Below are 133,606 nucleotides of genomic sequence, written 5' to 3'. Positions count from 1 at the left end.
TAGTACCTCAACTGGAGATTGGGTTCCAACCCCAGTGGAAAGTTGTTGGGGGCAGCAAACGAGAGAGGTGGGGAAAGGTGTTTCCACTAAGGCACCTCTCCTTATCCAGACGGCAGCGGAGGAATTCCCGAGATGGAATCAACGGTGGCGTCTACAGTTCCAGTAAGGTTGAACTACTTAGTGAACACCTTATAGGGCTTCTTCGACTTATTCGGAGCCCAGGCCTGTAAGGAGCGGTTTTATCCGGCTCCCCATCCTTGGAGTTATACTTAGGATCTGGCCCTCCAGGTTGGAGGTTGTGCGTCGGGGTGACTTCCTGGCCACGTAAAAGCTTTCAAAGTTGCGAAGCACCAACAAGCCTCGGATACGGACGGATTTATTGTTGACAACCAACGCAAACGAATAAAGGACAACGAACTTCGGATATGCACGTGGAATGTTAGGTCCCTTAACAGACCACGTGCGGCCGAAGAATTAGTGGAGGCCCTAGAACGATATAAAGCAGATATCACCGCCATCCAGGAAATACGATGGGATGGGCCGGGCAAAAAGAGGATGAAAAACTTTGATATTTACTATGGTGACTGCTACCACGAAAACCAACAGCGCTTATTTGGATGCGGATTCGTCATTGGAGCCAGACTTAGGCAAGAAGTCTTGAGCTATAGGTGCATCAATGAGCGCCTCATGACCATACGCATCAAGGCTAAATTCGGCAACATTAGCCTGATATGCGCGCACGCCCCCACAGAAGAGAAAGACGACAACACCAAAGATATGTTCTTCGAGCTCTTAGACAAAACATATGAGCAGTGCCCTAGCTACGATATTAAAATAGTCCTGGGCGATTTTAATGCCAAGCTAGGAAGGGAAGACATCTTTGGTGGAATAATCGGGAAAAACAGCCTGCACGACAACACTGCTGATAATGGATTCAGGCTCATAGATTTTGCTGCGGGGCGAAACGTCATGGTAGCCAGTACGCGTTTTCCACACCTCAACATCCACAAAGGAACTTGGACTTCTCCAGATCAATCTACCGTCAACCAGATTGACCATATTGCGATCGACGCCAGACATGCTTCCAGCATTATGGATGTACGAACTTTCCGAGGAGCTAACATCGACTCGGACCACTACCTCGTTGTAGCCAGGGTAGCACTTCGGATTTCCAGACCCAAGGCAAAACAGGGAGGTGCTGGGAGAAGATACAACGTCGAACGGCTACAATCGCCAGAGATCGCCAAATCCTTTTCCGACGGAGTGACAAGTAACCTCTCTCGAAGTTCTCTGCCGCCAACACAATGTATCGAAAACCAGTGGCAACATTGCCAAGATGCAATCAGAGAAGCCGCCTCTGATGTGCTGGGTTTCAAACAGCCACCAACAAGGAACCCCTGGTTTGATGAGGAATGTCGGCAGGCAAATGCAGCCAAACAACAGGCACGCAAAGCGGCGCTGCATAAAAGGACGAGAGCTGCTCGTGAGCTCTATGAGCAGAAGAGGCGAGAGGAACGCCGACTTCTCAGAAGGAAAAAGAGAGGGCATGAGAAGCGTGCGGTAGAAGATGTTGAGAGGTATAAAAGCAGGAATGAGGTTCGAAAGTTTTATGAACAGGTGAAACGAAATTCACAGGTACATAAACCTAGAACCGAAGGCTGCAAAGACGAAAGTGGAAACATCATAGTGGAACCGCAGTCAATGCTGAGGATATGGAAGGACCACTTCTGCAGACTGTATAACGGCGACGAAGAACTGAATCCCGCTGTCAGGCAGGATGACCCATTCGATATAGACGACGAAAGCCAACAATCCCGTCCTCCCGACTTAGACGAAGTAAAGATTGCCATATCTAAGTTGAAGTCTAATAAAGCCGCTGGAGCAGATGGCTTGAATGCCGAGCTCTTTAAAGCAGCTGGAGATAAGTTGGTTAGGAGCATGCACCAACTTATCTGTAAGATATGGTCGGAAGAAAACATGCCCGATGAATGGAACCTCAGTATTGTTTGCCCGATCCTGAAAAAAGGAGACCCTCTAAACTGCACCAACTATAGAGGAATAAGTCTACTTAACATCGCCTATAAAATCTTCTCTGCCATAATATTTGAACGTCTAAAGCCCATCGTCAACAACCTGATAGGTCCTTATCAGTGTGGTTTAAGACCAGAAAAGTCCACAGTTGATCAAATATTCACATTACGGCAGATCCTGGAAAAAACTCAAGAGCACCAAATCGACACCCACCATCTTTTCATCGATTTCAAGGCCGCATATGACAGCATCTACAGGGACGAGCTGTATAGAGCCATGTCTAGTTTTGGCATCCCTGCCAAACTCGTCCGTTTGTGCAGGATGACCATGGAAATTTCATTTGACATAATCGGAAGAACTCAGCGTGATGTCAATGGGGCTTTTGTGAGTATTGAGGCAGAGGCGGCAAAAATGGGTTTAACGGTTAATGAGGGCAAAACAAAGTATATGCTGTCGTCTAGAAAGGACATACAACACCGACGTTTTGGTCAAAACGTCACAATCGACAGACGTACCTTTGAGGTAGTCAAGGACTTCGTCTACCTAGGCTCCGCTGTAAACGCAGAAAACAACACCAGCGCTGAGATCAAACGCAGAATAACTCTTGCTAACCGCTGTTTCTTTGGACTAAGAAAGCAATTGAGTAGTAATGTCCTCTCTCGAGGGACCAAAGTGTTGCTATATAAGACCCTTATCATCCCCGTCCTGCTATACGGTGCAGAAGCATGGACCATGACAAAAGCGGATGAAAGCACCTTGGGTCGCTTCGAGAGAAAAGTTCTTCGTGTGATCTACGGTCCCGTATGCATCGAAGGGGAGTGGAGGAGAAGATGGAACGACGAACTGTACGGGCTGTACAGTGACGTAGACTTAGCAAGAAGAGTAAAAGTCCAACGACTAAGATGGCTGGGTCACGTAGAGCGCATGGAAACCAATGCTCCGGCCCGGAAAGTCTTCGAATCCGCACCCACAGGACAGCGCAGTAGAGGAAGACCGCGGATCAGGTGGCGCGCACAAGTGGAAGGTGACCTCACCCAACTTGGAGCGCGAAACTGGAGACATCTAGCTAGGGACCGAGCTAGATGGAGAAGTTTGTTGGGTGAGGCCCTAGTTCACACAGGACTGTAGCGCCACCTTAAGTAAGTAAGTAAGTAACTTATTTTTTAATTTTGCTTTTGTCGATAGTATTATAAAAAAAATGTGTAAGTCTCAAAGTTAAACACAACAAATTTCAATTTTATATATGTTATTGAGTACTATTTTTTGTCAGTTATAAATGTCCTTGTCAATTATTGATTAAACACCAAAAAATCCAAATCGTAAAATATATTTTAGTTTTTAAGAAAATTGGAAACAATTACAGGTAATCTTTTCTCTGAACATAAAAAGCCGTTTCCGTAAATCCGATTGTTCCAAATTAGTTCTAGGTGTTAATGACGTTGGTCATATACTTCGTGTCACATGAATAGGGGAAAGATCTAAATTTACCTATTAAGGGCCTTGGAATGAAATATGAAAGATCATCGTTGAGGAAAATATGGAGAAATCAGATAAAAGTGTACTCTGATTATTTGGGAGCTTAGTTTGAGAATTAATTTAATAGAATCAAGAAGTATGACGAAAATAGACCAAATTCGAGCTTACCGGGATCTCCGCAAAACCACCCTTTCTATAGCCAGCAAGATAAGAAGAAGTTTAAATGTTCCATACAACTACGTGAAGGATCCTGAGAGGTATAAAAAACCACAAAGAAAGAGTCAAGGAAGCCACCTCATTTCATTAAAGGCGGTCGATAGTCGATAGTGAAATTTGCTTCAAATTCAAGGCTTTCCATTAGAAAAATCAAACAAAAGCTTGGGTAAATGGTAGTAGGTCGAGTATAGAATACTGTACGCAAGAGCCAACGCCTTAACTTTGCTACAAATCGATTTAGGTGGAATCGAGCTTGGCATACCGTCGTCCGTTCCGATTAAAAAACAATTATTTGGACGGATCTGATGGATATACCTGCTTTTTCCATGATTTGAAAAGGGAAGACATCTATCTTGAAAAAAGCCACAGGAAAGAGGCGGTGTAATGCTATGGGGAGCAATCACCTATTACGGGACTATGGGGCTGAATTTTTAAAAGCTTTTAAATGAAGGCAATCACTTGCAAATCGATTTTGGAACAAAATTTTCCGCAGTTTTATGAATTATTTGATGGACAATGATGGACTTTCCAACAAGATAATGCACCAATTCATACCGCATGAACAACAAAAGACTGGATTCAGGGGCAAAATGGAAACCTTTTACAATGGCCTCCATATTCTTCTGAGGTGTGAGAATGGCTTTTAAGAAAAGTCTACGAAGGAGGACAACAATACCAAGAAACTGAAGAGATTATTGAAGCCATAAAACGGGTCTGGGCCCAAATTTCAGCCAATTATCTGAGAACTCTATCAATTCATACACCACATAGGCCACTTGAAGTAATTCGAAAATCAGGATTACTAAAAATTATTTTAATCCGTTCTAAAAAAACAATATTTACTTAAATTATAAGATTTTTGTTATTTTCATTACTTTAAAGAGTCTTACGGGTAAATTAAGAACTTGTCCTTATTTATGTGACACAAAAAAACAGGTACGTTTTATGACCTTTTTCGGAAAAACCACCATAAAACTTGTATTTGCTACTAATGGCAAAAACATCGTTAGTTTTTTTTCAGAGCCGATTTAACCCTGTTGTGCCAGTTTCTTCACCATAAGAATATACTTTACGATTGAAGCTAAAATAATTTTCTTTATTTTGAGCCGAATCCTGTCTCTATTCTACGGTAAAACTTGGCCGTATTAAACAAAATTCTCCTTCAGGATAAAAAATACCAATAAGCGCAAAAGGCGCGAAATTTTGCGATTTGCTGATTTTAAGACATCTCGCACTCGGTGTAGCGGCGGCGGCGCGGCGGGCGCGGCTAGGCGCGTTTTCACATCATAAACAAGACAAGTTCAACGCATGGTCTGATGTACATAGTTAATTTACTATAAAATATTATAATGGTTGTTACATCATTTCTTAGGTAAAATAAACACGATAAGTACTAAGATTCTGTAAGTTTGGATGTGCTCTTTTAGGCTAAAAATGTGGACTTGTATCTCTTTTGATGCTAGGTCCTCAATTAAGGTAGTTGCTGAAGTTGTTTCCTAACTAACATTTCCTATACAATTTTCGAATAAACACTTTTTGTGGTCTATTTTCAATACCAAGACAAAAAAAACTTATTTGTGGACACTAGGTTATTAACCCAAAACAGTTTGGCATCCTCATTCAAGCGTAGTCTTCAACAAAATTAGATACAGTTTCTTTCGTAGGAATTCGCATGCAATAGCTCCGTGTTTTTCTTTTACGCATATATTAGATCGGATGTCGAACAAAAAATTATTTCGGAATCATTTTTCCCATTTTTTCCCAATGTTAAGGGTAAATAATAGTTTCATTCAAAAATCAACTTTAGTAATAACCAAAGGTTAAAAACAAATAATTCTTTTATTTTTATGTTTTAAAAGTTTTCTTGTTTGTCTTCAATAAAAATTAATATCTCTTATCCCTTATCGTGAGACCACTGCATGCAAATGTACATTTTTGCTTTACTACAGCAACGAAAATTTTCTTAATCAAATACGAATGGGTAAATATTTCTAACAATAAAATCAACTTCAACTCTTTGTAATTTTAAGCCTTTATTTTTTGATTTAACTCATGTCAATATTTTTAACTATTCGAAAAAGTTAATACATATTTTAGGTTATCACAAGCTTTTCTGTTATTTACTGTTATATTTTTGTATAGTAACTATTTTAAAAGGGTATCGATTGCATGCTTCTAACCTTAAAGGTAACTTTATGCGACTTAGTTGTTTGTATTTTATCTTCAAGCATTATGGAAGAAGATACCAATCAATGTTCACTTCATCGTTAAACCAGATGAAGTACCTTTTATTTTTTGTGCGGAACTTTTCGCATCAATGAATAAACGTTACCTCTGAACTAAAAAGGTATAAGCAATGTGCCTAAGGTAAGGAATTCAAGTCAATGTTATAGTGGATGAATGACGAAAATGTAATACAAGAAGTTGAAGTTGAATGATTTTAATACAAGATGTGAATCAGAGTCACTGGCTGGATGACATAAATACTTCTTTATGAAGTATGAAGATATTGGATCAGGAAATAATTTGAAATAATTAATGGCTACCATTTTATTATAATCTATTTACCTATATGACCATGTTCGCAACTTAAAAAGTTACATACGCATACGCTTTTAACAATGTCGTCGAGGTAAGCTTATTTTACTCTTATGATTGATTAGAATCCCAATTTAACTTAATAAATGTTCGACTAAAATGTTTACCAATATTTTATCACACAGATATCAGTTCAAAAATCAATTATTAATATTTTACCAAAAAGAAATTCGATACCATTTAGCCAAAAATCGTTGTTGTTTTTGTTAGCGTTTAATCAGAGATTTTGCACAGAGTTCTTTTCGTCAAGCACCATGAGTATTGTTCACTTGCAATACCAGTCTCACGAACTTTTTTTTAGAAATTGGTTTTTGGGTATTGCTTAATAAGCTACACAGCATTCACTTTATAAATTGTAACGAAGCGTTACACTGCTCCTTTATCACTGAGAAAATGAGACAATAAACTTAGAGAGAGCCCGAAATAAATGATAAACAGGTTTTTTTTTCAATTCGATACGATATTTAATATAGTTAGGGTAAGTTTCAATCGTCTTCTACCTTTTATAAATGTGTGTTCATTTAAAGAAAAGGATCCCCGAAAACAGTTTGTATCTCCCGAAACGAAATACCTTCTTTCTTCAACCTGTTTATTCCGTCTACTACTTCTTCTAAGTGTATTTCGTGGTAACCTTTCTTTACAGCGCCACGGACATAGTTTGTCCTTTGAGGCATAGCACCGATTAACTTCTGGTTTGCTGCCAATGGTACGAGGGGAATTTCAGTTCAGCCCTGTTTTATTCTTTATCCACTTCTTCTAAGTTTACTACAAACAAGACTTAGACCGACCGTTTTGTCTGCAGTTTGTTGATAGCGACAGAGAAACGCAATTCCAACCGATTGTTCTGGAGTCAATATCTAAGAAAACCTCATTTAACCTTAGCGTCGTGGCTATTCTCAAAACCATATTTTTTATGCTTTTGTACAGTGATGAATTTTCAATATTTGGCAAGTTCAACGCTTAGTTAGGATAATTTATCTCTTCTACTTCTGATTTGATCCAATTTATGGTAACTTCTCTATAGTTTTTGACGAAATCAAAAAAAGAAAAAACAATTTGGTTTGACTTAACAGATGCTTAACAAGAGTTATATAATTTTTGATTCATTCGAACAAACATAATTTTGAACTGCAGCATGCGATTTTCGAAAGAAAGAAATAAGAAATACTAATAAAATCATAAATATATCCATTGAAAAATGTATCATGATAACCTTGATTTTACAATTCTTATTGAAAGTTTTTCAGCCGAGTCAAATTAAGTTAAATCATCATACACTTACGTGATTATCAAATTTGGCTATCAAATAAGAAAATTCAAAAATATTAGGTGCTTTTCAATAAAAACTGTTGTTTTTATTAGTTTCTTATACAATTTCTATTAAATCTTAAGGTTCCTACACACCAAAAAACATTTTAAGCAACACTGTTTTAAAAACGTTTCTAGTTCTAAAATTTCATTTTCACTCACAAAATTGGATATATGTATGTATGTATAAATGGAAAAATCATTTCAGAAATGTTTCTGATTTTTTTCTTTAGGTTTGAAGGCTTTGAGAGACGTTTCTAAAATGTCTTTTGTTTCCCGTTTCCCTATTCAATTTTGTGCGGGTTTTATAATCCTGAAATTTGTTTCTCCTTCAAATTTATATTTGGAAATGTCAGCGAAATTATCGCCTTTTTTAACTTCCCATAGGGAGTTATTGTAATCGGTCTGATTTGTCTAATTGAAAATTTTGACATTTCTCGACGTTTTTAAGGTCCTTAGAGTAGAAAGAAAAGATTTTTAGAGAGATGTCTGTGCGTGCGTGTGTACGTACGTTCGCAATGTTTTTTAGTCGTCCATAGCTCAAGAACCAGAACAAAAATCGACTTTTAATACATTTTGTTTTACAGATAATAATGCAGAAAGATGCAGAAAGGACTCTTAAACAAATTGTGTGTTTTTTACCATCGCAATTTTAAAAAAAGGTAAAAATGTTGGTTAACCCAAAATATCTCACGAACCAATAATGCTATAGACTTGAATTAAATTTTATATCATACATTGTTAAAAATCCAAATAACGGTTTTTTATAAATCAAAAATATTTGTCACCACGAATAATAAAACAAAAATGATTTTATCTCCAAAATAATTTTGTGCAAAGAAGAATAACGTTTTTGACATCTGGTAAAATTTTGAGAAAAATTAAGCCCAAAAAAATTTAATTGAAAGTTTTTTTTACATAAAATTAAAACCTTAAAAATTGATTTTTAAATCAAATATCTGAGATAATGGCTCTAAATTAATTTAATCTTATACAAAATATTGTTTTCAATATTCAGTAAAATTTTGAGAAAAATCGAATTAACAGTTTTCTAACAAAAAATAAGAACCTAAACAAAACATTTCTAAAAGTTGTTAAAAAATGAAGCTTAATTAAATTTTTACTCAAATATCCTTTTAAAAGGTTGAGATTAGGGCTTAAAACTAAACTTATTTTATAAGAAATATTGTTTTCAACATTCGGTAATATTTTGAGAAAAATTGGATTGACAGTTTTTTTTACAAAAAATAAAAACCTTAAAAAAAACAATACTAAAACTTGGTCAAAATTTACTTTCGAGTCAATTATCTTTTCAAAAATTTAAAAGAGACCCACACTGATAACTTCCTATTTCATCTATCTATTTGTCTTTTTTAAAAGTTTGTATGTTTTGGTGTTGGATTAAAAAAGTGATCAGTTGAATTATTCTTAAAAAATTTAAAATTTTAATATTTTCCAAAAAAAAGAAAAAGTTTAGTTTGAAAATCTAGTTTTGTTTAACGGATTTTTAGTCGGAAAAAATTGTTACCAATTTTAGTAGCATTTCTTAATTTTTTACAAATTGGATGAACGAAATTAATTTGAGATATATCAAGAACTGAACATCAATTTTTACCAAATTTGCATACTATTTTTTGTATATTTTATTTTTTTTTTTATAAAAAACGGACTTTTGGATTTTTATAAAAAAAAACTTCTGAATATCGAAGACAATATTTCCTGTGAAATAAAAAGAGTTTGAAGACAATATTTTTAATTTTTAAATCTTTTTGAGTCATAAGTAAATTTATACCAAGTTTTAGTAGATATTGTTTTTTGTTATCTTTTTATTTTTTGTAAAAAAAACTGTCACTTAGATTTTGCTCAAAATTTTGCTGAGCTTTGACAACAATATTTTTTAATAGATAAGAGTAGTTTAAAGCCAATATCTCAAAGTAGAAAATCAATTTTTACCAACTTTTATTAATTTTTTTGTTTAGATTTTTTTTGTCAAAAACACTGTCAATTCGATTTTTCTCAAAATTTTTCCGAGTGTTGAAAACAATATTTCTTATAAGTTATAATTAGTTGAAAGCCATAATCTCAAATTTTTGAAAAGATATTTGATTCGAAATTAATTTTTTATCAACTTTGAGCAATTTTTTTTTTTGGTATGTATTTGTCAATTTGATTTTTCTCAAAATTTTATCAGATGTTAAAAACTTTATTTTTCGTTGCACAAAATTGTTGTGGAGATAAAATCATTTTGTATTCGTATAATTTTCGAGGTGACAATTTTTCTTTCATTTTTTTTTTGATTTATAAAAAAAGCCATTGATTGGATTTTTTTGAAAAAATATATTTGTTTGGAATCACGTTACAATATATTATATAACATTTAATTCAAGTCTTTAGCGTTTTTGGTTCGTAAGATTTTTAGGATTAACCGAAATGTTCACCTTTTTTAACTGCTATGGTAAAAAAACTGCCCACGCAATTTTCTTGAAAGCCCTTTTTGCATCTTTCTGCCTTTTTATCTGTATAACAAAATTTATTTGAAGTCGTTATCTCTTCGTGTTCTTGAGCTATGGACAACGAAAAAAACGTCGCGAACGTACCTACACACGCACGCACAGACATCTTTCTAAAAATCTTCTATTTCGACCCTAGGGACCTTGAAACGTCGAGAAATGTCAAAGTTTTTAATTTGACAAATGGGACCAATTACAATAACTTCCCTATGGGATGTTAAAAATACTGACTTCAAACGTATTTTATCTCACAGAAAATAGTGTTCAGTATTGTTTTTATTAAAATTCAATAGTCCGTTATTTCATCTACAAAAAATAGTGGGTACATTTGGTAAAAATTGATGTTCAATTCTCGATAACTCGTGAATAATAGAAGAGATTTACTTCAGAATAATTTCATTCATCCAATTTGTATTTGTTTATATAAGAAATAAAAACTTATGAAAAATCCTACTTAAGTTGGTAAACATTTGTTCCGGACTAAAACTCTCGTTAACAAAAATAGATTTTGAAATAGAACTTTTCTTTATATGCAAAATATTGTTGGAAATTTGTATATATTATGAAAAATATTTTTAAGAATAGTTCCACTCACAACTTTTTTAACATAACACGAAAACCTACAAACTTATTATTAAGACAAATGGGATGGGAAGTTATCAGTGTAGATCGCATCCTATCCTCCTTTTTGATTTTATATTTAAAATGATCGTCAAGTGGACCCAAGTGGAAATTTATATGTATTCGAAACTAAAACAGGGAAAAGGTTTGTAAACTAATCTATTTCAAAATAAATCTTTTCATTCATTTCACTTTATCATAAGATTTGTTTGAAGATAAAGAGTTCCATTTTAGCGTGTAGAGTAAATTAAGGAATTTAAGAAACCAAACAAAAATATAACGTTTTATATTTGAAAATTCATAAATACATACAAACAAATGGGAAGAATAACTATAGATCCGAAATAAAATTCATTACAATTTGTGGCAAATCTTCCAAAACCACCATCAACACTATAAAAACTACCACAACAATCAAAGAATAACACAAACATTTTTTCATCGCAGGTCCTAGAATATGTTTTATAGCTTTAAGTGGATTTGTAAGCGGATTAAATGATGTTTCTGGACGACTTGTGTGAAGAAAATAAAAAAATTTAAATTGCATTTAAAACATTTTCTTTTATACCGCAATCCTTACTCTGGTGCTGGTAAAGCATTGGGTGGATTCCGACCAAGTCCCGCAGGATTTGCTGCAGCTTCACTTTCAGTTAGAATTTCTAACTCAAGTTCCAGCTTTCCCTGAGATATGTAGAATAAATAAATAAATGCAAAATGAATTAAATCCAAAGAAGAACAATTTCCCTTACAGCCATTCTAGGATTTCCTCCTCGTTCTGAAGGACCTTTACATGGAAACCAACCTTTGATCATTTTATCTCGAAATAAGTTCACTGACTTCGTTTTGTTTTTCATTTGGCTCTCGGTGCATTTATTTTTGCTATCGAATGGTTGGGGGAAATTTGATAAACATATTTCCATGGCACCCATGAAATCATCCGCGGAAAATGAATCATTTTCCCAAATTTGTAAATACACCATAGGTGGTTGCTTAATTTCGTATTGCTCTTGAATCAGACCACTCTTCCGTTTGATTATCATCTATATATTTTAATTTTTAAGTTAAAAGACATCAGAAACGTAATAAGTTACAAAATGTTTATATAGGGGTTTTATGTTTACATAGTATTAAGAAGTATTAGAAGCTAAAAGTTAAGTAAGTAATGACTTGTTGCCTATGGTAGCCTATATTGAAATAAGTTGTTTTTTTTCGTAATTGTATTGAGTCGCACAAAATACCCTTGTACCTGAAAAGCTGCGCCAAACTATATTAATGAATTGGATTTGAAAGGAACTTGATATCTAAAGAACTTAAGACAAGCTCGAAGAAAAAAATTACATGGTCCGGATTTTCATTTCTATTTTTTCCACAGGTTTTCAAGGCGCTTTTGATTTAATATGTTTAACTTTAAATTCTTTAACAGGTAGTTCACAATTAGAAATTTCTACTTTTGGTGGCAAAAGTTGTTTATTCAATTAAAAAACCATGAACCAAAAGAGAAAGTTTGCATAAAATTCTTCCAAAATGTTCACTACATTTATCAGATGAAAGTATTCTTTAAAGCGGTGCAACAATATTTGAAATAATTCTAGTTGTGTTACTTAAAAAAACAAGTTTATTGTTAATAGGGTTTCCGAAAAATTCTCTCGATATGGTTCAAGGCATTTATTGGATTTACAAAGATCCAGCACTGACAATAAGACTTACCATGTCTTCGATGGTGGAATATTTAATTGGAAATATCATTCGCCAATTAAAACTACCCTCACCAGTCAATGAGCGATAATGAACGTCTGTAGATTGTGATGCTTCTGAATCCTCACACCATCTATACGAAATTGACAAAGAAATAAGATTTAAATAAGATTTTATACCTAAATCAATGAAATATCAATTCAATATGAAATTTAATACGCAAAGCTGTAAGCAATTATTATTTTATTAATATCTTTGGAAAATAATTTAAGACTTAAGTAATATATAAATGATGAAAGACATTCAACTTTGTGTTTGCGTATTTTATTATTGATATTGATAATAATTGGTAAAATTATTAAAATAAAATAATTACTTACGCTTTGATGTAGATATCACTCATTTTGGTACCAAAAACATTTTTGTCATCAAATTTAACATCGGAACAATTGTAAATTATAATTCGAAGTTCGTAGATTTTTGCTGGCATGGGAGTTATATCGATAGGTGGTGGAAGATAATTTGATACTTCGTATATTTCAATCCATAATTGAAGTTTTCCCTGAAATACTTAAAACTTTGAATTTCAATTGAGTTGAAGTCATTAAATTTTGATAGAATATGGTCACACTTTTCATTTTTTTAAACAACTCTTATATAACTCGAGAACCAAGTAAAATTTTAGAATTTAACTTAAAATCATTTTTTTCCGAAATTAAATTTTCTATCAAAATATGTACATTTCCTTAATTTAATTAAATTTAACTTCAAAGTATTTACTCAAAACTCAAATAGGATGCATCGGAGTCACTTAATCTCTTACTTACTTGTTCAATCCCAGGTCTGTCATTGCGATATAAGGACCTTGTTTCCACATGTTCCGGAACAAGACGAAAACCAATAGATGGAAGCTCTTGGATGTTCTTTAAAACACTCAAACTTAAGCGTTCTTGAAGGTCTTCATCTTTAGATAGATGACAAGGAATCAACATTATTTTCTTAAACTATATGAATAAAGAAATCAAAATCAAACCAGTTGATATCTCAGTTGTATCTTCAAAAATAACTCCATCAAGTTCGATTGTATTCTTTGAAAACAACGGAATACCCAAATTATATTTCTTACAAATGTCTCTTAATAGCTCATATGGAGTCAAAGCATCTCTCCATATATTATATCCCGATCTGTATTATACATTTTTTTTCTTATTGATTTAAAGATAGAAACTGTATAGTTTGGATACCTATCAAACTCATTGGAAATGCCAACAGTAGCACGATGTTTACTCCTCAAGCGGTCTTCTAAATCAATAAATGTAGATCCAATTAAATCATCATGAAAACTTCCACGGTCAAAGATGGATACCTGCAGGATGTGCTCTCTGCAAATAAGAGTAATGAAAGCGCATTAGGATGTAATAATAAAGTTTTCGAGAGTTCTAGTATATTTAAGAAATACATAGTATAGGTAGATATAAGTAATGTACTTCAAGTGAAGTAGAAAAAATGCGCTTATTTTGCAATTTTCACTACCTGCATTCAAGCAACTTTTTTCAGTATTGTTATAAGCTATGAGGAAATATTTAATTTCTTCTAAAAATTTACTCAACACTAGCTGTTGGACTAGAAATTTCATTTGAAGACATCACACCTTACCTATAACTATATATTCATAGAAAAGTAATTAAAAGTGCATCCAAAACTTTTTTAACATTATTCCTAAAAGTGTATAACAACCCTGCATCTATGTATTTAATAGAAATTATAAACCTTTAATACGGGTAAAAATATTTATCTCAAGGAAAGTTTTTTAGAAATTCATTAAGAAAGAATATCAAATTTTGAAGTATTGCTAGAAAGTGAAAATAAATCATAAACTTTCTGCCATAATTAATAATATTTTCTTAAATAAATACAATTTTAAAACGAAAATAATATTTTTTGGTGAGGACATTTTAAAGGAGACCTTTTGTTTTAAGCCTTTTCTTAGGAATTCAGATGTTCTCTATCACCATTATGAAATAAGGAAACTAACTTTTAAAGGCAATAATGTTCTTAAGAGAAACTAATAAACAATCTTGAAATTCATTTTTAGGGATTAAACTTTTTTTACAATTAAACATAATTTTAAAATTTTGGGAAAGGAAAAAGGTTGAAATTCGTGTATTTTGCTTATCTCAAGCTTGGTTTTATTTTTGAGTCAAACAAAAACATTAAGAAACTTTGACGACAAAACGAGAAAATTCTGAAAAAAATGTATTAATCTTATAAAAAATTAAGTTTGACTTTACTTAATATAATTATTTCGACATCTTAAATTTTTTGATTCAATAAATTTGGAAATTCTAACACCAATTTTATGACTGTCAACATTGGAAACAAACTGTTTTAATAAATCAATACTTATTGTAAGTAAATTTAAATAAATTAGGTGGGGCTACAGATACTCTCTACCTTGTTAAGCAGGGACCAAACACTTTTCCCATGCCAAATAGCAACAAATAATTTGGGTTGCAGAGGAGTACCCCTGCCTTGAATACGGAAAGGTTTATGTCTTTTCTTACGTTTTTTTTTGTATTTTAATTACTTTACAAATTGGAAAGTACGTGATCCCTGGAAAAAAATGGATCTAGATTTAAACGTAGCTAAAAACATGATGTTGTCTTTGATTGAATATTTAAAAAATACACGAGATAATTTTTCACAAATTGAAATAGAATTGAAAGCCTTAAGCAAAGAAGTTAATCAGAAATTTTCTGATTTTAACAAAAAAAAAAAATTACAAAAATATTGAACGACGCGATGCAGAAAAAGAAAAGCTCTGTGGATCTGATAGGTTTAGAATTTTTTTGTTGTTGTAATAATAGATAAATTGCTCACAGAAATGCACAAGAGGGTTGAAGCTTACACTTACATCACTGATACCTTCGGATTTTTTCACAATATTTTAAGTATGAGTGAAAATGAAGTAAAATAAAAGCAAACAATTTAGTAGAAATTTATCATAAAGATTTACAAACTGAATTAACTTACGAACTAGTGTTTTCTTTTCAAGCTCAAAAAGTGAAAAGTGAACTTATTTCAACATTTAAAATACTTAACTGGATCGTTGAAAAACAAATGATTGACGTTTTTCCAAATGTTTATATGGCCCTTAGAATATTCGTAACAATACCTATAGCTAATTGTGAAGCAGAAAGATCTTTCTCAGTCCTTAATAAAATAAAAAATATGTACCGATCTTCGATGTTGGATGAAAGATTATCATCCTTAACTCGTTAAGCAACGAATAAAAATTAGTAAAATCGATTGAGTTTCATGATATAAATTGAATGAAATTGAGAAAAAAAAATTTGTTTAATAATTATTATTTATAATTTTATTTATACTATGTATATACTTCCTCACTTACTTTTAATTTTTAGAGTTTTGAATAATCAAAAAAAATAGTCTGACGGTCTGACGGTTTTAAGTTCATGGTTTTTGGATTAATTACAAATTGGGTTATGAGGGTTTAACGCTTTTGGGTTTACGATTTTTTATTGAATAATTAGCCCCGGGTATCAAAAATTCTTAATCTTATCGGGGTTTGGAGCACTTGGGGGATAGCTTCTTGGATTTTCGATGCGTCAACTCCTCGGTGCATCGTTTCTGAGAGCGTGGACTCCTAGTGCCCTGGGTTATTTTGTTGGCTCGCTTGGGGCTTAGGACACTTTGGGATATTGGGTTGGCTCGCTTGAGGCTTAGGGTGCTCTGGGTTTTTAGGTGTTGGCTCGCTTGGGTTTTATATCTTTTTAGGGGGCCGATCTTTTTTAGCTTGTGTACCAAGTCGGGTTACAAATATCAAACATTCTGTAAGCAAAACCCCAGCAGAATCCAGAAGATTATGAAATAAAGTCATAGGCCATTTGTTAGTTTTACGTTTACTGTTACCATCCGATTTAGAGTATCAACTCCACCTTTAGTTGCATTGTTATCTTGAATAACTTGTGGTTTTCTTTTGGCTTGGTCAATTTTATCTTCTTGGTGTGTAGTCGCCCATTTTTCTGTATTGCTTGCGTAACTACACAATTGCATACATCGTGAATAGCAAAATACATACTTATTTCTTTGTCAGTGATTGTAAAAACTTTTAGTAGTCGAGGCTTATTACTTTTTACAGTGCCGACCAAATTGTTTCTGTATGCATCAAGTCAATTGCTAATAGCACTGAAGTAAAACAATTATGCGTGGTAATATTATATCCCTTACCAAGGAACTTTTCCGCCAATTGCATCACAAGTTGATTACATATACCCTCAGACCGTTTATCGCCTGGTTGTTGCCCAACATATATTTTTCCTTGAAGAGGGAAATTTGTTTTAGCATCCACAATCAAAAAAATGTTAAAGCCATATTTTCCTGGTTTTTTAGGCATGTAAGTAGTACCCATGGCATGATGGCTATAGTGCGTTGTACTGTCATGCGAGAGGTCTTGGGTTCGATCCCTGCCTGTGCCACCTAAAGTTTTATTCACGGTTATTGCCTCTTGCGAGGAATTGACAAATTCTCCAATAGTAATTATTGTCATGAAAAAGTGGTTTCTCAAATTAGCCGTTCGGATTCGGCATATGAACTGTAGGTCCCCTCCATCACTGCAATTACTCGCACACAGGAATGGTTGAGAGTTGTAAGTCACTAGGCCCTGGTTCTCTGTTGCACCACCTAATTTTATTTATTATGCATGTACATTTTGAATTGGCACCTACACCTTGTTGAAACGTGTTGTTCATAGATTGTCAGTTCCTTTGTTGGTTCATGAAATCTCACCAGGTTATTTTGGAATAAGTCCCACACATACCTAAAACTTTATCATTTGTAAAATATATACATATGTACATAGGTAATAAGTTATTGTTTTTATACATAAAGGCAGCTAACTTAACTGTTTGGAGTTGAAGTGCGCGTTCTTCCACTATCGAAACATAAAAACCGGTTTATCTGTTCAAACATCTATAAGGACATGACCGCGTGGTAAAGTGCCATATTAATTTGGTGAAACAGGTCTCTTGCTTCTACACCGTATGCATTTTCAGCTCCAGCGTACAATGTACGCATACATTTCATACAACCGACGCATTACTTTAGGTTGTCCGGATATCAGATTTTCCTCGTAAGCACTTTTGGCTTTCTTATTTGTTTCTAGAACTATATTTTGGATTATGTTTGAAGTGATCAACATCTTAAAACATGGAAATGTCTGAAAACATAAGGCGTTCATTCAAAGCCTTTCATTACGAGCTCTAGCTGCTCTTTGTGTCTCTACTTCAGCAAGTATCGACCACCAAATATCAGAGAATTTTATGTTTCGAGCTGAGTATTGCATTCCTCGGTTAGGTGATGTGGGTTCATTTGCCATGAAAAAACTCTTGTTCTTGCTGCGATTATACTTCTGCCTTTTCCTTCATATTCAACCCAGCCTCTTGAACTCAAATATCCAATATAGCTTCGTTTGGATCATCATCAGAGTTATTTGGTCTAGCTATTTGATCTCCACCCTCTTCATCTTTTAAAAACCTATCGTAGTGTTCATCGAAAAATTCCTGCTCTGCTTCAGTCAAATCTCGACTCGAAGATGATGCAGAAAGATTACTATCCATATTATACAGAAAATTCATAAATACAAAAAGCCATAGTACCCACAGTACCTATTTACTTATTTTAGATTTTTTCCAATTTCACTGTAGTAAACAAAAAAACACTTTGTTCTCGTTATATAAACACAAACTATCACAGACTTACTCAATGATTATATTTAGTTTAGTCTGAGGCTAATAAACAATAAAAACAAAACACCAAACATTATGAAAATACCGTTGTCAAAACGGTTTAAAAGAACAATTCTCATACAAAAATACTGGGTGCCCGTGTATACGAAATCGGTATTTTTAAATTGCAACCCTTAAATGCATGAAAATAAAATTTCTTTAGGCGTGTTACAGTGGAACTTAAAATTTTTGTTTGTTAAATATGACTTGTATGAATAAGTTTTGATCTTCTTAAAATTACCTTGGTATATGAGCTTCCATTTGATAAGTCTTCCCAAATATCGGATTTGATTGATTTGGTATAAAATGCGCCCGATCCGACACCGTGTTAGATCCCAATTGCAATTTGACATAAGAATCTGACTGACTATGAGTATCATGTGATCTAAATTGTAAGCCCTGCACCAAATAAATTCTTACAATAACCTTAGTTTGTTCGTTTAACGTTGAAAGAGATCGAAACTTGGCAGACATTTTGCTTGGTATCGAATTAAGTGTAACAGAACTGGCATTATTATTGTTATAATTACAGTTACATGGTGATATTTTGAAATGCATTTTTAAAGTTGCATAAACTTCTTCTTTCGGAGGTTTGTTCTTTTTCATTTTAACCCCATGAACTAATTGAAAAGCTTCAGCCCAATCGGAGAGATAACTGAATTCAGATTGTTTCTCAAGTTCTGTGTCATAAATCACAAGTTTGTGTTTGCCGTTTGTAGAAACTATATTTTTTTGTTGCTGAAGAATGAGTCAGATGGATTAAAGACTTTCTAAAAAAAGAAGAACTGAAGAAATCTAAATTTGGCTTACCATGTACATTGAATTATAAAATTTTGTCCACCAATTGAATTCGGATTCTTCAATTCGAGATCGCGGAAGAACTTGATTGTTAGTTCCGAAATGTCTTTTTTCAAACATATGAACAAACCAGCTTTTACCACGGGTTATTAAACTTTTCTTTAAAATTGATTTTTTTGGTAATAAAGGTGAACTCTCCTCGTCGCCTTAACAAAAATTCAAAGCAAAAAATGTTCCTGTTATTTTAAATTTCAATAAATGTTTAAAACAATGTTTCGTCTATGCACCTTCACCCATCTGAACAATTGTTGATTCATCATTTTCATCTAAATCACAGTTTTCGACTTGGCTTCTTAGATATTTTCTGGGATTTGGTATTATAGCTGCACCAAGAGTAATTTCACGGCCACGATTAGGGGAGTCAATATGAGTAGCAATTATTGCTGGCCAGTACTCAATTTGACCTGGAAGATTCTACGAAAAATATTGGAAATAGTTATAAAATGTGCATCTACTTTGAAAAGAAAGAGATTAATAGGCTGTTTGAAAAAAGTATGAATCTAAAAATCTTTTCTAAATTAACGTTCTTAAAATAAGATAATCCAATCTGTATTTTTTTAATAAGAAATAAAAACTTGCTGGTAAAATTTTTGAAAATTGTTTTTCGACTTACATCCATACATAAATATCTTAGAAACAAAAACTTCAAAATATTTTTTAAGTTCATTTTTTAGAAAATTTAAATTGACAACTTTTATTAACAAAATACGAAACCGTATAGAAATAACAAAAAAGTGATAAGAAATGGGTTTCGATCCAAGTATTTTGGGAACAAAAGTATTAATTTTATATTTCTAAGTTTTAGCTTATCAACTTTCTTATGACTGATCAGGATTATCAGTTCTTGTTTCTAAATGAAAAACTTAATACACTTAAGTTTAGTCTTCAGAGAAATGTCTCTATAAGGGTATGTACGTTTAGATATATCTAGTACATGTTTTTTAGGGTACCAAAATCAAAACACCATAAATTGATAACTTAGCGAAAATGCACTTCACGGGATAGTAGCTGTTCAAAGTCGTTATTATTTACTTACTATAACTCCTGCAGCATAGTTCTCCAAAAAATTAATACTATTCTTGAGTCTTGTCCCAGAAATACCGCTTTTGAGTAGAAGTTCACCCATTAAAATATAAATCTTGTACCGTCCTAAGCTAGAGCAACATAGCTTTTGACAATTTCTCAGTCCAATAAATGTTACTTCAAAACTAAATATTTAAAATTCTAAGCATGAAACAATTTAAGCGAAATATTTTAAGTTTATTACAAATATTTCGACATTATTGGCTGTATTTCCTTAGGAAGTCCTTGACTTAATATCGTCTTTGTTTCATTAAAAGATTCATTTTCTCTTAATTGTAATAATTCTCCGGAAATCAAAACTTCTACCCTTGTAGCGCCCATAGCCGCTATAGGTACCCACTTCAACAAAGGCGGAGACTGATATTTGATGTCTTTGAGCTCTTTAAGAGCATTTTTTGTCTTGATAAGGTTTTTCAAACTTAGAATTGGACTTTTACTGTAAATGTTGCCTTCCGATCTTATGTTACTTTGATGTGATGAGTTATCGTCACCCGTGTCGGTGATTGACTGCATTGCACTGTCCTTTAAATGTATGTCCAATGAATCCTTTCGATTTGAATAGCTCCTAACTGATAATTCAACAAGTCCACAACCCAAATAGTCACTTTGCTTATTATTATCTATGTCATAAACTTGAAGAGCTAATAAGGGTGGATTTTGTTCATACCAATTTATGGGCCCAGGCATTTGTCGACCTGCAAACGTCACCGAAGAATTCCACACTGGAGACAGTGATTTATAGATTGTGGGAGTTTCGAGAAGCTCATCGCCGCTCAAAATTATTAACTTGGCATCACACAATCCTGTTTTGTCGGCGCCAGGACGAATTTTTGCTTGATGAACATAAACACGGCAAATATAACTCGATTGATTTCTAGGATGATAGTAGAACCGCTCTTTTTGTTCCCAGTCGTCAGAGATGGAAAAATCAAGTTGTTCAGCTTCAGTGGCAATTCGAATAAACCCATAGACGATGCCTCGTACGCAGCCACAGTCCCTGCAGGTATGTGCACACGTTGGGTCCTATAAAAATGTTTTCAAGTTCAGAATTTCTTTAAGAAATAATTTTCATCAAATCACCTTAAAAACAAAGTTCATCGGAACATCACACCCAGGACCTTTGCAGTCTATATTTTGGGAATGAGCAAAGTGTCTTGGTTCCAGCTTGCAGATACCAATATCCTTACTTGCACCCTTACCGCTTCCCAGGCACATAAGTAAATGCAGTTCGGGCCATTCGTCCTGAACTCTTGTTTGCATAATTGATTTGATTCTCTCTTTAAGTTGTTGAAGTTTTTCGAATACCTTATCACATGAACTAATTTCACCATCTCCATCAACGTGCATAGTTTTTAAATATTGACGAAGATCCTTCAAAGAAATTGACAATTTCTCCTATAAATTTTGAAAAATATATCCAATGTTTAAAAAAAAAACGGAATTTATTTTTGTCTTTACAAAAAACTCCTTTAGATATGCCAATCGATTCTCATCCCAAACAGTTTGTTGCTTAAAGCCATTGTACTGCAAACGAGAGCCCAATTTGATTTCATGGATTTTATTCGAGATCGAAAGAATGATAGCTTTGAGGCACTTCCTCTGCATCGATTCGTTTTGAGGATACTTTAGTTGAAGAAGTTTAAAGTTTTCCATCTCGGCATTCTAATGGAAACGAAGATGACCAAGGATGATGATGATTATTATATGATAATTTTAAAAGAGAAAAACCTTCACTTGCCATTTGTTCATGCAATGTTATTATTAAGTTGTCACTTTCAAATTTGAAACGGTTGTCCGGGAGGGAGCATTTTATGTGAACAGCCTTGAATGGAGGTATTTGAGTAAAGTGTTTCAAAGAACTTGCCTTACCATTGTAGTTCTTCAAATAACATTCAACTGTATCGGATGTGAATTCTGAAACAAGTTTATAAAACATATGAATATTTAAACTTCATAAAATTTAATTATTGAAGCACAACAATTTAACAAGTAATAAGGATTTATGAATGATTAAATGTGGAAGCACATACAAAAATACATACAATTTGTTTCCCTTTCGTTGAATAATATGTAAGGAAATGTAAAATATCACTACTCTACTCCCCTTCAGAAATGGGTTTGAATAATCGCATATGCATGCATAATTTAAACTTTGAAAATAAACATTTCAAAGATGGAGGGAATTGGAATTTTATACTCTGTGACAGATGATTTTAAATTTAAATCTTAGAAAAAATGGTAAAGAATACGTTTCGCAGCTAGAGCTTCATGGGCACAAAAAGAGTACAGAGTTTTTGAAATAAATAGCACAAATAATTCGCATGACTGAATCACATGTATACTTATTTTATTGTTAAAGTAGAAGTTGCTTGTTATTTTAAAGAATATTAGATTAAAATATTTAAGATTTTAATCCTCAAGAGCAATTGTTATAACAGCTCACAGCTGGTAACAGGTAAGTAAAAATTGTCTTAAAACAGTGGATAAGCTTCTTTAAAGGAAAAATTAATATATCTTGATGCGAAGGGTGGATCAGAAGCAACTTTAATTTAAAAATGCAGTTTAATAAACATAACTAAATTATTTTCTTGAGTAACGTTTTCTATTATATTTTGAACTAGAGACTTTAATCAAACATGACATTACAATGGTAGAGAATTCGAAAAAAAAGTAGGTCTCCGGATTCCGTCCGTCTGTCTGTCTATCCTGGCCTTTCAACCCAAAGAATTGTGTGGATTAACTTCAAATTTGGATATTAGGGTTTTGAGCCGATTCGTGTTAAGTTTTTTTTTTAATTTTTATGAAGACTAAACGCAACTAGCTGCATTCCTCCCCTTAAACAATTCAACAATAATACTCAAGCATCTAGGGATGCTTATCACAATACCCTTGAGGTCAACTTCGACCGTACTGTCAAATACAGAGATTCGTTCTTTAGCCGTACTACGCGCACGTGTAATGTCTTATCACACTCTATTTTTCCAAGTCATTGCAATGTTCAGGAATTCAAAACCAATGTGCAACGACATCTCCTTTCAAACCCTCTCTCCTCTCCCTAAGTGCTCCTTTCCCTAAGTGCTCACACTGTGTCTTTTAATAATAAGGGTATTATTCGCTTGAGTTTGCGCTTATTATTTACAAAAAAAGGGTACGGCCATAATGTCTGTATTTTGTTTTTAAGTTTTGTCAAGAACTAATCAATCGATTTCAATAATTTTTTTCTGCACAAGATCTTATGTTGCTTGAATAATATTTGATGTTCAAAAATGTTATTGTTTTATTTTTTATTTTCTAAAAAAATATGAAACTTTTTTTTCAAAATTAGATATCTCGAAAATACGTCATGATTTTTTAAATATAGTTGAAATGTGAAAGTTTTAAATAACTGCGTACTAGAAATATTTCTAAACTTAAATTAAAAAAATTATATTTTCAATTTTTTTTTAGATCAGCTGGTTTACCCGGTTTCACCCGGGAGGTATTCAACTATCAAGTCCTGCAACCTTCAGTGTCCCTGTGCCTTATTGATAGACATAGCAAAACAAAGCTTTATAGGAAATTATACTCGTTTAAATTCGAACGGGTATTCTTTAGTAATCATCGGTATCCTGGGGATGAAAACGACTTGGCCTTGGGCTGAGCCGGAAAGAATTTTGCATAGTTACTATCCGTAATCTAGTACTATTGCATAATTTCGGTGCATTTTAATTCCGCATAAGTATTATTGCAGCTCCAATTTTCAAGTCCAGTTTATTCGGAGGAAGTCCTGATGTATTCAAAGAATTCAGATTATCAATAGAAAGATAAGTTTATTGATGGGTCTGAAACATTGAAAGAATTGTATTATTTAAGCCAAAAGTGCTCGTTCGCGTAACCCATCATCTGTTTTCTCTGAAATTTGCTTGTAAACATTAGCTATTAATTCGCCTTGTCCACTGACGCTTGTTGCAAATGTTGGTTCTATTAGTGCTTCACCACCATTTTTTTTTTAATATGTCCATTTCCTATATCCAAAAGAGTTCTTGAAAATTGTTGTATTATTATATATTATTATACGCTCATATACTTGTGGTCAATATTAAAAGTTGAACAGAAGCCTACAGCATTTATTTCATCACTTTTGTACCTCACAACACCTCCCATCGACCGTTCATCAGCTCTAAAATCTCTAAGTGTACGATCCAGAGCTTCAGGGCCACCTTTATTTACCATAGTCGATTCGTCCCAAACAATAAACGTCATTTCTTTAAGCACATTACATAGTGAGCTTTGTTTCCGAGATACTACAAATGGACGCTCTTGACTTTGCAAATCTATAGGAAATTTGAAAGTTGCGTGAGCCGTTGCAATTTTTCCTTGCATTCTAAATTTAGCAAGCAAAAGATTGATCATGAACGTTTTTCCAGTCCCAACAGGTGCATTAAGAAAGAACATTTTACCACTGTTCTGCATCACATTGTCGATTATAGTTTTGTATGCAAGTCGCTGTTCGTCAGTTAGTTTTTGTTCATTTTCTTGAACGAAAATTGAAAGTTGGTTGGCATTATACTTTGTTTCTGAAAGATAATCCCTGTCCTGAAGAAATTGTCTGTCACGTTCTTCAATCAGTGTAGGAGATTTCATATCAAAGTCTAACATCTTTTTCCTGATATTTTTAGAAGTTGATCTTCAACCAATGTTAATGCATCATTCAAAATTTGAAGCGTGATTGCTAATGCCTGTGTTGTTGCAATATGTCAGATGCCATATTTTCTTTGTGTGTATTTCATAATTCATTCAAATTTGATATATGACAAAAGATTATCATGGTTACAAAAAGTTCGCGTAAATGTGTAGACTGGAAACTTTATTTATGCCTAAAACCTGTTCCGTGATATCCTCTTTCATTTAAAAAAAACTGCATGACAATTGGATAAGAAGTTTCGAAGCCAAACAGTAACAAAGGTTTCCTCTTTTGCTTGATTTCAGTTTAATATGTGTATATGTACATATGTTTATTTTTTTTTAAAGGAAGTTTTTTGAGGAATCAAAAAGCGTTTAAAATTTTGAAAACAAACTTTTTTGCGGGTAAATTTTAAAATCTTAAAATACAGGAAATATATTTAAACAGACTCTTTAGATACATAATCTAATTCTGACGAACAAGTCGTAATGATTTCAGGAGCTGTTTGGTTTATTTAGCCGATGTAAGACATCAATCACATATCGTCCAAATTCATGTCATTAATTTCAGACAAATAGTCAGTTGTTTGTCATTCTCTGTAAATGCATTGACGTCTGAACAATGTCGTGCGGGTTTTCTGAGATAATTTATTTTGTTAACGTAACCGACGACGCCCAACCTGCGCCGCTACCTCGCCAAGGTGAAAATGCTATTGGGGAACAAATTCAAAGTACTTTAAGGCCCTTACTGCAAAGCAATAACGAAATGGATGGTCATGTGACTCCAGTTGCTAAGTCTATTGGACCTTGTAAGCGAATAATCCGAGATGTTTGTGCAGAATTTTCTTCAGGCTAGAGCTTGTAATGAGGATCTGTTGAGCTCTCAAAATCAAATTATTATAACATTTCTACAATTATCTATTATTTATATCGTAGTTAAGAATCCTAATAATTTAATTTAATGTATGATTCTAATTCTCCCAACCATTTTTTCGATAGCATGTCTTCAGAACTTGATACCATCGAATTTGTTTAAGGCATTCGTGCACTCACAGAGTTCCTTATCTTTCTCAGACATATTGTTTTCGATTGATTGAACTTATAATTAGGAAACTCAGATTTTAAGGACCAAATTCGAATGTATCAAATTCCGTGCTATTAATAGAGGAAAACATGTACTTTGAAAATATATACATATGTATGTTATCTAGATTTGCATTCATAAAATTATTGAATAAATAATTTCATCATATATGTATGTACCTATAAATAAAACACATATCAATTTAAATTATTAATTTTACCTCCAAACTTAAGTAAAATCTTCATATTGCTCGAATTCGCATGAATAAACCCTCCTTGCCACAAACAAAATTCTACAACAAATATTTCATCAGCCCACCAAGATTTTGTAACTAGAGGCTGTGTGGGTCTTATCTGGATGGTTCTATTGATTGCTTCCTTTCCTGATGGGTTAATTTTTTCGGATTTGATTTCAATCAAAATTCTTCCAATATAAATATTATTGTCATAGAAATGAATAAATGTTGGACCAAGACTTGGAATATCTAAAAAAAATAAATGTCTCTTATATTCATATCAAAAGATAACGTGAAGAAATTATTATTATTTATAATTACCATTAAAACTAATTTCGTCAAAATATAGTTCTGATTCTGCAATAGATTTCCATTGCATATGTTCGCGGGCCATAATTTGAATCAGAAATGTTTGAGCTAGAGATGGAAAGGTCCAGTTGAAATGTATTTCCTGATTCCATTCCGGGTATTGACTTCCTTTCGATATGCTGGTCTTACCCTTAAAATATTTTAAGATACATTATATAGAGGTTAAAAGTCTTAAATTCCTAGTTACATTCATGCCAGCAAGAGTTACTTGAATAATGAATTCAGATTTCTTCAAAAAAACACCCTTGTACAAGGATATAAAGTACTTGATATTGCATGGAGATGTCTCAAGATTCTGTAGTAGATTTCTAAAATAGATTTCACTGTTAAAAATAATTATTCCAAAAGTGTATTTTAAGCATATGTACTTCTCAATATCATCACAATTATCGGAAGTGATTATTGATGTTATTGGTTGTTGATTCGAAGAAACAATTGCCAGATCAATTTGAAGATGACCTTTAGCTTCACTTTTACTGCCAATAGAGTTCTCAAGCTTTCCCCATTTTTTGACAAAACATTTTTGGGGTTGATTCCAAACTGTGTGTAGATCAATCAATAACTCACCTATATTAACTTGGCTCTTACAACTTTTCTTTCGAATTTCATAAAGAATTGTCAATCGAAGCAGTTCACTAAGGGTGCATGAAAGTTCGAAAACGAAATACTTGGAAAAAATGCTATTAAAATAATTGTAAAACGCTACAATGGAAAATTTACATACCTCATTATAATAGGGATTCTCAGAGTTCTGGTATACTTTTGTACATTTTGACTTCTTATCCAAACTTACTTTTACAAAAGTATCTGCATTGAAAACGGGCAAATTTTTGGCTTTGTGAATAGTTGTGCAAACTAAAAACTCTTGGGTTACATTAAGAAAACATTCAGATTGGGGAAGCATGTTTTTAAATTGTTTTTTTTTTTTAAAACAAAATTGATTGACAGTTAGCTGATATTAAGAAAAATTGAAATCAAAGTGTATGTCGGTTTATAAATCAACTGTAGATGTCGTAGAATACGCCAATCGTTCAAACTATGGCATTTTCTACAAAAGTGTTTCAAAGGACTTTCGGCATACATTTTTTTTTTAATAAATCTGCGTGCATTTCATGCGCTACCAGGAAATTGTAGTTTCTCACATACTCTTAGTCCGAAAAATTTAGTTGATTTTTGAAAAAAGTACTAGAAATAAACGTAAAAACCAAAGTGGTAATATTGAAAAAAATTAAGTTTCCACCTTTTTTTAAATTTTAAAATATTGTGATTGTGATTTTCAAAATTCTTGTTTTTAATATATTTTTTACTGTTTCAGTAAATACTTCTCTTAGAATCAACAAAAAAAAGCTGCTGTACGGAGACTTTTTGGACTATGTGTATGAATGTGGTCAGTTTTTATTTCCTTAAGACTTTTCTCTCGGTTAAGAGATTACTAAACAACATCAAATAGATAAGAATTGAGCCATGTTTCGTTATTTTTTCCTTTGAAAGTGTTTTCGACAAGAGGTTTCATTTTGAATAGTCCCTATAGCTGTCATATTTTAATATTGACAGATAAAACAACGCTAATACTAAAGATGGTAAAATACCTGATTCAACAACGAATTAAATTGTTAAACTTCAAATCAAAAATTTTGAGTTTATGGAGTTCCTAAGTTAGCAAAACTAAATGACTTTTTGGGCATTGTGTCAATAATGAAACTGAGGGAATTTTTAAAATAACGATATTTTTTATATTGTGAGAGGCCAAATTAAGAACCAATTCTAGCGAAAGCTTAAAACAAAAATCTGTCGGTTTGTTTTTGAAAGAATTCGAATTTTTGATTTTTGACCAAAAATTTTGTACGGGGACTACTGTTATTTTTAGTCTTAAACAAATAAAAAACACCAAACGCGAATCGGTTCAAAATCTTAATTTACAAATTTAAAGTCAATCGAGCCCATGATTTGGCCTGGAGGGGCTAGGACAGACACATAAACGGACGGAATCGAGGGACAGACTTTTTTAACTTCTGTACTATAGTAAAAATCTTGAGTTCGAAATTTCTTACAAATGCAAAACTTGTCATATAGTTTCTACAAGTTGCAAGTAAAAACTCTGTTAATATTAGAAGTTATTACATTTGTATAGACCTTTGTATTGAGTCTAAATGCTCTATTAAAGCTTCAAAATCGATCACATTGTTTTCAATAATAATTTGTAAAATTTTTGAAAGTTACCAACATAAAATTGATACCACTTGTTTCTATTGTTTTGTGAGGATTAGAAAAAAAGGGAACGGTTGGATAGGAGGTGTCGGTGTTCATTGATTTTGAATTCCTGAACACTGTAATGATAGGAAAAGATAGAGCGTGCTAAAAAAATGAATTTCTGTACTTCATAGTACTGCTGAAGTTGGGCTCAGGGATAAACCGATGGGCATTCCTGGAATTGGTTATCATTTGTATTATATATTTTTTTTCAATAAACACGAAATTGTTGAAATCCCAAGTTTTTTTGTACGAAAAACAAAAACAATTGTTTAGGTTTTTAAAATTTGTTTTACCGATGATAACAATTCTATCTTCAATTTTCTGCAGCCAATAAAGTTTATTTGAACATTTTTTTTAAAAACACCCTGTTATGTTAGTACTTTTTCTGTATTTTAAAAACAAATTGATCACCTCGATAACGAATAATTTTCAAATTGGAATGTGATCAATATTCAAAAATAAAATACTATTTCTTCAATAATAATTAGATATTGTATCGTAGAGGCTATTTATCCCAAGTAAGTAAATATAGATATTTCAAAATTAAGCACGTAATTTCCACCAAAAAAAATCAAAAAATAATCATACGAATATATGCACATGTATACATAATGTATACAAGCCGATTCATGAAATAAAAACAAATAGAATTTGTATATGAGAAAATACGGCTGTCAAAAAATTAAAATCGAATGTTGTCCAAAGTTTGTATATATACATATATATGTACATGTACATATGTCTACGAACATAGTACGTACTTACTTTTTTCATGATTTATGTATCAATATTGCCCGACATTTTCAATTTAAAGCATTGTATTATTTTTCTTTTGTATTAGTTTTTTATTATTTTAAAGTTATTGAAAAGAATCATTTTCTAATGTTTTATAAGAAAGAGAGAGGAGATACACTTTAAAAAAAGCTCCAAAATTAGTTAAAATATTTTTTTTTTATTTCAATTATCACTTAAATATTATTTACTCTGTTTCTATTTATTCCTTAGACAACTAACTAACGTCAATATTAATTGTTGATTGAAAAAAAGAAAGATAATGAATTGTCTATATTTAAACCTAATTTTATCTATATCCACCTTCATTTAAACAAACTAAACAATTAATCAGTTTAATATTTAATTAATTTCCATTAGTGAATTGCAATTTTCTATATACCTTTAAATGAAAAACAAATGAAGGTTTATTAACGGTTGCTTCCAAATATCGTTAATACTTCGATACAAAAAAAAGTTTTATAGCTAAAAGTTCAAAAACTTTTATATCTAATTCTTATTTCACAAGATAAGCTCACCCAAAAACATAAAATTATCATATAGAAAATTATATAAAAAGTATTTTTCTCCTATGCCTACAAAAATGCTCGCAATAAAACTATGAATGTCTACAGAAATGAAGAACTAATTAAATTTCCATAAAAAACTTAATTACATTCTTATCATACGATGATTTTCTTTTATTTTATTGCGTTCACAATTTACTATGACCTATGAGACACGCCTTCGACTTTATGAAGCCCCTCAACATCCAACCGACCGACCGACCAACTGACGACGACGAGCGACGGCAGCTTATAATATAACTGACCTCTGAACTGAAGTCTGGAGTAATCGAACTTTCCACTATGATGATGACAGGATTAATAGGACGTATGTTGGAGTATATAGTCTAATGTATGCCTTAGTTTAAGGGCAATTCTTTATTTACCTTTGACTTTTCTAATTTACAAAGGGTTCTATAATTCTATAGGTTAGGAACATGCCGATGACTAATTTGTGACCAATTTGCAAATACTGACGGTCTTATAATCTATATGGCTATGATGCAAGTCATTGTTTATTATTTGTCACACAGTTTAAAATTTATATCTAGATACATCAGTCGTTATAGGCTACGTGTGCCTGTGTATTTCCTGTAGCATTTCCTCAAGAGTCGAGACTCACCTTGGCCACTCAACTGCTAGGATGTATGAAGTTCTTGCGTAGATACTAATTAATTCCGTTTACCTAGAATAACAACAAACAAACTGTTGCTGTTATTATCGCTGAAAATTTTATGGATATCTTCTAGTTCTAGCATTTTCCGGTATGTGTAGGGCATTGCCAGACCAAAATTGTAAATATCACACTTGTAGATGAAAATATCTCCACACATTATTTTCCTTTTTCCAGTCAGCAATAATTACACAACCAGACATAATGTGGTAATATATATATACATTTGATTTTCATATCAGTCGTTACAGTTCAGACATCAGCTTTCCCTAAAGACGACTACGTCGCCTTCGGCCAGTGAGCGACCCACGGCGCGCCCGGCGTACTTCAACGGAAATAACTTTTTCATTTAAATCATTAGCCCAGACTATAGTTATCTGTGAAACTTGTTTAGTTGCTGAAGGACCATTCGGGCGAAAAGATCTATTTTCTTTGTTAATTTTTTCACTGAGTTAGCATTTCGGTCTTGTTGAACAAAAATTGAAATTCCCTTACTTTATTAATTATTCTAACCACGAGGAAAATTGTTTTAAGTAATAATATACCAAAAAAGAGGTTCGCCAGGAACCAACGACGACGTAGTAAACATTGTCCTTTGAGACATCATTACCTCATTTGTTTCAATTAACATATGTTTGCTTACTGGAAGTGAACTTGTTGCATGCGACATCGACAAACATGTCCTTTGAAATAAGTTTTGAGATTTAAATAAATGTTTGGTTTTTTATATACATATATGACTTGATCTTGCTTTTTTAAACAAGGAAGTCGTCAAAATCGTGTGGTTTTGTTTTATTAGCACAGTTTTATAAGATAAAACAAATTAATTAGATTTAATTAAATAAATTAATTTTATGAAGTGAGACAATTTTGTGTTTGAATAAGTAAAATTCTGGAGTGAAATAAAATATACACATTATATTTTAATTGAATATAGATTCCAACAGAATAATTAGAATTTATAAATATAAACCTTCTGCAGAATTTTAAGGTGAGTAAGATTTATAAATAACTTATTTTAATTTTATGGTTTTTAAATTAAACAATCTATAATGCAATTATGTTCCACACATATTTTGGAAATATGAGCGTACAAAAATATACATAAGTGAAAAATAAAGTCTTATACGTTTTGTTGTTTGAGTAAAAGTCTTAAGACTTTATTATTCATCTCTTTTAGAAAAAATACTTTTGGAAATAAAAACTGACATATATATGCATCCTTACCATATTGAATCTTTTCTAAATATCCATGACTTATCTAAACTATATCAATCCAATTTTATGGTTTTTATAAATAAATATGCATGCATTTTTTAGTAATTTTAAAAATATAGCCCAAAATTTACAAAATAGAACAAATATTTAAAAACATCATAATCTTGAGGGTTTTTGTTTTCGTTTCTCGTTCTTTGCTTCTCTTCGTTTGCATTTTCTTAAAAATATATATGAAGCTGAAGATCGCGGTATTTTTGTTTTTTTTTTTTTTGAATAGTTGTACCCTCGAAAATAATCAATGATATTGGAAAATTCAAACATCAAAATGTTGGGAATACATTTTTCCAGTGATGATGTATACGTTATTTTTATTTAAACTTGCGACACATAGGAACTGTATTGCAAGTTTTGCATCGGTAAAAAATGTCGAACTCGAACATGACATTACGATAGGAGAGAAGTCTAAAAAACTGGTTTCGTCCATTTGTCTGTCTGTCCTGGCCCCTACAGACCAAAGAATTGGATCTATTAACTTCAAATTTTAAAATTAAAGTTTTGAGCAGATTCTTGTTAGACACTTTTTCTTTTTTTTAAGATTAAAAATAAAAGTAGTCGCCTTATATGTACATTTTTTGGTGGAAATTCGAAAATTCTAATTTTCTCAAAAACAGGTCAATTGATTTTTTTTAATGTTCCAAAAATATTTTCATTATTATATTGGCTTTTTTTAATATAAACAACAAAATGTTTGTGTTACTCTATAAGGACACCCTTCATAGAACTGTTCTTTTGTTTATAAGTTTTCTCAAGAACTAATCAACCGATTTCAATAATTTTCTGCACAAGCTCTTATACTGTCTCGATAATATTTGATAAACAAGAATATCATTGTTTCTATTTTTGATTTTTAAAAAACTTAAAAAATTCGATATCTTAAAAATCGGTAATTCTTAATTTTTTTACGAAATTGAAATGCGAAACGTATATTAATAAGTTCTTAATAACTGTAGACCAAAAATAATTTAAAATTAAGTTTTTTTGAGAATTCAAATGGCGTTTAAATTTGTGAAAGCAACAATTTTTTGCAGGTACATTTTTAAGTCTTAAAATACATTAAATATTTTTAGGCAGACTCTTTGGATACATGACACGTTCGTGTGACCCAGTTGTGCATTTTATTTCAATTGTATTCCGTTATATTTTTTTCTTAGAAATACAAACCAAATTAACGGTCCTAAAAAATGTCAAAATGGAACTTATCATTATTTTTTTTTTTTGTTTGGCGGTTTTACTTAAAGAAACCTTAGAAATAGAACAAAAAGTTAAGACCTTTATTACTTTGGACTACTGAAAAGAACACACAAACAAGAAAAAATGTAAACATTTAATTTTCAAAACACGTAAAACGATATTTTTTTATTTTTTTTCAAATTAATGTTTTAAACCCATTTATTATAACAAAAATGATATATAACCGTAGATAGTAATATATTCTTGCTGTGCCAATCGCCTTGAGTATTTAAAAACTTTTTAGTTAATAATTCAAAGTTTTCAAATAATGTGAGATGTTTTTTGAATGTTTATGTAAGTTGTAATGCTATTCAAAAACATCTGCAAAAAGTGAAAGTGTGTACATTTATTACATAAAAATGAAAAAAAAGGGCGTATACGCCCAGTGTGGCATTGCTGTAGTGACGTTTCTGATAATGATAAAATCAAATCAGCTGTGAACCGTTCTCAGAATTTTATATAATACTGTGTTGTGTTGTTTTCCATGACTGCAACTGATTGTCCGAATAATCGCTAGGTAATTATTAGGATCCATCCCTGACAACATTACTCTCACACAGGAATAGCTAAGAGTTGTAAGCCACTAGGCTTTAGTTCTCAACGGACCTAATTTTGTATACCTGTGCTAAAAAGGCTCCTAAGTCAGATTAAGTTTTTTTCGCTGTTATTCTTTTTTATATATTCTCCCTACACACTTTTTTCTGTTTTCCTCCATTGATAAATCTTTGATTACAAGAAAGTTATGACCTTCTGTGAGATAGCTTAAGTTTAATTCGTTGGGTTTTGCGAAGAAACATTAATAAATGTATTTAATTTTAAACATAAACATTTTAATTTTACTATTTTTATAATTGCATACATAAAACCAAAACTACTGATAACTTTATCTTCACACTCTTGTTAATTTTTTAAAACAAAGATTCCGAGTCTAAAATCCACTTTCTGAAAAACTATATACTTATAGACTTATAATTTTTACCTTTTGAAAACAAATAATATAATAAATAAGATCAATCAATTTGAATAAACGTATTTACACATTAATACATTTTTAAAAATTTTCTGTTATGTTCGTTTTTTTTAACCTTTAAAAGCTTAATTTTGAAAAAAAAAAATTAAAGTGACCCCTCTTTTTTAATTAATTATATTTTAAAATTAATAGTATTGCTTTGGGGTTCTGAATTCAAGTAAATACTAAGTTTCACATACGAATTTATGTGATAACAAACCTTCACAAAAAATAGAGTACTAATTTAATAATTACTACCACGAATACTCAAGTCTATAATAACTCAATATGGAATATATTTATTCTAAATTTTTGTATTGTTGTACATTTTTCAATAGATAAGAGTTTTCTATTAAGCTCGATAAAAACTTCACCAAATCTAACTGGTTAATATTTATTTACAGAAAATCTGTTAACTAATAAATTTGTTCGTTGTTTTAAATCGTAGAGAATATCCCGAAACTTAGTATACCAAATAATAACACAATTCGTTCATTGATTTCAAATCCGCTTTTCACAGTAAAATAGAAAGCCCAATTTGTCATATCGTGCTATCCTTTAAATAGATAATTGCTAATTTAACAAGACATATCAAGATAATGACCACTTGAACACAATTTATAGGAAGTTCACCAAAGCATTTAAATGTACAAGGCAGTTCAAATCATGATTCTACACTATATGCTATTGCATCAGCATTGTGCGTAGAGACGTAATTAGGAGCGGACAATAGAAGTTAGAGTAGATCAATTTATTTTTAGTTACGGTAGCTTTTAGAAAACTAGAGCCTATTAGTAACTCACAACCGCGAATTCCCAAACAATTCGACATTCTATTTTTTTAGTCGGAGTTAAAACTGAAGTGAACACCTAAAAACGCAGCACCTAAAACTAACTAAAACCTTTTTAGACACTTAACACACAGAACTGACGCAAAATAGCAAACAAAAAAAATAAAAAAAAGAATAATTGATGAATTAAGTTCCTCTATTATATTTTCTACTAATACTAATTTTAATCTATGGAAAACTTATCAAAAATCTATATTGGATAATGATGTCCTAGGGGCGTTGTATAATAAGACCTATTCTATAATATGAATGATTGAATCCAATCAAACAAATGGGTTCGTTTCAGAGTCACGGTTAAAAATAAATTTATCGAAATAATTCAACTGCTTAGCGTGTAAACAATAAAAATTATCTATACGAAAACGTACTACGATATTTCATAAAATAATTATCAACTTATAGAAGAAAGTAATTTTGCGAATGTGGGTGTACTGTGATTGAATTGTATTATAAATTTTTCGAATGTGCACCACTGCATCACATCATAAACAAATGTCTGCTCCTTTGTGATAGATAACCGTTAAGTTTTGTCCTGCAATGTAAAATACATCGTGTTTTCCTATATTTGTATTCACAGTTGTTTAGACACACAATAATCAAAAAACCATGACTAAAAATAATAAAATTTGGTAAGTCGTTGAAATAAAAAAAATATTATTTTTATCTAAAGTTTAAAATTTACCATAATTTTTACGTTTGCATTCACCTTAAAGTAATTTATTTTTGAGAGAACTTACTTTCATTGAAGTACCAAATAAAATGGCTCATACTTACTTAAATAATACTTTTGCTTCGAAAATAAAACATAAACTTCACATCAAACTGATTTTGGCACAACAAGCGCAATTTGTATACAATCGAAAAACCCAACTTCGATTTATTACCTTCAGAGCTTAGTTTTGTTTAAATGCAGTGTTTAATGCTTATTTGTGCTCGAGGCCGACCCAGAGACATTCTTTCTTTAAAGTTAAAGGTCTTTTTTTTACCTAAATACAATCATTAACTTTCCATTGAAAGTTCTTGTAATCAGTTTGATGTGTTATATTTTAAAATGTTGACATCGCCCATATCTCAAGAACCAGTACAGATGCCGATCTCAAATAAATTTTGTTTTACAAATAATAAAGTAAAAAGACGCAGAAAGACTAAAAAAAGAAAAAAATGATTTTGGACCCAAATAATAAATATCTTGGAAAAAATGCTTTGACTTATTTCATCCTATAAAAATGATTTTTTTTTTAGTATTCCTGCAAGTTTTTTTTATAAAAGTAAAATCTACAAAAAAACTAAACAAAATTAGTAAAAATTGATGTTCGATATCAATTGAATAAATAAAGGTATTGAACTCAAAATGATTTCACTCTGTGCTAAATTTTATTGTTAACATAAGGGATTGGCCTTTAAAAAATCCATTCATAAGAAATAAATGCTTTTAAAAAATGCTACTAAAGTTGGTAAAAATTGGTTTTAGACTAAAATCTTGTTAACAAAAAAGGATTTTGAAATCAAACTTTTTATATTATGCAGAATATTCCGGCTAACTTTAGGTTAATTTTTTACAAAAAAATCTTTTACAAATCACGAAAACCTACAAAACTGAAAAAATTGTTTCGACTCAAGTATTATGAGAACAAAGAAAGGTATTGACTTCAAATATTGTTCTGAATATTTTGTTAAAGTCTTAGAAAAATCGACAGACGAACATTGATGGGAAGGTATCAGTTTGGATCGCATCCCAGCATCTTTTTTATGATTTGGTGAAAAAGATGTTCTAAATAAAAGTTTCCTTTTAAAAATACGATAAAATCAACAAAATTAATTCTTCTTACATTATTATGGCTTAATTGGTATGGTTCAGAAGTGGCGCATTTTTTTTTTCTATAATTTTCTAAAACCTTGTTAATGTTCTCGTGAGTATTGGTTTGTTGGTATAATTTCGGTCACAAAAACAAGTCCAAAAGGATAAAAATCGAAGCTCAGTACACAAAAGATAGATTGCAGATGTGGATATAAAATCGCTTTGTAAAAAAGGTATTTTTAACCTAAAGTCGTTGTCCAACTCAAGCTGTTCTATAGCCAAAATTGCGAAAGTATAACACTGACTTTTTTTTAAAGATTCCGAATGTTAAGCAGTTACTTGTTTCAATAACCATGTATCTTAAAAATCCGGAAAGATTTAGCACAGAGCAGACGTACTATTTATTATTTAAAAATTCAATAAGATAACTTTGATTTAATGTTCTGCAAGCTTTGTCCTAATTATACGAAGTTTTTTAATTCAAAGCTGCCTAGAGCTACAATGTTATTGCCTAAAAGTATACGTTATTCCAAAAGTTTAAACATTCTAATCCAAAAATTGATTATATTATATTATTGTCATGTCATTTCTCCATTAGTCCTTAAATAATTTCCTATGATATGAGTAGAAAAATAAAGTTATACTTTTCACCACAATTATTATTTGAAAAAGGACGTAAATATACATGCTTCTTCAAGTTATATCATTCAGGTTTTTTCAAGTTTGTATTTCATTTAAGAAATTATCATCATCCGTAACCCTTAATACCTATCTAAATAGTAGATATTAAAATATTTGCATTCAATTTAACCTCTCAGGGATAGCCGTTAATATCTAATACATATAATTGAAAAATTGAGCAACACTTGACTTACTTTATATTTTTTTGTTATTATTATACTCCTTGCCAATTTAACACCTACATATACATTACTTTACTATATACAACTACACGAGTGTATGTATGTATGTCTATAATCATTTCCAGATAAGTTATTTTATATGGTTTCATAAAAATGATAACGACCATGCTCGATAAATCAATCAAAACAAACACATTTTATCTATAGCAAGTGTATACATTTGTATGTGAAAAAGAATTCCTCCAATTTTGTCCAAAGAACCCGAAACTAAATTAAGGAACTGACGATGGGGTTCTCCTGCTGATTCTGTGGTGTAATTGTTTTTTTTTTTCTTTTATTTTATTAAATATAAGAATATTAATCTATCTACATGTTATAGAATGGTGATTGTTGATTATAATATGATTATTAGTGGCATTTTATTGAAGTGTGTATCTGACAACGATAAATAAGGTTATCAATACCTAATCCAATTCATTTCGTAATTCTATAAACATAGATATAAAGCTATCACATAGTTAGGAGCAATTTAACCGAAGGCGGAAAGTGCTTGCAGGCGAGAAATTAAGACAAAACTTAGGAATGAAATATTTCGAATTTGGAGTAGCTGACGTGAAATTATGAATAAATTAATTGGTGGTGAAAAATACTATTTTGTCATTCCCTGTTTTCTAAGATTTTATTTGTGTTGTTTCGATTTCTAAATATAACTGTTTATAACATCTTATTCAATTCTGACAAAATTCAAATATGAAGTGCAATAATTTTTGTATTACCTATATTTTTAAGCCTTTCTCTAGTTCAAAGTAAACTTAACACTCTTTTTAAAACTAGGGAATTTGATTAAAAAATCAATAATAGGCTTGGATGTGACCCACACTGATAACTTCCGGTTCTGCCGATTTGTCTTGCGTAAAAGTGTATAGGTTTTCGTGTTTTTTTTTTTTTTAAATTGTCAGTTGAATTATTTAAAAAGTTTAAAAATTACTAACAATATTTTGCATATAATGAAATATTTTGATTTCAAAATCTATTTTTTTAACGAGATTTTTAGTCGAAAACCAATTTTTACCAATTTTAGAAGCATTTTTATTCCTTATATAAACAAATACAATTTGAATGAATAAAATTAATTTGAAGTTAATGTCTTCTATTGTTCACTAGATATCGAAAACCGAACATACATTTTTAAAAAATGTTGGGTACTATTTTTTGTAGATTTTGTTTGTTTATGAAAAAAACCGACTGTTGTATTTTTATAAAAAAAATTACTGGCTGTCGAAAACAATATTTTCTGTGAGATAAAATTAGCTAGAATACGGTATTTTTAATTTTTGAAAAGATATTTGAGTCGAAAATCAATGTTTATGAACTTTTAGTAATTTTTTTTTTAAGTTCTTATTTTTTATAAAAAAAACTGTTAATTCAATTTTCCTCAAAATTGTACCAGATGTCAAAAAAGTTGTCTTCGTTGCACAAAATTGTTTTGCAGATACACTGATTTTTTGTTCGTAAAATATTCAAGGTGACAAATATTTTTTCTTTCAGTTTTGTTTTTACTTATAAAAAACCGTAAGTTGGATTTTTTCCAAAAATATACTAGTTTGGTATTACGTTACAATATATAATTTACAACTTAATTCAAGTCTCTAGCGCTATTAGTTCGTGAGATATTTTGGATTAACCAAAATGTTCACCTATGTTTAAATTGCTGTGGTAATAAAACCACCCACTCAATTTTCTTGAGAGCCCTTTTTGCATCTTTCTGAAGTCAATATCTCTTCTGGGTCTTGAGCTATGGACAACGAAAAAAAAACATCGCGAACGTACAGACGTACGAACGTACGTACACACGCACAGACATCTCACTAAAAATCTTTTATTTTGATTCTAGGGACCTTGAAATGTCGAGAAATGTCAAAATTTTCAATTCATCAAATCGGCTCCATTACAATAACTTCATATGGGAAGTTAATAAATAAGGTGGTGCAATAGCTCACCTGGTTCTCTGAGAGTCTGTGGCCTAGACTTACAATTGTCTATGATTCCTATGATCGAGTAATGTCAGGGATTTAGGGAACCTACAATTTATATGCCAAATCAGAACGGCTTATTTGAGAAATCACTTTTCATGAAAAGCATTACTCTTGGAGGATTTCTTTATTTCTTCCAAAATAACCATGACAAAATTTAACGTGGCACAGCTGAAATTGAACCCAAGACTTCAAGCATGACCATCCTACGCATTATGTGGTATTATTTTTGTTCAAATTTATTTTATTTGAAAATTTCAAAGGCTAATATTCCTACCTTTTTTCAAATTTAATCCTATGCACAAACCATAACGCCACGGATACAACTTTTGATATTAACCCATTTCCGGCGGCTACTAGTTCCAGGTGAGCTAGAAGCTTGAAATTTCATATGCTGTCTATTTATATCTGAACTTAGTGAAATCTGAAAAAAAAAAGTTTAAAACCTTCTAGTTTTCCGGAAAATTCGTGTTGCGTTTTCGCAACATTAGCCGAAAGGGGTAGCAGAATTAATAAAAAATTTCGAGTTTTTTGTTTTAAAATTTAGGTAAAAGCTTTATTTTGAATATTTTTTTTTTGGAAATATTATTAGTTGTTGTGTGCTTTAAACTTCATGTTGATACATATTATTATGAGGAATGGGTCCTTGTGTGGTATGTATCAAAACATTTCAGATGAATTGGGATCTTACACTTCTTGCAACAAAAAATTGTTTGACTGGAACAATTTCGACATCGAAGACGCTTTTCCATTTTTATTATAGTATGTTTTGTGTCATCAAATCGAACCATTTCGTTGGGATTTCCTTCCCTTTGAAGTGTTGGCGGAATATTTGATGATCGCAGTAAGGAGTCTACAACATATGTCCTAAATTCAAGTTGTGACATTGGTGTTTCCTTTGCAAACTTTTTGCAAATGCCATGAATTTTCCATGCATTTACCAATGCTGCATCCAATGCATTTGATAAAAGTGGCCAGTACCATTTCTTTTCTCGAATCCGTATCCGGTAATTGCTGATAGCATTATCAAACAAGTCCACTCCTCCAATCGTGGAATTATATTATGGCATTGGGCATGAGAATGTTGACGTGTTTCCTTTTTTTTCGATCAAACCGTTTTGCTTGAGTGATTGGTTGGTCCATCAAATGATTTGAAAGAACTGTTACAATGGAGTTATCGTTCCAACGAACAGCGGCAATTCCATTTTCCTTGTCGAATGCAAAATCCATAGTTCCTCTATTTTGTTTCTTCATTTGTTTGGGTTCTGTCAACTTTGCTTTACCAGTTCTATTTTCACGAACAGTGCCTATAGATTGGTATAAAAGAAATTAATTTTTTAGTAAAAATAAATGGTAAGTTAAAATTACCTGTTGCGAAGTAACCCAATACTGAAAGACGATAAATCAGTTTGTGCGACGTGAAAAAATTGTCAAAAGTAACTGTGTGTTGGTCTGGAACATCGATATTAGAAAGAAGTCTCAGAACAACATTTTCCCCTAAGCCAAATCCAGGGGAATTATCAGCACTTGCACCACCATACGGAATGAATTGATATAAATATCCATCGTGAGAACACAAGTCCCAATATTTGTATCCAAAACGAATTGGCTTCCCTCTTATAAACATTTTTGCAGAATGACGTCCATAGTAGGGTATCATTTGTTCGTCTATTGAAAGGTGATGGGAAAATACTCCGAACTGCATAAAATTCTTATTGACCATGTTGTTTAGAGTTGAGACTTTAGCAAACTTGTCGCTGGGATCAATTGTACTGTTATCACAGGCATGTAAGAACGATTTGATAAGTTTGAAGCGGTCTCGGCTCATGGCTTCGTTTATTATATTGCAGCGAAAGACTGGTTGATTGGACCAATATAAATCCAACTGTGGAACTGTATGCAATCCAGAAAAATACATTATTCCAATAAATGTACGGATTTCATTGAAATTTGTCTTGAATGTTAAATTATTTCTATCCGCATTAGCATACGTATTGGTGCTTTCAACAATGAAATTGATAATCTCATTATCAAGAAATAATTCGAAAATTTGAAGAGGATTGAAACTGCCTACAAGAAAAAAGGATTGGATTCAACTTAGGAAGTTCTGAGTGATTTTTATTTTAAACTTACCTATTTTGTTATAGATCGCTTGAATCTTTTCACTTGATACGTCTTTTGGAGTATTTGAAAAGCCAACTCGATGGCTCTTTGACCACTTTGGTAATTTATATTGAAAAGACGTCGATTCCTTTTTAGAAGTTGATGCAATATTTTGTGATGTTGATGCATTTTCTGAATCATTTGGCTCACATTGTAGATCGTCTAATATGCATTCCAGCTCTTATTCACCGGCTAGTTCATTTGGCAATATGTTCACGTCTTCCAATAATTGGACGTTATCATCAATTTCTTCATGGTCACTCAAAGCATCAATTTTTGGAGGCAAAATAATCACGTTTGTTTCAATAGCTTTATCTACTTTCTGGTTCAATTCATCATCTTCGTCTGAACTTGGATTCATTAACAAATCTTCTAGTTCTTTAGCCGACAAAAACCTCTGGCGATACATAATAGTTTTTTTTTAAACTTTAAAACACAGATATTTTTATAAAAACACTTGTTTGCACAACTGACGATTTTTACGTAATAAGTGAAATTTAGAACGAGTCACACGTACTTATATACCCGAAATATTTATTTTCAACATTATAGATTTTTTAATATGCAGCCCGTTTTTTATACCTGGTTATAATGTAAATACAAAAAGTGTGCTAAATCTAAGGAAATGGGAAAAGGGTTTTCCAATAAATATACCTGGAATTGTTGAATGATTTTTTTAGATAAAAATGCACACTATATCTTGAATTATCTCGCGCGGATGGGTTAAACGGTTTTTCTAAAGGGTTTTACCTATTTGGTGAATTAATTTTTTTATGGCACTAACATGTATGTGATTGCTTTACACACATCAATTTTTAATATTGTAAAAAAAATCATTTTGGTTATCTAATGATATCAAAAATGGACAAAAGAAAAATATTATTTCTTTGTGCTTTTGCTACTGCATTTGGCTAATGTTGCGTAAACGCAACGCAGAGGTTTAATCTCACCTGCGAGGCAGATTACCCATAAAAATTGGTTCAATTTAATTTTAGAATATAATTTCAACCTTTGTTTATATGTTTGTAAAGTTTTTTTTTTGAATTTTTTTTTTTTTTAAGTTTGAAAATATTACCTAAAAATTTTTAAAATTGCAAATTTTGAAGATATTAAAAACTCCAGAAATAATTTTTTTTTTAAATCCAAAAACAGGTCGATTAGATAATTTAATAAACGTCCAATATTAGTTTTAAAACGCTATAAAAAATGTACCAATTAAGTCCCTGGAGACCCAACGTGAGACGTTGCGTTTTCGCAACATTAGCTGGAAATGGGTTAAATAAATCGTTATACAATAATTTGTCTTAAATTAACTGTTAATAAACTGTTTCGAATAAGCGAAAAACATACAAATTATATGCTAAGAAGTACCAAATCAAATTTTGGCTTGCTATCATGTCTTCGGCAGACAAATTAAAATTTAGTTATCAGAAAAACATACATATATAAAACATATAACAACAACATCGAAATTGTCACTATAATTTATCGACTGACTTATACCAAATTATTTATCTAATCACTTCTTATTAAGTTAAAAATAATTTAATTTATTAATGTTTTAGTCTTAAGTAAATTTGTACAAATCCAACAAAAAAAAAGTCGATAAATTAAGTTGTCAACATCTTTTTTTGGTAAAAGTAACGGAGAATAATAGCAAGAAGTAATTTTAAACTGGTGTTTTATTATATCCCAGCTGTTTCAATAGGTATTATAGATAAAAAAAGAAATCCAATAAATGAATTAGGACTCTCTACATTTTTAGCTCAGACTTTGCTTTTGTTTCGTTTTTAATTTTCAAAAGCATCTTTTTCTTATTCAGTCAACCCGAGGAAATTAAAACAATAAAAATGCGTAAAATGCAAAATGGATTCTATGCAGCCGCAAGGGCAATTTCACCCGAAAATCTTCAAATTCCCACAAAAATGGACACAAGTGTTTTGAAACCAAAGAAAAACGCAAGTCGGGTAAATATACACAATACAATCTCAATCATTTGATTTACAAGTTTAATCTATAAGTACTTTGTATGTGACTTATCATTTCAGTATTATTTCATAACCTTTCCTTTTTATATAATAGTTCTGGATATTGTCCATGATAATCGAACGTCCCGATGGAAAAGGTGATATTGAAAACCAACACGGCAAACATTCAATTGGTGGTGGCGGTGGTGGGGAACTTGAATCGATTTTACCACAAGGACCACCAGTAGAAGAAGTATGTCTGCTTCGTGACAGTCCATTCAGGATATTAAGGGTAAGTGAATTTAAGTAACCTTTGTTCCCTGTGCTTCTTCTAATGTATATAGAGAAAGATTGAAAGCAGAACATGTCCAAGGATCAAGGTTAAGTTGTTTTAGTTATTTTCCAATGATTTTTAAGTTGATTGGCTATAATGGTTCGAATAAACGATGACACGATATATTCGAACTTTTACAACATCAAAAGGTAGTCGTTCTTTTTTTTTCTGATTTATTGTCCTCCACGAATTTTATTCATTGGGTCATTTTATGGAAAACTTTGTCATTTATTTCCATGTCATTAGAAACACGTGTTTTGTGACGTTTTTTTTTTAATACCAATTTAATCAAGTGCATTCTTTGATTTACTATGTCTTTAAGTGCAACTGCAGAGAAATGGTTTTAAAAAAACAAAAATCCATTTTCTTTTAAAGATCAAAGATTTTATGTTAGAGATGTTTAACTCATGGAAACATATAAATATCAACAATTAAAACAGAATTATTTAGGTATAGTTTTGAAACGAGCTGGTGTTTATCTAACCTCCTTAAATCAAAAAGATATCGAAGACAATAATAGAACACATACACATAGTCCAAAAAGTAGCTTTCTTTTTGTTGATTTTGAGATAAAATATTTACTATAACAATATACTCAAATCAAATATTTTGAAAATCACAACCACAATTTTTTTAATTTGGTAAAAAGGTGAAGGTGGAAACTAACCTTTTTTTCAATGTTAGTACTTTGGTTTCCACATTTACTTTCATTACTTTTTTTTCAATAAAAAAAACACTAAAATTAGGCTGCTGTATACGGAGACTTTTTGGACTATGCGTACATACAAGCTTTTAATTTTCAGTGGTATTCAAAATACACATAAAACGGATCACTTTAATTAAGCCTACACACATATCTTTTACTAAACCAAATAAGACACTGAAAATTGATTTATAGCTTAGAAGGTTACATTTTGAATATTCCGATATCTAAGCAGCTGTCACTTTTGAAACTGTATTTTTTGATATTTTATTAGTAAAAGCTAGGCCATTACTAAACACCTACACGCTTTTGAAAACGCGTTGAAATGGATGAAACTCCCTACCAAAATCGTGAAAACTTAATAGTTCGTAAAACTAAAAAACCCTTTGGCAATAGTCAAGTTGATGGAATAATTTGAAATTTTGGAACAAGTGACAAGTTTAGAAGATTATAAATATGTGCTACCCAAGAACAACATTCCAAAAACGACATTACACCGTATTTTGCATAAAGACTTGTGACTTGCACAAACTGCTCGATCACCAACAATGTCATATCTTCACTGATTTTTTTCTTTAGATTGTCTCTTTATTCTCTACGTGTCATTATTTAATGCGGTTATTGGGCTGGCGGGCGGTGCTTGGCCTGTAATGCAATCGTTAACTTTCGAAGCGTATGTCTAATCCATATAGGTTCCTGACCTGTCTTCCTATGAAGGACTTCATTTGAAATACGGTTTGGCCAGAAAATCTTTAGGATGTTCGAAGACATCTATTCACGAAGGTTTGCAGCTTTCTTGTTATAGCTGAAGTAACCTTGTAAGTGCTATAGCCTTAAAGAAGCACTGATTCAACATTTGTGCGAAACTGTCGTAGCTTTGTTCTTAAGTGTATAGAGTTATTCCTCTAAATTTTTGACAGCATACCGAACGCCACTTTTGCTTTGCCGATGCGGCAGATGACGTCTTGTTTGGTTCAGCCTTCGATGGAAAAGATACTTCCAAGGTATTGAAAGCTCTCCACTTTTTCCACCGGTTGCGAGAAAATATTTATTTGAGAGGACGGTCGGGTTCCGAAGCTGATCATTTTTGTTTTGCAGAATTTATTTTCAACCCACAACTTCTGCTTCTCTCTCCACACTTGTTGTCTTTTAATGGAGATCCATTATCCTATGAGAGAATAAGTAATCATCGTCCACGTAATCCAAGTGCTTTAAATAGGACATCAAAGTCCATTGGATCCCTACCGTACCTGACAGAGCTAAGCGCAGTATATCGCTTATCACCAACAAAAACAATATTGGCGACAGAATACAGCCCTGTCTGACTCCACTTTGGATTTCAAAATCATCTGGCAACCTACCATCATGCAGAACGTGGCACTTGGATCCATCATATGCTGCTTTAATAATAATAGCAATTAGTTTTTCTGGGATGTCGCTCCTGCGCAAAGCTAACTAGATATACTCCCTGTTAACGCTTTCAAAGACCTTCTCGAAGTCGATGAACAGGAGGTGTAGTGGTGATCGATATTCAACGTACTGTTCAATAATGATCCGCAGGGTGTTAATATGATCAATACAGGAGAATCCAGCGCGGAATCCTGCTTGTTCGGCATCGAGTGGTGTGATTGGAACTTACTTATTATAAAATGAGGGTGGAGCAACTGTTGCGGTAAATGGATTTCGCCTTTTTTAAATTAAATCTTAAAACTATCTTAAAGCTAGACAAAAATTCTTAGAATTAGCCTAATTAACCATAACTTACAACTAACTTACTGGTCCCATACGGAAACTCTAAGTTTAAAAATAATACTTAATTCTAATGCCTTTCGGCCCAAAGATCTTTTTTACTGTAATTCATTTTATTATTTTGTGTTTATTAGAAAATTGAAAAAAAAATAATTTCAATTTGTTTGTATTTTTACTTAAAAACTACATACTTCAAATAAGGTCCTTAAAATAAAACTTAAACCACCTATTCTACCTATAAAATATTTAAAACACGGGTATTTCGTTGGCAATAATATCTGCCGCCCAACTCCCAAGGCATCAATCTTCTCGGGTTTATCTACGTTGACAAGCGACTTCACATAACCCATACAAAATAGTCCAGTCGTGTTTAATCGAACAACTTTGGAAGCCATGCTACAGCCCATAACGCAAAATAATGCGCTCAACAAAAGTTTCCTTTAATAAATTTATTTTTTCGGTGCTTCACCGATTTATTATTTCAGCAATACATTTTTACGATTTACAAACATTGTTCAGTAGCAAATCCCTTCATTATGAAATCTCAAAAATCAAACTAAACATTAATCAAGTGACAGCTTTTAAAAACACACACTCAGAAGTAGGAATTGCCAGATTGAAAACTACAAGTCCTTTGTGTTAACAGCCTTTTCCTTCAGCGCATTTTTGGATGAATGGTGCCCACGAGAGGTGCTCTAGGTAATAAGATAATGCATCCTCAAAAGGTTACCTTTGGTGTGGATTTTGGATCGGTGCGTAATTGGTCAGTACTTTTTTGAAAACGACGTTAGTGAGGAGGTCACCGTGTCGGAACGAGCGCTACATAACGATGATAACTAGTTTCTTATTGAACCATATGGACCTAGACGATATATGGTTCCAGCACGATTGATATTTTCATCATCTACCCGACTCTATTGAAAAACCCTGTATAAGAAGATGAAAGATATGTACGTAAACCTTCATCTCAAAAATGTTTAAACTTTTTTAGCATACTAACATCAATTACATATATAAATGTTTGAGATTATGTACATATATAAGAAATATAACATTTCTTGGTCCTACATAATGTACCTTCATAATGTCATGCACATGTATAATAATAAATGTTCAGAATCCAAAGAAGTTCTCATTAAACTGAAAGTTAAATTTCTACCGCGAAAGTCTTTTATCATTATTTACAAATGCTCTATTTTAGTAAAAGTTCTTGAAGGAGATTTATGGCGAGAGAAAAGTAAAGAACTAAAACTATTTCCAAGTACGTGAATTCTGGGTAGATACATATATATTTACATATATAGAAGTATCTATGATACAAAAGCACCCTGTCAATAAAATTAATTTCTATACCATCCTATACTAACGTAATGCAGATGAAAACTCAAATTAATTTGTTTTAATGAAAAAACCACATGTTAAAAAAGCCAGCTATTTTTTTTATTTTGTTTACATACGTAAATTGGTTTGGAACAAAGAATAACATTTAAATAAAGATTTCTATTTTAATTTTTAAAGTGGATTTGTTTCTATTCAATTAAAAGAAAAAAAACGAATTTTAAACGTCAATATTTGAGTTTATTTGATGCTCAACTACTTTAAATCGAACTAAACTCTTAATTGGTGTGATATTTAAAACAAAACAATCCCAAAATGTGTTGGCTTAACTTTATAAAATTTACCCATTTTATAATAATAAACAAAGTTTGAAGTAGTTTCGATATAAATTACTTTGCTTTAAATACATACATACATTCAACCTTTTTGTTCATAAGAGAACTTAGCATTTATGTTTCTGATGCAATGTTGTTAAACAATATGCAACTGGTTCTGCATTCTTAAAGCCTTAATACAAGAAGTTCATTTAATGCATTTTTAATTATGCACATACCATACATATATATTTTAAAAGATTATATTATTTTTTTTTTGATTATAATGAAACGTAATCCAAATTATTGAATTTTTAAAAATTCAATTTACTTTCTTTTGTTTTCTAACTTGCTTGAAGGTTCTTGGCTCATTCATACAAAACGTACCTTAGCTAACTTTATTTACCTGTTATTTTGTTCTATTTTCTGAAACTTGATCATGAGCATCCTACAAGATACGAGAATATTCAGCTTCAGAGGTGATTTTATGTGTTGTGCTTCAAATATTGATTTTTATTTTATAGGATTTAAGACGGTTGAATTTTCAAGAAAAAACTGAAGTGCGATATGTTTAAGAAAATAAGAACTTTTACTAATGAAGTTTCTGCAGTCTACAAGCAAATTTTAAATGTCAAATGATTTATTTGGAACTGAAAAGAAAAATAGACGAGAACGAGAAAGTACTGTTTGTATTGATATACTTCTTATTGTTTTTAGAAGGATAAACTTATTGCCAAGTATAAACAAACTGTCAAAAACCGTATCCTTCTACCGACCATAAAAACGTTGCATTTTAAGGAAAATATAAAATAAAAACCACATTATTAGAAACATAAAATGAAATATAAACATTTTTTTTTGTCATAACATAGAAGAAAAGTTACATACCGTACACAATATATATACATACATACGAGTACAAGCATACTTAAGTTCATAAAATGAACTGAACATTTTTTGCATCAACAAAATAGAATCAAAATTCAAATATATGAATATATATAGTCATATAAAAAAGACGCATAAGCAGTTAGGTAAATAAAATAAATCAAACACATTTGACAGGTTTTCGCAAACTTTTTGGCAATAACTTCGGTACACATTATGACACGAGTATATAAAAATTAGATGAATTTTGGAGTTGAGTGTTGAGAGCAGTTTTTTGAATGATAAGAAATTTAATAATAAGGGATCAGGACGCTTATTATACATACATAGAGCTAGTCTCGTTTTAACCTTAGTTTGTGCTATAAGCTTCAACTTAATAATGAAGACAATAAGTGATTCATTTGTAATTTGACCACCGGCAAGATGACCTTAGAACTATAGGTGAAGGACCTAAGTACTTAAGGGCGACATCAAGCAGTACGTGATTTTGAATTCCTCTCTTAATGAGCTTAATTTCAATTTCATTTATCTTCATCCCAATATCAAACATCAGCTTAACACAAACAAAGTTTAAAACAGTGGTTAACTAATTTCACTTACATAAGTTCGCAAAAGGAATTCTAATCGAAAGCAGATTGCTAGAATTACATTTTGTGAAAAATTAAGTTTTATAAATGTTTAAAATGTAATTTGTTTCTTCATTATTCGGTTGTTGATCACGGGGTTAATAGACTTTGAAGGACATAAAGGGGCTTATGAAATTTACTACGAGTATTTAGTTATATATCTGTTTTTTGCACCTAACTTACTGCAAAGCCTTGAGGAGCATGTGTTGTTTGTTTGTCTGTCTAATTTAATTCTGTTAGCAGAACTAAAATTGTTTGAGCGTGGTCGAATATTCCACATATTAAAGGCTAGGATGTGAAACACACTGATGACTTATAATTGGTGCCTGTAAAAACTTCTACCTGATAATAAAACAAAACACAGTGTATTCTCGATTATTGCAAATAATTAAAACAAGAGTGGTTGCAAGAACCGAGTAAATATTTGTTCAGGCTCAATTTGAGATGCAAAGTGAAATATATGAGATTTTAATATACCAACATGAATAATAAGAAACAAAACTAAACAAAGTTATTTCATTATAAGATATAACAATAGATACATAAATACATAATATTTTTACATAGTTATTTTTTTTTTGGGAAAAATGGATTTTTTGGATGTTTAGATTTTTTTAAATCACCTTTTTTCAAGTTATTGAAGACTCAAATTTTGTTTAATGGGACTGAATTCTGTTCAGCCCATTGAATTACCTGTATTGCAGTTTCAGCCTTAATTTTAAGAGCAGGAATCTCAACCTCGGACCCACTTTCACTTGATATTTCACCTGTTTCTTCCTAGATTTCCTCATTGCTGAAAATGGTTTTGCGTACCCAATCATACGTTTCTTTATTCGAAATGGATTCGTTGACGGATATTTCATTGAAGATAGTTGATATGGATTCTACGACCGGGTGTTCATTGATAATTTTAGCTCGAACTCTGCTCAAAGGTAGCTCAATTCTTAGATTTTTAATTCAAGGTCTGATCCCTCACATACAACTATGAACGCCAATAGACTTTTTTTGTAGTGCAATTTTGTTAAATTTAGAACGTTCTGGCCTATTGGCTGAAGAATAGCAATTCAATTTGAAGGAAAACACATAGATTAGTTGCACTTATAGAGTCAATTTTTTGTTTTGAAGAGTAGTGATCACCGCGTCAATAAATATGAACATTCAGCTGTTGCAAAAATCGAGGAGTTGCTTGAACCGAGATTTGCGTTAATCGAAAACGTACCGTATCTTAAAATGATAATGAACTTCGAAAATGAATAAATTGAAGTTGAAGTTGTATTTGCAAATATTCCAGGCGTAAAGCAAAACTTTATAAAATTGAAATTTATAAGTCGTTACTTATGAAGTGCAAAAACAAAAAATTGTTTCATACGAGTATATGGAGTATTTATATATATTCGAGTCAAGAAATTGTTTTCACCAATTTTTTCGTAGCATAGTTTGAATTTTTAAACGGTAAAAACAGTTAATTTAATTTTGTATTTAATAAAAATACAAAATTAAGTTTTTTTTAAATTTTTTGTTCCTTACACCGTTCTATACTGTTATACAGAACTGATAGGAGTTACACAAAAATAAACTAATATTTCTCTCTAAATACTTAAAAAAAATACTTTAAACAATGCAGTTTTTGACCTTCCGTAATATGTAATAACAAAAACTACTTAAACAGTTTAATGTCTCAAATATCAAGAAAAAAACAGCTTAGACTTCAATTATTGCTTAAATTCTTTTCGACAGAAGGTTAATAAGCCATTCATGTAAATCTTTTAAACTAATTCTGTTAAATATATTATATGGAAGTAAAAATAAAGGAAAATAAATAAATAATAATAATAATAAAAATAATAAATTTTTGTTGAAATTATTGGAATGATAATTTAGCATATTGCAGCAAAGACATTTTTTAAAGGGCACTAATGCCAATGAGAAGTGTGGAACATATTTCAGCCTTAATATGTCTTTTTTCAATGTAAAAAAGTACCGCTATTTTTTCAAGTTTTCTTAAGAACTAATCAACCGCTTTCAATAATTTTTTTCTGTACAAGGTCTTATTCTATCTCAATAATATTTGAACACTAAAAATATCGTTGTTTTTTTTTATTTAAAAAAAAATATTAAACATTTTTTTACAAATTCGTTATCTTGTAAAAGGGTCTTTAATTTTTTTCAAAAATGAAATGTAAAACGTATGTTAATAAGTTCTGAATAATTGTTTACTAAAAATATTTTTTAAGCTAAAACTGTCAAATGTTATAGACGTAAACAAATGTATTTAAAAAAAACACTCTAACGATTTTCAAACACAAAATTTGGAAGTTAGTTTTTTTTTCTGAGAATTCAAATGGCAAGCTTTTGAAAACAAACTTTTTTTCGAGGAAAGTTTGTTCGAAAAAATCGAACGTTTTGAATTTTGTTTTGATGACTTCAAACGCAAGCCAAACAAACTAAAATCAAATAATATAACAAAATTTGAACAAAGGCTATTTTTTGGATTTAATTCATGATTTACATGAATAGTATAAAAAAAAGCTATGCTTTAGCATTATAATCAAAAAAGTACCTGTATTGAATAAAGACACCCCTGAAGAAGTAAGGAATACTAACAAAACTTTGGGAAAGAATGAAATAAGTTTTTTATTTGCATTCCAAAAACAAAAAGAGGCTGGGATGCGACAAACTCTGATAACTTCGCATCCCGTCTGTCGATTTGTCTTGCTTATTTGTCTATATGTACTCGTATCAATTTTTAACAAATTTGCGTACTATTTTTTGTAGATTTTATTTTTTATGAAAAAACGGACTTTTAAAAACGGGTTTTTATATCAAAATTACTGAATATCGAAAACAATATTTTCTGTGAAATACAATAGGTTTGAAGCCAATATTTTTAATTTTTGAAAAGATATTTGAGTCGAAAATCAATTTTTACCAACTTTTGTTAAATTTTGTTTAGGTTTTTAATTTTTTGTACAAAAACTTTCAATTCGATTTCTTACAAAATTTTACTGAATGTTACCAACAATATTTTTTGAAAGATAAAAGTAAATTAAAACCAATATCTCAAGGTTTTGAAAAGATATTTGAGTTGAAAATCAATTTTTACCAACTTTTATTAATTTTTTTTTAGGTTTTTATTTTTTGTAAAAATACTGTTTATTTGATTTTTCTCAACATTTTTCAGAATGTTGAAAACAATATTTCTTATAATATAAAATAACTTTGAACTCAAATTTCAAGTTTTTGAAAAGACATTTGAATCGATATTCAATTTTTACCAACTTTGAGTAATTTTTTTTTTCTAGATTTTTATTTAAAACAAAAAAAACTGTCAATTCGATTTTTCTCAAAATTTTATCAGATGTCAAAAACATTATTTATCGTTGCACAAAATTGTTTTGGACATGAAATCATATATTAGTCCTAAAATTTTGGAGGTGACACATTTTTTTCAGTTTTTTTGATTTATAAAAAAAAACATTAAATGTTTTTTTTTCAAAAAATATACTTCTTTGATATCACGTTATATAAAATTTAATTCAAGTCTCTAGCGTTTTTGGTTCGTAAGATATTTAGGGTTAACCAAAATTTTCACCTTCTTTTCAAACTACTTTGGTTAGAAAACCACCCACTCAATTTTTTTGAGAGTCCCTTCTATATGTTTCTACCTTATTATCTTTATAACAAACTTTATTTGAAATCGATATCTCTTCTGGTTCTTGAGATATGGACGACGAAAAAAACGTCGCTAACGTACGGACGTACGAACGTACGTACACACGCATGCACAGACATCTTTCTAAAAATCTTTTATTTCGACTCTACGGACCTTGAAACGTCGAGAAATGTCAAAATTTTCTATTTGACAAATCGGACCCATTACAATAACTTCCTATGGGAAGATAAAAAGACCAAAGGAGCCAAACAATATATCTTATAACAACTTAAGAATTTAATTTAACTTAATGTTTATTTTTAAAATATTTTTAAAAGCATACAAAAATGTTATTCAAATTAATAAAAAATTTCAACTTAGATAGGGAAACAAAAAACTTGACTTAACACCATTAACTTAAACCATGCAAATGATTTAAATATTCCTGGTGAATGGGGCAAATGGTTCAAAATGTTAAGTCTTACAGAATTGTTCTTAAAACAAAATGCATAGCATGCAATACAATTACAGTTTCTTCATAATGTAAGTAAAAACAAAAATAGATATGTTTCGCTATCATCATCATCATGAAAACAAAAACGCATAATAAACATCCTTAAAGGTGATACAAAAATTTGGTACCAGGAATTCCTACTTGTAACCTCTTTTACACAACCTAAAAATATATGTATCGTACATATGTTTCTTTATACTCGTATGTATACATATATTATATTCGTTTACTTTTCTTTAATTTTGAATTTAAAGTATTTCAGTTTTTGTTTTATTTGTTGTTTTGTTTGCACTACACTATATTCTCTCTCTTCTGGTGCCGAATCAACAATGTTCTCATTACGTGCACTGAAAACCAAAGATCCTTCTGAAATTTTACTGAATGTTACCAACAATATTTTTTGAAAGATAAACTTAAATTAAAACCAATATCTCAAGGTTTTGAAAAGATATTTGAGTTGAAAATCAATTTTTACCAACTTTTATTAATTTTTTTTTAGGTTTTTATTTTTTGTAAAAATACTGTCAATTTGATTTTTCTCAACATTTTTCAGAATGTTGAAAACAATATTTCTTATAATATAAAATAAGTTTTAACTCAAATTTCAAGTTTTTGAAAAGATATTTGAATCGATATACAATTTTTACCAAATTTGAGTAATGTTTTTTTTCTAGATTTTTATTTAAAAAAAAAAAACTGTCAATTCGGTTTTTTTATCAGATGTCAAAAACATTATTTATCGTTGCACAAAATTGTTTTGGAGATGAAATCATATATTAGTCGTAAAATTTTGGAGGTGACACTTTTTTTTTCAGTTTTTTTGATATATAAAAAAAAACATTAAATGGTTTTTTCAAAAAATATACTTCTTTGATATCACGTTATATAAAATTTAATTCAAGTCTCTAGCGTTTTTGGTTCGTAAGATATTTAGGGTTAACCAAAATTTTCACCTTCTTTTCAAACTACTTTGGTTAGAAACCCACCCACTCAATTTTTTTGAGATTCCCTTCTATATCTTTCTACTTTATTATCTTTATAACAAACTTTATTTGAAATCGATATCTCTTCTGGTTCTTGAGATATGGACGACGAAAAAAACGTCGCTAACGTACGGACGTACGAACGTGCGTACACACGCATGCACAGACATCTTTCTAAAAATCTTCTATTTCGACTCTACGGACCTTGAAACGTTGAAAAATTTCAAAATTTTCTATTTGACAAATCGGACCCATTACAATAACTTCCTATGGGAAGTTAAAAAGACCAAAAGAGCCAAACAATATATCTTATAACAACTTAAGAATTTAATTTAACTTAATGTTTATTTTTAAAATATTTTTAAAAGCATAAAAAAATGTTATTCAAATTAATACAAAAATTTCAACTTAAATGGGGAAACAAAAAACTTGACTTGACACCATTAACTTAAACCATGCAAATGCTTTAAATATTCCTGATGAAAGGAGCAAACGTTTCAAAATGTTAAGTCTTACAGAATTGTTCTTAAAACAAAATGCATAGCATGCAATACGATTACAGTTTCTTCAAAATGTATGTGAAAACAAAAATAGATATGTTTCGCTATCATCATCATCATGAAAACAAACACGCATAATAAACATCCTTAAAAATGATACAAAAATTTGGTACCAGGAAACCGTACTTGTAACCTCTTTTACACAACCTACAAATATGTGTATCCTACATATGTTTTGTATATCCTCGTATGTATACATTAAATTCGTTTACTTTTCTTTAATTTTGAATTTAAAGTATTTTAGTTCTTGTTTTGTTTTAAATTTTGTTTGCACTACACTATATTCTCTCTCTTCTGGTGCGAATCAACAATGTTCTCATTACGTGCACTGAAAACCAAAGATCCTTCTGAAATTTGAACAGCTGTAGCTGTAACGGTATCATCTCAATGAAGGTACCACTCACTGAATTGTCTCTCAAATTTGTCTATATCCACCTCAAATAGGATACGCGCAGAAGTTAAGAACAGCATTTCCTTTCAGCATCTTATTCAAATACTAAAAAATTATCCGTATTTTTGTTTCTCACGAACACTGATTGCAAAAACAAATTTCAAAACTCACCAAAAGTGTGGTGTATGAAACAATAAGAGATTTCTCTATAAAAAGGATCTTCAACTTGTGCAAATTTTAGTTTATTGCCGGTCGTTTTCACGAAACCATTCTAAAACAAACAAAAATAATAAGTTGTTGATTCAAATAAATTAAAGTACCGGCCAAGAAATTGTCGGTGGCACATCCTGTTCAGTTCGAGGGCTAAAAGAAATTCAATTAAAAATGAAAATAAAGTCAAACAAGTGTCTTATAAAAATTAAATGTTAAATTAATCTGTTTAATTAATCATTGCTTATTCCATCTCAAGGTGTGATATAATAAAAAAAAAGAAATACAAAAAAAGAAATCCACAAAGCCAATAATACCTTAATTGTGAGTTTAATAAAAAGAAGTTATTAAGAGTTTTATTGCGTCCTTTTACAAATAAACCTCGCGATGGTTTGAACACGAAGTTAATTCCTACATCAGGGTGAATTTTAATTATTTTAAGTGTGTTGTGTGTCGCATTGTCCTGCTCTGAAAACCTATTATTCTCGATAAGATATAAAGCTAACTTAATAATTGAAGTAAAACTAAGTTAAATAATTCATGATTTATGCTTCTCACGAAAAAAAAGCCACCATTAATGGCTTTCACAAAAACAACTCGAAAATATTGTCCGAAAGTCGTCGTCTCATTTGGGTCTGTCTGTTTATATCGCAAGGAGTGTTTCTGAACCATTAATATACTGAACAATGGCCTCTGATTTAGTAATAAATGTGAGAAAATAGTATTGTGTGAAAGTTAATGTGTTATAAGTGCACATCAAGCTTAATTTTATAGGTAGTTAAGGATAATCCTGCCTGTGTGTAATATTTTTTACAGGCGGTATGCTTGAATCTTTATCAAAGGATTTGTATGTAACTACACTATCTCTATGCACCTTACTTAAGGATTTTTTTGTTTTTATTAAACTTTAGATTTTAGTTTCATATTTTCTGATTTTTTGTTTTAATATTAAAGATGATGGTATCCTCTTGATACACCAAGTTACTTTTACATTGTTTGGTGTCTGAAGGATAACAAATGTAACACTTAATTTATGTATATCCACCTATCTAAGTTATACGTGGAAGACCTTGAAAGGAAACACGTTTGGTGATGATAATATGATAGGTATTTTATATATATAATGTACATAGTAAACGTTCACCTTTATAACATAGATAGATGATATTATAGCCACTGTGGTTGCTCACCGCAGTGAATGAATATTTCTATGAATATTTTTGGTTGTTCTTTTGTTTTTATAAGGCGCCACGTCTCGAACAAAAATCCTTTTCTCTGACATGCTGAAATGTGCGCTGCATTTAAAACGTGTATTTTTTTTAACCAATTACCGAATTGTTTCATTTTCTTTATATTGAGAAACAACAATAACAAGGAAGAACGAAGTTGGTACATTCTGAAAATAAAGATCCTAAACTCATACTCAAAATTGTATATATACTCATGAAAATAATAAAGGATGGCTCCTCGAGCATTATGTGTTGCACCTTTTTCACTAAATAGGTATTCTTTTTATTTTTGTATAAAATTTTATTTTTATTTTGCAGTATTTTTGTGTTACGAACTTTGTACATAAATATTTGTAAGTTTCATATATTATTTGTTTTGTATTGATTTGAATCATTGCAATTTAATTCAAAGTTTCTTTTGTAAACCATAATCCAATTTTTGTGATCGTATTTTAAAATTGTTCATTTTCTTAAAACACAATTATGTTTATCTTTCGTTTTTAATTAAACAACAAAGTATGGCATCAAAATCCTTTTTTTGACATTTATTTTCTAAAAATATAAATACTATTATAAAACAATAAATGTTAACCTTCCTTTCCGGTTAAGAGTGAAAACTTAGAAAAACTATTTTATTTATTTCATAATAATTTAAAGTTAAAAAAGTTATCTAAAATCATCAATTGACAAACAATTTTTAAATTGTAAAAATAACAAATCAGTTGCAATAGTTTTATAGTTTTGTATTTTGTTTTATTTTTACTCAAGCTTTTCTGAACCCAGTGCAAAAACAAAGTTAAGTTTTGCAATTATTAACTCTTACATTTTTAGAATAAACAAATAATAAAATAAATATTGACAAACAAATTTAAATGCATAAATCAACAAAGTTTTTGAAAAATACCACCATTTTTAACTTCTCATATGAAGTTATTGTTATCGGTCCGATTTGTCATATTGAAAATGTTGACATTTTTCGACGTTTCAAGGTCCCTAGAGTCGAAATAAAAGATTTTTAGAAAAATGTCTGTGCGTACGTGTGTACGTACGTTCGTACGTCCGTTCGTATATCCGTACGTTCGCGACGTTTTTTCGTCGTCCATAGCTCAAGCACCAGTAAAGATATCGGCTTCAAATAAATCTTGTTATACAGAAAATAATTCAGAAAAATGGAAAAAGGACTCTCAAACAAATTGAGTGCGTGTTTTTTTTTTTGTCATAGCAATTTAAAATAAAAAAGATGAACATTTTGGTTAACCACAAATATCTCACGAACCAATAAGACTTGAAATAAATTTCAAATTATAAATTTTCACTAGATACCAATCAAATATATTTTTGGAAAAAATCCACTTAAGGTCCACTTAAATCCAAAAACAGACAAAAAATATTTGTCACCTGGAAAATTTTACGAACAAAAAATGTTTTTATCTCCAAAACAATTTTTTGCAACGAAGAAAAAATTTTGAGAAAAATCGAATTGACAGTTTTTTTAAACAAAAAATAAAAACCTAAAAAAACAAATACTCAAAGTTGGTAAAAATTGATTTTCGACTCAAATATCTTTTCAAAATTTTGAGATATTGGCTTTAAACTAATTTTATCTTTTAAGAAACATTGTTGTCAACATTACATTTGTTGAATAATCGAATTGACAGTTTAAAAAAAAACTAAAACCACAATACTAAAACTTTGTAAAAATTTACTTTCGACTTAAATAAATATCTTTTCAAAAATTAAAAATATTAGCTTCAAACTTATTTTATCTCACAGAAAATATTGTTTTCGACATTTCGAAAATCATTTGGTAAAAATTGATGCTCGGTTAGTGAACAATAGAAGATATTTACTTCAAATTAATTAAATTCATCCAATTTGTATTTGTTCATATAAAAAAATAAAAACTTTTAAGAAATGCTACTAAAATTGGTTTGGTAAAAATTGGGTTTGGAATAAAAATGTCGTTAACAAAAATAGATCAAACTATTTCATTATTTCAAAACACGAAAACCTGCAAACTTTTGTCGCATCCCAGCCACTTTTTCACTATTTTATCTTGATTTAAAAAATCTATACCTCATTCTTACAGCAGCTTTAAACAATAAAATGAAACCAAAGTAATTGAACCGTCCTTTAAAAGGTTATACAACTTTTTAAAAATATATTGTTTTATCTAAAACCAACAAGTTAAATATAAAAGAAGGCACTTTGTTTAAATTATTTGCTTTGAGTTTTATTAGATTGGGTTTTAAGGACCCTGCAACCATGTATCTATGTTTTGGTTATGCCAAAGTGAATATATTAGTTTGTTTTATTTACATTTCCCCCTATCATTCACTTCTTTGAAAATCATTTTACAACAAGCCAATAATAGTGTTTTGGAGGACATTTGACATGTTACTTAAGATGACATCCTGCGTCGATTCCAATCATAAAATTTCATGAATTAATTCTTCTGTCCCTTGGCCCTCTCTTTCCTAAACCATTAAGAATTTAAGTTCAGGTAAAACTATTTGTCCAGTAATAATTTCAAAATTAAAGTTTTAGCCATACGTACACGTCCAAGTAGAATATAATTTTGTATATGAAAATTAGAAAATAGTATTTTGGTAAATACGTCTAATTGGTTAGGATTATAGCGAGAGGATAACGACAAACTAGTTATCAATTCAGATCTAATCATCTTTGATTTATTGTTTGGACCTATTAGTTCTTAAGCCTAATTATAGTTATAATGCCTGTTTGTATTGATTCGTTTCGTAGACGTTGTTGACGTGACATCAATCAAATTCCAAAAAATTCCATAATTTTCTAATATTTAATTAAATTAGAAATGGTTAACATACAAATAGAATTTGAGCATTTTTTTGTTCAGAGACTTGTTTAAAGTTGAAAAATCCTCGTTTTTAAAAGTAAACAAACATTTTGAAATGCTAACACGGAATTATAATTTTTTTGTTTAAATTTTGTAAATAAAAACAAAAAATTATTTAAAGCTTGTGGAATGCGTAGCATGGGCATTTTGGGTGAATTTCAGAACTTTTTGGAGAAAAGTACTCGATGTATTTTTTTTGGGAACTGAGAATATATGGAACACATTATAAGTGACTTGCTCACTGCATTCAAAAAGGAGTAAAATGTAAGACCGCTGAGAATAAAAAAAAGTGATCGTTTAACAGACCTAATATTTTGGAATATACGATGATATTATTTGTATTGCGCCATTTTAGGGTAATGTATTTAAAATTGTATACTTTAAATTTGGGATTAAAGTTTAAATATGGGATATATTTTTTTTGAGTTACAGTGTCAGCAAAATTGAAAAATCTAAATTCGAGAAGAACGCGTTCCAAGATTTCATTTAGCCATATAAGGCATTCAAACGATATTTATATTTTAAAAAAAATACACTGTCAAAAAATTATGTAAAAAAATGCACCTTTAAGCATTGAGGTTATTATCTTAAGCAACAAGAATTTCATTTTAAAACATACAAAATGGAATTCGAATTATTTTTCGTCATCCTTCGTGTAAACAGAATAAAATATTACTTGTTATCTTCTCTAAGGAATCAGATAGATGTACAATTGTAACGAATCCAAAGGAAATCGATTAAGACAAAAAAAAACCTATTTTAATAGTCTCACAGACCAAGAGGTGACATAGCACGGAAAATGTTGATTAACGTTCTAAGCATTGTCACTATTAATCAAGTAAATTATAACCTTTTTCAAAGTCTTGTTCATAAAAACTCTCAAGTTTAATTGTGGATTTTGCTCTTACCAAAAGTCACAATGAGTTCAAACGTCGCGGTCGTTTGTATAATTTATTTACTTAACAGAGGTTAAAATTTTAAAAACTACATAACACATACTACATATCTTTAATTTGCATAAAAAGTGAATGAATTATTTAACCTAGTATAAATTTGTATTCTGGGAAAATTAAAAAAAAAGTCTTTTAAACGCTTACAAGTTTTTACATATTTTTACCCAAAAGAATATTTAAAACATGTTGTAAAATAGTCACAATAAAAGCAAAAATAATATACAAACATTTTGAATAGAACATAAATTATTTATAAATATAAATAAATTATTTATAAATATAATAATATGTCAGATCGGGACATTGCGACTAATTAATGTATTTAATTTAAGTGTTTTTTTAATGAAAGCAAATAAATAACTATAGTAAACAAATATGTTATTCAAAAGTGATAATAAAACATAAAAAATATTCAATAATTTTATTGAATATAATATCGATATTTTAAATACCTACGTTATGAAAAGTTCAACAAAAAACGATATGGGACGCCCATTTCGTTATTTTGTTGGTAAATGTGCACGCGGGGCAGAAATAACAGTTGCTGCTGCCCTTAAAACACCATCACAATGGACAAGGGTATTTCAGTTAGTGCCAGCGCCTAAAATTAGACCAGATGAAGTACTTCAGGTAAATTTCTTGAATTTTTTTAAAATCTTTTTGGTGAATGGAAATTAATTTGTATAAAAAACCATAAAATTTAAACAAAAATGAAAATACAATCAAAATTTGAATGTTTTTTTTTTTTAATTTGTTTTGAATTTGATGTTTCTACACAAGAACATGGCACACGATACAAAAATGATACTTAATGCCAGTCTTAGTTACATACAAATTAAACTTAGTCCTTTTTAGATAAGAGATAAAAATAATGCGACACACAAATCACAAAGATTTCTAATTTATCTTCTAAAAGCTATATGACCCGACTAAGCTTCAAAGATACTCTATTGTAATTATAATTACCTTTGGCTGTTAAAGAAACTTAATTAATACACCACGTTAACTTCATTAATGTAAAAGTTAAATTAACTGATTTATTTGCCAGGAGCTAAATACTCTTTTAAAGAAAAGTTTTCTTGATTCGGAATTTTCTTCCTTCCTTGTGGAAAACTATAAACCTGCTAAAAAATCACATCTCATTTTTTAATGAATTTTCTTTAAATGATATTTTTCTAATAAATCATTTTTTGATGATAAATTCTATTTGTTTTTTTTTTTTTGAAAAATATTTAAGGGCGAAGGTAGGAAATACTTCAAGTGGCAACATACCTAATAAGTTTCCTTCTTGCATCATTTGAAGATTCTCCTAAGAGATTGTTTACTTAATAACCTTCACTTGATATTTTAAATTTATATTATGTTGAAGTGATTGAAATAAACAAAAGATTTTTGTATTTTTATTTGGAAAATCAAATAAGATTTCACTTGAATTCAAAAAATCATTTTTATAAATTTGACTAAATCATGTTCTCATAAATCATTAAGTTCTTAAACTACATCCATGATTAATATAAATAAAATAAAATTGAGTTATATTCAAATAATATCTAAAATTTTAAAGGCTTATTATATTCAGTCCTTAAAAAAAAGAAACAATTGACTTACAATGTTTAGTCCTTTATGCCTAGTTTATTAGCTTTGTTGTTACATCATTACAACTGAAAAACCATCTATAAGACACACGTGCTACTTTTCAAGGGTTTCAATAAGTATTCGAATTTAGAGCATTCTTCTGGGAATTGTTGATGTTATATATATGTTATGTGTACCACCAGATATGTCTTTTTGTTCTTACTAAGAGTACAACAAAACCAAGAATATATTTATTGACTTCAGATGTTAAGATCATTTAACTTTATTTAAGGAGAAAATTGACCGTGATGTGGTTTCAAGACCGGATGTCATAAGCAAATTGATGTTGTCTTCATGTTGAAGAATGTTCAATTTCGCTTAATTAAAGACTTTATGTGACCAATCAAATAAATCAATCATTAAAGAAATATACCTGTGGAGAAAAAAAATTATTTTCCTGGATATAACGTTTTTGTGAAAAGAAATTTCTGGATTCCAACCAAAAATGTTCCTTTTTTTATAATATCAATCAATATATTTTGAGATTAAGATTAAGTCGGTAACTTAGACACACAGGCTAAGGTCAGTCATAAGGAATGTAAAATAAAAAATTACTCAAATTCAAACAAATAAAGTTAAAGTACCAGTGCCTATACTTTACCAAGGTTTTTATATGTTCTTAAGGAAGGACACAAATAATCGTTTGATAATATTTGAAGTACTTACATATATACACAGATGGATGGAAGGTATATAGGTAGAAATAGATGTGAAATTTAAGACTTTTAAATAGGTTTTTATCTAAGGTGTACTGGAGACAATATTGTACAGTTGGATACATTCTTGGATCATTTGAGTTCAAATCTTTCTTTGATTTTTGTATTCAATATAAAATCCTCTTTGCGAGCGAACCAAGTGCAAAAAATCAATTTAAGTTGAATTGCGATGTAGTAGCAATTTACTGCAATTCAATACGAGTACAAATAAAATAACTGAATATGTGTGTAAAAGAAATTTAATAACGAATTCAAAATCATTTTAAAGTATTTTTGTATTAAATTGCAATCTTGTTTAATATTTTTTATATGCATATGAATATTTCTTATGAGAGTTATTGATAGTAAATTATATCATATCTATGTTCTTTATAGTACTAAAAACTTAGTTGATAATACTTTTGTATTTGCATAACAAATCAATTTAAGCCAAGTTTATTTTTGATTAAAAAAAAAAAATGTTTAAAATATATGATAAAAATAATACTTTTAGGGATCTTTTTTAAAGAGTTACGGTGGCGTATTTATTTTTTTCCATAAGGAAGATTTTAAGAAAATGATGAAATACGTATATTGTTAATATACATATTTTATTATGAAGTTAAGTTCTAATTACACTCTTCAGTAGAAATATTTTTATTTATTTATATTTAAAAAAATCGGGGATTTCAAAATATGCCGTGAAACACGAAAAACAAAACACTGTAGAGCGAAAAGTTTTGAAAATCGTTAACGTATTTAAATTTCTATTTTATACAGGTCTTAAAGTTTTTGATTCGCATGTTTTTTGAATCGGTAAAGTTCAAACAATTTTTTTTAAATAAAATATACCTATTTTTGTGACGAAAAGGCGGAAAATAGTTCCCATGTCATCAGTCATGTTTTCTTTAAATTTAATTCTTAATTAACAAATTTATCTGACTTTTTTCTTAGGTTTAAATCAGAAAATATTTTAATCCTTCCCATTTGCCTAATGGTAAGTTTTGTCGCGACACTATACTTCAAGGTCTCTAGAATCTGAGATATTTTTAAAGAAAATAACATTAATTAGCTAAAAAAACCAATTCAAATTATTTCATAAAAGTTTTTCAAAAAACACACAATTGACACTTTTTTTTACCTGAAATAATTTGCTAATAATATTATCAAGATGTGCTGAAAATTCTTTGAAGACAATCCGTTGTATGGACTTCAAATTATATCAGTTTAAAAAAAAATATAAAATGAGTTGACCCCAAATATCTCTTGAATAAATAACATTAGTGACTTCAATTTACCAAAATGGTATAAAATAAAAAAAAATCAAGCAACGACCTCGGCATCTCGAATAATTACGTAATTTGGAACATACAATTATGCAACTTTTAAAATAGTTTTACATTAAGTAAAACTAAAGATAAATCAAAGAGACAGTTACTGACAAAATTCAATTACTAAAAGTTGGTACACATTGATATTGAATTCGAAAATCGTGAAAAAATAAAAGACATTGGCTTCAAATTAATTTGTACTCTTTTTAAAAAGCATTGTTCTTAGCATTTGTAAATTTTTTTTAAAGTACCCAAGTGACATTTTTTTATAATAAAAGAAAAAAAAATTACAAAAATAATATAAAAATTAGTAAAAGCTAATTTTCGACTATTGACATTTAATTGTTAACATAAGATCACTTTCTTAGAAAAATTTAATTGGCATTTTTTTTAAATGAAACTAAAAATTGATGTTCCACAAAAATATTTCGGGAACAAAAACAGATGTTGAAATCAAACTAATTATATTCCATTAAAAACATAAATCTATAAGCCTCAGAGTCCCCAAATGTAGCCAAATTCTTTAGGCTTCCTGACTTTGCTAGCGTTTTTCAGGCTGAACTGCTGGCAATAAGGGAGGCATGTAAGATACTTAAACAAAACCCAAACCAAAACCGAAATGTGGCTATCTTTACAGACAGTCAGGCAGCTGTCAAAGCCATTAACTCGGCCATATCCTTATCTAAATTGGTCCAGCAATGTCGCGATGAGCTTGCAAACCTGAATATTAACCTCGCTGTCACCCTGATCTGGGTTCCGGGCCATAGTGGTATCGTGGGAAGTGAACGGGCTGACGAGCTAGCCAGGCAAGGATCGGCCCTTCATAGCTCACTTGCGGAAATGGTTAACATTTCTCTTAGTGCTATGAAGAGTAAAATCTTTTCTATCTACCAAACTAAATCAAACCGAAGGTGGAGCAATTTACCCAACTGCATTATATCTAGGAAGATATGGCCCACCTATAACAAAACCCGTACAAACGATCTTCTATGCAGGCCAAGGCAAGACATAGCCAGGATTGTTGCGGTTTGTACCGGACATTGGCCTATAAGAGTTCATGCAGAGAAGTTGGGTATCTCTTACAACACCTTTTGCCGTAGTTGTAGTGACCAAAGAGAAAGTGAAACCATAATCCATTTCCTCTGCAAATGTCCTGCTTTGGCAAACACCAGATTGAAATGCTTTGGAAAAGCATTTTTTCAAGAACTCGATGAGCTATCTGAGACAAAGATTAGAGACCTAATCTTTTTTCTCAATGCGACAAAATGGCTCTAACATAATCGCTATGAAGCTTCTCTATCAATCTATCCCTTTCAATCAAAAACGGCGCACTACAGCGCTAATTGGATCTCAAGTTAGGTTGCCTTGAGATCGCCATTTCTACCTACCTACCTACCATAAGCCTCATCACCGCACTATAATATGTGATGAAACTTTTGTTGTCTTCTGGAATGATTTTAGCCTTATTCTTAACACTGTGCTAATTTTTGTATTAATATTCATGTCCTTATGAGACAATAATTAATTTTAATTTATCGTCAACTACGTACGCACATTTATCCAAATTACTAATAGAAAAAATATTTTTTTTAAGTTTAAAAATGTTGGAATTTTAAAAGTAAACGAACTCCTTTTATCTATAGGTATCGGCCCCAGGCAAAAATGTCTTTTGAAGTATCACACTTGTGTTAGATAAAATATTCTTTGAATTGTTTTTATATAAGTTGCTGCATCATTATGAACAAACGAGAAAAATCAGATTCCTGGCATGACTCGCACACAGGAATGGTTGAGAGTTTAAGCCACTAGACCATCGTACTCTTTGGAGTGTTGCGCCACCTTATTTATTTTATAAAATTAGAATATAGATATTATATTCATAAAATGTGATTTATCACCCAATTTTCAAAAACTTAAGGCACTTTAATTAGAATAAACTCAAGCACATTTGGAACATTCGTCATAGTTACCAGAAAAAAATATTAAATTGTTCATCATGTTTGCATCAACGCCATCAATAATTAATATTCAATATTAATAAATAAGACTCATCAAAATATAGCTATTTGTAAAAAAAAACTTTTCTTCCACCTATTTAAATAAATTTTAAAATAAGTTAAACATTTATGAAACCAGCAATTTGTATCTTTATTTTTGCAATCGAAAACGACAAGTGACACTATCATGTCAGTCCTCTTATTAAACTTGCCAATCAATGTGTCGATGACACAAGGACTCATTTTTGTATAGACTTTATAAATCAAATGTCAGATATTAAGAATGTCAGGTAGGTAGATTGAAGCTTAAATGTGATTGAGAAATCAAGATACTAAAGAGAACCAATAAAAATAAATAATGATAAAATAAATCACTAGACAAATACATACAGGAATAATTTGTGTTACATTCCTTTGATACATGAAACCAACTCCAAATTAAGAAAAATAATATAACTAATGAAAATAATTCGTAAAGTACATCAAGAAAAACAAAAAAATTTACTTGAGTGAAAAAATTTTTGGATGAACGTCAAGCAAAATTTCTGTTTCCGTGAATACACCGACCTTTATTAAAACGGCTTTATTGAATATCCCTTTATGAACATGTTTCTTTCATAAATCTTAAAACATAATTAAGCGAAAAAGCTAACTTTACAAAAGCTATCCAATTTGAAGGTATTTTGACTTTTTAAAAACAACTTAAAAGACTTCAAAAACAACACAAAATTGTATATATTAAAACAAAATAAAACTTTTTTTTAATTCAAACCTTGTTAAATATAATTAGAAGTAAAATTCAAAATCGTCAAATTAATCATCTCAATAAAAATAAAAGGGACAAAAACAATTGATTATGTTTTTTTTTTAAATACAACATCTTTAAAAAAAAATGGTGATCGAATTTTAAAAAAAAGAGGTTGGGATGAGACCTTCAAAAAATTACTAAAAATATTTTGCATATTATGAAATAGTTTGATTTCAAAATCTATTTTTGCCAATGAGATTTCAAGTCGAAAACAAAATGTTACCAATTTTATTAGCATTTCTTGAATAAATAAAATATTTTATAAACAAATGCTGATTGTATTTTTCTAAGAAAATTTATAACAGAAACAAATCATTTATTATATCATTTATTCTCGAGGTGTCAAGAACCAAACATCTATTTTTACCAACTTTAAGTATGATCCTTTTTTTGTAAAAAAAACTCTCTACTATTTTTTGTAGATTTAAGTTTTTATGAAAAATCTGACTGTTGGATCTTTCCCAAAATTAAACTGAATATTGAAAACTTTATTCTTTATGAGATGAAATTAGTCAGAAGCTCTTATGTTTAATTTTAAAGAAGATATTCTATTTTTTGTAAAAAAAACTGGCACTCAAAAACCAGATAATAAAAATTAATTGTCACCTCGAATATTTTACGAACAAAAAACGATTTTACCTCCAAAATAATTTAATGCAACGAAAAATAACGACATTTTTTTAAGTAAAAAATAAAAACATATAAATACATACTAAAACTTGGTAAAAATATATTTTTGACTCAAAAAAATTTTCAAAAATTAAAGAAATTGATTTTAAACTAATTTTATCTTAAGATTTTCAACATTTAGTCAAATTTTGAGATTTTTTAAATAAAAAAATATTCTGTTCAAACTAATTCCGTCTCATGGTAAATATTGTTTTCGACATTCAGTGCATTTTTTTTAACACAAAAATTTAGTTTTATCATACGAAAATAAAATCTATAAAAAATGCAACGCAAAATTGGTAAAAATTGGTTTTCGACTAAAAATCTAATTAACAAATATAGATTTAACAAAAACTGATAGAAAATGGTTTTCGACTTAAGTATTTAGAGAACAAAGAGAGATATTGACTTCAAATTATTTATCTCGCATACAATATTGTTATGAATGTTTTGTAAAAATTTTAAGCAGGCAAATAGACAGACGGGATAGGAAGTTATCAGTGCGGGTCGCATCCCAGCCTCTTTTGTTGTGTTTTTGTGTTTTGTAAAAAAACTAACAATTAGAATTTTTTTAAATAAAGTAAAGGTTAGCAACAATACTTGTATATGATAAAGTAGGTATCGTTTTATTATCTGTTTTTGTTCCCGGCATATTTAGTCAAAAATCAATTTTAAAGAATTTTTTTAGATTTCTTATTTCTCCTAAAAAAAAAAAATACCCAATGAATTTTTCTAAGAACATTATTTTACGTCAACAACATTTATTGATTCTCGAAACTTATATATTTTCCCCAATTTTGTAGATTCTCATTTTTCAAACAAAAGTTTTACAGTTTAATTTTTCCAAAAAATTGGACTAAATTAAAAAACAAATAGTGGAAAATTTTAAACAACCTATTGTTTAGGGTTTAACAATTTACTAGTTACAAATTCGCTGAATATTTATTAATTTACTAAGGTAGTCCAACATTTTAAACATTTCTTTTCTCTTTGCTTATTATTAAATTTTTAATAGGCTTTTATTAAAAAAAAAAACGAGTATCCAAACATGTCTAAAAATTGACAGTTCGTGAAAATAAGCAAAGCAAACGGACCTATTAATTGGAATTTCCAACTGTTGACTGGACCATTCCATCCACTACTCTGATAAGAATAATTATACAAATTGCTAAAAGTTAACTTGTGGTGGTTTTAACTTTAGTAAAATTCCTAGAGATAACAAAACTAAATTGTAAATATCACTTAATCGATAAAATATCGGTATATGAGTTATTTATCCAATTGGATCCTTTTTTTATAATTTGTTAAAGTGAACCATTAGTTTCTGGGGTTAAGAGTCAACATTTGTAAAATATAAATAAATTAGTAAAATTAGTAGCCACCATTGATATTTTATAATTAATGATAGTTTAGTTTGCTTAATATGCCTGAAATATAGTTTCAGATAGGTGTTAAAAATCAAGTCTCAGTGTACATTAGGTATTGACATTGAACTCCAAGAGTCTCAATTAAATTACTGAAAACCCGTGAAAGAAATGTTTTTTTCCAAACTGTTGTTGAAGTAGACCTTTTGCTGTTTTACAAGTCCTGTTTCCGACTATAAATAATCTTCTTTAAGTTATGGAAGCGTTGGATTAAAATGCGGTTCCAGCTTATATTTAATTCTTCTAAGATTGTATAAATCGTTCCATAGTATTTTTGGTGATTTTTTGATTACTAATCCACGGGAACATCATCTTACATGAATTTCCGTGTAGTGAAAAATTGTGGTCCAACCCGTAGAAACATATCATTAGGTTCTAAAAAATAAAATAAATTCTCAATTTCTTGTCTAAATCAGGATAAACTATTAATCACTGTAAACTTTGCGCTAAACATGATGCACTGCAAAGTTGTACATACAAAATATATTTATTATTTTTTAGTTTGCAACATATAATTTGTTTTATTTTTCCCATAATGTTTTTTAAATAAATGGGAACATAATGAATATCTTGAAAAACAGTATCTAAACCACCAAACAATGACTGTAGAAGATTTTTCACATTACATGTACACAACTAAACTTTATAACATAAAGAAAATGTTTTACGAGTACCATCAACCTTTGCAGTTCATAGAGATGTGCACAAAGTTTATAGTGAAATTTGATTAATAGTTTTCCGTTTCCCTGTCAAAATGTTGATGATACATTACTCAAGTACATGAAAAAGTAAATTTAGAATTTTATAAATTCCAAATATGAACAATATTTAAGTGTCTATACTCGTATCATTCACAAATAAATTCTTCTCCTTGATACAAAATTTATTATATATGTGACAGGAAATCAGTTTAATCGAATATTAATTCTATAGCTATGCTGTACAACTTGTTGCAATTACCATGAGATGTTAGACAATATTTATTAAAGGTTCTAAATTCGTATAAAAGTGTATTTAATCTTTTTGATGGGCTATTAAGAAAACCGTTCATAAATAATAGCAACAATCTTTTTCTAGCTTATCGAAACATACCAAAACAAATAGATACAGATATGGAAAAGTATAGAAATGAAGTCAAGGCATCGATCTAAACTAATTTGGTTTGGCACATTTTCACTGTTTGTTTGGTGAAAAATAGCACAGCAAAGCTCTGAGACGACCCTATTTATTTTTGCTGTCTCTATTCTCTTAGATGCATATACCATTGCTTTTTTTTATAGACCTACCTGTCTTTATTTAAAAAAATGTATCGGAATCTTTATATGTTTTTTTTTTTTGTATTCCTTGCAGGCAGCTGAATCAGGAAATTTAGAAGATTTTACAAGATTATTCCAAAGCGACAACACAAGACTATCGATACGAGATGGAAAAGGCAGAACAGCAGCACACCAGGCAGCTGCAAGGAATCGAGTTAATATTTTAGAGTTTATAAAACGTCAACAGGGAGGTAAGAGTACAACAAGAGTCTATTTGCATATAAATGGGCTTCTATTCTGCGGGCTTAAAATCGTTGGTGTTTTGTTTTTGTTTTTCTTTTTTTTTCCATCTGCCTCAGTTAACAAAGCAACAGATTTTACACCAAATAAAAACTTCTTTAAGGAAAGGAAGAAATATTAATTAAACACAATTCTTTGGGATTATTTCCATTGTTTAAACATCTAATTAAAGCTAGTGCTTGTTATTAAATTAGAATATATAATAACGAAAGGTTCTGTTGTTGTTTCTTTAAAAATAATGGATGTTAGCAGTATTTGGCAGTGGGAGGCTCAAAAAATCTGTTTCGTTAATAGATTTATACTAATTTTAATACAAGGTTATTCATTTTACGGCTTCAAAAGTAAACGTAAATAAAACACATGTGAAATATTTTTTTTTCATCATATTTCTTTTTTATTATAAACTTTGAACGTTAACATTATGTGTGAAACACTACATAATTTGAATGACCGCCACACAAATTGTTTCAAGCATCGATTCTTTTGAGGTAATTTTCGACCACTTTTTCACACATATTTTTTGGTATCTTAGCCATAACTTGACGAATGTTGGTTTTTAAGTGCTCAAGAGCAAAACAAACACGGTCTTTTGCGTAGCCCAACAAAAAAAAGTCCAATGTCGAATCGTAAAATCTTAATATGCCCACGACGAGAAATGGCTCTTACAATAAATCCAGATTCGCTCGATTTGTGTGGCAAAAAAGGCTGTTATCATATGACCTTAACGCTCTGAATTGGCGGTTACAGTTCTTCCATTGTAGTTTTTGAAGAAGTAAGGTCCAATCATGCCTCCGGACCACAGAGCGCACGAAAAAGTGGCTTTTAGTGCATGAATGGCCTCTGTGCAATTATTTGATGATTCTCAGAATCCAAAATACGAAAATATTGTTTATTAACAGAACCACCGATTGAGAAATGTGCTTCGTCGCTGAGGAAAATTTAGCTCGAAAAATCGCCGTCCATCGACGCCGCCGGTTGTTTAAATACCCATTCGACGTATCTACGAAGTCACAATTTTGACCATTGCTTGCGTAGTTGGATACGATTATGTACACCATCATTTCCTCTTAAAGCACGATATTTGGCTGTGGCAAAATCACCATTTTTGTGTAAGGTTTTAAAAATTTATATGCGTGCGATGTGCGATAGTTTAGCGTTCCGTTTTCGTAAATATCAGTTTAACAACTTAGTTTGACAGATATCGAATTCTAGCCCTATATTTTTGAAAACACAAAATGAATAACCCGTTATGTTAATATCTAAAAGTTTTATTCAAATTTTCGCATTAGATTGGAAATTATTAATTTTTGAAGAATTGGCTTTAACAGCTCCCAACTTAGTTCTTTTGCAAGTCAATGTACTCTTTTGTCTTTTGTACTGGAAAATTCAATAGTTTTTATATTTTCAATGACTGACATCTGATAATGTTTTAAGCATTATTTTCTTTTTGTCTTTTAATTTGCGAAAGTCAAAAACTCTCTCATTCTCAGTTTCTAGACAGCTAGAAGTAAAAACTATTGAAGACATGAACAATTTGTTAAATGTTCATAAATCCTCTGAGCTACAAAAAGCAAAGGAGTTCTTGAAAAGTAAAAACAAATTGGCAGACCAGGTCATTAAAATAAATTAAAATCCTTTTTAGGTCGAATCATTATACATCCTCCTTTTTTAATCCTAACCCTCCATCTTCTCTCTCGGTTTATGCTAAATAGAAAAAATCATTATACGCTTCATAAATCAAAACTATAACCGACGACGCGAAGACATCAAGAAAGCTAATTAAACCTTAAGCTGTTTGACACCTTCAAAACAAAATTAAACATTTCATTCAAATCTACGTACATACAAACTCCATACATATTTATTTGTTTTCAGATTTCGACGCTCAGGATGGCGCTGGCAATACACCACTTCATGCTGCCGTTGAAAACGACTCTTTTGATGCACTGGATTACCTTTTATCAATGTAGGTTTATATATAAGCTTAGATACCGTAACCTTATACCTATGCACAATCATAATTTCGTGTATTTCCGCCATCCACCATATCTCATCGCTTCTCATGATTTTGAAATCAAACTTTAATTTGAAATTCATAAATAAACTTTGTACTTTATAATCCCAATTTTCTAGTCCCGTCAACACGGGTCTGCTCAATGAGAAGAAGCAAGCGCCAGTTCACCTTGCCACTGAGTTGAACAAGGTAAAGGCTTTGAAGGCAATGGGCAAACATCGCAGTGTGATTGACATTCAACAAGGTGGCGAACATGGAAGAACGGCATTGCATTTGGCAGCTATTTACGATCATGAAGAATGTGCAAGGATTTTGGTATGAATTGAGGACTTTTATTTTATAGTTATTTTATGATTTTTTAGTTTTTAATTATTACGAATATTATAATTTTAGATTTTAGTAAAATATGATATGCGTGTTCTTTGTGAGTAAGGTATGGTTTGTTGGTTTTTTGTCAGGATTGTATGGCTACTCATAGATGTGTATGGATCTTTGAAGTATTAGAGTACATTATTTCATAATAAAATATATCGCTGTCTAATGATTATGTATTACATTCGTTTTAAAAAGGATGAAACATTGATTATATTTTTTGTTGTGAATTCTTTTATAAGAACATCAAAGATTAATTGCTGAAATTTTAAATTAAAAAAAATTTAATTACAGAAACAGATTATTTTATGTAGAAACCCAATTAGGAAAAAAAAAATCAATTTGTTGAGCAATTAATGAGGTTGGAGGGAAATAATTTAAATTTAATTCATTTATGAACTTTTTTGAAATTTATTTCTTAAAATATGTTCAATTGAAATAAAAGTATCTGTAACGTCCACCAAAAACGTTGTTCTCAGCCTTTCGAAAAAAACCGCATTAAACAGTCATTCTCATTGGGTACATTGGCTTCGCGACAACTACGTGCAAATTTCGTTTGTTAACCTCTTCAGAAAAAATGATTTTTTGTTAAAAGTTCGTTAAGTTGCTAAGCGGCCCAAATTGCAAAGCAATAACGAAATGTATTATCTTGCGCTTTTGCAACTTTTAAGCGAATAATCCAAGATCTCCTCAGCTAGTACGCTGATAAGATCAATAGCAAGTTAATGTTAGTAAATTGAATTAGACACTCTTGGTTTAAGCAGGCACATTCCCGCCTGTACTCAACTTATGACGATCGAGATCAAGGGAGTTTTGTCAACAAGCGAACCAGTCTTATGAACGTTTCGCACAAACTTGCGTACAACAAAAAGCAGGTACGGTTAGTGCTTTCTTGCGGCAAAAACTTTACTGCACTGTTTTTCATTGGGATACACAGAACTTACTTTCCAAATATATTTTCAATATTTTCCACAATTGTTTTAAAGTAAAGTGACTTATTTATTTCCGTCGAGGAGCGACTAATTTTTATGAAGATAAAGAACGGAGAATAGCTGTCAGTGTCAAAGAACATATGACAAATTTTATGTAAATGAAAAATTAAAATTAAATTCAGTAATTAAACCTTTTCATACTCAATCAACTAGAAATCATTATCAATTGTTATGTAGGGTAATTGCGGGAGAGATAGTGCACTCAATTAAATTCATCCAGAAACTAAAAAAGCGGGATGTATTCCTGACTACCGACGTTTTTAAGTTTGCTGCAAGAAATCGATGTTTGAAAGAGTTTTCGTCTGTTTTCTCGAGTTTCAGATAAAATTAAAAAAATTGTTTAGTAAGGTAGATCCAGTTGAGTTCAAAAATTTAAATTAAAAGAAAAACGAGATAATAGGATACAATTTAAAAAAGGTATCTACAACCTGAGGAGATGATCAAGGACGATAGGAAAATATTTTACAGACAAATTAATTAATATTAATCCAATGAATGTAACACCGGCATCTCTACCATATACATCCAAAGAGAGACATTTTTAATACTTTTTATAAAAATGTAATTCCTTGGCTAAGTAGTTTACAATTGTAAAGTTTATATGCATTATTTAGGTTATGTTAGGTTAAAGTGGCTGTCCGTAATGGAGTAAATCTTGAGGCTTTTTTCTGAGCTTAATGAAATCAGTTTGAGTCCCTTACGAAATGTGAGAGACTGATAATGTTAATATGATTAAGATCGTTATAGAAGCATTCTCCTAGGTAATTCTTGAGTATTTGAGCTAGAACAGAGCATGTACGGAGAAGGTGAAGAACTGTTTCCTCCTTTTCCTCATCCATACATTTTCTGCAAAAGTCATTTCAGAATACGCCTACCCGCGTGGTATGCTTTCCTATTAGATAGTGCCCGGCTATGACATCGATAATCGAGGTCTGCTTAAAGATAGCAATCACCTTGATCGCTTTAAATCTAGTATTGGCCAGATGTTTTTTGTAACCTGACACGTGGTGATTTTATTCAACCTGGTATTTGCCTTCTTTATAGCGTCATGTATTAGTCATAGTTTACATGGAGCAATTGGTATGCCAGCATTTGCCAAACGTAATAGAATGGGTTGTACTGTACCACTCCTGGCGAGTTCATCTACCTTACTGTTAACTAGGATGTCTCTATGGCCCGGCACCCAGCAAACTATTGTGCCAACTTCATTAGGGATGATCGACAGTTATGGACAGTTATAGAGTTTGTAGAGACAGAATCCAGAGATTTGATAGCGGCCTGACTATCTGACAAAAAAAGGATATCAGATGTTGATATCACGTTTAAAGGACAAGACTTCTTTTATCGCCAAAAAATCCGCCTGGAACACGCTAAAATTATTGGGAAGGCGGAATGAGAGATTTAATTTCAGTCGTACAGAGTACACAACACACCTACACCAACCTCTTCATTTATGTTTTTGATCCATCTGTTTGAAAGTGGATTGACTCGTCTCTTCCTGGAATGCCCTATCCTCCCAGAAAGATCTGGAAGGTATTGAAATCCAGCAGTTTTTGTCGAATTGCAGTTGGGGTATAGTGAAGTCTGTGTGTTTTGAAATTGATTCTTAACACCTAAGAATTACGGCCACGAAGCTTTGACGCGAATAGCATAGCTTGCAGCAATGCAGCTATTTGTTTGCTAAATAAGAGGTGTTAGTAAGATGTGTCCAGTGCCGCAGATGGGATCATGCGAAGCGACCCGCTTGTACATCTGCAAGCTGAACGTTTGACTTTATTTATTTTGTCGCGGCTTATAGCTCTTTCTAAAGCAGTAAACCATACGCCACACCTTATATCAAAACCCGTCTGACTACCGATGTGTATAGCCAATGCGTGCTTCGGGGTTGTAAGCCTCATTTATTACCGATAGCTTTTTTACAAGAAAAGAGAGCTATAGTAGCTTTCATGACTCTTGTTTATTGCGTTTTTAATTTAGTTTTTGTCTAAAATAAGACCCAGGTACTTAGCCTCGTCTGATAACTTTAACTTCATCCCTTTAACAAATGGAATTTGGTATGTCCTCGAAAATAGGAATAATTCGGTTTTGTGTGGGTTAACACCCAGACCACATCGATGGACTTCTTTTTAAAACCGCTATAGCAGCGTCATTCGTACAGGCAATCACTCTGAAACCCTCCGCATCCAGACCATTTAGAATTTTGTTTACCACCAGTTTTCAGAGGACAGGGGATAGAACACCACCTTGCGGTAGCCCTCTATTAACGAATTTTCTAGTAGAAGAGTTGCCCAGTTTTGAATTAATTATTCTACTAGTCAGCATTACATGAATTAACTCCCCATGCGTACTTTCTACATTTAGAGATGCAATTGCAAGGAAAGCAACCATAGTATTTCAATACTTGCCTTAAATGGATACCAATCAAGGATGATAGACTTATAGGTCGTAGATCTTAAGGGCTGACTTGCCAGCATTTACCTGGTTGGGTTTAAAACCAACTTTAACTTCCCGCCATGCAGAGGGATGCATTGTTTAGTTTTGTGCAAAAATAATAATAAGAAAAACTACATTGCATTTTAAAAAGCTATATATCTCTCCTGCAATCACCATATACCAAATGAATCGTACACTTCTGTAGTTTAAAAAGGTACATAAGTTCTCATTGACCCCTTTTCTGGAGTAACGCAATGGATTCATAGCTCAAATTGGAAAGAGTTTAAGTTTAAGTTCGATACAAATTAATGTCGAATTTAAACTCTTTCCATGATTTTGATGGAAAGTAACCGATATCTCGATAGTTTTGGCTATTGTAGCTCCAATTCCAGTAATCCTGTTGCAGTCTTCTAATATTAAGCCAGTTATGATAGATTTGCTCGACTAGAAAATACTATTATGGTTTCTTAATCTTTAACATTATTTAAGATTTTAACTAAACTGAAAGTGCACCATTGCTGAAATAATAGTATTCCTCCATTTTAGACCACATCATAAAAATAAATAAAAACATAGTTTATAGAATCTATATCTAACCCTTATATCAACTTTTTTATTCGAAATGAAAGTTGAGGAGTAGAGTAGAATGAGAATGTTAGTTTGAAAAATGGTACTCACTCCTTTAAAAAAAAAAAACATGTTACCATTTTTATTTTGTGTTAACATATCTAAAATTTTACTCTTGTTTCTGTTGTGTTTGTATAATCATAAGCAATTCAACACATACCTACATACCTACTCGAATTCTATCCATACAAAAAAACCAAAACAAAAAATATTATTTCAGATAACTGAGTTCGATGCATGCCCTCGTAAACCCTGCAATAATGGTTACTATCCAATTCATGAAGCCGCAAAAAATGCTAGCTCCAAAACAATGGAAGTATTTTTTCAGGCGAGTAAATATAAATTAAATATTTCGGTTTATTGTTAATAAAATAAAATTAAAAAAAGAAAATATTGAAATAAAATTTTGCTTGGTTTAGTTTTGTGTATTTTGTGTTGCATGTTTCTATAAATGTTGCTTGAGTTTTATTTTCAATAATTTCATAAAAGTTATTATTTCTATACGAAAAAAATTGAATTTAAATAAATCTTCTTATAATATTTTAAATTTTGCTATACCGCTTAGTGAAATAATCTTACTTAAAACACATATGTATATTGACAACTTACCGCTAAATCCAACTTTTGCATTAAATTTAAATCTGTCAAATTTTTATAATGTATTCCTGATGGAACGAAATGCATTATTTTAATTTATACATTAAAAATTGTGTGTGTGTTTTATTGCATAAATAACCATTCATTCATTTCATAACAATTTTATTGTCAATTTCTTATAAATTTCATATTAATGATGAAATAGTTTGGTAAGTGAAATGTCAAATGAAAAACTTATTTTTTTATATTGTTCTTGTTTTAATTATTTCATCAAAAATAAAAACAAAGCAGTGGGGAGAATCACGGGGTTGTACAAGAGAAGAAATGTTAGCCTTCTACGATTCTGAAGGGAACGTTCCACTACATTCAGCTGTACATGGAGGAGATATAAAGGCTGTGGAGTTGTGTCTAAAATCAGGAGCTAAGATATCAACCCAACAACATGACTTATCAACACCTGTTCATCTGGCTTGTGCACAGGTAATGCAAAAAAGTGTATTTTATAAATTTTACGATTTTTCAAAAGTCCATTTATTTGATTCGTAATTCGTTTCAAAACACAATTCAAGTTTAATTAACTTACTCGTATGTAGTTTGATTAAAATCAAACAAATTGGTATGACTTAAAGACGGATACATAAAAGGAAAAAGATGTTATTCACATAAGAAAATATATTGATTTCAAAACCACAAACAAAAATTACAAATCACCTCCAGAACGTGCACTAGAAGATGTATACATACAAATACGTGTACTTACATACATATGTATATTTACAAGGGTCATAAATGATGAGAAACAAAAGGAACATTTGTTTCAGTAAGGTGGACTCTATTTGCATTTAATCATCGTACATTTTCCTCATGATTTTACGTTTCTTGACATTTTTTGTCTGTGAGATTTTTGTTCTTCTCACATTTCATATGCACATACAAAAAGTACTCGAAGGTAGGTACCTACATCAATTTAAAAGTGGTTCTTCTACAAATGAAGCCATTTGTATATCATTTCAAATTTGCATATTCTTCCTTCTTCTTCATTTGATATAGGAATAACTTAACTCCTTCGGCTTACGGCCTTGATCTTGACCATATCCTTTCTAGTCCTATTTACTATACTTTTTTCTTGATGTTAAAGAGTTCTTTGCCCAAATTTTTAAATTTATTATTATTGGTTTTTTGACAAATTATTCATAACTGAAAAGAACATGTAAATTTACTCTCAAACTGTATAGCCAAAAAAAAGGGCGAAAATATTTGTACGAAAAACATTTCTTATCAATAAAGATTTCGTATTTGAATATAATAATATTTGATGGAATTTTGAATGAAATTATTGATTAAGACAAAAATGTTTTATAATAAAAAGATTTAACTCTTAAGCTTTTGGCTCAAGACCTTGGAAGGTTAGAATAGAAATTAATTTCAAAAGAATTCAAGTTATTATAGGTATTTAATCTTTTAAAATCCACAAGGAAGTTTCCTAGAACCAAATTCGTTATTTTGTATGCACAAATTAATTCCGTTTTCGAAATTTTGCTTTGAGTCAGACTTGACTTCTTTGCTTTAAATATGTTTAACTTTAAATTGTATGCCTCGGAAAATAACACTTCGACAATGATTTAGCAAGTTCCAAAGAGCGTAGGAGGGGTTTGTTAGTTTTAGCAATTGGGCAACGGCGCAGTCAGTGAAAAAGCATCAGTTTCCATCGATACTAAATCCTAAGACACAGTGTGAGCATTAGGAAAATAGGGAAGGGATGTATAGGAGGCGTACGTCGCGTTGGTGTACATTGATTTTGAATTCCTGAACATTGCAATGATAGGGAAAAATAGAGCATGGCAAAGCATTCCACATTGGCGTAGTACGCCTTAAAAATGAATTTCTGTGCTCATAGTACGGCAGAAGTTGGGCTCAAATGTAAACTGATAGGCATTCCTAGAAACGCAGATATTACGGTTAAATTGTTTAAGGGGAGGAATACAACTATTGCACTACAACTAGAGTATAGTCCATTAAAATAATGTTAAAAAAGGATGTGACAAGAAACTTTTCGTCGATGTTCAAGTGACGTAAACGAGTTGATGATGTTAATGTCACCAATCCTTTTAAAAGCTCTTTTTTGAATACTGTCCAAGAGGCTTAAATACGTTACTGGAGCTCAGCCCAGGGTTGAGAGTTATGTTCAACTTTCGGACATATATAGGTTTTGTAGATTGTAGCCAGATCAGACCGGAAGAAAAATTTCTTCTTCTTCTCAAAAAATCTAGACATCTTGCGGCATTTTTGGCGACGTCGCGTTTGTGATTGCTCCACAAAAGGTGTTTGCTGATGCACATTCCGAGGATGTCGAGATTTTTCGTTGATGCAAGTGACACTCATGTATAGTGACAAAGAGGGTATATCTCGCCTTAACGATACAAGACAGCATTGGGTTTTCGAAGCATTAAATTCCACATGGTTTTGTATTCCCCATTGTACAATGCTATTTAGGTCGGAATTTAATGAGCTTATCATATTTTGTTGTTGCAGTTCCACATCCGAAAAAGAGGGATGTGAATCTGAAAACGAATATGAAAAGCTAAGAGTATTATCGTCAGCGAAACAATGTATTGGATTAGAAGTTGCAGACAAGAGATCAATAATAAAAATGCGAAAAAGTGTTGAAGATAAAACAGAGCCCTGGGGCACACCAGCATTTATTTTGCAGTTTTCAGACTTGAATCCATCCAATACAACTTATATTGAACGATTCGAAAGGTAATTACTAATCCAATCAAGGAGGGATTCATGAAAACCGAAAGCACGCATTTTCGATAAGAGGGCATGATGACAAACCCTATCAAATGCTTTTTTCCAAAGCGATGTTCGTGAGATGAACCATGTGGTCACCAGTGGACCTATTGCTACGAAAGCCGTACTGTCGGTCATTAAAAATCTTTCGGTCTTTAAAATATTTCTGGTATGATAATTGATCAGCGTTTCCATTACCTTGGAAAGAAGGAACGTAAGTGCAATCGGTGGATAATTAGAGGGTGACGAAGATTCACCTTTGTTTGGGGTTTGTTGAACAAATGCAGTTTTCCAACTACTAGAAACGCACCCAGAAGAATATAGGATAGATAGAAAAGCTTACGCAGTGGTTTTGCCAGCGTGGAAGAACACCTCTTCAGAATAATAGTGGGGATACCATTTGGGCTAGCGGATTTATGAATGTTGAGATCTTTAAGAACTCTCGCCATAGTTCGAGTACGAAAAAAGATTGATCCCATTGAATCATTTACGCGTTCAAGAACTGGTTTATTTGGGTTGGGTTTGATATACCAGTTATTCCGATGTTATCATATTTTAGTCAATTAATTTAACATTAAAACCAAAAATGGGATCGTTGGAATTTAAAGGGATTTAAAAAATTGGGATTGAAATTGATCGGGATTTTGAATAAGAGTAATTTCAAAAGATGGTTTTTAAAAACAAAATCGGTATTTAAGGAGACGGGATTGTAAAAATTTTTTTCGGGATTTCTTAAAAACGAGATTTTAATAAGCGGGATTCCGATAAGCTCCCGGTTTTTTCGAGGCTAAATTGAAACATTTCCAAAATTTTCGAAATTTATCAAAATATCCAGAATGTTGACGTGATATTGAAAATAGATTAAATCGAACCATATCAAAACACTGAATTAGTAGAATATTACTATTTTTGTCAATATGAAAAGTTTTTATATACCTTTTTCTTAAAATATTGTCAAATACTAGTTCAAACATTTTAAAACAAATTCTATCATGTAGTAAGATAATTTTAGCAGACCCAAAATTTTGCATTACTTGCGACAAAGCGGATCTATGTGTATTTTGCATTCGTAAAAAACTTCAAACTCGAGATTTTAATCAAACATGACATTACGATGGGAGAGAAGTCGAAGAAAGAAAGTACCCGGATTCCGTTCATCTGTCCTGGCTCTTACTGACCAAAGCATCGGATCTATAAAACATTGGAAAACTAAGGTTTTGAGCCAAATCGCATTAGGTGTTTTGTTTTTCATTCCTTAAGACACAAAATAACTATAGCTCTATAGAGTTTTTTTTGGTAAAAAATCGAAAATTCGAATTTTCTCAAAAACAAATCGATAATTATTTTGAAAATGTACCTTATATTTTTTTCTTAAATATTGGTCAAGAAAAGTACCCCCAATAAATTCGTTATTCTGTTTCTAAGTTTTCTCAAGAACTAAGAAACTAATTTTAATAATTTTATGTCGATGTTTTTATTTTTCAAAATTATTACTTTTTTTACAAATTCGATATCTTGAAAATACGTTACGAAATAGAAATGAAAAACATGTTTTAATAAGCTCTAAATTATTGAATAGGTACTTAAAATATTTTAAGACTTAAATTAAAAAATTGTATGCCCACAAAATATGTTAATTAAAAAAAAACGCTCTAACGATTTTCAAATGAAAAAATTATAAAATTAACGTTTCATTGAAAAATCAAATGGCGTTTAAATTTTTGAAAACAAGCTTTTTTTCGGGTAGTACGAGAATGCATTCAAGTCAGAATCCGCGCAAAAAATTAAAAGTAATTTTTCTAGACTACAAATTTGAAATTTTTAAATATAAACAAAGCCATCAGATGATAAAAATTAGCGCACTGAAGTTTATTTGTGTAGGGCTCCATTTTTACCAAAACCCTCACTACGAGCTATCAGCTATGTATATTTATTTAAGTAATATTGTACAATTGACATTTAACTCCAAATTTTACGTGAATTATGGGACAACATTTATACCGTCACAAGCTAAGCCATTATTGCTCACACTGAAATATTTTACCGAAGCTAGTGCTTGGGATAACAAATTTAAATTCTCATAACTTAGTAGTTGATTTTTGTCTTCTGGATTTTCAAGCCCTTAGCTTTGAACTGATATTACTTAACACGACTTTAAATGCAATTATAAATTTCCTTAATACTAATTTAAAAAACAATCCCATTGAATAAAATTTTAAATAAGGTTGTTAATTTTTTTTTCTTATTTTCTTTTCCAGGGAGCTATAGACATTGTAAAGCTTATGTTCACAATGCAACCGTTTGAGAAAAAAGTCTGCCTCGTATGTACGGATGTTCAAAATATGACACCACTCCATTGTGCAGCAATGTTCGATCATCCTGAAATTGTTGAATATCTTGTGTCGGAAGGTGCCGATATTGATGCCTTGGACAAGGAATATCGATCACCGTTGCTATTGGCTGCCTCACGAAGTGCTTGGAAAACCGTCCACACTCTTATTCGATTAAGAGCAAATATTTCCAAAAAGGACTCCACAGCTAGAAATGTTCTTCATTTTGTTATAATGAATGGTGGACGTTTGCCTGAATTTGCCGAAGAAGTTAATAAAATTCAATCACATTGTCAATTAATTCAATTGTTGAATGAAAAAGATAGTACGGGCTGTTCACCGTTGCATTATGCAAGTCGAGATGGGCATATTCGATCGTTGGAAAATCTCATTCGTCTAGGTGCTTGCATCAATCTTAAGAATAATAATAACGAGAGTCCATTGCATTTTGCGGCACGTTATGGTCGATATAATACCGTAAGGCAGCTACTCGACTCCGAGAAGGGTTCGTTTATAATCAACGAAAGTGACGGAGAGGGTTTGACACCCTTGCACATAGCCTCACAGCAGGGACACACGAGAGTTGTGCAATTGCTGCTTAATAGAGGAGCCCTCCTGCATCGTGACCATAATGGAAGGAACCCATTGCAATTGGCCGCAATGTCAGGCTTCACGCAAACTATCGAACTTTTACATTCTGTACATTCACATTTGTTGGATCAGGTGGATAAAGATGGGGTAGGACTTAAATTTGTCAACTATTTATGAATCTCCCTAAAATGTATTCATTTGTTTGTTTGTGAATTTCGTTTTCAACGTATAGAACACCGCTCTACACTTAGCTACAATGGAAAATAAACCCCATGCGATAAGTGTCCTATTATCTATGGGAAGCAAACTGTTGTACAACTCCATGGACATGAGTGCCATCGACTATGCGATTTATTACAAATATCCTGAGGCTGCATTGGCAATGGTAACACACGAGGAGCGAGCAAGTGAGGTGATGAGACTCAGATCGGATAAACATCCTTGTGTTACTTTGGCTCTAATTGCATCGATGCCAAAAGTATTCGAGGCAGTCCAAGATAAATGCATAACGAAAGCGAATTGTAAAAAAGATTCTAAAAGTTTCTATGTGAGTATGAAGTTTTGTTTGTATGTTTTTATTGCATATATTTGTAAAACTACATTATATTATATTTAAACCACGAACCAATTTTGAAATTTTATCCTACAAATTTATATGTGCAATAATCCTCTTCCAAAAATAAATATCTAGATCAAATACTCGTTTGCATATCTACAATGTCCATTTATGTATTCGCAAGTGGATGAAATAACCGGCGAACCAACCGATGTATTAGATAATCTAATACCATTGCCAGCCTTAAACGTAAGATAATGATTAATAATTTGATTAGGCTGATTTTTACGGAGTTTGATTGCACGAGGCTTCTATATTCGTTATTGCTTAATTTATTTTTAATAATTTAATTGTAAATAACAAAACCTTGACTACTAAGTATCTACATTTATGTTCCAATTAAAGTTTATCTGAATTTGTGGTGGTGTAGTTGTCCTGAACTCCGAACTCAAACCATTATTTCCAATGGTCAAAATATACTTTCACATAACAAACAAAAAACACATGAACTTAAGTGATAATTATATATATTTTTTTAATTTCTTTTAATTTAATTTGTATTTTAAGGTCAAATATTCATTTTGGCCATATCAAATGTCAGCCGAAGAAGTTGAAATGAAACGAATTGCAATAAATGATCCAACATGGAATCAAACTCCACTATTAGTTACGAATGTGAGCATTAAATAATGTCAATCCATTAAATTATACAAAAATAAAAAAAGTACCTTTTTGTACAAACTATAGTATTTCTTCAATGCATTCATTGTGAACGTCTTGTGAAATGTCCATCTAAGAAAATAGTTTCATACATAAATGCTATATATATATTTTCACGGTGTAACTAAGTTCACTTTTTTCTAACTAAAGTTGATACGCAAGACCTGCCAGCACAAAACCAAAATTTCAAAAAACATGAAAACACACTTGAGCTTATTTAATGTGATCCAAGTGTAAACGAAAACTTATGTAACAAACACATCCATTTTCAAAAATGTTTAAATCTGTTTTTAAATTTGATGGATATATTTTAGAAATATTAGACAGTTAGGTGTAATTGATTTCGATTTTCGTAAAAACTGTAATATATTTTTAGACTTGGATTTTTCGGTTAAACAATAATTAACAAGAACATTAATTGCTGAAACAAATAGTTCTCAATAACATACAAACATTTTAAAAAATGTTTTTATTATTTAGCAATGGAATCGAACAAAAAAATCAAAAAACCACTCCATAATTTAACCTCTCACACATAATCGGACATTAGCTGTTTTACGGAAGACTTTATGTTGAATTTAAAGCAATTTCTTGTTCTACGTTGAAATGACACCAAAAGGAAAACAAATGGAAATGTGAAAATTCGTTTTATTGGATAGCCTGGAAAATAAATCAGTACGAGAAATAGCAGAAATACTCGTAGAATTCATATGAGCTAAATTTAAAAACTTAAACTAGGCTTTTGAAAAATATTAATTTGTAATTAATACTTTGTATATTATCATTTGGTGAATTAATACAAGAGTAAAATTTATTATAGATTTCATTTAATTGATTTAAGGGGCTATGTAGACCATAGTTTGATCTGTTAAAATTAGTATTCAATAGTTTCTGAAGTCTTATATTTGAACGACTTAAACTAAAGTTTAAACTATCATGAACTGATGGTGATAAAATGTGTCCGTTTAATATTCGAACAATAAAAGAAAACTGAAAATACATACATCCTATGATTTGTCAAAGAAGAAAATGTTATGAGAAAAAGTCTTTGTGAATAAGGCGGTAATGTATGAATATCATGAAACCACCGAAGAAAAAAACGCAAAGATCTTTTCTGAATGGCTCCGAGTCTTGTGACATGTAAGGTTACAAACACACAAATCTCTTAATGAAACCCAGAACTCTATATCCTTTTTTAACTATGAAGTTAATATGTTCATTGAATATTAGTTCAGGATCTGAGACAACACCCAAGGCAGAAAATACATATACTCTACTTAAAGACAAGAATCAAACATGTAACAAAAAATCATTGTAACTTTTTTACGTGTAAAACTCATGGTTTTACATTTGCAAACAATTTAAACAAGACGATTATTAATGCACCATTTCCTGAATAATATTGACTCTTCCTACAAGAGAAGAATATATTAGGAAAGGCAAATTTTGTATGATTGAAACCAAGTCATTTATAAATGAAACAAATAGAATACTACCAAGGTTTTTTGATTCTGAGGGATACCAGAATTCACAACAAATTAACTTGAACACTCATTACGAAGTTTAACACTATAACTTCTATCTTGCACATATGAGGAAATCCAGTTTATGAAACATTCGGTAAAATCTTGCTTTGATAATTTAAAAAGTAATGTTTTATGACACAATTTTTCAAAGGCCTTGCTGAAACCAGTGAAGATACAATCTACTTGTTCACGTTTTTCAAAAACATCTAAACAAAAGGACGTAAAGTGAAACAGATTAGTAACAGTTGAACGCTTTTTAACAAAACCATGCTGGTTATCACAGATAATTGAACTGCAGTGGAAAGAAAGGACGCTACATACGATTGACTCAAATAGTTTAAGTATCACAGATAGTTTAGCAATAGGTCGGTAGTTCATTATTTCGTTTTTGGGACCTTTTTTGTGTATTGGTATTATAAAGGAGTTCTTCCAGAAAAATGGAAACAGCGAGTTACGTAAAGACGTGTTGAAAAGAACACATAACGGGTGTGCTAAATATGCAGCACATTTCTTTAAAATGGATGATGGGACACTGTCGGGATCAGGACTAAAACATTCGTCAAGTTGTAGGATCCTATTAAGGACTTATAACGAAATTGATAGAATTTAAGTGGGGGAAGCTTATAACAGTCGTAGATGTGTTAGAAAAACTAAAAATATTACTTAAATTCCTTCTTATTTTCAAAATGTCTAAAGATTTTTTTGAAATAAGACACGAGTAAAGAATTCAGAAACGAAACCATCAGAAGAAGAAGCAGAAATGATGTATTAAATGTTATAGATCAGTGAAAAAATAGAAATCAAAGACTTAAGATTGCTAATGAACTCAGGATACGTCTTCTTGGAATATGGTGGAACTACATTTTTTTGTATCGTTAGTTAACCATTAGACATAAGACAATTTTATGATTTAGGTTTTGTTCACGGACAGAAGCAAATTCAACCTTAAGGCTCAGATGGTTCAGAAGAATGTATGAATGGCGAAAAGCAAATGAAAACTTTCTCATTAGCATACTCGGGCTACTGTAAAGTTAGGGGGTTGGTTGGTTAACTTAGAGGATGTAATGCAAGTACAGGCGATGAAATTTACATTTTATGGAAGGTAAAATGTATCATATGGCTAGCGTTAATGTTCTAAAACAAAATGTGTAGTCCAGTGTCAGTAAACTTGGAATACAAGACAATTTCATTTTCAACCAGGACAACTATCCAAAGCACATATCTTTTAAAGCAAGGTTGTGGTTACTGTATAAATGCCCCATGGTGCTTAAAACACAAAAAAAGTAACCTGACCTTAATGCAATCGAGCATATAATGGATGAACTGTAACGTCGAGTTGCTTAAAATAACTTTAATAAACAGTGAGAACCTTAAGCCGGGCCTTCAAGAAGAATGACAAAAGATAAGTCCTGAATTATGTAAAAACTTGTCTATTCAATACCTCAACGCCTTGAGAAAGCGATTAAATCGAAAGGATTCAATTAAGCACTAAATATTAAGTGTCCGATTATGTGTGAGGTGTTAATTTATTGAGTTGCTTTTGTTTTTAATATTAATTTGCTATTTGATAGCTTAAATTGTAATATTTGCTTATTTAACATACAAATGTTTTTAAATATCATATAAAAATGTTATACACTTCGAATAAATTTTCTTGGAGGAAATGGATTGCGAAAATTAAAATTTTCATGTGTCCGATTAGTCCCGGGAGCCACTTTAGGTGTTGTCGTTGATTTCCGTTCTTTGATTTTGTTAGTCAACTCACTTTTCTGAAAAAGTATTCCTACCGCCTAACAGGGCGGATACATAACCCATCCCCTCATCCCCTTCTGTTCTTTTTTGGTCTAATCTCCTCCCTCCATTCCTCCAAATTGTTGTTCTACTTAATAATAAATTGGTGTTAGAAAAAACTTATTTTAGCTAACTGTATTCTGAAAACCTTGCAACCTCAAAGTCGTTGAACATGATTGAATTAAAAAAAAATCTTCAGGGTGAAAACTACCAATAAGAAAATAAGGGCAATATTTTAGGGGTTTTTCTTATTTTTGAACATCTTGCGTTCGGCGCTCGAAGTCGATTTGATTATTACTTAGGCCAACATCTTAAACAAGTAACCAAAAAATCTGAAATACCGAATTTAACTCATGGTCTGATGTATAAAGTTACTGGAGTATTTAGTCTTTTTGTCTGATGTATAAAGTTATTGGAATATTTAGTCTTTTTCTCAATAATGTTGAAAAGATATTAGGTCAAAATTATTTATGTAAAGGTTATGTTGTGTTGTGTTGCGGCTGGCTCTAATTAATTCCAGACAAAGGGTCCAATTTTTGCAACGATTGGGCCGAATACCCTTTTCTAAGGCGTCAATCATTTCGTACTTAAATTTCCATGAAAAAAGAAATTATTCTCTTTGAAAAATATTTAAACATTACTTTATTATAGTAACGTCAATTTCATAGCTTTTAAGTTTAAATTTTGTTTTGCAAACTTTTATTAATTTTTTAATATTCACAAATTAAGTTAATTTGCTTCAATTGATGTGGTTTCGTTCACGTGATTTTATATGAACTCGGATATTATTGTATAATGATGGTTTCACTGATTTGAACAAAAAAAAATGACATTAAATATGTTACACCAAATTTTATTATTTTGACACATCCTACAACATTTTCCATTTTAGTTCAAAAACACAACAAAATCTAATTTTATAAAACAACACGTGTCAGAACTTAAACCCTGCCTTAAATTTACTGATCAATGTGACCGAATAAAATCATTTTAGTGTTTTAACAGAGTGAAGCCTTTAGGCTTTTAGCTATAAAAATACATTTTAAACTATAATTTGTACTTAATTTTTCCCAAGCGAAATATAATTTTAAATCAAACACATTTATTTTCAGTTTTCAAAAAACAAATATATATTGAATGTTTAAACTTTTCACTTTTTGCATATTTTTCCCATCGAGCTTGCATAACAGGCCTACCATGTACAGACCTAACAATATAAATCTCTTTACAATTTTACTAAGTGCTTGCTTAGTTATTCGATTATGGCGGCCATGATCAACTCGCAATACGCGTTTAAATCACCACTTTTATAGCAAGTTTAGTTATATTTTATAGTTCGATTGTTAAGCAATCCATTATCGTGAATGCCAAATATGATGATATGAGTTCTTCAATTGACAGCTGAGTTTGAAAGGTGTCAGCTGACAGTGCTATCAACATATTTTGAATTTCTAAGCGAAGTGACGAGCTTTCAATAATTTGTTTTACCATAATCAAGTGTCAAGAAGATAAATTTCACCTTTTGTAATTTGTTTATTAAGTGTTTTTATTTCATAAATGTATTTTTAGTAATTTACAATAATTTTATGTGTTGTTTTGAATGTTTGTATAGCTTTGTGTGATGTTTAATTTTAAACTTCTTGTATTAAATATACTTTTAAAAATAATATTAAAAAACATTATTATTTCTACTTTAAATAGACAATGGTTAATCACGGACGTGTTGAATTACTAGCTCATCCACTTAGTCAAAAATATCTACAAATGAAATGGAATTCGTATGGCAAGTATTTTCACGTGGCAAATTTGCTGTTTTACTCGATTTTCCTACTTTTTGTTACTATTTATTCGTCTATGATGATGAACAACATAACTGTGAGCAACGAAACTGTTGTTACGAATCCCAAAATGATGACAGGGTAAGAAAAACTTTTTATCAATTTAAAATATTTTTTAATTCATATATGACTTATGTATATTTTTTTAATTGTAGATTGGAAACAAATTTCTCTTTTTGGTCAAGCATTTATGCGAGTCATGAAGTGGAACGTATTCAGCGATCTACAGGAATAATTGTTTGTGCCATAGCTATTGTGGCTTACATAACGCTGAATTCACTAAGGGAAATATTACAAATGTATCAGCAAAGGCTGCATTACATTTTGGAAATTGTAAATCTCATATCATGGGTTTTGTACATATCAACATTAATAATGGTGGTTCCGGTATTTATCAATCATGGTCGAATAACTAATATACATTATTCAGCAGCATCGATAGCTGTATTTTTATCATGGTTTCGATTGCTGCTCTTCTTGCAACGTTTCGATCAAGTACGCATATTTTTTTTTATATTTGCATAAATCTAAAAATTGTAAGAACAAAATATTTATGATTTTATTTTATTTTGTAATCATAGGTTGGAATATATGTAGTGATGTTTCTTGAAATACTACAAACTCTCATAAAAGTTTTAATGGTGTTTTCCATACTTATCATTGCATTTGGACTCTCATTTTATATCCTTTTATCAAAGGTAAGCATCCAACACAAATATATCAAATAAAATGTTTTATAATATACGCCAAATTTCCATTTAAAGAACTTTAAAAAGTGCATCATTAAAATTTAAGCTGATTTGTGTCATATTATTCGTTTTGAGAAAAAACTGTCAAATTAATTCATTTGAAGTTGACGTCTCTGCCAGTTCATGAGATGTGGAGGACATAAAAAGGTATTCCAAATGTACAAGCGTACATGTAGACGAAGGGGCAGCATCTTTGTAAAAATGGTTTTAAATTCTTAGGAGTTGGTATAACGTCGAGAAATGGCACAATTTTCAATCCAACAAACATAATCCGATTTTTTGAAGTATTGTGAAAATAATGACATTTCTCGACTTTTCAAAGACCCTGGCATGTTTTTTCCTTTTTTCGTCCTCAATATCACAAGAACAAGCAGCCGTATCCGACTTTGAATACATTTTTTTATTTCCCGAATACTGACTTGAATTACATTTTATTTCATAAATAATTGTTTTTTCTTATAAAATATATAATTTTATTAGGTATAACAAAGGATTTTCAAACTGGTGCGGGTAGATTTTGGCGTACCGTGGCAACCATTTTGTTTTGGTGACATCTGTCAAATCTTTTGTTTATTATTCAGTTGTTTTTAGCAAATCATCATGGCAAGTCACACGATTGAAAAGCACGTTCAAATAATAAAACTTTTTTATCAAAATGAGTAACGCAAACGTGGCGCGTATTGAGGTCATTTTTTTTTTAGTTCAATTGTATTTGTTATGTCTGAAAAACTGGCTTAAAGCTAGACAAAAATTCATAAAACTAGTTAAACAATAATACTTAATTCTTATGCCTTTCGGCTCTAAGATCTATTGCGGTCATTTTACGCTAGACGTGGTGGCCCTTCACAGTCGACTCTTCAACGTTTGGTGGACAAATTTGAGAGGACCGGTTCAGTAAACAATCAGCCAACACCCGTACGTTCAAGGAACTCGAGATCGGTCGAGAACGATGTGGTCCGTGATAGTGTACAGCAGAACCCGAGGCAGTCTATTCCTCGCTGTGCACAAGAACTTAGCAGACTTCAACTTAGTGAATTTCGCGTCGAGACTTTAGCCTTCACCCGCACAAGATCCAACTAACCCAGGAGCTTAAAGTTTATGACCATTGACAACGTTGTTTGTTCTCTGACTGGGCTTCGAATCGTTTGGAAGAGGACCCAATTTTGGCCAAAGAATCATCTTTAATGACAAGGCGCATTTTTGGATGAATGGCTTTATTAACAAGCAAAATGTCCATATATGGAAACCACACGAGGTTCAACAGGTTATAATGCATACTCAAAAAGTTACCGTTTGGTGTGGATTTTGGGCCGGTGGCGGCGTAATTGGTCTGTACTTTTTTGAAAACGAACGTAAGTGAGTAACAATGATAACTAATTTCTTATGGCCCAAATTTAGCCATATGGACTAAGACGACATGTAGTACCAGCAGGACGCTACGTGCCACCCAACAAACTTCAAAATTGACATTTTTCATGAACGATTTGAGGGTTAGATTATCTCTCGCAGGGGTGATGTGAATTGACCACATATTATGGTCATGCGGTTTGGCCCGTTCTGACTGTTTCCTGTGGGGTTTCTTGAAGTCGCAGGTCTATGTAAAAAAACCACAATCAACCGATGCCCTAAGGGTGAACATAATAGAGGCCAACGCTCAAATTCACAACGATATGCGGAAGAGTCATTGAAAATTGGACCACTCGAATCCGTGCCACCTTAAGAAGCCAAGCCGGGCATCTGAATGACGTCATACATGCACCTTTCAAATAAGAAAATAATTATGTTAATACCTCCCACACATCTGATTTTATTCCATTTAAATTTCCATTTCCTTTGTATATGAAATATGGTTTTCATATACAAAAATTTCAACTTCTACACGCCCGCGCCCCTATTAAAAAAAACCCCTTTTAACAAAGTTTCTATAAACAAAAACATTTCTAATAAAATTATCCAAATCGGTTCCGGAAGATGGTAACATTAATCTTAAGCTCCAACCTGGATAAGGCCTAGACTACTAATAAAATAAATGTATGCAATTGTTTTTACTTATAATTTTATTTTGTACTGCCACTTGGTGGTCGATTGTCTCTCACTTAAATGGTTTGGTTGGTCACATCCCTTAAATTGTGGTTGTGGATTGTCAGATTCGAGTTTTAAGATTTTCATATGAAGTTTTCGTAACAGTTATTCGTTTATCGAAGCAGGGTTGCATCCCTTACAAAATATTGTCGAGACATTAAGGGAGATCGCTTTTTCGTAATCACAATACATTTTTATTAATAGATGAGCAAAAAACTTTGATGAAAGAAACTGTTTTAAAAAAGACGCAGGGATGCCATTAATGGCCGTCTGTCAATGTGTCTTAATGTTTTACAAAATTCGTAGTATAGTTCGAATATAATAAATAAATATAGGTACAAATAACAAATTAAACATCCACATTAGAATCACTGCAGATAAAAGGCAAAGTGAAATCCTTCTGTGGATAAGGATTTGACTTTTAATCCAATATTGTCACGTACTTAACATACAAATGAGTTTTTGAACTCCGCTTAAAAATTGTCTAATGTTCTCTTCAGCAGTATTCACATGAGCGCGACCAACGAACGACGAATGAATTACAAAATGTGAGTTTATATACGTTTGAAGACATACATATTTCCACACAAATTCTTAAAAAAAAACTTTTACTTTTCAATATTATATATTAATAAATTTAAGAAAACAAATTTATTCGTCGCGAAAAAAATTGTAGTTGATACGAACTGTCAAACTTTATTCGCGTTCCACATTATCCACACTCGCAACGAATAAAATAATCGCGTGTACTTAACTTAAAAAAATCATTCTTGTTTTGGTTGCGGTGGTGAATGGTGTTCATTCGTGACGAACTAAAAACTCTCATGTGAAAGAAATGTCAAAATCGAGGAATATTTGTTCATTCGTTGGTCGTTGGTCGTGCTCGTGTGAATAGTGCCTTAAGCATCTTGCACATGGGCCTCGAATTGTGGATATTCGCATATTTTGTCTTTATTCCTATTCGCAGACAGCTACGAATTGAATTACTCTTTTCTCCATATTTTCCTCAGCCATGATCTTTCACACAAAAACAAAACAAGAGTGGTATAATTTTGAGGTTATGTTGCGCGCGAACAATTTATTCCTTGCAGTGTGGATGGTATGTGGAACGCGAAGAGAGTTTGACAGTCCGCAGCAACCGTACTGCAATCCGTTACTACCAAACAAAATGCAAATTATATTATCCTAACATAAGTTTCAAAAACTTACGTCTGTTCGTCCATTCGTTGTTCGGTCTCACGTGCTTTTTAAGGAGGCTAACAAAATTTAAATAACAAAATGTGTATCTTAGCCTTACAGATCAGATTATTATTATTTTAGAACACTGTTGTCCAGCAAGATATTGACGACTCTCTACATATGAAAGCATTTCAAGATTCCATAGATTTATCATATTTAAGAGCTAAAATACAATATAGTTTAAATTGTTTCTGAGGCATTTCAAGCAGAAATGTTTCAAATTGTTGTTGAAACGTAGCTTTCTCCAAAAAAATAGAGGTTGGGATGCGACCCACACTGATAACTTGCTTATTTGATTTGTCTTGCTTAACAGGTTGAATGAATGAAATTAATTTGAGAGATATCAAGAACCGATCATCAATTTTTACCAAATTTGGGTACTATTTGTTGTATACATTTTATTTTTTATGAAAAAACCTATTGTTGGATTTTTATAAAAAAAAAACTACTGAATATCGAAAATAATATTTTCTGTGAAATCAAAATTTTAATGAATGTTGACAAATATATTTTTAAAACATAAAAGTACCTTAAAGCCAATATCTTAAAGTTTTGAAAAGATATATGAGCCGAAAATCTATTTCTACCAACATTTATTAATTTTCTTGTTAAGGTTTGTATTTTTTGTAAAAAAAAAACTGTCAATTCAATTTTATAGAATGTTAAAAAAAAACAATATTTAAATTTAAATTGAACTCAAATTTTTGAAAAGATATTTGAGTCGAAAATTAATTTGTACCACCTTTTGTTATATTTTCTCTTAAGTTTTTATTTTTTGTAAAATGAATGTCAATTCTATTTTTCTCAAAATTTAAAGCCAATATCTCAAAGCTTTTAAAAGATATTTGAGTCAAAAATCAATTTTATAAATTTTTATTTTATTTCTTAAAATTTTACTGAATGTTGAAAACAAGATTTCTCACAATATTAAATAAGTTGGAAGCCATAATCTCCAAGTTTTGTCCAAATTCAATTTTTACCAACTTTGATCAATGTTTTTTAGGTTTTTATTTTTTATAAAAAAAAACTGTCAATTCAATTTTTCTCAAAATCTTACCAGATGTAAAAACGTTATTCTTCGTTACACAAATTGTTTTGGAGATAAAATCATTTTGTATTCGTAAAATTTTAGAGGTCACAAATTTTTTTTTCAGTTTTTTTGATTAAAAAAAAACCGTTGATTGTATTTTTCCAAAAAATATACTTTATTGGTATCACGTTACAATATATTATATACAATTTAATTCAAATCTCAAGCCTTTTTGGTTGATGAGATATTTAGGGTTACCCAAAATTTTCACCTTTTCAACTGCTGTGGTAAAAAAAACCACCCACGCAATTTTCTTGAGAGCCCTTTCTGCATTATTATCTGTATAACAAAATGTATTTAAAATCGATATCTCTTCTGGTTCTTGAGCTATGGACGACGAAAAAACGTCGCAGACGTACGAACGTACGTACACACGCACGCACAGACATCTTTCTAAAAATCGACTCTAGGGACCTTGAAACATCGAGAAATGTTAAAATTTTCCTAAATTTTCCTATGGGAATTTATAAAATATTCTGATCTGGCTGGCATTTGTTTTAATGTGAAGAACGCTGTAAAAATATATGCAGATGCAAAATCAAAGAAAATGATAAATTTTGGCAGAAAAAGTGTGATCTTATGCCCATGTGAATACATTTTCCGAAAATGAATTTGGGTGTTCCACAATTCGTTATTGTGAACTGGATTTTCGAACATGCAAATGTTCAGTATTTCGGTTTGTTCCATTTTTTGAACGCATTCAAATCACAATTTTTATTTCTGTGAATTTATTTTTGCTTACTTCTACTATGAATCGGAGGGTTGCAGCAAGTTTTTCAATGGAAGTAATCGATGAAGGTAAAAGGTTCTATTTCCCTTAGAACATATAAAAAGGAGTCTTGACTTAATCTAAAGTTATAATGAAAGCTTAGAAGAGGAAATCAAAAATTTACTTTATTTATCAGAACAATTCTACATAATTTTCAAACACTTACCTTGTTTCAAGTAAATCTAATATCTTTGATTTGTTTCGCAAAATTCGTCTTTTCTATTTTTATCTTGAATTCTGCTTCCTTTTTTTCACTTGAAAATGCCAATGATATTGCATCCACCTTCAAAACAGCAAACATTTTACTTCAGAAACAAAATAAAAATGGATGATCCTTCAGTTCTGACAGTTCGAAGCAATTTCGAAGTTCTCGAAATCGATCGAATTTAAGAACATGCAATTTCATTTCACGTGAAATTAAAAAGGGATTTCAATTCACTTTCAATCGAAATTAGGAACATGGGCGTAAATCTCAGTTTTAGAGCAATTTAAAAATGCAAATTTCGTTAATTTTTTAAGATATTTAAAGTTTTTTATATTTAAAAGAAAATTAATGTTGAAAAAAAAACACTTTATAAAAGCCTTACACTAATTATGTGCGCCAAATGAAATAAACGCTTCGGTAGTACAAACATGCTCATAGCTCATTTAATCCAAAGAATCTGTTTAAAAATATTTCCTCAAATTCCAAAATTCATACCCTCTTTATATTGCAGGTACGTGAATATTCCTTGAAACAAATTTATTTTCCTGATTCACTCAGACTATTAACTCACCTCAGTATTTCTCTATTTTCGTCTTTTTCGAATTATTACATTCGTAGGTTAAAATGAATTTCTCCACTAGACGTTCCACAAGCAATACCTAGATGCCGCCTTATTCGACTTCCACAGTAGTTTTCATATACAAACGTCAGAATCGATCTTCTATTTCATCGTTATTCTACATTTCTATTCCATCTTTGAAAACTAAAATTCCATCTTCAACATAAACAAACTTTAGGCGTGGTTTTTGAACCTTGAAAGTGACCCCAGACTCTTGGAAATGTATTATTCCATAGAACTAGAAAAATATCGAGTAATGATATTCAGTGGTAAGGGAATTATGTAAAACATTAAAGTGATCCTCTTTTCAAAGAAAGAAATAAAAAATGAACAACACAGGTTTAGGGACCAACTAAAATATCTTTTCTGGACTCAAACCTGGATTATGTCTAAGCAGAGTTATGATAATGTGATATTAATTTTTTACGTTAATTAAAATTCGCGGACTTTTTTCGCAACTAATTGAAATTCATATAGACTATTAATTTATAAAATTACGACGGTCTATTGTCTCTCACTAACAAGGTTGGTCACATCCCTTAAATTGTGTTCACACTCAACACAATGTACGAATATTTCAGTGCCAAAATATGTCTCATTGTCTGTCATTCTAGAGGAGGAACTTATCCAGCCCCTCATGAACCCGCAACCCTGACTCGTAAATGCTTACACGGGCCTCTGTCTCTGCCCAGCATTAGTCTGTTGTCTGTCCCCAACATGGGAAATCTGCAAATCTGCTCGAAGGACCACACAGTGTCTAATTATCAAATTAATAAAATAGTGTCGAGACGCCAACGTGACCGTATTTTTTTCAAATTATATTTGTATATTTTTAAAATCAAAACTTGTAAAAAAGCTTTGAAACAATGGCAGCTTTTATTTTACCAAGTTCTCTTTTTGTAATGGGTCCGATTTGTTAAATTGTAAATTTTGACATTTCTCGACGTTTCAAGGGCCCTAGACTCGAAATAAAGGATTTTTAGAAAGCTGCCTGTGCGTGCGTGTGTACGTTCGCGATGTTTTTTTCGTCGTCCATAGCTCAAGAACCAGAAAAGATTTTGACTTCAAATACATTTTTTCATACAGATAATAAGGCAGAAAGATGCAGAAAGGTCTCTCAAGAAAATTGCTAGGGTGTTTTTTTTTACCATAGCATTTTAAAAAAAGGTGCAAATTTTGGTTAACCCTAAATATCTCGTTAACCAAAAACGCTAGAGACTTGAAGTAAATTTTATATAATATATTGTAAATTGATACCAAACAAGAATATTTTTTGAAAAAAAAATCCAATTAACGTTTTTTTTTTATAAATCAAAAAAACTGGAAAAAAAATGTGTCACCTCGAAAATTGTACGAATACAAAATGATTTTCTATCCAAAATAATGTCGTGCAAAAAAAAATAACATTTTTAACATCTGGTAAGATTTTGATAAAAATCGAATTGACAGTTTTTCTTATAAAAAATAAAAACCCAGAAAAACATTACTTAAATGTGGGAAAAATTGAATTACGACTCAAATATCTTGTCAAAAATTTGAGATTATGGCTTCGAACTAATTTAAACTTATAAGAAATATTGTTTTCATTCGGAAACATTTTGAGAAAATCGAATTGACAGTTTTTCTTACAAAATATAAAAACCTGATTACAATTTACAAAATATAAAAAACTAATTACGGTTGTGGTGTACGTTTAAACGTACGCCCGAAGATGAATGAAGGAATATCCAAAACGCGTCGCCCAATACAAATATATTAAAAGTTGTGAAACTAATTGTTTTTTTTTAAATAATAATTATAAATTTTAAATTTAATTATTTTTTTTTTGTTTTTATTTTTGTTTTTATATTAATGTAAATAAAAACCAAAACAAACAAATTAATAAAAGTTGGTAAAAATTGATTTTCGACTCAAATATCTTTTCAAAACCTTGAGATATTGGCTTCCAATTGCTTTTGTCTTTTAAAAAATATTGTTGTCAACATTCAGTAAAATTTTGAGAAAAATCAAGTTGAAAGTTTTTTTTTACAAAAAATAAAAGTCTAATAAAAAAATTCTAAAATTTTGTAAAAATTTACTTTTGACTCAAATAGCTTTTTAAAAATATTGTCTTCAAACTTTTTTTATTTCACAGAAAATATTGTTTTCGATATTCAGTAGTTTTTTTTTATAAAAACCCAAAAGTCCGTTTTTTTCATAAAAAAAAATAAAATCTACAAAAAATAGTACGCAAATTTGGTAAAAATTGATGTTCGGTTCTTGATATCTCTTAAATTAATTTCATCCATCCAATTTGTAAAAATTTAAGAACTGCTACTTATTGGTAAATTTTTTTTTCGACTGACAACTTTTTTAACCCAATACGGAAATCTACAAACATTTAAGCAAGACAAATTGACAGACGGGATGGGAAGTTCTCAGTGAGGGTCGCATCCCAGCCTCTTTTTATACATTTTTTCGAATATCTCAAACCTCGGTTGTGTAGTTTCAGTCCTTAATTCAACTGCTCGACAAAATTAAGTTATTTTTCCTGCCCCACAGACAAAACAATACTTTTGACATGTTTAAGATGTCTTTATTTCGAATCTCGCCTTTAATTTTGTTCTATCACATAAGGTTCTTAAAAGATGCTCCTTTTAAAATGCTAAACACAACTAAAACTGAGTTTTTTGAAGCCTAAATCAAAATCAAATATCTTTTAACAATAAATTGTGTGATGATTTTGCAAAGTAAAAATTCATTTTTTTAAGCTATATCACTTATGATTTTATATGAAATTTTGAGAAAGGCTCCTATTCGATACTTTCATAGGTTTGAAAAATACGTTTTGGACTTAATTTTTAGTGCTGATTTGAATCCAAACTTTTATTTTAACATTGTACATTTTTGTTAATATGTTTCTAAAACTTGATATAAAAGATTTGTTAGACAACAGTTGGTTCCAAGAACAAAACTTGAAAATCTTTCAGACTCTTGTAACAACTTTTGAAGGTTTTTCAAATACCATATCAAATAAAAAATATTTCAATTAAATATTGAAGAAATGGATCATAATATTTCTAAAACCTTTAAGGATTTAATTAAAAAAAAAAAATACTTCATTAATTTATAGAGCCTCAAAAAGCATTAAATACATGTTTTTTCGAATTTTAAAAAGTAATATCTCAAAAACCTTAGGTTATAGAGTATTTTAAAAGTCTTAATTTTAAATTAAGGCTACCGAAACTATTTTGTTAAGTGCAGAATATTTATGACAGAATATTTATGTTTTCTTCTCGGCTTAATTTAAAATTTTAACGTTCGTCGCTTGTTGTCGAAAAATGTCTCACTTTAACTTTAGAAAAATGTCTACTAAATTTTAAGATTTACATATATTCGTATATTACTGTAATATATTTCTTTTTCTTTGCAGATAATGGACCCCCAACCGAACCACCTTTCCTTTTCGAATATTCCCATGTCCTTGTTGCGGACTTTCTCAATGATGTTGGGTGAATTAGATTTTGTCGGTACCTACGTAAACACATTTTATAACGATCAGCTCAAGGTTCCCATCACATCATTCCTTATTCTCAGTAAGTCCTTGAAAGATTCAATTTATTATTGTATCATTTACTTTACTTTCCTTCATTCTTTGTACCCAGGTGTGTTTATGGTCCTTATGCCAGTTCTTCTAATGAACCTCCTCATCGGTTTGGCTGTTGGTGATATCGAATCGGTTCGTCGTAATGCACAATTGAAGCGTCTAGCTATGCAGGTAAAAACGGATACTTTTTTTTCAAAATGGTTTTTTGTTTTACACCCCATGAAAATGAGGAACAGAAGTCCTTAATTCTTGTTTTTCTATTTTTATTTCAGGTAGTTTTGCACACCGAACTTGAAAGGAAACTGCCACAAATGTGGTTGCAAAAGATTCTGAAAATGGAATTAATTGAATATCCAAATGATACAAAATGTAAATTAGGTTTCTTGGACTTCGTTTTAAGAAAATGGTTTTGCAATCCTTTCAATGAAGATAGTAAGTAACAAAATACATATATAGTATGTTCAAGCGTCAAATTGGTGTCAGACGGATTGACAGAGTAGGATAATGAAATATAAACACAATTCATTATTGATTCTAATCTAAGAATTATAAATATAATAGAATTCTTGAGATATTGAATCATAAAAAATTCTATTCTCATATTTCTGACAGAAAAAAAGCGAACAATTTTGATTATATTTCCGAAGATATGCAAATCTACGAGATCTTACGAATTGACTGCGTTCAAACTCGTGTTGGATAGGCTATCCTGGATGTTTGGATTTTGACACGTTATTAAACGATACTCAAAATAAAATAGTTAGCAAAACATATAAACAACTTTCTGCTGAAGTCGAAGTCCAAAATTATTGGAAAATAAAACTTTCAGTGGATGATTTTAATATTTCAACTGATTTTTAACAAAAAACATTCAAATTCGAGATCAATTTTCCTTCAAACACAAATATTTGTTGAACTCGCTGTTCGATCAGATAGCCTCATACTTGTATCGGAAAATCGTGGACAACTTGGGATTTCTTTTTTGACATCCCAGCTGTTTTTGATCAGCTGTTCTATCACACGTAAAACACTTACAAAAAGGTATCCGGAAATTGTAGCTGTCAGAAAGTAAGCTTCTTTTTGTCTTTTTTTAATTACTCGTTGTTAAACTGACTTTTAAAAAAGTCGAGCCTTCAATGTTTGATATATTGTATGTAAGTTTTTCTAACTCCCTGTCAATTATTCTGTCGTGAAGCCTTACGATTTCAAGTTTAATATTTGGAATATTGAATTTACCTACTACTTATTTTTAATTCTTTATATGTATGTTTTGTTATAGCAACATTTGACTCCCTTGCTTTTGATAATAGTGAAGACGTTGTCAATACTGAATTGGAGAGGCAAAGACATAAGCTTCGTGACATAAGCAGAGTTCTTGAACAACAACACCAGTTGCTTCGATTGATAGTTCAAAAAATGGAAATCAAAACCGAAGCTGATGACGTCGATGAAGGTGTTTATCCATCGAATACAAGAGCATTAACTTACCAAGCTGGCCATTCAAGATGGACTTCACCAAGAATAAGAAAGAAGCTAAGAGCAGCATTAAGCTTTAATAAAAGTTCTTAAAAAATATATATACATATTTTAACTTATGTTTATCATAATGTAACATTCCTTATTTTGAACAAAGAAAAAAATGAAAAGTTTTGTTTATGTTTTCATTGTGTTTGCAGCTTAATTAATGTGTCAATTTCAACTTCAATTTCAAAAATTATTATTTAGGACTCCTCTGAGCTGAGATTTACTATAAAAAAGAAATAATTGAAATGTATGCTAATTATGTAAAACTTTTAAATAGGAAAAATGAATTTATAGATAAAACATTTATTTACAAATATGTAAACGCAAACTTGATGGCCTTTAATTGAATTTAAACACATATATAACTTTTTCATTTAAAAATGCATTTACTTCTCAAAAATTCAAAAGATTTACATATGTGTATATGTTATATTCGTTATGTATTCCTGAGTATTAAAACACACAAAATATAATTATGTACCAATTGAAAAATAAAATCATATATTTGTTGTACAATGTTTGAATTCAGTGATTTTTTTGTACACAACAAAGTTGCGTCTTCTAGATTTCTTGATGTAAGGTTACCTTTATAGAAAATGGATTTGACCTGGAATACCACATCGAGTTAATAATAAAATTAAAAAAATGTTCAACCCATCTCGAGTTATTTGACAGCTTACTCGCTAGTCTTGTAGCCGTATTTTAACGAGTAATCAGTAAACATTAAATTGCTAAGACTCATTATACTTTTAAGCTAGTCCTACTGTAAAGAGTCTTTTTGAAGTTAGTTAGCAAGTAATTTGACAAGCAATATTTTAACTCTCACTGAGTATGTGCATGACTCGCTTGTTATTTTCAAACACATAAACAAAATGCTTGCCTAATTAAGCTCGGAGACTGAAATAAAATGGACCGGAGCTGATCCAAAATCGACCTTGTGTGGGGAAACTGAGATGGCTCGGTTTGTCTCTGTGTATCCATTTGGATTTTAAGCAAGTCAAAAATCAACGAGCACGATCCAAGGATAGACTCTGTCCTGTGTGTTGAATTAACGAGCCAAGTAGTTATGTCTGCTAACACAATCTTATTTCGCCACCTAACAACCTTCTTAACTATCTCAGTCTATCTCACATACAAATTCAAAGAAACAAATTTGTAATGTCCCTTTCCCTCTCTTAATTTTGTGTTGATCAGTTGTCAAAATTTATTATAAGTTTTTCTGCTCCCAAGTTTCGTTATTTTAAGATTTTTTTCTGAACTAATGTCCGAAAATTCTAAAATTATTTTACAAGCACCCTTTTTTTAAATTTATCTATGTAGATACATAAATATTTGTTTTAGCTCTATATAAATTACATACAAATAATCAATCTGTTAACCTGGTTGTGGCTCGATGAGGTATGTGGATTGTGGCTCAAATTTAGACCGGATCCAAATGGCTCAGAGGAAAACGTGTATTTCCAAAAATCATTCATAGGATCAGTATGATAAAACGAATGAACGAATATTTGTCTATTATAAGATTTCTTTGATATGACTTGTTTTTATTCGTCAGTACAGATGTGTGGATCGTATATGGAACGCGAATTATGTTTGACAGTTCGTTACAATCATATTGCAATTTGCGACAAACTCTTTCTCTTATTTTAGCCATACAAAATTTGAAATTGTCTTGTATTATAAATAAGTACCAAATTTTAGAGAACTAACCCGTTCTACAGTCAAATTATGCAACCATAAATATCGACTAACATTCCTAAGAAATGACGTTTACTAAGCCAAACGTTTGTTATCTTTATATATTTTTGTTAAACGTCATTTTTGTATTTGTAAGAAATTTAATTTTAATTGCTTACGCTATTTAATTGGCTCTGGAAAATTATGCTTATGTTCACAAAGGGACTCCACACTCTCAAATATGTGTGATTGGCTCAAATTTGAAAATTTGAGCACTTTTGTTAGTTTGACAAGCCTATTTCAAATCTAAGCAATTTTAATTTAAACAAAGATGATTTTCACAATATTTTGTTATTAGGATACAATTAGTTGGAAAGAACTAATTAAAGAAGAGCTGAGGGCTAATTTTTGGCGTGAAAGGAAACCAATTGATATTAAAGTTTTAAATATTCTTGGTAATAAAGGTCATAACAGAAACGTTTGCCTGCCAGCACGTAGTGGCTTGTTTCTGAGAATAAGAGCATAAAAAGTAGAACTTTTCCAAAAATTGAGATATAGGGAGGGAAGCCACTTCAATACATTGCATCTTACCGCTCACGATTCGCTGATCTCAGATGTTGTTTCCACAGACGTGTAGATGGCCGCATTTATCCTACTGAGGTCGCCGCAAACGCATTTTTAGATTTTTGGGAAACTACTTAAAATTGGTCTCATCTGGAAGGCCTAGACTGATTGCCAATATGTACATGACAGAATATGTACATACGTGTACATTTACGTGGCCGAAATTTCCCGGCAGACAGACGTAGGCAAAAATGCGCTTATTTTTGGCGTTATTTGGCTTTTGGGAAACCAATGGAGATTGGTCGCACTGGAAAGCCCTTGACTTCCTGAGTTCGTATATATGTTCGTACATGACACATTCTCCAGACACAAGCGATTAAAATCGCTGGTTTTATAAGCAAATTTTTGGATAACAGACGGAGCCCAATTATATTTATCGCAAACGAAAGCTCCTCAATACCAGAGGAGAACTATACTTACAAAAAATAACTTTGCTACCAACCGAACATCTGTGGAGTGCAATCAAAATGACCATTTGTTTCAATTTAATTTTTAGCAATGGGGTTTTGAGAGAAATCACTTCTGTTGCATTTTTACAGAAGGATATTAACTCCAATAAAATTAAAAAATACCACCAGAAGTTGAAGTGGTGTTAAACTTTTGACAACCGCAATTTAATTATAGAGTGTCATTGATGTTTTTTGAAATAGTTTTTAATGACAACTCATTTTAATGTACATTCATTTAAAGATTTTTAATCCCAACAAATTAATTTAACTAAACCAAAAATTATCGCGAAATTAAAACGAATGCTCTCTAGTATTTTATCAATATTTTATCAATTGTATTGTAAAGGAAATTTCTTGAAATGAAAAGGATTTCCTTCCTAAATATAAAATTGTAAGTGACAGATGTTTAAATTTAATTCACTGCTCATCATCGAGATTTAAGTCGAGACTGCTTATATGTATGTCAATATAAAAGGTTTGGCTTCCGAAAATAGCATTCCCAATTTCAGTTGTCAAAGTTTATCCAAGCTTTAAAAAAAAAAACGAAATTGAAATATAATTTGTTAATCATTATAGTCCTCAGCTGTCAGTCTATTAGATTTTCATTCATTTCCTGGGTAAGTTTGCATCGATTTAAATTGAAATGAGAAGTAGGAGCTCAGTTATAATAGTTGCCAGCATGTTTGACGCTTATTGTTTGAATTCTTCAAACTATATTTTTTAAATTTATTTTAAATGTGAGCACTGCGTCCAACTTTTGCAATAATTTATATTCGAAAAAAGTTCACGAAATTTGTTAGCAGTGTGTACTATCCCTTAATACCATTAAATTGTTTAGAATTTATCTACTTATGCTTAGAGCAATCCAATTTTCATTTTATATTGTCAATAAAAGATTTTATTGTATTGCAAAACTAATTTGGCAAAATAACTTAATGAAATTTTAAAGGATATTATTAATATTTACTAAAATACCTTAGAACAAGAATAAATAAAACATTTATTTATTCTCGCTCATCTATTCCTCACCAGGTGGCACTCTGTATTTTCACATCCATCTTTCAAAATGCACCTCTCTTATTCGAAACAATTTCACAGCCATCTTGCTTTTTCATTTTCGAAAAGCCGATTTCACCAAATAGCCGCCTCGTCTCGGCATCTGGCATCAGTTCGTCATCGTCTGTGAAAGAGGTTGGTCGATTGTTCGACGTGAATCCAAGTTTTAATTATACATAGACATATACCCAAACCAAGCATACAATATATATATATATTATATATATACCCTAAAATATAAGACAAGTACATTAAAAAAAAGTAAATCTGAGAAAATTGTACGCCAATTCTCAAAACAAAATAAGTGATTTTTTTTCTATTTAAACACTGACAACAGAATAAATAAAAAGGTGAGTTTTCTTTTGCATGGTTAATCAAATAATTTAAGTTCTCTAACCTTCGATCCGGTAAAATACAGTGATGGAAGCCATTTTGGAATTGGAAGTTTTCTCTAGAATAAAATTCTTTTGGGATTAGTTTTGTCGGTTTAACTTGTAAAATAAAACTTAATTTGCTGTATTTTTTAAATTAAGTAGAAAAGGAAGATCTTGTGAATTAATTATATAACTTGAACCAAGGTTTTTCATTGATTTAGTGCCCTAAGTACAGTCAATTCAAAAGTTACTAACCATTGAAAAAGTTTTTTTCTGCTCAAGAAGAAAAGTCACATGTCATTTGCTAAAGACTTGTAATCCTTTTATCTTGTAAGTTTTTTTCCACTCTTGACGATAATTCCTTTTCTTTCATAATTTTGAACAAGGCTGATAAGTTTTTTCGCATAATTGATTTTTCTCTATCCATCATTTAGGCTGTTCTCGTTTTGAGAGAAAAAAAAAATGGCAACCGGGCGGCATTGTCAGGCGCGCCATTTTGTCTTGTTTTTTCGCACTTCATGTGCCACCAAAACATTTGTATGTATTCATTTATATATCGCAATTCTCAAGCAAAAGCAAACAAATAAAATTGAAAAGGAGAACGAAATGCCTTCCCTTCTCCGCGCACTTCTACGATTCTCGTTCTATAACAGTTGGAACACCCTGGACCGAATACCCGGCCATGGCGTTGACCTCATTCATCAAAAAAATGCTGGCGATGGCGGCAAAAGCAAACTAAGCCATAACCAATTTTCTCTCTCTTTTGCCCCTTTTGTCATTCTTTATTGTTCATTTAATTCTTGAATTAATTATTTTTATTTTAAGTGCATGTGGTGTGGTGTGTTCTTTTTAATAAAGGTGTAGAAAAAACCGGCCGGTGGAATTTCATCAGTGTCTCGTCACTTGAGTCATGAATACCTAATTCTTCGTATTTTTCCATGAAATTTTATACGTGGCCGAGAGGCTTTTTGTCTCGTTATTATTATTTCAAGTCCCTAAATTTTTTCGCTTAAACTCACCGAACACCGGATGATGGTGCAGTGTTTTTCTTTCTTGTTGTCTTGAATACATAATTTACTCATTTCCAGCGCGCATGCCTTGTGTTCAAAAAAAGGACGCTTTTCTTATGTACCCACATCTAGCACAAATTTAGGGGAAGGTATTTTTTTTTCTATCAACACAGATGTTTAATTATATGCCGGTAAATTATGTTTTCCTGTGCAAAAGAGAAAATGAAAAAAGGCCATTTTGAATTCGGAGATTTGAATGAACTGACAAACAAAAAAGAAAAACCACTTGAATTGAATTGAGTGTAGTGGAAAATTGTTTGATTGATGAATCCTAGTTCTATCTTCTAAATGCCTTTCTGAAAAAAACGTGTCCACAATTCTATTCCTGCTCCTTAAGGAAATAAGGATCAAAGCATCATTTCTGATTTCGATGTTAATATGTACGTTATATTGAACAAGGATTGATCGGCTTTAAAATGTCTCTTTTATCTATTTCCAACTCTCATATGCCTCTGTATTCTTGTGTTTCATTAATCAAACTTTCGATTTTTCTTTTAAATGATATCTATCTATTTTCTGAGCCCTTAAGAACCTTCTAATGTAGATATATATATAATATCGAGTGTATAGTGTACTATACGGTTGTGTTTGCTCGAAAAGCCTACGTGAATTATGCTGTGTTTTGCTTTTCGCACTAGTTTCTGATTCTGCGTTTTATTAGCTTTTTCTTTACATAAGTAGAGTTTTATATATGTTGCAGTCAGTAACTCAAAATCAGCAAAATTTCCAAATGAAAAAAAGAAGAAAAGGGTGGATAGAGGAAAGCCTATTTTTTCAAAAATTGATTTTTTTCTGTACCTAGGTATATGTTTAGAGAGTAAGTATCCTAAAAATGTGCCAACAAAATTAGGTAGTAGTAGGTAGGTAGGCATGTATAAGTTGTAGACAAATTAAATGGTGATTGTTAATACTTTATTCATGGTCTTTTATCTACTTTCATCACATACAAAAAATTATTTTGATTGGCTTCTTCCATTATTTTGTGTGTGGTTTTTAAAAGAAATACTAATAGAGCCAAAAATCCTTGGAAAATCAACTAAAACACCAAACATACAAGGTTGAGCCTGTAAGTTCGTTCTAACCTTCTAAAAGCTGTTTTCCAAATACATAAAACACGTACATATAATTTCATGTTTTGGCCAAGGGTTGGCATTAAGTTGTAAAAATAATTTCATGTTGCTTCTGGATAAAATAAATTCAAACCTAGCAGCCAAATTTCCGTGCACTTTTTGTCGCAATTACGCGTCGAATAGTCTCTTCCAAGGCGCCAATCGTATCGAGCTTTTGTTTTTAAATAAATGACTTAACCCACCCGACTAAATGACTTGACTTTTTTCGCGGGTACTGCCTCTGCGAGGAATTGACGAATTCTCCAAGAGTAATTCTTGTCATGAAAAGTGCTTTCCCAAATTTGCCGTTCGGATTCGGCTTAAAACTGTAGGTCCCCTCTATCCCTGACAACAAAACACTCAAATTGGTTGAGAGTTGTAAGTCACTAGGCCCAAGTTCTCAACGGACTGTTATAGGTTATAGTGGCTGTCCAAGATGGAAACGGATACACTTAGGCCAGTTAAATGGCCCATTGTGATACTGTAGCGCCACTCAATTTATTTTTAGATCTGAAGTGTATTTATTATAAAATGGGAAAATAAATTGATCATAAATCAAGTGTGACAGCTGTCAAAAATACCAACTCATTAAGAAGTATTGCCAGTCTGAAAACCACACTCCTAAAAAAACACCCATTTGACCAGTTTTTAATTTTAAGATCTGTTATTTTCGTATTCTCAGAAATTTAAACAACATTTCTCACTTTTGTTGTCAGAAATATGAGAAGAGATTTTTTATGACTCGATATCTCTATTGAACAATTCAGAAAGATGAAAAGAAATGCAAAGAAAGGTGAGAATAAATAGTGAATTGTGTTTATATTTTCATTTGCTCTGTCAATCCGTCTAAAAAAATTCTTAGAAATATAAACTGCTTAATTATTTCTTAGTAGCAAATGACTAATTCGCAAACTCAAGGCGTGTATAGTCTGCTTTTATATTTTTGTTCAGGTACCTACTGTTAAGTTTGTTATAACACTGAAACAACACAGGGCCCTTATTATGAAATACGAAACGAACGGCAGAAAAAACGAAACTCATGGCGTAGAGCGATTATGAGAAACGAAAATGGAATCAAGAAAATGTTGACAGCCAAAAATGAAAAATGATATTTTTTTTAAACGCAACTAACTTCACACCTATTTACAAATGTCAAGATATGAATAACGCCTACCATCAAGTCTATTTGTTCAGCATTCGTTGTAAGCCTAAATATTAGAAATATCTTTTTTGTATGTTTTGCACCATTATACCTATTTATTATTTAACTTGAATTTTTTCTTCCTCATCAAAATGAAAACCAAACTACAACACAATAATGTTTGACACTTGACAGTAAAGGCCAAACTATAATAGGCATAAGCTTATGTCAAAAACCCAACTAAAATTCACTAAGTTTGTGAAATTACTGCCGATAGCCATAATGCAATTTTGCTCACGTATCTACATGTCAAATTTTACTTATGCGGGGAGCGACTGGGATCGCTCTTGCTTAAGTTAACGAAACTGAGAAAAATTGAACGAAACGGAGCTAGACTCCATTATGTTCACTCGTATTGATATTCTTTCAATTTTACAAATACGCGCTTCTGCAATCGGTTTTCGTAATCGTAATTTCACAAATACTCCGTATTAAAAACGATTAACGTTTTTCAGTAACAAAACTCTTCGTTTTAAATCTCACTTTGCGTTTTTGGTTTTTTGAGGAATTGAGAATTCACGTGAGAGACATTTTGGTAAATTCACAAACGTCAAATTTGTTGGTAGTAATTAGGCAGCATTGCTTTTTTGCGCAGCTGATCGCTGGTTTGCTGATTGAGAAAAAAGTTTTACGTTTAAAAAACAACTTTTGCTTTATGATGGATGTTTTTTTTTACACACAGTGTGAGCACTAGGAAGAGGAGAGAGTGTTTAAAAGGAGATGTCGGTGCACATTGGTTTTGAATTCCTGAATATTGCAATGACTAGGCAAATCAAGAGTGTGGTAAGGCATTCCACATTCGCGTTGTACGGCTAAAGAACGAATCTCTGTATTTGACAGTACGACCGAAGTTGGGCTCGAGGGTATACTGATAAGCATTCCTGGAAGCGCGAGTATTACGGTTGAACTGTTTAAGGGAAGGAATGCAAGTGGCTATTTCACTAGAGCATTCGCCGTTAAAATAACGGTAAAAAAGGGTCAGGCAAAAGACCTTACGACGATGTTCAAGCTAAGTAAATGAACTTATGATGATATTATCATCTATCAATTTAAATGCTCTACGTTCAATACTATCCAAGTGACTTAAGTAAGTTGCAGGAGAACCAGCCCAGAGATGGGAGTTATACGCAAGCTTTGGACGTATGTAAGTCTTGTAGATAACAGCCAGATCAGAAGGGATGAAATACTTCTTGCATCGCCCTAGGATGTGATGCTAATAAAAACGCTCATTGTAATTCAAATCTGAAGCCACACATTTATCTCCTCCAAAAATTTTCTCCATAATACTGACTTTGATTTTTTAACGGCAATAAATTCACTTTCATATTTTAATCTGGTTATTATTAATATGTAGTTTAATTTGTGCGCTGGTAAAATATTCCCTGAAAATTATCAAATTAATTAATTTATAAACAATTTAGAATAAATACTTTTCATTGCCTTTTTTCACGGTTTGGTCATCCAATATATGGAACTTTCCAATGATGAACAATTGACATTTTAAGTGATGCCAATTACAGCGTTTATAAATGTGCTACAAGGATGATCGCAAATTTACACTTTGTTTCATAAAAGCTGTTGTCCCATCAATTTTTTTTTACTTTAATTTTCAATTTTTGTTTTATCTTAAAAGATACTTAAATTTGGCAAATATTCCTATTAAAGGACAGTGCTTAGCTGTAGAGGCATTATTGTGTTGAACATTTTGATTTATGTATCATAATGCGACATTCTCTGTTGTACTGTACCAGCTTCCATTTATCGACCATATTACCCTCTTACTCCTCGTATCTTTCTTTTCAATTTGTTTTTACCTTGAAATATATATTCATAAATCATAAAAATGAACTTTGTAGAATTTCAAAACTCATTCTATTGTCTTATCTTATCGGAGATACATTCATAGGATTGTTTTAGAGAAAAACAACATTTTGGTTTGGGTTGGGGATTATTTGCTTACGGTTAGAAAAATGATTACGAACAAAATGAAATCATTGGAATAAAATTAAGGTAGTGACTTTTTAAATACATATACAAAAAAAAGCTGATACAAATTGTAACTATTGTTATTTATACAATTTGATTTTAACCCCTTATTATCTTGGTTTTGGTCTTTGATATTATAAAGGTGTTGGAAATAATTTGCACTCGTATTTTTTTTTATTCTGTTCAAGCAATTCTATATTATTGTTAAATCACCTTTGGTTATTCACTTTTATTTCATGTTCAACTCTACCATGTTTTATTTTCAGGTTAATTGAAAAAATACAAAAAAGAATAATATTTTTTTGGCAATTTAAAAAGAAAAAAATAAGAAAAGAAAATGAGTCCAAGGTAGGAAAAAAAACATACATTTTCAAAATTTCAAGTTAAAAATTCATTAATTTGAAAACATATTTTAAGATTTCACTTCAAATAACTTATTGAAAATTTTGTTTTTTCTTTTATTTGTAGCGTTAATATGGCATTCCGTGGTAACAACAATCGCAACCGCAATTTCGGCGGTAATTATGGTGGTGGCCCAATGGCTGGTGGTAATAATCGCATGGGCATGAATATGAGTCCTTGGGATAACCAAAATGCCGGCGGTGGCAATTACGGAGGTGGTAATATGCGCCAAGGTGGTGGTGGTGGTGTTGGCGGTGGTCAAGGCATGAATGCCCAAGCCATTAGTCTTGCTAATAATCTGCTCAATAATTTGTTCAGAAACCAAAATCCACCATCATTGTTGGATCTTCCACGAGGAGGTGGTGGAATGGCGGGTAACCGCAATCAACGCCCAGGACCGGTATGTATTGCTTTAATAATATATTTAAATTTTACTTATTTTCCTTTAAGTGAGAGAGGGACATCATTGGTTTTTAAAATTATTAATATTGAGAAAAAAAAGGAAAGAAAATCAAATGCAGTATGACAAAATGGGAAGATGTTGTTTTCTTTTCTTTGTACAATGGTTACCATTTTGTACAATGGTCAAAAGTGAAGACTTGAGCCAAGCAAGGGTGATGCCCATGATAAATAAATTCTTAAGCTCTCTTTGGTAAAAATGTCGATTCTAGTATCAACATTTTTAAATGATTATTGGGTCATTTGTTTTCTGATATCTCCAATATCTTTTTAGCTTCAAATCCTGTATAACAAAAAACAAACATTTTTCATGAGCTTAACTTGTTTGTAAATCATTGTATTTTACCAACATTATTTGACATAAATTGGTTTGCTAACAATTGGAAATCTTTTCAAATTTTAAGTTTACTTTATGTGCCAATAACTTGATAGATTATTCCTTTAGTTTTATTAAATATTTTCATTTTTCATTGTGGATTCTCTTACGTTTGAAATCATCATATCTATCTCTTCATTGCTCATTATGGGATTCGCTGCTAACGAGTTTGCCATTTTTAAACTATCGCTCTCGCTTTCGCCTTCTTCGTTTTGAATTCAAACAATTAACGAATTCGAAGGCGGATTTAAAATGTCATAATGTTTGTTAGCGAGTTGAACTACGACAGCTTTTTTTGGTGGATTCTCATTCATAAAATTGTTTATTATTATTCACTGTTTGATTTCTTGGATTCTTTCTTGATTGTAATTATATAAAAATGTGAGTAAGCTTTATTTCAATTTAATTTATAATTTAACCACAATCCACAATAAAACAAAATTTTGAATAAATCAAAACAAATTTCTCAAATTCAATCAAAGCAAAGCAAAATTTGTGAAAAGTTGTCAAACCAAGTTACAAGTCACTGAAAGAAAAAGCCAAACCAAAAGTGTCAAATCACTGGAATATAGGAAAAACTATTTTCGCCGCGAATTCGTTAATAAGGAAATGCGACGCGAGTCGAATTGAAAACTATCTGCCGCGAACCGCATAATCATGCCCCTGGATTGACGGCTTCGATGTAACCTTTTGTTACACATTTTAAATAGTTCATAAATAAAAATAAGCTTGTGTCCTTTCATTGTCTTGGCTGCAAATTAAAACTACACTCACCCAATGTCATACTGTATTCAAACCTATAAACATTTAAAAAGACCTACCCATGATGTCCTTGTAATATTATTTTAAGTCGAACATAGAAAAAAAAACTATTCTCCTTTATTTGTAATTATCTTTTTATTTTGATTTTTAAAAAAATATATGTATGTACCTCTAGAAAAAAAAAACTCCTTTCGGTAATGCACGAACTTCGTTTTGTGCATTATCACCTTTGTTTTTCTTTAGTTTTAATGAAATATTTTACTTAGTAAGACATAAGTTATTTTCTAAACAAAAACTGTTTTGGCTGTTTTTTGATGCGTTGTATTGCCGTCGCTACAAATGGCGTCTGACCTACGATATCGTCTTCTGGGATATAAATTTAATAAAAACTAAAATACGCATAACCACACCAAAACCGAAACGAACACAGCCATACCAAGAACCTTGGTTGTGTCTCTCCATTTATAAAAAAGAAATATTTCATCTGACATTAAAATAAAACGAAAATGCAATAAATATAATAATAATATGAAAAATATTTTAGCCCGAGAGAGAGATTTTATGTAATAACGCCAGAGAAACGTGAGAGAGCAGTTAGACGAATCTATGTCGGCCTTTGTGCATGTGCAAACAACGATGTCGCTCAAAAATAGGCATTAGCAAACATCAGCGTGTGTTTTTTAGTGAAACCAAACAGTTTACCATAAAAGATGTATATTTTTTCTTTAGAATTTAACGAATATGTATTTAATCAAAAAAAAAAAAACATGAAACAAAATTTTCAAATCTAATTTTCTTAATATTTTTCTCTCTTCAATGTTCTCTCTTTTGGTTCTCCGTGCAAAAATTGTGTTCTTTTGTTATTTCCCCATACGAAAAACAAAATCACAAAATTAAAAAAAAAAAACACTATCTGCCACACACGATAAAATTTAAAACAAAATTTATTGTTTGTGTGTGTGTGTGATGCCTGGCTCCTCCACCAACCAACTACCTACCGATCTTCAAATCAATCTGTTCCAACTATGTACACTTTAAAAATGTCAAAAACCATGTTCAACCATCACCGGTTATTATACTGCACCACGATTCGATTCGATTTGATTGCTTGCCCGCCGCTGCCGCCAAACTGACCAATCTTTATTACAAATACCAATTAATTTATAATAAATTTGTGCAAACAAATATAATTGTTGCTGAAAAAACCAAAAAAACAAAAAAATATTATTATATACAAAATATAAAAACTATGTTTTTAATCATCAAATCCACAAAAAATGTAAAACATTATAAAAAAACTTAATTGTTTATGTGCGCCCAATCCAACTGTACACGTTTCTTAATTTTTTAATTTAATTTGTTTTTTAAAAAACCAAAAAATCTGTTGTGTGAATTGTGATATTTTTTAAAAAAAAACTGCCCATGTTTTATTGATTTTCATTTTTTTTGTATTATTAAATAATAATAATTTTTATATATACGTGTCTTGGGCGCTCTGATTCATTGTGCAATCGCAAATTAAATATTGTATTCTAAATATACATACACTTGGACTGCATATGAAAATGATTTAAACAAAAAAACCGAAACTTCATCGGTTATGTGCAATTTTGAATAATTTCACGTGGCTCTTGTGATATATTTTATAAATGATTTCAAAACATCAACAAAACATGTATATTTATGAATATGAATTTTGTCAATTTAAAAACAAACAAAACAAAAAAACTATGTATGTTTAAAATAAAAAGATGGTCAATCGAGCTGGCCCTGGCAATCGCAATAACCAACGCCGAGTTCAAGGAGGTTTCAATAACCGTGGTGGTGCAAAGGTTGCAGCCAATAAACAAGGTGGCGGTATTCGTAAACAGAATGCCTTTGATCGTGCCAAGAAACTTCTGGCTAAAAATTCCAATAAAAAAAAGGATTCAGCTCCTGGTGAAAATACTGAAAATACTAAGAAAAACGAGAGGTAAGAAATGTCACTTCAAAAATGACATATTTTTAAAAAAAACAACAAAAATCAATTTCAAAAAAAAAAAAACATTTTCAAATTTCTTTCCAAATAATAAACAATAATAATAATGATAATTTTTTTTATATATACTTTTATATATATATAAAATATTTTTATTTATTTAATATTTCATATATCTTATATAATTTACATTTTCTTATATTGATGGATATAAAAAAAAAAACAAAAAGCCAACACATTTTCATATAATTATTTTGTTTCTATCTTTAAAATAATTTGTATAAAGAAGAAATGTATGTGAATTTTTCTGCAAAATTGCTGGTACTACTTTTACAACTTATTTACAATTACATTTATATACAAGTTATGAAAACATACATAGAACAACAACAATATTATTTTCTCCTTTTCTTTTTCTCTTTCTCTCTCTCTCTCTCGTGAGTATATAGTTAAAAAAAATATAAAAATTGTGTGTGTTACGTCATTTTTTGAAAAGTTTGAAAAGTATTTCGATTATTTTTCTAGAGAAAAAAAAAGTTGTTGTTTTTAAAATTAATCTAATTCAATTTTAAATGAAAAAATATATGAAAAGAAGAGAATTTGTGTTGAGAAATGAGAATGAAAATACGTTTTGGGGGCGAAAAACAATAATTTTATTGTTCTTTTTCGTCGTCCATTAAGTAAAATATAGTATAGACTACTCTCTCTAAGATTACAGATGATCTAAAATGACTTAACTTGTGGACTTTTTCTTTTTTTTTTCTTGTTATTAAATAAACAATATTACATAGTTGAAGAATATTAGAATATTTTTGTTGTTGGTTGTTGTGTTATGATGTACTACAGTTATGAAGCAGAAAAAAATATTTACAAACAAATTGAGAACAAAAATAATGATCGTGTGCCAGCCTGAGAATAAAAGTCTATATAAGAATTGTAAATGTTTTAGAAATTAATTTACTTATATTTTTTGTGTGTGTACGTAAATCGGATTTTTTAAAATGAAATTTTAAAGTTTTGTCTTCATTAAAGTGTCTTTAAATATCCTTTATCTAGCTTAACCCTTTGTTTCCTAGGAGATTTACTGTTGAACAACAAGATTGATACTTTTATGATATGTTCTTAGAGCTTTCATGATGTAAACCAATTACAAAATTTAAATGTTTTATCAACGTTATGTAAGCCTTCATTTGGTGAAATATTTGTCTCTCCACTGTGAGTAAACTGAGTAGGTTTTCATAACATCGGTTTTTCCAATAAAAACTTGAAAACCTTTTTTCTTTTAACCATTTGAGATAGTTCAAACTCTTTATTATCGACTTCAAGTACAATCTAAACATTTATGAACCGAACTCTACTTCGTTTATATGTCCATCGTAGGCATATTTGCAGTTGTTTCGTTGGACCTGATTTTTGATGATGAGCTCTTTCAACGTCGACGGCTTGTTGGCATAAACCAATGACTTAAGGTAGCCCCACAGGAAATAGTTGAAAAGCGTTAAATTGCACCAACGAGACGGACTTTCGATTGGCCCATTTCTTGAGATATAATATGTTAATCAATAAATTTACTGTAATGTGCTGTTTGACTTGTGATAACCGTGCTGTTAAAGCCACATATCGTTTAAGGCTATACCTACCAATTTAAGCCAGCCAAATATAATATGTTATCGTGATGCGATAACGTTGGCCATTCAGAGTAACGTGACGATTTTTATCGTGGAACACCACCCGCATGCAAACTGCTCTGTTGTTGTTTGTGGACGAAGTGAAAGTAATTAGATTTTCACCCGTTTAATAACGCATATTTCCCTTATTGCTGAACTCATTGAGTTAGGGCGGGAACATCAAATTTCGGTTTTTTTTATAATTTGCTTGTTTCTTTTGCATATGACCCTCGAAAATTGTGCCATGATACTCAAACTTTTTATCTAAGTCTATCAGTTAACCAATCATCTCAATTTCGGACTTAGTGTCAAGTATAGAGATACTTATGTTATCTGCACATCAAGAATGTGCAATGCTTTGATCAAGTCAGAATTGCCTCCTTTTTTGATATTTAAAACCTTAAAACCAATGTGAAATTGTTTCTCCTTTTAAATCCTTCTTTATTGTCTAAAGCAAGCACTATGTCTTAATATGTCAACGAAATAAATATTAACATACACAAATCCGCTGGCCCGTATAGTATCTCCTCAATTGTTCTGAAGAGCTGTTCTTCAACGCTGGCAAAACCACTGCGTCAACTTCTACTCTACAGGTCTCTTATTATGAGCGGATGGAAAATAGCATTTGTCCAGCCTATCCCTACAAAAGGCGAATCCTCCTCTCCCTCCAACTATAGTCCAATAGCACCCAAGTCCCTTCTTTCCAATAACATGGAAACGCTGATAAATTATCAGCTAAATATCTAGCGTATGATAAGCTCATTAAATTCTGATCTTGACAGCATTGTCCAATGGGGAATCATAAACCGTGTAGAATTTAATGCTTCGAAAACTTAATGCTGTCACCTGTCGTTAAAGCCTAACACACCCCCGATGAGTGGCATTTGCATCCAGGAAACTAATCAACTGTCAGTACTCGGATCACCTTTTATGTAATGATCAAATATTTGATATTGCCAAAAATGCTGCCAGGTGCTTAGGATTTATCCGACGACGGTGCAAGAAATTTGTCACCCCTTCTGATCTGGCTGTAATTTACAAAGCCTTCATCCGTCCAAATCTTGTATATAATTCGCACACTTGGCCCTAAAACAAGTTTTAAATCTCTTGGATAGAATTCAAAAAACGGGCTTTCAAAATGATAGGGGCGATAGAACTATAATCGAAACATTTGCATAGCTAGAACACCCCCGCAATGTTTCATGTCTTTCGTTGTTTTACCGATATTTTTACAAACAATTTTCTGTCGAATTAGCCAGTTGCATTCCACCCATTAAATGATTCAGCTTAAATACTCGCACTTCCAGAAATGCTCATCAATTAACCCTTGAGCTTGATTTCGGCCGTACTGTCAAGTATAGAGATTCGTTCTTAAATCGCACTTCAAGAATGTGGAATGTTTTGGCCAACTCTGTTTTTCCCTCCCATATCGATGTTCAGAACTTAAAGGCAATGCGCACCGGTATCTCGTCTTAAATCCTTCCTTATTTTCCTAACCCTCGAACTGTGTTTAAATATAAACATATAAAGGTTTCTAATAAATGAGCATTAATGCGTGTTTTGCTGCAACACCTTACCACCAAAAAATGGTAGGGAAATACTTCCAGTGAGTCTTAGCCACGACAAAAATTACCATAAAAGTTTTGACTTAAACAAAGCTTATTCAAAAAAATTTCTATCTAAAAATCTACTGTCTTCACCAAATCGGCTTTAAGAGATTTTGTATCTTGTGAAGTTTATTATCAGCTAATTTATTACAGTGAAACTCACTTTCCCAACTTGTAAAAAAAATGTTTCTAGTTTTGGAAGCAACCATTTTGATCTCGCTGTTATTTTGAGCAGAGCCTTATTGAAGCTTTTTTAAGTATTTCCTTGGCAAGCGATAAGTTTTAGGCCTTGTTTAATAATTGCGTTCTTTTATTTCACGATAAAAGTTCACTATAACTGCAAAACGCTGCTCTTTTTTGTAAACCCATTCAACAAATTTAAGAAGCGAAAGTGGACAGAAAAATACACAGTTCTTTTTAACATAGCTTTTCAGCAAATAATTAGTTTATTAAAATCTGATTCAATAAATCTACAGTCATAAACCGTTTGCGCAATTTTGTACATCGTTTGAAAAAATGAATCTCTAAAGGAGTCGCAGCTGTCATAAATGAATTAATCATTTATTTAGTATTCCATTGAATTTATAAAAGTTGTTTCTAGTGTGAATAAATTAAAAGTAATTGAAAAATGATTATCCACTGACTTATTAATTATTATAATCCTGCTCAAACACGAGTGTTTATTTCGTGCATTTCGATTTATCAAGATCAGCACATTTCTTTTGTGCCTAGGTTTTGTTTATTTTTTTTCCAATTCGATTGTGCAATACCATCATTAGGGTCTATTTGCTAAACACCAAGACGAATTTCAATGTTATTTTTCTTGTGCATGGTAACTTGTAGGCCACACAAAAGAAGATATTGGCATTCTCTCAGACGTAAATGAATGATTTGTCAATCTGGTTGTTTTATTCTATGAATTTTGTTCCTTGTATTGGGACATGCTCAACTTTCCCTTAGAAGGCACTTCTTCTTGATTTCAATGTTAAGAGATCCGATTTTGTACACTTACAATGATTATTAAAACATGTTAAAATAAAGATGAAAGCTTAACTTAAAATTCTTATAAAGACTTTATTTTGAATCCATCAAAAGTATTAAAAAAAATTTCAACAAAAAAACGTTTTCCATTTCTAATTTTTATCAAAATAAAACTAATTTAATTTTTTTATATTTTATTTTTCACTTTCAACTTTTCCTTCGATTCAAAAATATTCATCCTGAATCACTTAAAAATCTCTGCTACTGATGCTGTTTGCTACTACTCCACTACAGCCAAGTCAAGGAATCTCCCTACGCCAATGTACCCAACGACATGTTCTACTGTCATTTGTGCAAGAAACACATGTGGGATGCCAATTCATTTGAGAACCACATCAAGGGACGTGCTCATTTGATGATGCGCGAAGGTATTGAAGAAAGCTACCGTCTACGTGCTAACATGATCCGTCAGGAAGCCAAGATTGCCGAACAATTGAAGTCGGTTGAATTGGATCGCTTGAAGCGTATGGGCAAGTCCAAGAACCGCAACTTGGAATACTGTACCATGTGTGATTTGAACTTCCATGGTCATTTGTCGGCCCATCGTAAGTCCGATGGACATTTGCAATTGAAGAAGTTCTTGCATCCCAAGTGCGCTGAGTGCAATAAGGAATTCTCCACCCGCATCGATTACGACTCTCATTTACTTTCTGCTGACCATTTGAAGAAGGCCGCCGAGAAGAACACTAAGGTTGGCGAGCGCAAGAAGAACACCTTGACCATCTTGACTGAGGAGGATGAATTGAAGGACGTCCGCCCACCACAAAAGAAGAAGAAGAAGGTTGCTGCCCCAGCCGTTGCTGGTGAAGTCAAGAAAGAGGGTGAGGAAGGCGCTGAAAAGAAGGATGATGAAGAGGGTGAAGAGAAGAAGGAAGGCGAAGAAGATGCCGCCGATGAAACCAAGGAGGGTGATGAATTGAATGAAACAAAGGAAGAAGAAGAGGAGGAAGTTGCTCTGCCGGAAGATGCTGAAGACATCATTGTAGACTTCAACGATGGCGATGATGTGCCAGTTGAGATCGATGCCAAGTTGCCAAAATACAACTGGACCCGTCCAGTCGGAGCAAGTATGATCACAAAGCTTGAATGCTACGAATGCTCGATCTGTGGCAAATTCTTCGACAACGAAAAGACTGTGGAGGTACATTCACGTACCGTTTCTCACCACCGTCAATTCGTGAAATTCCTGAATGATAAGTCCAGCGATACCAAGATTGCTCAGAAGAGGGCTGCCGCTGCCATCGAAGAGACAGAGCGCAAGAAGAGGAAGATTGAAGAAGCCACTGCCGCCGCAGCCGCTTCCGAAGTCAAGAAGGAAGAGGGCGGAGAAGCCGAAGGTGAAGCCAAGGAAGAAAACGGTGAGGAAGCCAACGACGAATTGTACGATCCATCAGAAGCCACCGGTGATGATGAGGACGTCGATATGGCTGAGAACGGTGACAAGGAAGCAGTTGCCGATGAAGAGATGGCTGATGAGGAGAATGGCGACGCAGCTGCCGAAGAAGAAGAAGATATGGAAACACAAAACGATGATGCTAAAGACGAAACACCAACAAAGGCTGATCAACCTGCTGCTAAAGCTCCAGCTACACCTGCTCCTGCAACACCAGCAACTCCAGCAGCAACCACTCCAACACAAGCATCTCCCCAAAAAAAGGGAGCCGCTGCCGCGAAAACACCAGCCGCTAAAGCGACGCCCAGAGGTCGTGGACGCGGTCGTTACAACCGATACTAGGTTTATACAAACATTTAAAACAAAAAAATGACTACAAAATATTGAAATATATAAAAGAAAACACATTAAGTAGGTCTTTTTTATTTTAATTTCTCTAAGCATAATAGAAATATGCGCAAAGGTATTATTATTATGAAAAATATAATAACGGCACGTGTATTAAAATTTACCATTCTCTGACATACTTAGTAATTTATAATTTTAATTTTAACAATTAAATCAAGCAAACAAAAACAATAAATAAACCTTAGATGTAAACAAAAGAAAAAAACTTGAAAAATGTGTCGATTTTTTATTTAATTTATGTAAAAACAGTCGAATATTGGCTTCACTTGAATTTTCAATGGAAGCGAAATCACAATAATGGGGTAAGCGTACATTTTTTCAGATGCTGTTTGGAGATTATTGGGTGCTCCATTGCGTGTGGATTTGTGTATTATACGTTATTTTGTTTGGAGTGTTTTAACCAAATCAAGAATTCCATCGTAACCGGAAACTTACGAATCCTGTAGAAAACCATAAATTCGTAGTTGAACAAATCTCATACGATTTCCTCTCTATGGGTTTCGTTATGCGGTTTTTTGGCATTCGTAAAAAAAAGAACGCCATGCCTTCAATATAATTGTTGTTTGAAGGCAATTATACTGAGGAACGAAGGTTTATCGTGTAAGCTAAAATAAACAGCTTCAAACCCACTGGACAAATTATAAATTCATGAATTAAAATAAGCAAATTAAACTCTTTCATTTGTGTCCTTAAATGTTGTCTTATTTTTTCGATTTGGCTTTGTTGACACTGTAATCACTTCTTCGACCTGCACGGCCGTGACTATAGGTGTATTCATAAACGCAAAAAATCTGCGTTAGTACAATCGCATTTCTTTTCTGATGCATTTGTGAACGCACTTCCAATGCAGAAGGTCTGCAGTAAACAAAAAGTTATGACTTAGCCCGATCTGTATGCAAACAGGGGGGTTATTATGAAAAACGAAACCCGTTCAAAATAACGCTTATTCGTTAAAATGCGATTAGAAAAAACGATTGTAGTGACACTAAATCGTCAAATTGCGATTAAGAAAAACGAGAATGTCAAATGTCATTTTTTTGTTTGGTTGGTTTTTGTTTTGTTAAGTGCGCAAAAAAATGTAAGTAAATAATAAATAAAATTGTCAAAAACATACAAATAAGTTATTTCTAACCTTCTAGGCCTATAACTAATGCTAAGCAGTTGGATTTGCTGGTAGCTTTTATGGAAAACAATCCAAACATAGCAAAAAATTACTTGCCGACGAACCAAGCCAAAGCCAAATCCAAAATTCTTTGGAAGGCTTTGACTGATAAGAACTTGGAAGGCTCATTGGGTTCGATGAATCTCTTAAAACTCTTCTTTTTATACGCATTTCATCTTGTTCGTTAGTTTGGGATTCATCTTCGCTTTCAAGGAAATAGTCGCAGTGAAAAAACATTTTATAGAATTTATGCAAATTACATTTTCGAATCTTCCTCGATTTTATTTATATTTTGACAATTGTTAATAGGAGTGAAGTTAGTTGCTCCTTTAAAAAATTATCATTTTTCGTTTTTACCTGGCAACTTTTTTTGCTTTCTATTTTCGTATCTTATAATCTTCACCATGAGTTTCGTTTTTTCTGCCGTTCGTTTCGTAATTCATAATAAGGGCCCAGAGTTCATTAACATCAGAGAAAAATGGCTGCCAAACAAATATTGTTGAACCTCTAAAATCAATATTTTAAATTATTTTTACCAAAACATTAAAAAAATATTTGCCATTCCGTCCTTGTGGTTGTAAAAATTATTTTAATAATCTTTCTGCAGCCAAACAAATTCAGCTGCGCTGACGACAGTCTGATGTTTATGAACGGTAGGTAAGGTACTGCAGTTTGACTAGGTTAGTCCGATCGAAAATCTGACTTTAATGCACATAAGTTAGGCTGACAAACTGTTTACACCGTGAGCGACGCAAGTTACGTGAACCATTTTCGAATGCAAACTGCAGAGTTTTGTCACCGTTCTTCATTTATACGGTGCAGCGTCTTTTATGAACAACAAAACCTTTTTTCTCTTAAGCTCATGGCCACAACAATCGAATCGTCAAAAAGCAAACTAAAGATTCTCAACGGTATATGATGCATTTCTTTTAATGCTATAAACAAATTATTAGATATTTCTTAAAAAAATTTAATAAAAAACAAAAAATGCAACAATGGCGAAGAAAGCCAAAAAAAGGGAAAATAAAATATGTACATATGTTTGCAATCACCATGTTTGTCCAAAGTCGGTTTCATCTTCCGTTTATCCAAAAAAGGTAAAGTTAGTAAAATCCTATCCCTGGTTATGACACTACAAAAACTTACTAGTTGCCTTGGTCAAAATTAACGTACGAAGAATGCAGATGAAGTCGTCCCTTAAGCTAAATCTGCCCAATTTATTTGATAATAGACACAGTTTAGATTAGGTAACTATTTAAGCTTACACATTAAGAAAAAGCCTTTTTTGTACTTACTTGCACTACTCATTTAATTAAAAAAAAAAAAAATGCTAAGCGATGCGCATTTTCTGCCTCTACCTTTGAAACGGTTGAGCGTATTAATGAAATCCATTGGATTCGGAAACTACGAAAAAAGAACTATAAAAGAATAGGTTCGTGAAGATGAAAAATGCATTTGAAAAGGCTTAAAATGCATCCCGCAAGGCTGAAAGTAAATCGTCTTTGACACGTTTGTAATCAGTAGATTTTTCTGATTTTTGTATGTATTGCTCACTTGGTTGTCATTTCGGAAATCGGAAAAGATATACGCTTACCCGCGACCACGACAGAAAAAACTACCAGGCGGTTAAATTTAATAAAATGTAAAATAATTTTCATTGTCACTGTCTACTCCCAAAATGTGCTCAGACTATTAGTTGTTCTTTTGTTATGTATATGTATTTTTAGTAAACAAAAATTAAATTGATTAAATCATTGAACAAGTTTGTTTCGATTTAAAACTTCTTTTTTCCTAAATATATCAAATCAAGAGTCAACTATTCCAAACGTTTTTCAAAACTCTATTTTTCTAAATTCAAATGATTTTTTATAACTTTTAGATCTACCTTAAAGGTTTAAATCCATAGAAAATAGGTAAAGATTATTACAAACTTATAATTTAGCCAACAAACCAATAGCCAAAATCATTTTAGCACGTCTAATAGTTTTTTTTGTTTTACTCAACATTCTTAAAAGTGGAAAAGAAAAATTTTGAAATTATACCCCGCATATTAAAATTCGTATGAAGTACTTAAGCCTTTTGTCAAAGTCTTAGCTTACATATGTGCAGTTAATAATTTTCAATAATGCCTATAATCATAAATAGTTTGATGGACCAGCAGTAAACATTTGATTTTTCGTAAACGATAATTTGTTTCTTTTGCCATTTAAATAAATTAAATGTCACGTTTTAGGTCAATTTTAAAAAGTAAACTTCGTAATATTCCTACTAGTCTAGAAAGTGTAAGCAGCAAGAATGAAGTTGATAACATTGTGCATAACTTTACTCGACATTATTGCCTCTGTTAATCGATGTGTTCCAAAAGTTATTAAAAAACCATTTCACCAAAGTCTCTCGCCGAATATATTGGAACTTATAAAAAATAGGAACATTCAAAGAAGAAACTGGCAAAGATATCGCCAACCTATTTTTCGTGATAACGTTACATATTTGAAAATCTCTTATGAATTACTAAACAAAAGGAATCTTGTTTGGAATAATAAACTACGTTCCTTAGAGAAAAATGCAAAACCCTTCTGAAATATTGTAAAAATTGTAAAAAACAAACATCGACAAGTTCCTTTTCTGAAAAACGATTCAAGAATCCATTATACGGATTTGGAAAAGGCTAATGCTCTTGCTCTTAGTTTCTCCCAAAACCATTCTGTAGCACAACACCTAGGCGATGTTTCGACAGATCTTATAGTAGATACAACTATTCAAAGCTTAAACCAGATGATTTTTGACACACCACAAAACATGTTCGCAACTAAAGAAGAAGTAGCTGCAGTTGTTCACACACTTAAAACAAGGAAGTCTTGTGGGCTCGATCAAGTTACAAATCTATATTTAAAAATGTTGCCTAAAATCGGAATATTCTTCCTTACATTCGTCATAAATGCTTGCTTGAAAATGCAATACGGCAAAAACTCTGTTAGGACTGAAAGTTATAGACCAATCAGTTTACTCAGCAATATCAGCAAAATATATGAGAAAATAATTAAAAACAAAATTGCTAAAACAATAACTGATAACAACTTATATCCAAATGAACAATTTGGTTTCAGGAGATACCACAGTACATCTCATCAAGTGCTTCGTATAAGTAACTTAATTAAAAGCAATCGCTCCCAAGGTATGTCTACTGGAATGACATTGTTAGACATCGAAAAAGCGTTCGACTCAGTTTGGCGCAATAGTATTATTTATAAAATGATTTCCCTCAATTTTCCACCTTATCTGTGTAAAATTGTTCAAAGTTTCCTTTCAAATAGATGTTTTATGGTACATGTAAACAGTAGTGTCTCGGAAAGAATACATTTTGATTTTGGTGTCCCTCAAGGATCTGTCCTTGGACCGACCTTGTATAACCTGTATACCTATGACTTTCCCAAATTACCATCCTGTGAAGCAGCAATTTTTGCTGACGACACTGCAATACTTTCCTCGCATACGTTTGGTCTCAACATTGAGACGAACTTAAATAATGCGATGAGAATATTATACCAATATTACAATCGATGGAAAATTAAACTTAATGCTGACAAGTTACAAGCCATCTTTTTCACAAGAAAAAGAAAAGCTTTTTATCTCCCAAGCAATAATTTGCAAATTTTAGGTAGAGCGGTTTCTTGGGACAATCAAGTGAAATATCTCGGTATCTTCCTTGATTCTAAATTAACATTCAATCACCATATTTCACAATCACTAAAAAAAGTCAAGATAGCAACCAAACTGCTGTTCCCTTTTATTAATAGGAAGTCTTTACTTTCAGTCGAGAATAAAACGATAATTTGTAAGGTTATATTTCAGGCAATTCTCTTGTACGGTTGTCCAGTATGGAAAAGCGCAGCTAAAACTCATATAAAAAAACTACAAATTGCTCAAAATAAAATTTTAAAAATGATGCTCAATCTACCCTGGCATCATTCCACCTTAGATCTCCACGTAAAGGCGAATGTCGAATTGATCGAAGATAGAATCATTAAACTAACAACAAAGTTCTTTGATCGAATTGATCTTGCTGAGAACAATTTGGTTAGTGAACTTAATAATCCAATTTAAAAATTCTATTTTTTTGAATTTTTTTTTTAACCTGTGATATATTTATTTATTTATTTGTTAATTTTTGTTTTGTTTATTTATTTTATTTTATTATTATTTATTTAGTTACTTATTTATTTATTTATTTGTTAATTTTTGTTTTGCTTATTTATTTTATTTTATTATTATTTATTTATTTACTTATTTATTTATGTATTTATTTATTTACTTATTATTTTTGTTTAAATTATTTATTTAATTATATTATTTTATTCTATTTATTCAATTATTTACATTTTTTATGTAATTCATAAAATATTTATTCATATTTATTGTTAACAAACTATCATTTATTCATTTATTGGTTCATCTGTTAACCTGATAGATTTCATACCCTTACTAGTCATTAGCTTAATGATTTTATTATATTCTTACATTAAATGGAGGTTTTTATTGTTTTTTCCTCCGGTCAAAATTAAAATTATAATTATGTAAACCTTATTGAAAATTTAGAAAACTTATATACATACTATTTTAGCTGAAAGATACATTGTATCAAATCACTATATTGTAAAATGTGCGGTAATAAACCATTGTAAAATTTAAACAAAATCAATAAACTATCTATCTATCTAAATTAAATGTCCCACTATTCTGTGGACCATAAACAATGTACATATAACGTTAATCGTTTAAACTTAAATATGCCTTCTCTTAACTTTATCCACTTATTTCCTTTCATGTCAAATAACTTGCTTATAATTGAGTAAATTATAAAATTTAAAAAAAAAGGAATCTAACCAATTCACATAGGGGCAATTAAATTGATTAAAAGTAAAGAAAAAGTAAAGAATTATGAAGCCGTCAGCCAAAGAAATATCAAAGATAAACCGCTTATTGTTAATCTATCGATTATTCAGGAAAATTAAATTGATTATTTTTTACATTTTTTATTCTTCTATGTTACAAATTTGATTTTAAGTGAACTGCGCTATAGACACGGTTGGACATTAACGCAAATAGTAGCAGTGGTCGTTCATTGATAGATTGTGAGGTAAAAATAATCGATTAATTATTGTTAATTGATTTGCATTTAAAGAAAAAAGGTGTAAAAGTAACTTAGCTGCCTAAGATAATCTTCTAATTACAGCCGGTTCATTTAAATAAATCAAAGGCTGTGGTATTTAAAAATGGTGTTGGCAGATCGTAAAATGGTATTTTATTAGCGAACCAATTGAAGTTGTGAGAGCAGATAAACTCCTCGGTGTAATGATAACAAGCAACTTACAAATATGTAGATTAAAAAGAGAAAGTGGTTAAAGCTAAAAGCGCTACTTAAAAAAAACCTTGTTGCTCATCACGTATAATATAAAGTTTCACTTCAATAGCCATAATGCTGTAGGTGTACAGCGCAGACTTCGGAATATGAACAATATGAAACTTTTGAAAAATGATTAAGGTTTTATGTAAAAATATGTTTTCAACTACCAAAAAAAGCCAAATTACATGATTAGCATTGAAATTGGACTGTCTCCGCTCCATATTAAAACGCTTAAGCTACGTATCGACTATCTTTTGAGAGTTTTAAACATGCATAATCAGAGATAGAGAAAGATAAAGTTTTTGAAAACCTGTCCTTCTTAAATTATTTGTGAAAATAAAATAAATTCTAACTTATTCCAATTGATTTTAACGTAACACTAGCTCGTCTCGAAGAAGAGTTTTAACTGAAGTTCTGGGGACGGGTTGGGTGGAATGGGCTCACGACGTGCACTAACAAAAACTACCAGCTCGATTGGCTGCAGCTAACCTCTTTGTTTTCTTCAACCTGTCCGAACAATTCACTAAGAAGAAGCTAATTGTCTAGAAAATATATCATAGAATCAACAACAAACAAAACTGTTATAATAAAAATTAATTTTATTTAAAACAGTTTCGTCTTCCTTTCAACTTATAGGCGGGGTTGAGAAGAGCCAGAGAAAAAAAGGTCAATTCTTACTTCCAGATTTGTCAAAGCCTAGCCATCTAAGCTGCTGGACTTTAATTCTGCCAACTAGGTCAGTGTCGCTGTACAGCCCGTACAGTTCGTCGTTATATCTTTTCCACCATTCTCCATCTATGCGTAGGGGACCAAAAATCACCCGAAGAAATTTTCTCTCGAAGCATCCTAAGACGCTCCCATCTTTCTTTGACAGGGTCCAGGCCTCAGCGCCATAAATGAGAACCGGGATGATGAGTGTCTTATAGATGCCGATTTTAGATGCTCCGGAGAGGACTTTACTTCTCAGTTGCCTTCTAAGTCCAAAGAAGCAGCGAATTGCAAGAGTTATTCTTCGTTTGATTTCAGCGCTGGTGTCGTTGTCTGTGTTAATAGCGGTGCCTAGATAGACAAAGTCCTTAACTACCTCAAAGTTATAGCTGTCCATGGTAACGTTTTTTCCAAGACGTCGTCGTTCAGTGTCCTTTTTTGATGACAGCATATACTTGGTCTTGCCCTCATTGACCACTAAGCCCATCTTCTTCGCTTCCGTCGCAATGCTCAAAAACACTCCACTGACATCACGCTTTGATCTTCCAATTATGTCAATATATCATCTGCGTATCCGATTAATAGGATGGACCTTTGGAAGATTGTGCCTCTAGTATTGACGGTTGAGTTTTGCACAATACTTTCCAGAACGATGTTGAAGAAGTCGCATGACAGTGCATCGCCTTGTCTAAAACCTTTTTTTACATCAAATGCATCGGTAAGATCTTTTCCGACCTTGAGAGAGCAGTGTGCATTCTCCATCGTCATTCTGCACAAACGGATAAGTTTGACAAGGGTGCCAGAACTAGACATTGCTCGGTAGAGCTCTTCCCTATAGATGCTGTCATACGCGGCTCTAAAATCGATAAAGAGATGGTGAGTATCGATTTGAAGCTCCTGGGTTTTTGCCAAGATCTGCCGTAGTGTGAAAATTTGGTCGATAGTGGACTTCCCTGGTCTGAAGCCACACTGATAAGGACCTATCAGGTTGTTGACGAACGGCTTCAGACGTTAACATAATACGGAAAAGAGGATCTTACACGCAATGTTAATGAGACTTATGCCTCTATAGTTGGCGCAATTTAGAGGATTTCCTTTCTTATGTATCGGGCACACTATGCTGAGATTCCACTCATTGGGCATGCTTTCTTCCGACCATATTTTGCAGCTTTGTTTGACTTAAGTTTAGATATAGCTATCTTCACTTCGTCATGGTCGGGTAGGCGGAATTGTTGATCTGCGTCGCCGAGGTGGAGTGGTTCTATCTCCCTTACAGCGGAATTCGGTTCGTCATCGCCGTTATATAATTTAGAGAAGTGATCTTTCCATATTTTCAGCATCGACTGCGGTTCTACTACGTTGTTCCCCTGATCGTCTTTACAGGCTTCGGCTCATGGCTGGTACGCTTGGGAGGTTTTATTTTACCTTTTGGTAACATTTACGAACCTCATTCCTGTTGTGACATCCCTCTATCTCCTCGATCGCGCGCTTCTCATGCTCTCTTTTTTTCCATCTAAGAAGCCGGTGTTCCTATCTCCTCTTTTGCTCTCAGAGCTCGCGAGCAGCTCTAGTTCTTTTGTGCAGCGCCGGCCGTTGGCGATAGCCCACTGTTGTGGTTTTTTTTTTACTGGAACAACGTTTCCCACATTGTGGAATGTTTTGGCGCAACATTTCCTAGCCCGCTGCGACTTAGCCTCCACATATCTCCCAAACCCTTGTAATTGAACGGAGTTACCGGAAAGTCTTTCCAGGTAGTAAGCTAAAGCGTCAAACATATTTGTAGCGACGAGTTCGAAGACGCATCCTTTGGAAACGTTATTACGAACTTAAGCAAGTCTTCCGCGTCCTTGGGGTCGTAATGCCAGTAGCCGTAGTGAATTCTGATTCATCGCTTAACAAAGAGCATTTGAAAATCTGGAGGATAATAACAGAACCGCCAGTGCCGCAAATAGTCACCGGGCTTTTATTCTAGACGTTTTTTTTGTTACTACGCAGCTCCCCCAAAGTTTACTTTTTTTTCTCTTCCATATTTTGTAAATGAAAAAGGCAATACTTCTTATTTTGTAAGCAAATTGTATAAATAATATTACTAAACACGACCAAATTTATTTCAAAATGAAATATTTGTTTTGCAGGAGCCATCAGCTGTTTTGTTTACATTAATTTGAGCGCTAAATGTTTCGAAAGTTTTGTTTGCTTAGTTCAACTTTGAATTTCTACTAGTTTTCGAGAGGTTTTACATAAAACTTGTGGTTTACCAAAAATGTATGGGAAAACTTGAGTTTTCGATGAAAACATTTCGTGAAAACCGGGTTTTGGACTTGGTGTGAAAAGCCTAATAGAATCAACTATTGAGTTTTCAGGGGAAATTTCATAAAATTAAAGGAGAAATAACACGCAAACTTAAATGAGTTTATGAGTGATTTCCGGTTTAGCTTGTAGGCAAACCAATATGGCTACCGAGGATTTATATCTTTATTAGATTGTTTTTGGAAATTTTGTTTTTGGTATCTATAATTTATCTCAATCGAGATATCTCGTACTGTGAATTACGAATTAGACATCTGGTATTAGATAAACAAGAAATGATATTCTCCGAATTCTTTATTGATGATTCCGTTGCCGATGATGAAACCAACCACGACGACATCATAATGGTTGCCATAAATACGAGGCTATTAAGGGATGCTTTCAATTCTCTGGAGCTTCAAGAAAATTTGTTGGTTTAAAATACTTAGTACTTCCGATTATCAAAACCCGTATTTGTTCAGTTGTTGGGGGACATCGAAGATCGACTCAAACCTACTAAAAGATGTACAGCCATACCGGGGCCTGATTATGGGATTCGCGGCTAATCGTTTTGCTAGCGATTTTGCCATTTTTCAATTCTTGCTTTCGCTTTCGCCTTCATCGTTTTAAATTCGACCAATTAACGGATTTGAAGGCGAATTTGAAATGTCACGATGTTTGTTGTCCAGTTAAAATCTGATAGCTTTTTTAGCGGATTTACAGGTGAAAGTGTTTATTATTATTCACTGTTAGATTTCGTGGATTCTTTCTTGATTGTAATAATATAAAAATGTGAGTTTAATTTTTAATTTAATATTGTTTATTGAATAAATCACAGCAAATTCCACAAATTCAATCAAAACAAAACAAAATTTTTGGAAAGCTGTCAAACCAAAAGTGTCAAATCACTACAATATAGGAAGAAATGGTCAAACCAAAAGTGTCAAATCACTGGAATATAGGAAGAACTATTTTCGCTTCGCCGCGAATTCGTTAATAAAAAAATACGATGCAAGTCGAATTTGAAAGGTCGAATTGAAAACGATCCTCAGGCCCCCGAACGTAATCAAACTGGCAGAGCTTTTTCGCAAATACCCTTTGCCACGTTCGGATTCGCTTTTATTAATGCCATTATCTTTTCCAATTGTTTTTTACAGCTCACAACTTTTGCCCTGTGGAAAATTATAAGACTTGAAAAATGTAGACTACAAAAAATCGACAACGTAGTCGAAAATTTCATTCACGATAGAGTTTCGCAATACCAACATTTATTTTCGATGTTTGACTAATGATAAACGTTTATCGATAGAAAAACGACACTCACAATAAGGGCCATAGCTCTGTATGCTATTCAAAAGGCGAGTCTGGTTCGAGAAATTTAGGGAACTGCCTGAATATTGTTATGTGAATTTTAACCTCAACGTGCAGTTATGCAATGGAAGAGATGTTAAAAGTGCCCTGTATGATTTAATGGCCAAATTATACGAAAAATATGGATTTCACATACAGAGTTTTAAAATGCAATCATTATGGAAGAAATTATTTTAGGACTTTTTATCCAATTTGTATTTATTAAAAATTCAGCCACGTCAATTTTGTTGCAAATTGTACCTTGTGTGTTCTTCCCCTAAAAATGTTAATAATCTTCTATTTATAGAACTAATATTCTACATTAAAAATAAATAAGTTTTTATTTAAATTTTGCTAACAAAAATTAACAAACCAGGCTTCAAATGAAAAAATCCGCTTCATTTCATATGCGGATCTAAATTGTATAGAACGAATGCGTTCACGTAAATAGAAGAATATTGCGCCGTATTACCGACATACACAGATTCACATTTAATGAATACCTAAATAATGATTAGTGAAAATTCAATGAAAAGCACAATAGTGCTGTAAGTTGGTTTTAGTTTTTTT

At 31.3% G+C, this 133,606-nt stretch overlaps 4 protein-coding genes across 8 annotated transcripts; 2 read left to right on the top strand and 2 right to left on the bottom strand.

The window, feature by feature from the left end:
• Nucleotides 1-11,038: 11,038 nt before the first annotated feature.
• On the bottom strand, nucleotides 11,039-21,860 carry LOC129948519 (fer-1-like protein 6). The gene is made up of 15 exons (XM_056059555.1): nucleotides 21,662-21,860; nucleotides 21,284-21,598; nucleotides 20,388-21,226; nucleotides 20,157-20,328; nucleotides 19,348-19,534; nucleotides 19,073-19,266; nucleotides 18,504-19,000; nucleotides 13,700-13,837; nucleotides 13,489-13,640; nucleotides 13,283-13,419; nucleotides 12,836-13,017; nucleotides 12,468-12,588; nucleotides 11,510-11,800; nucleotides 11,341-11,441; nucleotides 11,039-11,272 (listed from the first exon to the last, which is right to left on the bottom strand). Exons 1-15 carry the CDS (start codon nucleotides 21,854-21,856, stop codon nucleotides 11,092-11,094), a joined length of 3,702 nt encoding a protein of 1,233 aa, XP_055915530.1. The 5' UTR covers nucleotides 21,857-21,860; the 3' UTR covers nucleotides 11,039-11,091.
• Nucleotides 21,861-31,496: 9,636 nt separating this feature from the next.
• LOC129947300 (transient receptor potential cation channel subfamily A member 1) lies at nucleotides 31,497-103,008 on the top strand. Of its 4 annotated transcripts, none has more exons than XM_056057815.1 (18): nucleotides 31,497-31,807; nucleotides 43,863-44,007; nucleotides 44,123-44,299; nucleotides 71,236-71,392; nucleotides 73,317-73,407; nucleotides 73,575-73,770; nucleotides 78,100-78,207; nucleotides 78,768-78,956; nucleotides 83,528-84,337; nucleotides 84,423-84,737; nucleotides 85,314-85,421; nucleotides 90,485-90,702; nucleotides 90,777-91,116; nucleotides 91,203-91,319; nucleotides 100,787-100,949; nucleotides 101,019-101,131; nucleotides 101,233-101,392; nucleotides 102,240-103,008. In XM_056057815.1, the coding sequence occupies exons 2-18, from the start codon at nucleotides 43,891-43,893 to the stop codon at nucleotides 102,527-102,529; spliced, it is 3,669 nt and encodes a 1,222-aa protein (XP_055913790.1). In that variant the 5' UTR covers nucleotides 31,497-31,807; nucleotides 43,863-43,890; the 3' UTR covers nucleotides 102,530-103,008. The 4 variants fall into 4 exon arrangements, with proteins under 4 accessions (XP_055913790.1, XP_055913789.1, XP_055913791.1 ...); XM_056057814.1 differs by lacking the exon at nucleotides 85,314-85,421 and adding an exon at nucleotides 84,882-84,995; XM_056057816.1 differs by lacking the exon at nucleotides 85,314-85,421.
• LOC129945175 (piggyBac transposable element-derived protein 3-like) lies at nucleotides 40,173-42,449 on the bottom strand. Its single transcript, XM_056054834.1, has 6 exons — nucleotides 42,230-42,449; nucleotides 42,011-42,172; nucleotides 41,246-41,947; nucleotides 40,992-41,184; nucleotides 40,666-40,891; nucleotides 40,173-40,301 (listed from the first exon to the last, which is right to left on the bottom strand). The coding sequence occupies exons 1-6, from the start codon at nucleotides 42,447-42,449 to the stop codon at nucleotides 40,173-40,175; spliced, it is 1,632 nt and encodes a 543-aa protein (XP_055910809.1).
• A 3,393-nt stretch (nucleotides 103,009-106,401) lies between the features above and the next one.
• LOC129948521 (zinc finger protein on ecdysone puffs) lies at nucleotides 106,402-122,328 on the top strand. Of its 2 annotated transcripts, XM_056059557.1 has the most exons (5): nucleotides 106,402-106,640; nucleotides 112,297-112,378; nucleotides 112,499-112,832; nucleotides 115,781-116,001; nucleotides 120,557-122,328. In XM_056059557.1, exons 2-5 carry the CDS (start codon nucleotides 112,368-112,370, stop codon nucleotides 122,055-122,057), a joined length of 2,067 nt encoding a protein of 688 aa, XP_055915532.1. In that variant the 5' UTR covers nucleotides 106,402-106,640; nucleotides 112,297-112,367; the 3' UTR covers nucleotides 122,058-122,328. The 2 variants fall into 2 exon arrangements, with proteins under 2 accessions (XP_055915532.1, XP_055915533.1); XM_056059558.1 differs by lacking the exon at nucleotides 112,297-112,378.
• The last annotated feature ends 11,278 nt before the right edge of the window (nucleotides 122,329-133,606 follow it).

The sequence above is a fragment of the Eupeodes corollae genome, chromosome 2 (genome assembly GCF_945859685.1).
Source record: "Eupeodes corollae chromosome 2, idEupCoro1.1, whole genome shotgun sequence".
Taxonomy (NCBI): Eukaryota; Metazoa; Arthropoda; class Insecta; order Diptera; family Syrphidae; genus Eupeodes; species Eupeodes corollae.
The sequence above is the reverse complement of the archived record's forward strand: the minus strand, read 5'-3'. Positions and strand labels throughout refer to the sequence as shown.

What these genes read in the sequence shown, in the direction of transcription:
- LOC129948519 (XM_056059555.1), bottom strand. Translation starts at nt 21,856, where the DNA reads ATGGAAAACTTTAAACTTCTTCAACTAAAGTATCCTCAAAACGAATCG. An exon ending in ATTCCACCATCGAAGACATG is followed by an intron (nt 11,801 to 12,467) that starts GTAAGTCTTATT and finishes TAAAATATATAG; the next exon opens with ATGATAATCAAACGGAAGAG. An exon ending in AATGCTTTACCAGCACCAGA is followed by an intron (nt 11,273 to 11,340) that starts GTAAGGATTGCG and finishes TCTTCACACAAG; the next exon opens with TCGTCCAGAAACATCATTTA.
- LOC129945175 (XM_056054834.1), bottom strand. Translation starts at nt 42,449, where the DNA reads ATGTATCGCCAGAGGTTTTTGTCGGCTAAAGAACTAGAAGATTTGTTA. An exon ending in ATTGCCAAATGAACTAGCCG is followed by an intron (nt 42,173 to 42,229) that starts GTGAATAAGAGC and finishes CAAATGATTCAG; the next exon opens with AAAATGCATCAACATCACAA. An exon ending in AAGGAAATCCCAACGAAATG is followed by an intron (nt 40,302 to 40,665) that starts GTTCGATTTGAT and finishes TTTTTTTTTCAG; the next exon opens with ATTTCACTAAGTTCAGATAT.
- LOC129947300 (XM_056057814.1), top strand. Translation starts at nt 43,891, where the DNA reads ATGCGTAAAATGCAAAATGGATTCTATGCAGCCGCAAGGGCAATTTCA. An exon ending in CAAAGAAAAACGCAAGTCGG is followed by an intron (nt 44,008 to 44,122) that starts GTAAATATACAC and finishes TTTATATAATAG; the next exon opens with TTCTGGATATTGTCCATGAT. An exon ending in CAATCCTTTCAATGAAGATA is followed by an intron (nt 101,393 to 102,239) that starts GTAAGTAACAAA and finishes GTTTTGTTATAG; the next exon opens with CAACATTTGACTCCCTTGCT.
- LOC129948521 (XM_056059557.1), top strand. An exon ending in GCAATCAACGCCCAGGACCG is followed by an intron (nt 112,833 to 115,780) that starts GTATGTATTGCT and finishes TAAAATAAAAAG; the next exon opens with ATGGTCAATCGAGCTGGCCC. An exon ending in AATACTAAGAAAAACGAGAG is followed by an intron (nt 116,002 to 120,556) that starts GTAAGAAATGTC and finishes ACTCCACTACAG; the next exon opens with CCAAGTCAAGGAATCTCCCT.